Source organism: Callithrix jacchus, chromosome 2 (genome assembly GCF_049354715.1).
Source record: "Callithrix jacchus isolate 240 chromosome 2, calJac240_pri, whole genome shotgun sequence".
In the NCBI taxonomy this organism is placed as follows: domain Eukaryota; kingdom Metazoa; phylum Chordata; class Mammalia; order Primates; family Cebidae; genus Callithrix; species Callithrix jacchus.
In genome coordinates, this window is record NC_133503.1 from 44,699,047 (window position 1) to 44,843,225 (window position 144,179).

At 39.4% G+C, this 144,179-nt stretch overlaps 1 protein-coding gene, 3 non-coding genes and 2 pseudogenes across 5 annotated transcripts; 3 read left to right on the forward strand and 3 right to left on the reverse strand.

Annotated features, from left to right (window-relative positions):
* The first annotated feature begins 7,889 nt into the window (after positions 1–7,889).
* LOC118151750 (U4 spliceosomal RNA) lies at positions 7,890–8,030 on the forward strand. The gene has a single exon (XR_004740166.1). It is a non-coding gene; the product is annotated as a U4 spliceosomal RNA (small nuclear RNA).
* A 2,068-nt stretch (positions 8,031–10,098) lies between these two features.
* On the reverse strand, positions 10,099–11,410 carry LOC100405434 (SIN3-HDAC complex-associated factor pseudogene; annotated as a pseudogene).
* Positions 11,411–15,913: 4,503 nt separating this feature from the next.
* Positions 15,914–95,668, forward strand: RBM27 (RNA binding motif protein 27). 2 transcript variants are annotated; one of them, XM_002744326.7, is made up of 21 exons: positions 15,914–16,169; positions 30,061–30,179; positions 34,220–34,344; positions 41,097–41,188; positions 41,869–42,062; positions 42,813–43,073; positions 46,317–46,616; positions 50,240–50,374; positions 63,225–63,389; positions 66,420–66,569; positions 69,758–69,902; positions 71,423–71,576; positions 73,814–74,110; positions 76,052–76,192; positions 80,294–80,413; positions 81,510–81,584; positions 81,722–81,886; positions 83,192–83,296; positions 83,414–83,605; positions 90,889–90,999; positions 92,484–95,668. In XM_002744326.7, exons 1-21 carry the CDS (start codon positions 16,111–16,113, stop codon positions 92,565–92,567), a joined length of 3,189 nt encoding a protein of 1,062 aa, XP_002744372.1. In that variant the 5' UTR covers positions 15,914–16,110; the 3' UTR covers positions 92,568–95,668. The 2 variants fall into 2 exon arrangements, with proteins under 2 accessions (XP_002744372.1, XP_078218474.1); XM_078362348.1 differs by lacking the exon at positions 63,225–63,389.
* LOC118151945 (small nucleolar RNA SNORA2/SNORA34 family) lies at positions 51,471–51,607 on the reverse strand. Its single transcript, XR_004740337.1, has one exon. It is a non-coding gene; the product is annotated as a small nucleolar RNA SNORA2/SNORA34 family (small nucleolar RNA).
* LOC118151923 (U7 small nuclear RNA) lies at positions 57,000–57,062 on the reverse strand. Its single transcript, XR_004740315.1, has one exon. It is a non-coding gene; the product is annotated as a U7 small nuclear RNA (small nuclear RNA).
* A 14,375-nt stretch (positions 95,669–110,043) lies between the features above and the next one.
* Positions 110,044–111,430, forward strand: LOC100399510 (GDP-L-fucose synthase pseudogene; annotated as a pseudogene).
* The last annotated feature ends 32,749 nt before the right edge of the window (positions 111,431–144,179 follow it).

The following is a 144,179-nucleotide window of genomic DNA, read 5'->3' on the forward strand; positions in this document are numbered from 1 at the left end:
CAAGCACAGCTCATTTTTGTATTTTTAGTAGAGATGGGGTTTCATCATGTTGGCCAGTCTGGTCTCCCACTCTTGACCTTGTGATCTGCCCACCTCGGCCTCCCAAAGTGCTGAGGTGGGAACCACCACACTGGCTCTTCCTTAACCTTTTAAAATCAAGTGTTTACCTTCTCTACTCCATGGAATTGTCCAGATCATCAGTGACCTCCATGCTGCCAAATCCAACGGCCAATTCTCTGTCCTCCATTTACTTAACCTATGAACTACATTTGACATATTTGAAAACTCCTTTCTTGAAACATGTTTCTTCTCTTTCTATTGTTTCCTGATGTACTGCCCATACCTCTTCAATTTACTTAATATTCCTCACCATTTTTTCTAATGGCCCTTCCTTTCTAGACATATTCACATCCTAAGTGATCTTATCCAGGCCGATGGCTTTAAACACAATATATATGCTGATGAGTCCCCAGTTTTAACTACAGGCCCAACCCCTCTCATGAACTTCAGACTTAAGATCCAACTGCGTATTTGACAACTCTACTTGAATTTTTATAGTTATCTATTGCTGCCTGATGAATTACCCCAAAACTTGGTAGCTTAAAACAATAATAACCAGGGCTGGGTGCAGTGGCTCACACCTGTAATCCCAGCACTTTGGGAGGCCAAGACAGATGGATCACCTGAGGTCAAGAGTTCAAGACCAACCTGACCAAGATGGTGAAACCCTGTCTCTACTAAAAATACAAAAAATTAGCTGGGCATGGTGGCACATGCCTGTAGTCCCAGCTACTCAGGAGGCTGAGGCAGGAGAATTGCTTGAACCCAAGAGGTGGAGATTGCAGTGAGCTGAGATCACATCATTGCACTCCAGCATGCATGACAAGAGTGAAACTCTGTCTCAAAAAAAATAATAACAATAACCATTTTTAAAGAGATGGGGGAATTTCATTATGTTGCCCAGGCTAGACTCAAACTTCTGGGCTCAAGAAATCCTCCCATCTCAGCTTCCCAAGTTGGTGGGAGTATAGGCACATGCCACTGTGCCTTGCAGTTTAACCATTTATTATCTCTGAGTTTCTGTAGGTCCGAGGTTTTGGAGCAGTTTGGTTGAGTGGTTCTGATTTAGGAGTTTTTATGATATTGCAGCCAGATGTTAGCCAGAAAAATGTTTGTTTGAAGCTTTGGGTAGGGCTGGAGGGTCTTGTTCCAATACGGCTCCCTCACAAGGCTGGAAAGTTAGTCCTTGCTGCCAGAAAGAGCCCTCAGTTCTCAGTGTGGGCCTCTCCCTAGGGTTTCTTGAGAGTCTTTCAATATGGCGACTGTCTTTCCCAGAACAGGAGAACCAAGTCAGAAGTTACAATTCCTAATCCAGTGTAGGAGGAAAGTACATGTGAATGTGAGTAATAAGAGGTAAAAATCATTGTGGGCCATCTTAGACTGGCTACCACAGTGTCTAAAAGCCATTTTATATTTCTCATGTTCAAAACTGAATTCTGGATTTATCAGCTGTTTTCTGAATCTGTTCCTCCCTCATTTTTCCCAGTCTCAGGCCAGTGCTCGAGCCAACACTTTGGTATCATCCTTGATTTCTCTTTGTCTTTCATATTCACAATCTATCAGCCAAACTTGTGGACTCTATCCTCAAAATACACCCCGAATCCAACTTCTTACTGTGAGTCTAGTCCAAACCATCATCGCTTGTTTGGATTAATGTAGCAGCCTCCTAACTAGTTTTTGTACCCCTTCTTTTGCCCCCTTCAGTTGATATCCATAAAGCAGCCACAGTGAACCCATTAAAAAAACAAACAAAACAAAAACCAAAAAACAGCTGATGAGATTATTTCATTCCTCTATTTAAAAGCTTCGGTGTCTGGCCAGGCACGGTGGCTCACGCCTGTAATCTCAGCACTTTGGAAGGCTGAGGCAGGAGGATCACTTGAGATCGGGAGTTTGAGACCAGCGTGACCAACATAGTGAAACCCCGTCTGTACTAAAAATACAAAAATTAGCTGGGCGTGGTGGTGGTAGCCTGTAATCCCAGCTACTCGAGGGGCTGAGGCAGGAGAATCGTTTGAACCCAGGAGGTGGAAGTTGCAGTGAGCCAAGATGGCGCCATTGCACTCCAGCCTGGGTGACAGGGCGAGACTCTGTCTCAAATAAAAAACAAAAACAAAAACCCTTCAGTGTTTTCCAATCTCAGAAGTAATTTTTTGTTGTTGTTGTTGAGAAAAAATCTTGCTATCACCCAGGCTAGGCATGGCGCAATCACACAGCTCACCGCAGCCTTGACCTCCCAGGCTGAAGTGATCCTTCTGTTTCAGTCTCCTGAGTAGCTGGGACCACAGGCACACACCACCATGCCTGGCTAATTTTTTTCATTTTTTGTAGAGATAGGGGTCTTGCTATGTTGCCCAGGCTGGTCTCAAACTCCTGGACTCAAGTGATTCTTCTGCCTTGGCCTCCTAAAATACTCAGATGACAGATGTGAGCCACTGCACCTGGCCTAGAAGTAAAATCTTAAGTCCTTACCATGACAGAATCCTTCATGCTCTGGCCTCTAACTGCCTCCTTCACTTATCTACCATCAGTTTTCTCCTAGCTCATTCTGCTCCAGCCCCATTGCCTCCTTGCTTTCTTCAAACATACCAAGTCAGCTCTTGCCTCAGGGTCTTTACACTTCCCTGAAACGCCACTATCCCAGATATCGACAAGGCTAACACTCTCACTACTGTCAGGCCACTGCTCAGTCTTTTTACCTTCCCCATCACTCTCTATCTCCTTACTTTGCCTTATTTTCCATTTTAGAATATATCCCACCTGACGTATTATATTGTTATTTATTTGTCATTATTCTCTTGCTATTAAAATAGATCTCCAACAGAATGCCTATTTTCTTCATTACTGCATCCCCAGGGTCTATAATAATGTTCTGCTTACAACAGATTTTCAATCAATGTTGCATAAAGGTAAGGAAAGCTGAATGCAGGAACTGAAAGAGGGTAATCCATGTAAAGTTACATGGCAGAATGCCTGGCACGCAGGAGCATGAGTTATTTTTATCTGATACGTCTAAATTATAAGGGGCTTACTTAGTCCGAAGAGTCTAACATTAGAAGGATAACCAGATGGAGTGGGAGTCTTGTCAGTCCACTACTCCTGTTTTGTATTCTCCACTCTCCACTGCCCAAAAAAAAAACCAACAGTCACTACTGACATGGAGCTTTCCACATTTCTCCTGGATGCTTATCTAATCTGCAAGGACATCAGACCTGGGTCCCCACACAGGTCCAATGCGAACACATAAAGATCTTGGGAAATTGGGGCAAGGACTATTTCCAGTAACCACACACCCAAAGATGCCATTCTCAACCTTTTCTCCATGGTGACACTGCTCTTAATGTGTGAAGCAACATTTTTTATTTTTTTCAAGAGACAAGGTCTCACTCTGTCACTCAGGCTGGAGTGTAGTAGCACAATCTTAGCTCACAGCATCCACAACCTCCTGCCTTGAGTAATGCTTTCACCTCAGCCTCCTGAGTAGCTGGGACTATAGGCATGCACCACCATACCTGGCAAATCTTTTAATTTTTTGTAGAGATGGGGTCTTGCTATCTTGTCCAGGCTGTTCTTGAACTCCTAGGCTCAAGAGATCTTCTTGACTTGGCCTCCCAAAATGCTGGGATTACAGGCCTGAGCCACTGTGGCCATGTGAAGCAACTTTTAATTAATGCATTCATTTATTTAAGGCAGGTTCTTTCTCTGTCACCCAGGCTAGAATACAGTGACACAAACACGGTTCACTGCAGCCTGGACCTCCTGGGCTCAAGCAATTCTCCCGCCTCATTTTTTGTAGAGACAGAGTCTCACCATGTTTCCCAGGCTGGTCTTGAACTCCTGGGCTCAAGTGATCTTCCCACTCAGCCACTCAAATTGCTGTGATTATAGGCATGAGCCACCATGTCTGGCTTGAAGCAACATTTTTTTTTGACAGAGTCTTCCTTTGTTGTCTAGGCTGGAGTGCAGTGGTATGATCTTGGCTCACTGCAACCTCTGCCTCCCAGGTTCAAGCGATTCTCCTGCCTTAGCCTCCCAAAGAGCTGGGACTACAGGCATGTGCCACCATACCTGGCTGACTTTTGTCTCTGACAGGGTTTCACCATGTTGGCTAGGCTGGTCTCAAACTCCTGATCTCAGGTGATCCACCTGCCTCAGCCTTGCAAAGTGCTGGGATTACAGGTGTGAGCCACTGTGCCCAGGCTTGAAGCAACTTTTTTAAAAATCGAGATACTTCTAGAGTCATATGCAGTTGTAAGAAATAATGCAGAGAGAATCCTCACACACTCTTCCCAGTTTCCTCCAATGATAGCATTTATTTTTTTGACACAGGGTCTTGCTTTGTTGCCCAGGCTGCTCTCAAACTCTTGGATTCAAGAGATCCTCTTACCTCAGCTTCCCGAGTAGCTGGGATCACAGGAACCTGCCACCACACCCAGCCAATGGTAACATTTTGCAAAACTGTAGTATAATATCAAGACCGGAATATTGACATTGATATATGTTTTATGTTCATTTGTGTGCATGTGTGTGTCTGCAAATATGCCTTTAGAAGACACACACACACAAAGAGTCTTCAAAAAAGTTTATGGAAAATGTGTATTATGAAAAAACTATGTATGGATTTCAAATTTGTTTCATCAAAATAAATTCATATTGTTATAACATGTCTGAACAGGATCTAGTCTGAGGCACTAAGAGGGATAAAACATCAGTTTGTAAAGAGCCCCTTTCAGAGCAACATGAATTCCACTAAAATTGAAGAAAGAACGAACGTCAAATTTTTTGTGAAGCTTGGGTGGAAGAATGGTAAATTATTCATGCTTTACAAAAAGCTGATAGGGACAATACCCCAAAGAAATCAGCAGTTTACAAATAGATAAATTTTTTTTTTGAGATAAAGTTTTGCTCTTGTTGCCCAGCCTGGAGTGCAGTGGCGTGATCTCACCTCACTGCAACCTCTACCTCCTGGGTTCAAGCAATTCTCCTGCCTCACCCTCCCCAGTAGCTGGGATAACAGGCATGAGCTACCATGCCCAGCTAATTTTGTGTTTTTAGTAGAGACGGGGTTTCTCCATGTTAGTCAGACTGGTCTCAAACTCCTAACCTCAGGGGATCTGCCTGCCTCGGCCACCCAATGTTCTGGGATTACAGGCGTGAGCCACCATGCCTGGCCTGATAACTTATTTTAAGAAGGGTCAAGAGAATGTAATAGATGAAGCCCACAGCTGCAGATCATCCACATCAGTTTGCAAGAAAAAATTAATCTTGTTTGTGCCCTAATGAAAGAAGACCAACAATTAACAGCAGAAACAGTAGCCAACACTGTAGGCATCTCAACTGGTTCCACTTACACAATTCTAACTAAAAACTAAAGTTAAGCAAACTTTCCACTTGATGGGTGCCAAAACTGCTGCACCCAAATCAGCTGCAGACAAGAGGTGTTTTCAGTGGAAATTTTGAAGTGAGATCATGATCCTGAAGCATTTCTTCAAAGAATTGTAACAGGAGATGAAACATGGCTTTACCAGTACAATCCTGAAGACAAAGCACAATCAAAACAATAGCTACCAAGAAATAGAAGTGGGCCAGTCAAACCAAAAGCAGACTGGTCAGGAGTAGAGGTCATGGCAACAGTTTTTTGGGGATGCTCAAGGCATTTTGCTCGAGGGCTAAAGAATGATGACATGTGCTTATTAGGAGAGTGTTTTGAGAAAGTTAGCTGAAGCTTCAGCAGAAAAACATCCGTGAAAGTCTCACCAAAGATTCCTTCTCCACCTTGGCAATGCTCCTGCTCATTAATCTCATCAAACAAGAGAAATTTTGCAAGGGTTTTGATGGGAAATCATTAGGCAAGTACCCTGCAATGCTAATTTGGCTCCTTCTGCCTTCTTTTTGTTTCCTAATGTTTAAAAAATATGTAAAGGACCCCCATTTTTCTTCACTTCATAACGTGAAAAAGACTGCACCAGCATGGCTGAATTCCTGGGACTCTCAGTTCTTTAGGGATGAACTAACTGGCCAGTATCATTTGTGTGTTCTCAATGTTTCTGGAACTTGATAAAGTTTGTGTTGAGAAATAAAGTTCATGTTTTTTTATTTTTCTTTTAATTGCACTTTTCCATGAACTTTTTGAGGTACCTTTTTCTGTGCACATGTATGTAAGTTTAGTTCTATTTTTTTCTTCTTTTATCCAGCCATCAACTTGACTTTATATGTAAGTTTAGTTCTATTCAGTGTTATCACCCTGTAGTTCCTGTATCCACCATCACAGTCAAGATACAAAACAGTTCCAACACCAACCTCATGTTGCACTTTTATAACCACACCCACTCTCCCTTGCTTGGTAAAAGTTGTGTCATTTCCTCTCAATGTGGGCCTTTACATAGGGCTGCTAGAATGTCTTGAAGCATGATGACTAGCTTTCTCCTGAACAAGAGATCCAAGGCAGCAACTACGACTTGTTGTTGTTGTTGTTGTTGTTGTTGTTGTTTGACAGAGTCTTACTCTGTCAGTCTCCCAGGCTGGAGTGCAGTGGCTTGATCTCAGTTCACTGCAACCTCTGCTTCCCAGGTTAAAGCGATTCTCCTGTCTCAGCTCCCGAGTAGCTGAGATTACCCACCACACCTACCTAATTTCTGTTATTTTAGTAGAGACAGGGTTTTGTCATGTGGTCAGGCTGGTCTTGAACTCCTGGCCTCAAGTAATCTGCCCTCCTGGGCCTCCCAAAGTGCTGGGATTACAGACATGAGCCACCACACCCGGCCTACAATGTTTTTTTGAGATGGAGTCCCACTCTGTCGCCTAGGCTGGAATGCAGTGGCTTAATCTCGGCTCACTGTAACCTCCACCTCCTGGGTTCAAGAAATTCTCCTGCCTTAGCCTCTCAAGGAGCTGGGATTACAGTCATGCACCACCACACCTGGCTAATTTTTGTATTTTTAGTAAAAACAGGGTTTTGCCATGTTGGCCAGGCTGGTCTCGAACTTCTGACCTAAGGTGATCTGCCCACCGTGGCTTCCTAAAATGCTGCGATTACAGGTGTGAACCACCGCGCCCAGCCTCAAAATGTTATCTAAATTGGAACACAAAGTATGTAAGCTTTGGGGACTGTTTTTTTTTTTTTTTTGTACTTTTTGGTAAACATGGGTTTTCACCATGTTGGCCAGGCTGGTCTCGAACTCTTGAACTCAAGTAATCCTCTCACCTCAGCCTCCCAAAGGGCTGGGATTACAGGTGTGAGCCACGGCTTCTGGCCTGGGGACTGGCTTTTTAATTTAGAATAATTCATCCAAGTTTTTGTGTGTATCAGTAGTTCGGTCCTTTTTATTGCTTAGGAGTCCATGATATGGATGTATCCATTTTTTAACCATTCACCTGTTAAAGGATGTCTGGATTGATTCTAGTTTTTGGCTATTACAAATAAAGCTGCTCTACATATTTACGTACAGGTTTTTGTGTGTGAACATAAGTTTTCATTTCTCTGGAATAAATGCTGAGGAGTGCAGTTCCTAGGTCATAAGGTAGATGGAGGTTTAGGTTTTTAAGAAACTGCCAGGCTGGGTGCGGTGGCTCACGCCTGTAATCCCAGCACTTTGGGATGCCGAGGCGGGTGGATTGTGAGGTCAAGAGATCAAGACCATCCTGGCCAACATGGTGAAACCCTGTCTCTACTAAAAATACAAAAATTAGCCAGGCGTGTTGGCATGCGCTTGTGGTCCCAGCTACTTGGGAGGTTGAGGTGGAAGAATTGATTGAACAGGAGGCGGAGGTTGCAGTGAGCCGAGATTGCACCACTGCACTCCATCTCAAAAAAAAGAAACTGCCAAACTAGCTTTGTGTAGTGGCAGTATCATAGCCAATGAGGTTTATCCTAGGTGCAATTATTGCTAATTGAAAATTTTTCCTGATGTCCTGCCATGATGACTTGAAATATAGTTGGTGTTGGCAATTTTTGGCAGTCTCTATGGGGACTGAATAAAAAAAAAAAGAAAGAAACTGCCAAACTTTTCTCCAGAGTGGCTATACCATTTTATATTATCACCAACAAAGTAAGAGTGATCCAATTTCTCTACATTCTTACCAATATTGAGTATTGTCGGGTTTTTTAAAATTAGCCATTCTTATATATATATATGTAGTGTGAAGCAAATTATATATTAAAAAACCCCTGATAATCCAGGTTTCCTAGGAAAACAAATCTATGTTTCCAGAATGAAGAAAGACTCTTCAAGTATGCTCATCATTTATCTGCCACCTCGACTTGGCTTTGCATAACTAAGACTCAGGTGACTTTTATTTATTTTTTTTATTTTCTAATAAGACTAGATTTATTCAATACCCTAGTAAAAGTTTTGATTATAAGTATCCAACAGTATAAAAAGTACAAAACAGATCTGTAGATTTCTAATATATTAATACAAAGTGCATGACTACATACAGTATATCCTACAGGCAAAGAGAGGTGGAAGGGGAAAAAGAAGACTGTAGTTGAGGTCTAGTCATAAATGAATACAGAAGTAGAGATGATCCATATTGTATATATCCTACCACCAATACTGCAGCCAAAATGTACAAAAAAAAAAAATTTCAAAATAACTCAGGAGGATGATAATGGCTGGACTTTTGTAATTCGCCTCAAAGACTGTGGGAGAGACGACCCAACTCACTGTATAGTCTGTGCATACGGTGGCTTACAGTATGTAGGATTTTTCTAAAAGAAAAAAATATAATATGTTTAGATTAAGAACTATAAAACTATACAGTGCTTATAAAAGGTGGCTTACTCATTATTATTATACTATCCAATTTTTAAAACAATGTTTAAAAATATCTGATGTTTAAAAATAACCACTGAGTCTTGTTATTACAAGGCAGGCAAATGCTTCTCCCTCATTATGAAAAGACTAAACTGGTGATGCTTTTTCCTGAACATTTAGAAGAGGCAGTAAGAGTACTCTGGTTTGGGTTCCAGTGAGAAGCTTTTCATGAGGATCTCAGGATTGAAGAGCTCTAAGTTCAGGATATCTCAATGTTCAGAAAACCTAACTAAAAGAAGCCAAACCAAAACCAACCCACTTAACATGAACACAAACCTCTTTTCTTTTAGTAAATTTTACTGTTAATACAGAGTGAAAGAAAATAAAAACCTAATAGGCTAAAACAAGTCAAATACCCACTCTACACAGATTAAAAAAAACCTTCACAAAGGTCAACTGAAGTAATCCGGCGCTGAAACTGAATTGTGCAGATTTTCAATGAAGTCATCAGTCATGTAACACAAAAGTTGATTATATTTACACACTCAGCAAGCCCTCTAAGAAATGTGCCCCAAGAAACATTAACCCGTTTTGTGCCATCCTGAAGACCTGGACATTTTATTTTTCAGATAGCTTAACATTTTGAATAGAGTGTGTTCTCTACCATGCGGTAATGCTTTGGTACTATTCATACAGGGCCTCACCTGTCCTAAGGACTTGCCATTTCCCCAAGAGGCGCTTTAATTTTGCTTTAGAAGTTTTACATAAATTAAAATCTTTATCAAATATTAATATGAAGGGAGGTAGCACAGGACGCAACATATATAGTCAAGTTACCTCTCTGTATATTTAGAAATTACTTTCTCCTCCAAGATATTTGCCAACAGTAAGCTCAGTCTGTCCTGCTTAATAATCAGTAGTACAGGTTTGAATCTTCGGAAACTTGGCAAGACCTTAATATTTCAAAATTATTAACAACTACCTCTAGGGTCAAAGTCCATGTTACTGAGTTATGACAAATTTATTATCATGAGGGAAAACAAGTGTAGCCAGCCATCTTTAAAAAAATGCCCCAACCACTGCTTCTCAATACAGAAAGACTAAAAACTACACAGTTTATCATACAACAAATCCCATCTCTGTCCCCTGAAATTCCCCTAGTTTCATTCATTAGAAGGGGATTAAAAAAAAAAAAAGACTTAAAGAGCACTTTACAGCAGCATTCAGCTTTCCTATGAAATACACAGCATCTTAAATATTATGTACAACTCTTTTTTAGTAAAAGCTAGACACTGGCTTCAGAGTTTGTGGAACTGAGGAAAATCAACCCATTCAAAACTACTCTAGAAGTTGTCTTTTGGCAGAATAGCAGGTATCCAAATTAAAAATAAGAAAGTTATTCAAGACCAGCCTGGCCAACATGGTGAAACCCCAACTCTACTAAAAATATGAAAATTAGCTGGGTGTGGTGGTGGGCACCTGTAAACCCAGCTACTTGGGAGGCTGAGGCAGGAGAATCACTTGAACCTGTAAACCCAGCTACTCAGGAGGCAGAGGTTGCAGTGAGCCAAGATCATGCCACTGTACTCCAGCCTGGGCAACAAGAACAAATCTCTGTCTCGGGGGTGGGGGGAAAAAAAAGAGGGTCAGTTTGTTGCTTTGTGTTCTTTTCAAAATTTAGATGGTTTTTCTGTTCCCCTTCTACATAAAAACCTCAGTCACCACTCCTGAGTGGAGATGGGCAGAGGCTCTGGCCCTTGCTCCTCTGGCTTCTCAGCAGCTGCTTTCTTATTGCTGCAGCAAGGCTTGAAGAGATGTGTGTCAATGAGGACTTCCCCAAAACGGCCTTTATAGATGATCCCACAACAAATCTTCTGTCTTTTCCAGTATGTGAGATCTAAAAAGGAAAAAACTGGTGTTCTGTTAGAACCAAAGCCATCTCTGTGTCTGAACCGTCATCTGACTGGTTACTGTAACAAGGAGATGGAGGTGGGGAGGCACTTGAGGTGGTACTGTGAGCATCAGAATTATGACATTTAAATTCCTTCTGCAGTTTACTGATCTGGTTGCTTTTTATCCTGTTCCCAGATAGAGTTTTCACTTTCTTTGGTTTCAATGTAGTCTTTAGCCCTTGCATCTACCACATGATTCCAGTTTTTTTTTTTTTGATCCTGCTGGCAACTTCTTCCATCTTTTCACAAGCAGGACACAGGCATTGCAAATGTCTCCTGAACGAGTCTCATGCAATCCAAAACAGCTCTGGAAGTCCTTTTCATAGCGTTTACTGTCAGTGAATCGAGAACTGAAGGACTTAGCTCTGCAAATACAGCAGCCCTCTATACTTCGGTACATCTTTGGCTTGTGAAAACCAAACATCTTTTCTTCTGGGCAACAGTCTTCCAAAAGCAGCCGTTCCATGCGCAACAACGTCCCTGAGGTGCGGAGTGCACGCCAGGTCAGTCTCCCTCAAGTGTTCCCTCCTCCTCAACTCCAGGTGACTTTTATTGAAGTGAATTTTCTCTGAGCCAGATGGGCTGGTGACCCAGGTGACCCAGACTCAGGAGAAACTGATGTTTTAATTGGTATGTTATTTAATTCAATAATCATCTACAAATGTACAGACAAGAGAGAATCTTCTGTGAGCATGAACTTCTTGGTTTGAAATTCTACCAAAGTTTAGTTTCATTGCGTGTAAGGGAAACATGTTGGAATTGTTACTTTCACTAAGAAAGCTAAAAAATGATTCTCAATCTTTCTTCTTGTACATCTGGGTCAGCTCTTAGCTACAGGGTGGAGAATAGGGCAAAAAAAAATCAATTTGCTCACATGATCCATTCTGGAAGGCCTTTCTACCTCTGTCAACACTTGTGTAAAATCCCAATGTTGACAGTTTTTCCTGGCTGAGGCTGAGAAAGGGAGCTTGGTTTGAATAGGGATGGTTTAGATTTCTATTCTTGTGGTATCCTCCCTTTGCAATGCCCCTTATTAATAATCTTTTTTTTTTCTTAAATAAATTGGCGTCTTTTTTCTCTCTGTCCCTTTATGAGAACTCTTTGTTATTCTTTGTTAAGTATCCACCTTAACTGAGGATGGAAAACTTATTTACAATCAGATTTACTCTCTATTATCCAAGAACAGTGACTAAAAGATGGTAATAGGCTCAACACATATTTGTTGAATAAATTTTGAATGAAGCATATAGTTCTTATTTCAATGTTTGCTAGTGAGAGGGCTTAGCAGATGTTGAAGGTATGGCCTTTGGAGTTAGACTCGGTCAAGGCTGGACCTTTCCACTCATTAGTTTCGCAACCTCTCTGGGATGCAAATTTGACATCTGTACATAGTGCCTATGGTATTTGGGACATAGTAACCAGTACTCAGTATATGTATATAATATAATGTGGGGATGAAAGGCAACAATGCACTGAAATACTTAGCACAGGGCAGGCACAGTGTATGTACTAAAAAGTTTAGCTCTGATTATTATTTCCAATGCCTATTAGGCCACCAGAGCTCCCACAAAGAAGTGAATGAATATACCTTCGAAATTTTTTTTGTCTCTACCTCAGCACAGAATTTGGCACATAGTAACCAGCACCTAATATATGTGTATTGAATTAATACATATATGAATGCATTGCATTCAGAGTAACTCAGTAGCTCTATGGCTGAAATCAGTGTACCATTCATGGGTTGCAGATGAGTTAGTTCTGTGCACTCAGTGGATGCTACTGAATAAAGTACATGGAGAAATTCTGGCCCATGGCTACGGAGCAAATCTGAACCATTCAGCAAATGGAACAAGCCAGGCATGAAGGTGAAATTAACTATATTTGATACCACTTCTACTTCTGGAAAAACAACTCTTCTACAGAGGCTGTTTCTTCAAGACATTGGGGTTCAACATCTATATTTAAAGCAGTAATTCATATATTTAAAACTGTATACACACACATACACACACACACACACACACGGGGAATGTATCAATTCAGAAAAGTAATATAATAACATTGCAGTTTAAAAAATAGAACAAAGGGGCTAGGCACTGTGGCTGATGCCTATAATCCCAGCACATTGGGAGGCTGAGGCAGGTGGATCACTTGAGGTCAGGGGTTCAAGACCAGCCTGGCCAACATGATGAAACCTTATCTCTACTAAAAATACAAAAAAATTAGCTGGGCATGGTGGTGGGCATCTGTAATCCCAGCTACTTGGGAGGCTGAGGTGGAAGAATTGCTTGTACCTGGGAGGTAGAGGTTGCAGTGAGCCAAGATCACACCACTGTACTCCAGCTTGGGCAGCACAGCAAGATTCCATATGAAATAAATAAAATATAAATAAAAATGTAAAGCCATTGTAACCTCACAGGTGCACAAAAGCAGATACCAGCAGGGTTTAGCTTGCTGGCCACAGTTTGCAAACCCTTTATATAGAGTAGCAAAAGCTGAAGTGCACTTAAAAATCATCTGATGAGTCTTATGTATCTGGGTATTAAGATCTCTTATTGTTGCATTGATCCTTTTACCACTGTATCTTTGTTGCTTTGAAATCTATTTCATAAGACCCATAATGAGATTTAGACTCAACGAGACAGAAAATTAATAAGGATATCCAGGACTTCAACTCAGATCTGGAACAAGTAAACTCAATAAATATTTATAGAGTTCTCCATTTTAAATACACAAAATACTGATCGGCCATTATTAATACCCATTTTTAGAATGAAGCAATATTCCTGTTCTCTCTCCCTCTTTTTCTTCCTCTTTCTTCCTCTCCTTCTCTCCTTTTTTACTTTTCAACATCCTAGTTCCAAAAAAAAAAAAAAAAAAAATCATCTGATGAATCTCTCTCACTAACCCCCTCCTTACAACTTTGCAAATGAAGGAAAAGGCCCAGATTGGCAATTGGTTTACCCAGAATTACACCTCTGTGGAATAGAACTAGCATCCAGAGGTTCTGTCAGCAAGTCAAGAGCTTTCTTCCTTGCAACTGCTGCCTCCTTTCCTCTCTCCTCTTCTCCCTCCTTCCTTTAAGCTTCCCACATTTCCCCCTCACTTCATTCCACAAAGGAGACATAGTGTTACCCACTAAATGAAAGAAATGTATCTTGATTAGGCCTAAAGCTATGCAAGAACTTGATAGTGTAATAGAAATAGAACAAGAAATGCCTTTATCACAGTAAATCAATTCTCTACAAGAATTTCAAAGTACTTTTTTTTTTTTGAGACCGAGTTTCACTCTTGTCGCCCAGGCTAGACTGCACTGGTGCCATCTCGGCTCACTGCAATCTCTGCCACCATGCCTGGCTAATTTTTGTATACCTGTAGAGATGTGGTTCACCATGTTGGCCAGGCTGGTCTTGGTAACATGTGCCACTAAGCCTGGCTAATTTTTGTTTGTTTGTTTGTTTTGTTTTGAGACAGAGTTTTGCTCGTGTTGCCTAGTCTGGAGTGCAATGGTGCGATCTGGGCTCACAGCAACCTCCGCTTCTCAGGTTCAAGCAATTCTCCTACTTCAGCCTCCTGTGTAGCTGGGACTACAGGCATACACTACTCCGGCTAATGTTTTTTATTTTTAATAGAGATGGGGTTTCTCCATGTTGGTAAGGTTGGTCTCAAACTCCTGACCCCAGGCGATCCACCCACCTCGGCCTCCCAAAGTGCTGGGATTACAGGCGTGAGCCACCGTGTTTGGACACGCTCAGCTATGCCTGGCTAATTTTTGTATCTTTAGTGGAGACTGGGTTTCACCATGTTGCCGAGGCTGGTCTTGAACTCCTGACCGCAGGTGATCCATCCACCTCGGCCTCCCAAAGTGCTGAGATTGCAAGCCACCGTGCTGGCCAAGTTTAAATTTTTCTATACTTTTAATATATTATTGTAATACAGCCACAATCATTTCATTTACATATCGTCTATGGTTAATTTCATGCCAAGACATGAAATGTTGAGTAGTTGCCATATATAACACAAGGCTTACAAAACAAAAAATATTTAGTATCTAATCCTTTGCAGAAGTTTGCCTATACCTGTTCTATGTATATATAGCATATCTGTTTATTTGAGGTTGGTCCATCTGTTTTATATGAGGTGTGTGCTCATTAGGTATTTTTCAAAATGTTGTTACTGCAATGCATAACCCCATAAACTGTTCATCTTCTTAAGAGGAGAAGCTGTGTTTTGCTTACCATTGGACTCCTAGTGCCTTACTCAGTGCTGGCAATTGCAGGGACTCAGGATATGTTATGGGGTAAAGATTCCAACACCAGTGCCGTATCAGTGATTTCCAAACTCCAGCAGGAATTTTTCACCTACTAGAAAGTAAGTTTACTATTTAGGTAATACCTAATTTTTCTTTAAAATGAGTTTTTATCCTTTTTTGCTAAAAATCTCCCTGTCTGCCCCCCAAGGACTTAATTTTAGATATGCAATAAAAAGATAATTAAAAACAAACTATTGGAGTCGTTTTTCTTCCCTAAATAAAGCAGCGTTTATTAATAATACTAGCAAAATTGAGATGGCCTCAGCCTTTTACATCCGTGCGCCACGTTTTAAAAATGACGATTACTGGATTCCAAGGCATGGTTGCCAGAAACATTCTGTGTAATTAAAGCAGAGCAGCGAAAAATACAAACGTGAATGCCGATCAAAATGAGTGTGTAAAGAAAAAAAGTAAAATTTTGCATTCTGTCGAACGTGAACATATTGCACGTTGTGTTGCAGATTTACTACAGCTGAGTCATTTCGGGACACGAGTGTGTGTTTCCAGGAAAAACGAGAGGAAGGAACCAGGCTGAGGGGCTCGCCGGGTTCCCCTAGGCACTCCCAGCAGCAGACACCGGTATTCCGCGGCGGGCGGTGGCGTGGTCAAAAAAAGGCGCCGCTGCCCCTTTAAGAGGCAAAGCACCTTTCCAAGATACCATCTTGCACCAGGAGTTCACTTAAGCTCTCCACCTACCTTGCCATATCTCTCCTCCCTGACTGGGTACGGCCCGCCGGCGGGGCGAGCGAGCCTTTTCATTGGTCTTACCTCAGAGCCCTCTCTCTCTTATTGGTTATCAGGCCTGCCACTCGACACTGTTTCCCGCCCACCTCGGCCTTCGGGCTAGGTTGAGCGAGGGCTCTTGGGTTAGTTCCTGTTAGGCCCGGGCCGGGGGAGTAGGTTGAAGTATCCTAAGATGCCGGGTGGGCTGAGGCACCGGGAGCTGTGAGGGGAACGTGAGGAGTCGGCGTAGTGGAGACCCACGGCAGGCCTGAAGAAGAGCGGCGGCCGAGCCCGCCTTCCTTGCACCATGCTCATAGAGGATGTGGATGCCCTCAAGTCCTGGCTGGCCAAGTTACTGGAGCCGATGTGAGTGAGTCGGGCTGGGCCGGGGACGGCGAACGTGGGCGTTGGGGACCCGCGGGGGCGTGGGGGAGGGGAGGCGGCGTGAGGGGCGGCGCTGAGGGGCTGCGGCCGTGAGGTCCCGGCGACGTCCCTGTAGTACTATTACCATTGTGGTGGGGGTGGGGTGGGGGTGGGGGTGGGGTGGGGGTGGGAGTGGGAGAGGAGCGCCGGGGACTAAGAGGCCCTGAGGATGTGGAACTGGGGTGGGGGGCAGGCAAGGGCAGCGAGGGCTTTTCAAACACAAATATCGGGGTGCTGGAAGAGGCAGCAGGGGCAGTGAGGGAATTTAAAACATTACTGTTTGAGAACTGAGAGGGGAAGCAGGGCTCCTGAGGGATTCTTAAAATGTGAATATTGGGATGTCGAAGGGAATCGCAGAATATCAAGGGCTTGATAAACAGTATTATTCCGGGACTGAAAGGTCTAGAAGCAGAGTATCGAGGACATTTTCGAAATATGAGGGCAGAAACGGATAGCAGGGACATTGAAGCTTCATAGTGGTTATTGGTGAGTGCCAAAGGATCAAGAATATTGAAACATTTGGAAAATACTATGGAGTAGATGAAAAGGATGTGTGGGTATTGAAGGGTTTTAGGTATTTTTAGGGAGGTGATACGTGTGATAGCAAGGATATTAAGGGATTTTAAAGTATTACTGAAGACTTGATAAGTGCTAGGGGAACTGATGATTTTTAGATACATGGAGGTTGGAAGAAAGGTTTTCGTGAGTTTGGTTGAGGGTTGAAAGGCTATGCAGCATTATTGGTGGAGGAGTATACCTGCAGCATATAGGAATTTTTAGGTACAGGTATTGGTGAATCAAAGGAGCAGTAGAAAGAATAAGAGATTTGTAAATATTCTTGTAAGATTGAGAGGACACCTGAAGGTAATTGGAGTGTAGGATTATTGATGAGGGGCTGAAAAGAATGAGAGACCTACCTCTTTTAAAAATATTTTGGACAGTGTTAGGAGAAATGTTATTGGGAAGCTTGAAAGAGTTAACAGAGGTATTAACATTTTGTTTGTTTTATAACCTTTTTTTTTTTGGAAACAGTGTCTTGATCGCGCAGGCTGGAGTGCAGTGGCTCTATCTCAGCGCTCTGCAACCTCTGCCTCAGGGTTCAAGCGATTCTCCTGGCTCAGTCTCCAGAGTAGCTGGGACTACAGGCGCCGGGTACCACGCCCAGCTAATTTTTTGTGTTTTTAGTAGAGATGGGGTTTCATCATGTTGGCCAGGCTAGTCTCGAACTCCTGACCTCCGGTAATCTGCCCCTGCTTGGCCTCCCACAGTGCTGAGATTACAGGCATGAGCCCCTGGACCTGGCCATGTTTTATAACCATTTTAAGGGGTGGGATTGTGGAGTGTTTATCTGGGGAGTGGGGTATAGCTAGTTTCTGGAATAGATCTCCTAGAGGGAAGAGAGGAAGGAAAGGCTGTAGGGTTATAAAGAGAGGTTTTTAGAAAGAGGGCATGGGAGGGGATTGGAAGAGAAACGATCATGTTCAGACTCCTTCTTACTTCTGGTTCTTAATTATCCTCTTATTGGAGCTTAGGGCTTGAAAGAAAGGGGTAGAAGAAGAGATGGGCAAACTTTGATTACATTAGGTCAGATTTCATTAATGGAAAAATTGAGTGTTTTTCAATGGTGAAAATAGGGAGTAGTTTGGGAGGTGTGGAGGTATGATAAAGGAGCTCATGGGGACAGTGTCAAGCTACTTCCCTGTTGATCTGTTTAAGGGAAAATGACTTCTGAACACACTTGAAGGTTTTGTAGAAGAATACAGGTCTCTTGAATGAGTTTTTTTTCCCCTACAGTAAAAGGTTTTGAGGGCCGGGCACGGTGGCTCACTTCTGTAATCCCAGCACTTAGGGAGGCTGAGGTGGGCAGATCACGAGGTCAGCAGTTCAAGACCAGCCTGGCCGTCTCTATTAAAAATACGAAAAAATTATCCGGCTACGATAGTGTGTGCCTGTGATCCCAGCTACTCAGGAGGCTGAGGCAGGAGAATCACTTGAACCCAGCAGATGGAGGTTGCAGTGAGCGGAGGTTGCACCACTGCACTCCAGTGGGAGACTGGGTGACAGTGCGAGATTCTCAAAAAGAAAAAAATTTGGGGGGGCACAAAGATGGAAATGGTTTGTGGTGAAGGTGGGAAATAAGATGGATGTAACGAAATGGACCATATATGGGAAAAGGTTGAAAAAAGGAAAAGGTCTGTGTGTTTAAAGTGTTCTTATGTTATTTAAGATTAAAAAAGAAAGAAATACAAATTTTTATTTTGTATTCTTGCTGCTCCTGATGCCTTTAAAAAAAAAAAGCAACTACTTTCAAGTTTACTTTTGTTGGTAGATATCCTTCTAAGAAGTGTTAAACATACATTTTATTTCTTGGATAGAAGGTAACAACTTTTAGCTGGGTGCACTGGCTCACCCTGTAATCCCAGCACTGTGGGATGCTGAGACAGGTGGATCATCTGAGGTCAGGAGTTCGAGACCAGCCTGACCAACATGGTGAAACCCTGTCTTAAAAAAAAAAAATAGAAGGTAACAACTTTTAGCCTTATAGTTACTTGCTTTTTTTTCTTTCTTTTTTTAAGCTTCCTAAAATGTTTTACTCAGAGTAGTGCTTTTTGTTGTTGTTGAAAATTAGTCTGGGTAGGAGCTTCATCTTGCTTAGGCTTTTTTCTTTTTAAGTTATTAAGATCATTCGGTAATTTTCATGAGTAAAAATTATCTTTCAAAATGATTACTTGAGTTTAGTTTCTCCTTTTGAGTTATGTGTTCAACTTAAAGCACACATGCTTATTTTTAAAAAAAATTTGTTACTTATTTAGGGTTAAAAAAAAAGGCTAAAATATTTATTTATTTATTTGTTTTGAGATGGAGTTTCACTCTTGTTGCCCAGGCTGGAGAGTAGTGGTGAGATCTTGGCTCACTGTGATCTCCACCTCCTGGGTTCAAGTGGTTTTCCTGCCTCAGCCTCCCAAGTAGCTGGGATTATAGGCACCTGTCATCATGCCTGGCTCAGTTTTTGTATTTTTAGTAGAGACGGGATTTCACTATGTTGGCCAGGCTTGTCTTGAGCTCCTGTCCTCAGGCGATCCACCTGCCTCAGCCTCCCAAAGTGCTGGGATTACAGGTGTGAGCCACTGTGCCCAGCATAAAATACTTATTTTTAACTCGTATAAGTAATGGTTTTGAATGGAGATATTAATAATAAATAATAAATGCAGCTACCACATATATTTTTATTCTTAGTATGTCATCATGGGAGATTATTTTTTGATTGTTTAGATATCTTAAAGTATAATAAATGATATGCTAAAGTGGGTTGTGTTTGTAAATTTACTTTTTTGCATATTCCAGATTCAAGAAAATTTTCATGGCAGATTGGCATGTTGCTACAACACAGCATTTCAGAGCAGTTGTTAGTCTTTGAGATAATGTAGTTGCACTGGCTAGGTTGGAATTAAACTATGACTGTGCACATGATTTTCTCTTGCATTTTCTTATTTAGCTTAATTTACAGTAAATTAAACTTAGGGGAGCATTTAAAATGTTTCATATTGTCCCTAGTGAAACAAATGCATGTAAGAAGAGGTATTTCTTTCTTTTCTTTTTTTTTTTTTTTTGAGACAGAATCTGTCGCCCAGGCTGGAGTGCAGTGGCAGGATCTTGGCTCACTGCAGCCTTCGCCTCCTGGGTTCAAGTGATTCTCCTTCCTCAGCCCCCCAAGTAGCTGGGATTATAGGCGTGCACTACCATGCCTGGCTAATTTTCATATTTTTGGTAGAGACGGGGTTTTGCCATGTTGGCGAGGCTGGTCTTCAACTCCTGACCTCAGGTGATCTGCCTGCTTCATCCTCCCGAAGTGCTACAATTACAGGTGTGAGCCACAGTGCTCACACAGGAGTTATTTCTAAATCAATCTAGGATACAGTTGATTATTCCCTATGGACAAGTTAGAAATGTCATGGGCTGTTAGAGCTTATCTGTTACCTTCCACTCCCTTTGTAGATGGCAAACACATCTATTACTTTTACTAGAAGGACAGTGAGAAATGACTCCTTAACTGGCCGAAAAAAACTAGTACCACCATTTTTGTTGGCAGTGCAGTAAAAGGAGGGAAACCAATATCTCAGTCAAGAAGTTTGTCTCTTTCCCAACAGCTGCATTAATAGACTAGACTCAGTTCTTGTTTGGGCCCTTCATCTTTCCTCACTTTCAAAATATCCTAGATATCCTAGTCTTAGAGACTATGTAGGGATTATGCACAATTTAGAGATGTCATGGTTTCTTTCTATCAGAAATGACTGCTTAATTTAAGTATGTGAACTTCTTTAAGGTTCTAAGTAAATTCAGGAGGTAAGTGCATCACTGAAGAAATTTCTCCCCGTCTCTACTAAAAATACAAAAAATTAGCTGGGCACGGTGGTGCGTGCCTGTAATCCCAGCTACTCGGGAGGCTGAGGCAGGAGAATTGCCTGAACCCAGGAGGCGGAGGTTGCGGTGAGCCGAGATCGCGCCATGGCACTCCAGCCTGGGTAACGAGCGAAACTCCGTCTCAAAAAAAAAAAAAAAAAAGAAGAAAAGAAATTTCTGCAAGTTTAAAAAAAGATCAGGCAAGTATTTTTCAATAACCTGCATTTCTATCAAAACGTTGTATTTAATGGGGAATGTTTTATTTATATTATATAAAATGTATAAACATATTATTCACTGCTGCTTGTTTGACTTAGTGTAAAAATTTCTGTTGTGTGTTTTAAAAAGCATGGTAGGATTTGTAAACTCTGGACAATTTGCCTCTGTCTGTCTTTAGTAGGCATTGTTGTATGAATCAGGGCATTTAATTTCTAGTTTTCTGTCTATCTCCAGTTCACTCTATGACTTTGAAGAAATTGTCTAACCTATTTCTATTAAACAACTCAATAGTATTTGCCCTCGACTTACCTCACAAGTCTGTTATGAGTATTAGTGTTGTAGACTTTAAGTGCTTTGTGTACCTTTGAATCATTCTATAAATGCAAACAAAATTCTATGGTTTCTGGAATATGAAAACGCATGAAACTCTCTGCAAAAGTATTTTGCTTATTAATGTTAAACACCACTGCTACTTAAAAAATAATGATCAGTCTGTTACAAGGCAAATCTAGAGTCTCATTGCAAATCCTATACGTACAAACAGGAATCACTAGTCAAAGTCATAGACTTGATTTGCAATTTCTGTGAGTTCTGGCTGTATCAGTGTATTTTAAAGTGCACTAGGAGATTGATTGTGTTGTCAGCTTGGAGTATGATAGAAAAGGCAGCAATAAGGTTAACAGACTAAATTTATTTTATTGGTTCATATTTATGGGTTCAGTGATCATGGTGGGTATATTTTGGTTGAACTCTAGAGTTTACATGTTGTCATATGTTGGCAATCCTTATCAAATTAAACTCTGGATAGTAATCTCTGCAGTTGCCTGAATGGGAGGAAAAATCATCTTCTAACAATTGTTAGACCTGACCACCTGGTAAATAAACTACCAGAGTTAAATTAAGTATTTTGGAGGTATATTCTTAAGTTTGGGAAGTACTGTTAGTTTTCTAAGTGTACTTAGTGCTTTCAGAGAATTAGTGTTCCTCTAAAGTGCTGTGGGACTTGTTTAAGGATACCATTCACTATTTCATAGAAAAGAACTTTGGCCAGAAGACTTGGCAAGTTTTAGTCTACTAACTTAAGAACATATTTGTTCTTATGTCCTTTGGTCTGCCTTTTAAAGATGTCTGACTTCATTCTTCCTGGCCCAATAGTTATAGGCTAGAAGCCAGAAATTGCTTTTATAGCTCTATGTTTCTCGCCACTGTCTTCTCTTGTCCTCTCACAATGTTGTTACTTACTTTCTTATTAATCTCTTTTTATACAGTTTGTTATTTTGTACTGTGATTATTTGTTTCCATATCCACCTCTTGGCCACAGGAGTGCAGGGCAAAGTCTGTTTTGTTCAAAGTAGTTTTCTTACCAAGCAATATAGGTGGCACTTAGTAAACACTCAGTATATGTTTAAATGAATGAACATCCTCACATGTATGTATAGGTAGTTGACAATTAGAAAAGTAAGATTTAAGTAGTCTAATTTTGTGCATTTATTTAGCTGGTGGCTATTCTGCTAGGAACTATCATCCAAATATCCCAATGGTATTTGCAACTGATGAATGTATGTATATATTTTCCTTCCAAATAATCTAGGGTTATTTCGTCCACATGATATCCATTCTTGAAAGCCCTTAATTACTTAAGGGAAGGATGAAAGTATTATGTTCTGAATGTTGGTGTTCCCCCAAAATTCATGTTGGAACTTCATCTCCAATGTGATAGTATTAAGAGGTCGGGCCTTTAGGAGGTGATACATCTTAAATGGGCAGAACGCTTATGAGTGAATTCATACCTGTATAAAAGAGGCTGAAAGGAGGGGTGGGCGCAGTGGCTCACACCTGAAATCCCAGCACTTTGGGAGGCCGAGGTGGGTGGATCACTTAAGGTCAGGAGTTTGAGATCAGCCTGACCAACATGGAGAAACCCTGTCTCTACTAAAAACACAAAAGTTAGCCAAGCGTGGTGGCACATGTCCGTAATCCCAGCTACTTGGGAGGATGAGGCAGGAGAATTACATGAACCCAGGTGACGGAGGTTGCAGTAAGCCAAGGTTGCACCACTGCACTACAGCCTAGGTGACAGAGCCAGACTCAGTGTCAAAAAAAAAAAAGAAAAAAAAAATACCAAAGGAGCCTACTTGTTACCATGAGAGGACAGACACACAGAAGGCACCATCTATGAGGAATGGGCCCTCAATAGACTCCAAGTTTGCTGACGCTTTAATGTTGAACTTCCCAGCCTGCAGAACTGTGAGCAATAAATTTCTGTTTATAAATCGCCTAGTTGGTTGGATAGTGTGGACTCACACCTGTCATCCCAGCACTCTGGCAGGCCGAGGTGGGTGGATCACTTGAGCCCAGGAGTTTGAAACCAGCTTGGGCAATGGTGCAAAACCCTACCTCTACAAAAAAATTTTAAAAATAGCCTTAGTTGGGTGTGGTGGCTAACGCCTGTCGTTCCACCTACCTGGGAGGCTGAGGTGGGGGGCTCACTTGAGCCTGGGAGGTTGAGGCTGCAGTGAGCCACGATCACACCAGTGTACTTTAGCCTGGACAGCAGAATGAGACCCTGTCTCAAAACAAATAAACAAAAATAAATAAATAAATAAATAATAAATTGCCTAGTCTAAGATATTTTGTTATAGTAATCCAGGCAGACTAAGGTAGAAAGTTTTCATTTGAAAAGAAGTACCAGTATTTGTATATCTTTAATCAGTATTAACAAATGTGAAAGTCAACTCCATTTTTACTTATTTTGTCCGGTGTGATCTTATCAAAGAAATATCTGAACACAGATCTCAGAGTCAGATATTTTTTAAATTTACTTTTATTCTTTTAATAAAAATAAAAGTATTATGGTATTATGACAATATAGAAAATAGAGAAAAAATTATTAGGATTTATTTTCAGTTTCTCTTCTGTTTATGAATTTTTATATAGCTACAATCAGACTCACCGTGAAATTTTCTGTCTTGATATCTTTGACATTATATCAGAAGCATTTTTCACTTTTATATATTGCTTTTATAGCCATCCCGTTGTTTTTTTTGGTTGTTTCCCCCACTTCCCTGAGACAGAGTCTTGCTTTGTTTCCCAGGCTGGAGTGCAGTGGCACGATCTTGGTTCACTGCAACCTCTGCCTCCTGGGTTCAAGTGATTCTCCTGCCTCAGCCTTCTGAGTAGCTGGGATTACAGGCATGTGCCACCATGCCCGACTAATTTGTGTATTCTCAGTAGAGATGGGGTTTCACTATGTTGGCCAGTCTGGTCTTCAACTCTTGACCTAGTAATCTGCCCGCCTTGGCCTTCCAAAGTGTTGGGATGACAGGTGTGAGGCGTCATGCCGGACCCTCGTTTTTTAAGACAGAGTTTTGCTCTGTCACCCATGCAGGAGTGCAGTGGCATGGTCATAGCTCACTGTAGCCTCAACCTTCCAGGATCAGACAGTCCTCCCACCTCAGCCTCCTGAGTAGCTGGGACTATAGGGACATGCCACCACACCAGGCAAATTTTTTTATTTTATTTTTTTTAGAGATGGGGGTCTCACTATGTTGCCCAGACTGGTCTTGAACTCCTGGGCTGAAGTGATCCTCCTGCCTTAGCCTTCTAAAGAGCTGGGATTACAGGCATGAGCCACTGTGCTTGGCCATAAACATAACTTTTTCTAAACATTTGTTTTTTTATATTATATTATATTACATATATATTTTTTGAGATGGAGTCTTGCTTTGTTGCCCAGGCAGGCATGCAGTGGCATGATTTCAGCTCACTGTAACCTCTATTTTCTGGATGGATTCAAGCCATTCTCCTGCCTCAGCCTCCTAGTAGCTGGGATCACAGGTGCCCACCACCACGCCCAGCTAACCATCACTTTGGATGCCTAGTATTTCACAAACATCCAACAATAAGAGAATGGTTACCTTGGGATTATATATATATTTTTTTGTTAAAAAGTAATGCTGTTTTTATATAATAAATACATTTTGTGTGTGTGTAGCTTTAGGTGCCAGTAGAATTTTTTATATTTGCCTTTGTTTCCTTAGTCTAGTTTTCCTAAGTGTAATTACTGGTCAGAGAATATGGACTTTTTTTTTTTTTTGAGACGGAGTTTCGCGTTTGTTCCCCAGGCTGAAGTGCAATGGCGCAATCTCGGCTCACCGCAACCTCCACCTCCTGGGTTCAGGCAATTCTCCTGCCTCAGCCTCCTGAGTAGCTGGGATTACAGGCACGCGCCACCATGCCCAGCTAATTTTTTTTTTTTTTTTTGAGATGGAGTTTTGCTCGTTACCCAGGCTGGAGTGCAATGGCGCTATCTCGGCTCACCGCAACCTCTGCCTCCTGGGTTCAAGCAATTCTCCTGCCTCAGCCTCCCAAGTAGCTGGGACTACAGGCGCGCGCCACCATGCCCAGCTAATTTTTGTATTTTTAGTAGAGACAGGGTTTCACCTTGTTGACCAGGATGCCCTCGATCTCTTGACCTCGTGATCCACCCGCCTCCGCCTCCCAAAGTGCTATTTTTTTGTATTTTTAGTAGAGACGGGTTTCACCATGTTGAAATGGCCTCGATCTCTTGACCTCGTGATCCACCCACCTCGGCCTCCCAAAGTGCTGGGATTACAGGCTTGAGCCACCTCGCCCGTCCTGAATATGGACATTTTTAATGGCTGTTGATACACATTGAGATCAGGAGATACATTTTTTTACTCTGTGATTCAGAAGCAAGTGTATTAGTTGTTTCACCTCTGAAACAAAGAGCACATTAAGATGGAACTTAAAATTAGATCCATATTCAGAAACATGTAAATTTTTCTGAAAGCAGAAAAGGTCTAAGTAGTTTTGGCTTTTTTCCTAAAGCAAATAAATGATAATGGCTTTTCAGTAGTGTTGTTTGGCTCAGGGCCAAAGGTGTAGGACCTTACTCTTTGATCTTGTGATTGTATGTCTGAAATCTTCTATGAAGCTTATGCACTGGCTCAGCAGTTGTGTAATACACGTACAATGGAGATTTGACTTAAAGAGGAAAAAGGCAAATTTGAGATTTTTACAGTTGAGGCATATTTAAGGCAGTGTTTCTGTTAGCTTACTCTGATAAAAATTCATTTTTATTTTTTAAAAACTTAAAAGATAATTGAAGCATGTTTCTAAAACGTTATTGTGCAAAGTGTGAATTTTAAGGAATCCTATTTGTTACATTAAGCTTTAGGGAATTTCTTTTGTTAATTCTTTAACTAAAAGATAACTGTTGGTTGACAGTTAAGATACATTAATTTTTTGTGCAGACATACGTTAGAAAAAGACATGCGTTGTGAAACAGATTTTACTTGCGTGGAATTGCACACATGTAAATTCTAACAAATTTGCAGACATGCGTTGGAAAAAGACATGCGTTGTGAAACAGATTTTACTTGTGTGGAATTGCAGCTGAGTTTTAGTTCCACAGATGTGCTGTCTGCCTGATCTTAAATGGATTGCTTAATTTGTCTTTACAAATTTACAAACTTAGCTGACTCTATAGTAGATTGATAATTTAAGAGGGTATTATTACCTTTTCTAATCGTGTTATAATAGAAGTCCCTTTTTGTCTAGAGACGTGTATTTAGGATTGTCATGGATCCAAAATATTAAAATCTCTTTCATCCCCAAATATATTTGTCATTATAGTCCAGCAGAAATGGATTCCCATAAGCTTTAGTTCCAAATAAAGTAGCTAAAAGATTTTAAGTACCCTTCCTGGTTGTGAGAAGAAAGAAGTGATGATTTTCAGGAGAGGGAGGTGATGCTGCACTTATCTTGTATTCTCAAGAGTCTTAGTTGTACTCAGATTTTTGTAGCATACTTCTGGAGTCTTGTTGAATAGTTAGCATTGATACTATAGCTACAGTATCATGGCTGTTTTTTAGAGATTATATAGTGAGGGGTCAATGGTGGAAAGAATAAGTAAGAATAATTATAAAAGTCTAGAAAATTATGGCACAAATCTCCCCAGTGTATTTAAGTTTCAGTGTTCAATTAGTGTGACTTACTATTTTAGACTGGTAATTTTCTTCATAGCGTACTTTATGGATACACGTTAGGAGCTATTAAATTTAAATGGTCCTACTCCTTTGGCTGTAAACATGCTGTTGTATTTGGTGCAGAATTCTGTCAGTTATTAACAATCATTTGTTCCCTCACATTAAACAAACGTTTAGAATCTGTGATCTTTCTCTCTTCCTGGAGTCTAACTTTTCTGCTCTTTTACTTTCCTGTATATTCATCTTGATTTTTAGCCCCTTTGTATCAAAATTTGTTTCGTAAGAAGCAGGCTAAGTTGGCATACATTTCTTTGAGCCTGAATACTGAATATATGTAAAAGATGATCTGGGTTTCTTTTTTTCTTTTTTTTTTTTTTTTATTATTTTGAGACTGAGTCTCACTCTGTCGCCTAGGCTGGAGTGCAGTGGCACGATCCTAGGCTCACTGCAACCTTCGCCTTCTGGGCTCAAGCGATTCTCCTCCCTTGGCCTCCTAAGTAGCAGGAATTACAGGTGTGTGCCACCACACCTGGCTAATTTCTGTATTTTTAGAGGTTTCACCATGTTGAAACCAGGCTGACCAGGCTGATCTTGAACTCCTGACCTCAGGTGATCTTCCTGCCTCAGCCTCCCAAAGTGCTGGGATTACAGGTGTGAGCCACTGTGCCCAGCCAATATCTGGGTTTCTTAAACCAATTTTAGTTATCCAATATCTGAATGTTTTGCCCATTCCTTACATATAGAAACCTTATTATCCATACCCAGCACTAAATCTATCCAATCATTAGACTCCTTGAAGATGCTTATAACACCAGAGAAAATAACATTGCCATTTTCTGCCTTTCTTACTTATTTTTCTGAATCCTTCTCTTCTGTGTAGACTATCCATATCCAAGAACTAAACTTTCTAAGTAAAGGTGGAAATGTAATTTTTTCCCCCTTCTCTCCTCCATATGAATGTTGATTAGAGCTACACTGATCAGAAATATCTTATTGTTCTCAGGGGTGAAATTAAGTCGGCCTACATATCTGTTTGGTTTTTTTTTTTCTCTTTGCACCTTCTGGCATACATATCTGTTTTTTAAGATGTTTACAGAATAGCCAGTGTAAGCGGGGCATACCTAATTTTTTTTTTTTTTTGAGATGGTGTCTTGCTCTGTTGCCCAGGCCAGTAGAGCACAGTGTGTGATCTTGGCTCACTGCAACCTCCACCTCCTGGGTTCAAGTGATTCTCCTGCCTCAGCCTCCTGAGTAGCTGGGACTACAGGTGTGTGCCACCACGCCTGGCTCAGTTTTTGTATTTTTAGTAGAGATGGGGTTTCACTCTGTTAGATGGTCTCGATCTCCTGACCTCACGGTCCACCCACGTTAGCCTCCCAAACTGCTGGGATTACAGGAGTTAGCGCTGACCATATTAACTATAAAGTTAACTATATATTAACTATAAAGTTAATAGTCATTGAAATTTTCTTTCTTGGAATTTGGTGAATGGATGTTTAAAGAACCAGCCTTTCCCATGATGGTATTAATATTGACAACAAAAAATTATTGAATTATGAACTTTAAAAATAAAAATTAGAAGGAAATAGAGATACGGGTGCTTGGTTTTTATTTTGTTTACTAATCTCATAAAGTTATTGGAAATGCGATTGATGCTCTTGAGTTAAAATCTTTTTTCTTTTTTTTTTTTTTTTGTGTGTGTGATAAGGTCTCACTCTATTGCCTGGGCTGGAGTGCAGTGGCATGATCATGACTCGCTACAGCCCTCAACTCGTGGGCTCAAGCTGTCCTCTTGCCTTTGCCTTCCAAGTGAGCTGAAACCTTTTAACTTTCTGGCTGGCAACAAAGGCCCAAGGATAACAGAACAAGATTAATTAGATTTGAATAGTGTTTTATAGGTTATGTAATCACTTTGCTTACATCATGGTTTTACTTACTGTTATTCTGAATTTTTTGTTTGTTTTTTTGAAACAAGGTCTCACTCTGTCACCCAGGCTGGAGTGCAGTGGTGTGATACTGGCTTATTGCAACCTCTACCTCCCAGGCTCAAGCATCCTCCCACTTCAGCCTCCCACGTAGTTGGGATTACAGGCCATGCACCACCACACCTGGCTAATTTTTATATTCTTTAGCATCAGGGTTTTGCCACGTTGCCTGGGCTGGTCTTAAACTCCTGGGCTCAAATGATCCTCCCGACTCCGACTCGGCCTCCCAGAGTGCTAGGAGTACAGGCATGAGCCATTACACCCAGCCTGAATGTTTTCATTTTACCTTTGTAACCATTCTATGAAGGATATGTGTTATTTAAATATGTATTCATCAGGAAGTCTAGAATATTTTATGTGTGTGTGCCTGTGTGTGTGTGTGTCTGTGTGTTTAAATATGTGTTTACAACAAGAAAACTTTTAGTTTCATGTGATGTACATAAAACCTCAAGTCTGACAGATTACTGTACATCAAGGGTTGACAACCCAAGGATTATGTGATGTCCTGGAATAGGAGATGATTTTGAGTATCAGTGTTGGATTACTTACTAGGAAAAATGTGAGGTAGATAAAGGTTATCTCCGCTGTCCTTTCACCACTTCTCTTTTCCTATCTAACTCCTACATGTTTCTCTCTTACAGCTGCTAAAGCATTTGCCAATAATATTTAAGTGCCATTCTTTTCACATTCTTATTTTTTAAAAAGATCTTTAAGATACTCATTGAGATTAGCAGAGGGGCTGAGAGCCATTTTTAGATACTGGTGCCTAAGCTGTAGAGAGAGGTGTCTTGAGGAGAGGAGAAAGTTGTCCCATCACTTCCCTTCCTTTTGCTCATTGATCACCTGGAACAGATAGTTCCTGAGGGTGTTATTGACAGTGCTTCTATAGCTGGGAGCCAAATAGCAACTTAGGGGTCAATTGCCATTTTTTCCCTATTATCATTGAGAGAACAAATAAATGTAGAGCTCACCCAAGATCCTTGGTATAATTAGAACCTTAAAAATAGAAGACATACTAATCATTTTATAGAAATAAATGCAAAAGGAAAATCTCACAGTATGCATATGTTTATTATAAAAGTTGTCGGTGTTTGCAGTCACTTTTTAGAATAGAGTTTTGATCTCTGGTTTTCCAAAATAAGAGTGACTTCGTTAATGACACTACTGCTTGAAAAAAAGTGTTTTAAAAATTTTTTGTTTTCTCTTTGTCTTAACTAGATGTGATGCTGATCCTTCAGCCTTAGCCAACTATGTTGTAGCACTGGTCAAGAAGGACAAACCTGAGAAAGAATTAAAAGCCTTTTGTGCTGATCAACTTGATGTCTTTTTACAAAAAGGTAATTATTATGGGCCTTCAATCAAGTAATGAATTAAAGATTTAAAATTTAAAACTTCCTGAAAAGTCTTGGAGTTATAAGCTTGATAGGAAAGAAAGTGGTCAGAGTCCTTTGAATACTTGAATATACCCATTCATACTTAATTATTTATCATGTTTTGTTAGAACTGGTTTTATCCCTTTCCTTCTTTGCTGCTTTCCTGTTTTGAAGCAATGGCAGCTCTAATGCTTTTTAGGTGATTAGGTCTTTTGCAGCTTTTGACAGGGCCTACTTGATGATTGACGTATAACAATTTAAGGATAATGAAGCTGCTTATTCTTGCTGTTCATTAAGATGATGAACTCATCAGTTTTTCCCCCCTTGGGTGGGGCTTCTTAATATCCAAGAAGAGACTTGCATGATCCTCTTCTCTTTGCGCCTTTAACTTTTCATCTTCTTACCAAGTCCCTTTCCATGGTCTACAGAGCTTTCTCAGGGTTTCCCCTGTTGCCTCTCCGACCTTATCTCCTATTATTCCCCCTCATTTGTTCCACTCTAGCCACACTGACTACCTGTTTTTTGAATTATGGCAAACATGGTCCCAACTCAGGCCCTCTGAACTTGATTTACCCTTGCCTGAAACATGGATTCTTTTCTCGCTTCTTTCTGGTCTCTTCAAATGTCACCTTCTCAGAGCAGTTTCCCCTGAGTGCCCTATATATGGTATAGTATGCTCCATGCCTCCATCCACTCTCCTCCTTCCAACCCTGCTTTGTTTTATTACTTTTTAATTTATTTTATTGTATTCTTTTTTAGTTTGTTGGTTTTTATGTCTAATGTATTTTTATTTTTGTAGAGATGGGGGTCTCATTTTGTTGCCATGCTGGCCCTTGAACTTGCCTCAAGCAGCTGCCCCACCTTGGCATCCCAAAGTGCTGGGATTACAAGACCTGACTCCTGTTTGTTGTTTTCATGGCCTTGTCACCACCTGTCATAGGTTTATTTGCCTGTTTATCTGTCTCTCTACCCTTTGTTTGCCTTTCGTTTGGTTGAGAGTGGAGACTTGGAATCTGTAGCACTTGGTAGATGGAAGATGTTCAGTAAATATTGTTGAATGGAGGGATAGGAATGTGAATAATACACATTTATCAGTTGATTTAGCTATTGGTGATGAGAAGATATCATTTAAATTAAATATTTACTGAGAATGAGAAAAGTGTGTCTTCTCTATCTAAAACATAGGATTACATATTTTTTCATGCATTTTACAGCTTTTTTGTAGAAACAAAACAATACTGACAGAATTTCTTCCCAGTATAACTACTTAAAGAATTCCTCACCAGTACAGATATTTTCTTTTGTAAATGTGTTAATTTACATTATTTAATTTACGTTAAAGATGAGTCTTGTGAAATGTAGAGCAATGGAAAAAGAGAAAGCAAAACATAGTAAAGATATTTGGGGTAAGAGACAAATGAATGTTTGTATGTCTAAGAACTCTTTGTTATAAAAAGTTAGAAAGGATTTTAGTAATTTAAAAAAATTGCATAAATAATTTATATGAGAAGAAACTATACACTACATTTTTAAAAGGATAAGAAGATAAGCAACCATAAATTTGCCACCAGAGATAAAATCACTTTTATCCGCTTATGTGTGCTTTCTAGACTAGTACTATCCAGTAGAACTTTGTGCATATGGTCTATATGTTTCCTTTTCCATTTTAGTAGCCATTAGCCACATGTGGTTATTGAGCACTTGATATGTGGTTAATAGGCCAGAGAAATTGATTTTTTTTTTTTTTTGAGACAAAGTTTGCTCTTGTTGCCCAGGCTGCAGTACAGTGGTGTAATCTCGGCTCACTATATATAACCTCTACCTCCTGGGTTCAGGTGATTCTCCTGCCTCAGCCTCCTGAGCAGCTAGAATTATAGGCACTTGCCACCATACCTGGATAATTTTTGTATTTTTAGTAGACAGTGTTTCACCATGTTGGCCAGGCTGGTCTTGAACTCCTGGTCTCAAGTGATTCACCTGCATTGACCTCCCAAAGTGTAGGGATTACAGGTGTGAGCCACTGCACCCGGCCAGAAATTAATTTTTTTTTTTTTTTTTTGAGACACAGTCCTGCTCTGTCACCCAGTTGGAGAGCAGTGGCACAATCTCAGCTCACTACAACCTCCACCTCCCAGGTTCAAGCGATTCTTCTGCCTCAGCCTCCCGAGTAGCCTCCTGGGACTACAGGCGTGTGACACCAGGCCCAGCTAATTTTTGTATTTTTAGTAGAGACAGGGTTTTACCATGTTGGCCAGGATGGTCTCTATCTCTTGATCTTGTGATCCGCCCACTTTGGCCTCCCAGAGTACTGGGATTACAGGAGTGAGCCACCGTGCCTGGCCTGAAATTGAGTTTTAAACTTATTTTTATTAATTTAAACTCAAATTTAAGGAGCTACATGTAGCGAGTGGCTACTACATTGGACAGTGCAACTATAGACTTATGTCTGTGTTTATATTGCATCTTAAAATAGTATTAAGTGAACATACTCTTTTATAATGATATATAATATTTTAAAAATTTAGTAGTGTGCCTTGAATATCACTTTTGTTTTTATTTATTTTTTATTTTTTCCAAACTCTCTGGTTTCCCAGAAAATATTGTTTAATAGTAGATGTTTATCTTTGCTTTTTAAAAATTGAGCTATGTGTGTTTCAGATTACAAAAGGTAATAACATGTTATAAATTGTTTTAAAAAATAGTTATAAGTAGAAAGTATTCTGTTTGTAGAGGCTTTTGAAGGTCTGATTATTATCTTAAGTTTATAATAGTTAATGAGAGCTAACAGTTTTATAATATGGAAAAATGCTTACTACACAAATTAGTAGTGTAAAGAAATTTATAAGAAGATGCTTTTCTGTAGAAAAGATAACGATGTTTTAGAAATTGCTTCTGTATAAAAGATAGTAATTGCAATGTAAGCAGAGTTTGTGTCATACTTTTAATATGCTCTTTAGCTGTTCCTTAGGATAGGACCAATGAAAGTTGTTTATATTTGGTTGTAGTGAGACATGGGCTGGACATGGTGGCTCATACCTGTAATCCCAGCATTTTGGGAGGCTGAGGCAGGCAGATCACCTGAGGTCAGAAGTTCGAGACCAGCCTGGCCAACATGGTGAAACCCTTTCTCTGCTAAAAATACAAACATTAGCTGGGCACGGTAGCGCATGCCTGTAATCCCACCTGCTCAGGAGGCTGAGGGAGGAGAGTCACTTGAACCCAGGAGGCACAGAAGTTGTAGTGAGCCGAGATTGCGCCACTGTACTCCAGCCTGGGCAACAGAGCAAGACTGTGTTTCAAAAAAAAAAAAAAAGGCAGTATAAATATTTGATATTAGTACTTTCAGTAAATGCATCTGGTTTTCCCATTCAGTTGTCTGAGAAAGTTTGAAACAGAGCACCCTTTAAGTAAAACACAAAAAATTAGTTTCATATCATTCTCATATCAATAAACATTTCAACTGATAAAAAATACAGTTAAGTTTTTTGAGTAGGCAGTGCCTTTAATCCAACAATATAAAGGTATGTCATGAAAGTTTCTTAACTGTTTTACATCCACTTCCTTCCCACCTACAGTACACAATTTTGTCAGTTTTTATTTCCTTTCAGTTTTTTTATGCAGCTAGATAGAAACATACAAATATATACTCTTATATCTTTGAGATTAGGTATTATCAGTATTCTTTCTTTTTACAGCTCCTGTGTATTCTATTGTATAGATGTCCCATAGTTTATTTAACTGGTCTCTTGTTCATGGAAATTTGAGTTGTTTTCGATCTTTTGCTATTACATACTCCAACAAATAATCTTACATATATATCATTTTGCAAGTAGGTCAGAAGGATTAAAAACCTGGAAGTGTGCTTCTCTTCCATAAGGTAGGACTCATTTTTAGTCCTACCAGCAGTGTACAAGATGTCCTATTTTCCTAAGCTTTGCTAACAATGTGTTATCAAGTTTTTGTTTTTGTTTGCGCAACATGTAAATGTTCTTTCTTCTCCTTAGAAACTTCAGGTTTTGTGGACAAACTATTTGAAAGTCTCTATACTAAGAACTACCTTCCACCTTTGGAACCAGTTAAGTCTGAGCCAAAACCACTAGTTCAAGAAAAAGAAGAAATTAAAGAAGAGGTAATGCAAAATTTTTCTCTTGCTTGTGGGGCCTCTGAGATCCTGTCACCAGTATCCTTAGATGGAAGTTGAACCTTTTAAAAGTAATTGTTGATTAAAGTTTCTGGATTTTAGGCATCATACAGATTCTTTATCAGGATTTCATAGTTCTTTTGGATTGAAGAGTTGGAGAAGTTTCAGATAGCTTATTTAGAGACCCAAGAAATATTTTAGCACCATTGAGGAAGTCAGAGAACTCTTATCTAGTGACTTTTAGAAAAAGAAAACTTGGTTAAAGATAGAGGATTGACTGAAAGTAAACTATTAACAAAACCTCAAGGGAAGTCATTAGGTTACACATTTTCATGTATATAGAGAAACCAGTTACACTTTTGGTTATATAGAATTTTTTTGAGACGGAATTTCGCTCTTGTTGCCCAGGCTGGAGTGCAGTGGCGTGATCTCGGCTCACCGCAACCTCCGCCTCCTGGGTTCAGGCAATTCTCCTGCCTCAGCCTCCCGAGTAGCTGGGACTACAGGCATGCGCCACCATGCCCAGCTAATTTTTTGTATTTTTAGTAGAGACAGGGTTCCACCATGTTGACCAGGATGTTCTCGATCTCTTGACCTCATGATCCACCCGCCTCAGCCTCCCAAAGTGCTGGGATTACAGGTGTGAGCCACTGTGCCCGGCCATAGAATTTTAAAAAATAGTTAATGTAATTGTGAACATCACTGTTAACATTGGAAAGAGAGTTTTTTTTTTTTTTGAGACAGAGTCTCACTGTGTTGCCCAGGCTGGAGTGCAGTGGCCTGATCTCAGCTTGCTGCAACTTCCACCTCCCAGATTCAAGCCATTCTCCTGTCTCAGCCTCCCAAATAGCTGGGATTACAGGTGTCCCCCTCCACGCTTGGCTAATTTTTGTAGTTGTAGTAGAGACTGGGTTTCACTATGTTGGCCAGGCTGGTCTTGAAATCCTGATCTCGTGATCCACCCTCCTTGGCCTCCCAAAGGGCTGGGATTACAGGCTTGAGCCACCGCACCTGGCCTAATAATATTGAAGTTTAAAAGCATGGTTATAAGTGGTAACCTAATTGTTTGAGCCAAGAAGGAAATTTTACAGAGTTCACTTGTATTTCCTTTTACATGCAGACAATATAGTATATAAGAATTTGGATTCTGTAATCAGGTTGCATGAGTTAAAATAGCAGCTCTACAAGTTAACTTCTCTGTCTGTCCGGACGTGGTGGCTCACGCCTGTAATCCCAGCACTTTGGGAGGCCGAGGCGGGTGGATCACGAGGTCAAGAGATGGAGACCATCCTGGTCAACAAGGTGAAACCCCGTCTCTACTAAAAATATAAAAAATTAGCTGGGCATGGTGGTGTGCGCCTGTAATCCCAGCTACTCGGGAGGCCGAGGCAGGAGAATTGCTTGAACTCAGGAGGCGGAAGTTGCGGTGAGCCGAGATTGCGCCATTGCACTCCAGCTTGGGTAACAACAGCGAAACTCCATCTCAAAAAAAAAAAAACTCTGTCTCACTTTGATGTCAGTAAAATGTCTCACTTTGATGTCAGTAAAATGAGGATCACAGTAGTACTCATTGAGGATTAAGTGAGATTATGTACATATATACGTAATTTCTTTTTTTAAATTTTATATATGTATATACATTTTCATATAAATTTTATATATATATGTAATTTCTAGTCCATTGCCTGCTATATAAATTTCAGTTATGCAGAATATTTTCCAATATTTATTTTTATTACATTTATTCTGAAGGTAAAGTGAAATTTTAATGTAGAATTTTAAACTTAAATAAAAATTACAAGAGGCTGGGCGAGGTGGCTCATGCCTATAATCTCAGCACTTTGGGAGGCCAAGGCGAGCAGCTCTCCTGAGGTCAGAAGTTCGAGGTCAGCCAGGCCAACATGGGAAACCCTATCTACTAAAAATACAAAAAGTTAGCCAGGCTTGGTGGCAGGCGCCTGTAATCCCAGATACTTGGGAGACTGAGGCAGGAGAATCACTTGAACCTGAGAGGCGGAGGTTGCCGTGAGCTGACATTGTGCTATTGTACTCCAGCCTGGGCAACAAAAGCAAAACTCTGTCTCTGAAAAAATAAATTTGCAAGAATAGTACACCAAACACCCATATAACATCTATCTAGATAAATTTTTTTTTGGTAGAGATGGAGTCTCTGTCTGTCGCTCAAGTTGGTCTTGAACTCCCACCTCTGCCTCCCAAAGCTCTGTCTGGGGTTATAGATGTTCTAGATATACTGATTGAAAATTTGCCCCATCTGCTCTCTTTAAATATCCACATGATTTTTTTTCTCAGTGATTTGGATAGTAAGTCACATACTTCATGTCTCTTCACCCCTCAGTGCTTCAGTGTGTATTTCCTAAGAATAAAGATATTCTGTTAGGTAACTATGATACTGTGATCAAGTTCAGTGAATTTAACATCCATATAGTACTTTAATGTATTGTCTGTATCCAGTTTTATCAATTGACCAAGCAATGTCCCTTTTAAATTTTTTCTATTTATTTATTTATTTATTTTCTTATACCTTTTCTTATCCAGATTTTACAACCATATTTTTCTTTTTAAAAACTTTTTTTTTTAAAGACACAGGGTCTCACTGAGTTGCCCAGGCTTGTCTGGAACGCCTGAGCTAAAGCGATCTTCCTACCGTGGCCTCCCAAAGTGCTGGGAGTACAGACATGAACCACTATTTCCCAAGTGTTTCTTTTTTATAGAATATTCTTTTCCTCTCCATTTTCAGGGTTGGTTCTAAGGATTAGCTATCGTATAGTTATTCTTTCTGATTCATTACTAAGTGCTAGGCTGATTGACCTGATCTAACATTAAAAGAAAAAAATGCTATATTTAATTAAGGTAAACTGAGACTGCTGTCCCTTTTTTTGTTTTTATATCTTGCCCTGTAATTCTCTCATCAAGTTCTCTAAAAATTGGAGAGGCTTGTTGTGTGTATCTTTAAGTAATAGAAATAGGAGGAAACCTTTTTTTTTTTTTTTTTTTTAAGATGGAGTCTCATTCTGTCTCCCAGGTTGGAGTGCGTGGAGCAGTGTCACTGCAACCTCCACCTTCTAGGTTCAGGCAGTTATCCTGCTTCAGACTCCTGGGTGGCTGGGATTATAGCTTTGTCATCATGCCTGCCTAATTTTTGTATTTTTTTTTTTTTTTTTTAGTAGAGATGGGGTTTCACCATGTTGGCCAGGCTGGTCTTGAACTTCGACCTTAAGTGATATGCTTGCCTTGGCCTCCCAAAGTGGTGGGTTTATAGGCATGAGACACCATGCTAGGGCTGGAAGAAACTTTTCTTTTCTTTTTTTCTTTTACCAGGAGAAGCTAGTTTTTCGGGGTCATGGAAGAAAGTTTTCTTGAGTACTTTCATAGAAATTGTTCTTTGGTACTTTATAATTTTTGGTCTGTGGTATGGATTACATCTTTTGTCAGTTAAAATTTTTCGTGACGTGTCTGGTATAGTCATTGAAGTTCAGTGATTTAGAGGTATCTGTTTGAGAGGCAGCTGATTTGAATATAAGAGAAAGTTTGCGTTAAGTTTATTATTATTATGTTTTTTTGAGATGGAGTTTCATTCTCATTGCCCAGGCTGGAGTGCAGTGGCTCACTGCAACCTCAGCCTTGTGGGTTGAAGCGATTCTCCTGCCTCAGCCTCCCAAGTAGCTGGAATTACAGGTGCTCGCCACCACTCCTGGCTAATTTTTTTGTATTTTTAGTAGAGATGGAGTTTCACCATGTTAATGAGGCTGATCTTGAACCCCTGACCTCAGGTGATCCGCCCCCAATGGCCTCCCAAAGTGCTGGGATTACAGGCGTGAGCCACTGCGCTTACCTCAGGTGATCCGCCTGCCTCGGCCTCCCAAAGTGCTGGTATTATAGACATGAGCCACCAGGCCTGACCTATCTTGAGTTTTGAAAGACCAGTTTTTAAAAAATAAAACTCTTATACTATTTTATTTGTATCTTTTTAGCTGCAGTTTTGAGAATTGTGAAAAATGGATAATACCAGTTTCTGTGTAGAGCTACCCCAACTGACAACTTTCTTGCGTTTCTAATTTTCTAAGTTTTATACATAACTTAACTGTAATTATTGAAATAAATTATAGTTCATTTAATAGTGCATAACATAATAGTTTATAGTATTTCTCTTCGAGAATAGAAGGGAGTCTCAGGTGGCATATCTTTGGCTAATTGTCTTTTTCTGATCTGTGCTTAGTTGATAACAGTTGCTCTGAACAAGGTATAGAGAAGCAAATCTAGGGACTGCCCATTTTAACTTTCTTCCTTGATCTTTATAGCTACATTGGGTTCCATTAGTGGTTTTCTAATTAGAGTATTGATCACAAGGGTAAGAGAATTTGGATCATTGGCCCCAACTCAGTGCTGGGATTACAGGCTTGAGCCACTGTGCCCGGCCACCACTTACATTCTTAACCAATGTGTTAGGAGAGCACCCTGTCATCTTCTGGTAGATGTGTGCAGGGTCACCCTGTCTTCTGTACCTCCTGGGAGAGGGGCTGCTGCTGTCTGGTGCCCTGTTTGGTAGGTAATGCGTTCAGGAGTCCGCGCCAGGCACAGCTGGGGCCTTGAAACGCTTTGTCGTGCTTCTTCAGTACCATGGATTTGAAATGAACTCATCCTGGGTGTGAGCATCCAGGATCCCTTGAAAAGTTTATCTATGACTTTGAAACTGGCAACGTCACCCCAGAATTACAGTCAGCCTTATTCCCCTTCACCTCCCAGTGAACGCTAAGAAGTTTCAGAACAAGCAGAGAGCTCTATTTTTAGAAGAAATGTGTTACATTCAGAAATGATGAAACCAAATCTTATATTAAAAGGCAAAGATGATGGAGAAAAAAAAAAAAAAAAGAAACAACTGAAGAAACAACTTGGTAGATGTGTGCCATGATTTATGAAGCATACTACCTTCATTCCTCTTTTCTTTACCTCATCTTTTTCCTTAAATTTTATTTTATGAAGACATTCAATCATTTGTCCCATAGAGTTTTTTACTGTCTGGATTTTGCTGTTTGCATCCCAGTGGAGTAATATATCCTCCGTATTTCCTGTGAATTAGGAGAGAGAATGATTTTTAAGTATAGTCTAATGACTGTGTAGTGATTTTGCTGCCATATGGTTGCCATATTGTAGCTGCCATTTTATGTTGCCTGAATTTTATTAAATTATCTCCTAGTTCATTCACTCACTTCCTGATTTGTGTATTTGTCAGTGAGCTTTTTCATTGATGAGTATTTTTTTAGCTCTTGCAAATGACTTTATTTCACCTTTCTCTACTCAAGACTATATATTCAGTTTGAGGTAAAGTTGTTCAAAGACAGTAATAAAAATCTCTGGTTCTCAGGAGGCAGAGGCTGTAGTGAGCTGAGTTGGTGCCAATTACTTAGTTTTATAGCATTCATTAATTTAACCATTTTTTTTCTAAAACTTTTTCTGTGAAATAAATGTAAAGTGCTCCTCAAATGAATTATATATGTATATGTATTTCATGAGGAAAACATAATCATTTTACTATATGATACTTAGAGATTTCCTATTTTAATTTGAAAAATGTATTGTTTGTACTTTTCTTACACTACCATTCCCTACTTAAATTAACATTAAAATACCAACATATTAAGGCTGGGCACGGTGGCTCACACCTGTAATCCTAGCACTTTGGGAGGCCAAGGCAGGTGGATCACCTCAAGTCAGGAGTTCAAGACCAGACTGACCAACATTGGTGAAACCCTGTCTCTACTAAAAATACAAAAATTAGTTGGGCGTGGTGGCGGTCACCTGTAATCCCAGCTACTTGGGAGGCTGAGGTTGCAGTGAGCCAAGATTGTGCCACTGCACTCTAGCCTGGGTGACATAGTGAGACTCTGCCTCAAAAAGAAAAAAAAATACTGCTTGTTCAAGTAATGTGAGCATCTTTTTAATTTCTGCTGTTGCCTAACTCTTTTGGATGTGATTTGACTTTAGTTTTTCAGTGCATTTACTTGTGCCTTTTCTTGTGCCAGAAATATTATCAGGTAGATGATGTTTCATAATTTATAGAGATACCTTTTTTTTTTTTTGAGACAGAGTCTTGCTCTGTCATTCCGCTGAAGTGTAGTGGCACCATCTCGGCTCACTGCAACCTCCACAACCCACGTTCAGGTGATTCTCCTGCCTCAGCCTCCCAAGTAGCTGGTACTACAGGCACGTGCCACCATGCCCAGCTAATTTTTGTATTTTTAGTAGAGAGGGGGTTTCACCATGTTGGCCAGGCTGGTGTCGAACTCCTGACCTCAAGTGATCTGCCCACCTTGGCCAACCGAAGTGTTGGTATTATAGGTGTGAGCCACTGTGCCCGGCCAAGAGGGATCATTCTCATTTCTTTTTTTGTTTTTTTTTTGAGAAGGGCCTCACTCCCTCACCCAGCCTATGGTATGATGGTGTGATCATGGCTCTATGCAGCCTTGAACTCCTAGGTTCAAGCAGCCTTCCCTTACTGGCCTCCTGAGTAGCTAGAACTGCAAGTGCATGCCACCATGCCCAGCTATCTTGTATTATTTATTCTTTTTAGTAGAGACGGAGTCTTGATGTGTTTCTCAGGCTGGTCTCAATCTCCTGGCCTCAAGCAGTCTTCCTACCTGGACCTCCTAAAGTGTTGGGATTACAGGCATGAGCCCCCATGTCTGGCCCTGCTTTTATTTCTAATCAATATTTTCGTATAGGTATTTCAGGAGCCAGCAGAGGAAGAACGAGATGGCAGAAAAAAGAAATATCCTAGTCCCCAGAAGACTCGTTCAGAATCTAGTGAACGAAGGTTCGTGTTTATCTTTAGTGAGGAAGACATTGATAACTCACTTTTTAGTTGCCTTGCAAGGGCATTAAAGGGATTTTTTAACATATATACTAACTCCTCTCTGTAAACTCATTAAAAAAAGTGGATGTTACTTTTCTTTCTTTCATTCTTTCTGTTTTTTGTCTTTGTCTTATTTTCTCTTCCTTCTATAAACAGTCATTGTATGTGTTTTCCCCAAGAGCTCAGGGGTGGGAGCAGTCCCCTTAGAGAATATTAATGAAATGTTCCATTTGGTTAGGGGTGCTCAGTATTAAAATCATCCATGTCATTTTTTATGACAGGTAGTACAACTTGTATATTGAATAATCAGTCTAACATAAAAAATTGGTCTTTGTTTAGGAACACTTTGTTTTGAGCCTTTTTTCTTTTTTAGTTCAAAATTTCTGTTTTCCCCTGCCCACCCCTCTCCATACTTTGGATTCACCTCTTTTTTTCATTCTCCCCACCCAGTATAATTGCAAAAGGGATGTTTTTTTCCTCTCTGTATATATTAGAGGAATTATGTGGTAGTTTTGCAGCTTTATAAAAAAGCATAGATATTACACATTTGGATAACACAAGGATAGTATTTTATGCAATAGATTTGTTTGCAGACTTGGTTTCTATAGCCTGTATATGGCTTTTATATCTGTATATTATAGGACACGTGAGAAAAAAAGAGAAGACGGGAAGTGGAGAGACTATGACCGGTACTATGAGCGGAATGAATTGTACCGTGAGAAGTATGACTGGAGAAGAGGTAGGAGTAAGAGTCGGAGTAAGAGCCGAGGCCTGAGTCGTAGTAGAAGCCGAAGTAGGGGGCGCAGCAAAGACCGGGATCCAAATAGGAATGTTGGTGAGTAGATGAATGTCTCCCTAAAAACTCTATAGTTGCTTATCTGTCTCTATCACAAGGGTACAAGAAATTAGCTTAAAGATTGATGTACCTTTAATATGTCTAAGCAGTGTAAAAACTGAAATTGTCTCAAGAAACTCAATATTCATTTTGTTAGAAAACAGGGCTCTATTCTCGGGATGGAGTCAAGGGAGTTTGATTAAAAAGGAGCTATTCATAAGTGTATCATTGTACATGTCTAGACTTAACTCATTTTATATAATTGATACAAATATTCTTTAATCATTAAACCTATCACTTGAGGAAGAAGGTTGTTTTTGCTTTTTGGTTTGGTTTTCTAAAAGTAATTGATTTGCTATAAGGGTGCTTGAAGTTTATAAAATTAAAAAGAAAAAATAAGTGGATTGCTGGGATCTCAACCACTCATTTCCTGGGATACAAGTTTTGAAGTCAGTTCATAGGTAACCTTCTTATTAAATATCGGTGGAGAAACTGACTCTTTTTCATTAAGTGTAACTGATGTTGATACTATAAAAGATGATTTTGCACAAGTTCTTGCCCAAGATATGTTACATTGTTGATGTTCCTGCTTTTAGTATATATTAATAAAGAGCAGTGTGAAATAGGGATAGCTTGACAAGTTTAATTCAACATTCTCATCTTTTCTGTTCTATGTGAGAAAAAATAAACATTAAGAATAAGAAATATCTGTTCTCTTTGTTTTCTGTTTTTAATTTTGTCTCCAAACAGAGCACAGGGAAAGATCGAAGTTTAAGAGTGAAAGGAACGACTTGGAGAGTTCCTACGTGCCTGTGTCTGCACCGCCTCCAAACTCTTCTGAGCAGTATTCCTCTGGGGCACAGTCTATTCCCAGCACTGTTACTGTGATCGCACCTGCTCACCACTCTGAAAACACAACTGAGAGTTGGTCTAATTACTATAACAATCATAGCTCTTCCAATTCTTTTGGTCGAAACCTACCACCAAAGAGGCGATGCAGAGATTATGATGGTAAAAATCTCCACCTTTTCTCATATTGTGCCCAAAAGTACTAGTAAAGCAAATGTTGCATATATTGCATATATTTTAGTTATAGTCCAATTTTTTTTTTTTTTTTTAAAGACAGAGCCTTGCTCTGTCGCCCAGGATGGAGTGCAGTGGTGCGGTCTTGGCTCACTGCAACCTCCACCTCCTGGGTTCAGGTGATTCTCCTGCCTCAGCCTCCCAAGTAGCTGGGATTATGGGTGCGTGCCACCATGCCTGGCTAACTTGTGATTTTGGTAGAGATGGGGTTTTGCCATTTTGGTCAGGCTGGTCTCAAACTCCTGACCTCAGGTGATATGCCCGCCTCGGCCTCCCAAAGTGCTGGGATTACAGGCATGAGTCACTGCGCCCGGCCACACTGTATACTATAGTATATCATAAAATTTCATAGATACTAGTAATTATATAATTTTTTTTTTGGAAACCATCTCACCCTGTCCCCCAGGCTAGTGTGCAGTGGCACTATCTTGGCTCACTGCAGCCTCTGCCTCCAAGTTTCAAGCAATTTTCCTGCCTCAGCCTCCTTAGTAGCTGGAATTACAGGTGTGAGCCACCACGCCCAGCTAAGTTTTGTATTTTTAGTAAGAGACAGGGTTTCGCTATGTTGGTCAGGCTTGTCTTGAACTCCTGACTTCAGGTGATCCACCCACCTCAGCGTCCCAAAGTGCTGGGATTGTAGGTGTGAGCCACCATGCCTGGCCAGGAATTATTATTTAAAACCCTGCCCCGCCCCCTGGAATTGTTATTTTTATTTATTTATTTATTTATTTTGAGATGGAGTCTCGCACCGTTGCCTGGGCTGGTGTGCAGTGGCATGATCTTGGCTTGCTGCAACCTCTGCCTTCCAGGTTGAAGTGAGTCTCCTGCCTCAGCCACCCGAGTAGCTAGGATTACAGGTGCCTGCTACCACACCCAGCTAATTTTTGTATTTTTAGTAGAGATGGGGTGTCATTATGTTAGCCAGGCTGTTCTCGAACTCCTGACCTCGTGATCCACCTGCCTTGGCCTCCTGAAGTGCTGGGATTATCGGCATGTGCCACCACACCTGGCTAGGAATTGTTATTTTTTTAATAGTGTTTAGTGCTGGGAATTTACTTGATTTGCTAACTTTCCATTTGAATGAATGAATCCGTATAGGTGTATTTCTTTTAAAATTTTATTATGGAAGTATTTAAATATTCATAAAAGTTGACAAAATGATATGCTTAACCCCAGTGTATTCGTTACCTCATTAAATAGACACCAACTCATGGGGAATGCTGTTTAAACTCCCACTCACTTCTGTGGCCTGTGTTATTTCAGTATTATTTCAAGCAAGTCGCAGACACCATAATTTTTTTCTATAATTATAGAATGCATATGTTTTTATATTTTACTTATTTTTATTTATTTAGGGATGGAGCCTCGCTCCATCACCCAGGCTGGAGTGCCGTGGTGCGATCTCGGCTTACTGCAACCTCCGCTTCCTGGGTTCAAGCAATTCTCTGCCTCAGGCTCCCGAATAGCTGGGATTACAGGTGCCTCCCTGAAATCTGCAGGTGACAGCCCGCCACGATGCCCAGCTAATTTTTTTTGTATTTTTAGTAAAGACGGGTTTTACCATCTTGGCCAGGCTAGTCTTGAACTCCTGACCTTGTGATCCACCTGCTTCAGTCTCCCAAAGTGCTGGGATTACAGGCATGAGCCACCATGCCCTGTTATGTTTTACTTATTTTAAAGTAGGGAATAGAGTCAAATCATAATTCAAGAATTACCTCATTCTGACCCTGATCTTTTAGCCACAGAATTCTCCTTCCCAAGGCTAATGTAATGTTATGAATGTGTTATGTATCTTTCCAAACATAGTCTGTGCATTTGTACATAAATAAATACATATACACATTTTCCCCACTTTTTTTTTTACATAAAAGTATACTACTCATACTTCTGAATAATTTTTCACTTAGCAGTATTTCCTGTCATTCATCCTATGTTAAAACATAAAGAACTTCCTGAATACTTACTATTCTTTTTTTTTTTTTTTTTTTTGAGACAGAGTCTCACTCTGTTGCCCAGGGTGGAGTGCAGTGGTGCGATCTCAGCTCACTGCAACCTCTGCCTCCTGGTTTCAAGTGATTCTCCTGTCTCAGCCTCCCAAGTGGGTGGGACTACAGGCACATGCCACCACCCCCAGCTAATTTTTGTGTTTTTAGTAGAGACAGGGTTTCACCATGTTGGCTAGGATGGTCTCCATCTCTTGACCTCATGATCTGCCTGCCTTGGCCTCCCAAAGTGCTGGGATTACAGGCGTGAGCCACAGCATCCAGCCCCTCTTCTTAGTGTTCTTTTTTATTTTTTTCTTTTGAGATGGAGTCTCTGTCTGTCGCTCAGTCAGGCTGGAGTAGAGTGGTGTGATCTTGGCTCACTGCAACCTCTGCCTCCTCGGTTCAACTGATTCTTTTGCCTTAGCCGGCTGAGTAGCTGGGACTGCAGGCACCTGCCACCACAGCTGACTAATTTTTATATTTTTAGTAGAGACGGGCTTTCATTCCTATTTGTCAGGCTGGTCTAGAACTCCTGACCTCATGATCTGCCTGCCTCGGCCTCCCAAAGTACCGGGATTATAGGCATGAGCCACTGTGCCTGGCCTTAGTATTCTTTATGTACAAACATGTTTAATTTATTCCTTATTGATGTATGTTTGGGTTGTTTCTATTATTTTTCTACTATGAACAGTGCTGCAAATAATAACATAGTACCTAGTGTCCACGTGAATAATAATGGTTGCTTTAGAACAATGTAATGACAATAGGTCATTGAGATTAAATAATATAGGTCAATGCCTTTATTCTACCCTACCCCAAGCCTTTGCTAAATTGATACTTGCTTAAAATATCTGAAAACTTCATTGCAAATGGTTTAGTCTAATGGTAGTTGGTAACTTATTCTTAACTCTTATTTGCTGTCTCAACAAGTCATAGTCTCATAGTATAAAGAGTAGAGAGTATCTTCCATAGGTGTCATGAGAAGGAAAAAAAAAAGTAGAGTACACATGCCTCTCTACCTTGGGGATATGTGATGCTTAACAGAGTAACACTGACACTTTGGATTCTTTGGAGAAAAACCACTTTGTAAATGAGATTGATGGGTTTTTCAGGGGCATATTTTGTTGTTTTCTGAACTTTAAGTAGTTCATAAGAAGATTTTTTTTTTTTATTCTTTTTTCCACAGAAAGAGGATTTTGTGTACTTGGTGATCTTTGTCAGTTTGATCATGGAAATGATCCCCTAGTTGTTGATGACGTTGCTCTGCCGAGTATGATTCCTTTCCCACCCCCTCCTCCTGGGCTTCCTCCTCCACCACCTCCTGGAATGTTAATGCCTCCAATGCCAGGTCCAGGCCCTGGCCCAGGCCCTGGCCCAGGCCCAGGCCCAGGCCCGGGCCCAGGTCCAGGTCCCAGCCATAGTATGAGACTTCCTGTTCCTCAAGGACATGGTCAGCCTCCACCATCCGTTGTGCTTCCTATACCAAGTAAGTATGTATCTGTTGAATTTTTCTTTAGTGGAGAATCCTATTTAGAAGAAACTCATCCCTTTTAGCTAACTCGATATTCGTTTAAAGTGTTTGAAAAATAGAGTAATAATAGAATTTGGAATATATTCCCATAATTAAGATGCTGTTCTTTTCTTTTTGCCATCCATTATTGCATGGTGTTATATGTATTACCACAGTGTAAATTTCGTGTGTAGCAGCCTAACCTATTTTGACCTGCAGTCAAATCTAGTTATCTTAGGTAAGCCAGTTTGTTTGTATTTATTTATTTATTTAGTTTTTCTTTAGAGATGGGGGTCTCATTATTTTGGCCAGGTTGGTCTTGAACTCCTGGCCTCAAGAAATCCTTTCCCGCCTTGGCCTCCCAAAGTGCTAGGATTACAGGCATGAGCCACCACACCTGGCCAAGAAAGCCAGTTTTTAAGGTGTTACAGAAAAAACATGTCAGGAGTTTTATGAAATTTTCCAGTGTTTTAAGAAAATCTCTTCAAGAATATTGAAATAATGTTAAACAATTTTTTTTTATTAAGGAGGTTTTCAGAGTAGAGTAATATGTGTGTTGCATGTACTGTCATCCAGCCTCAATGATTATCAATATTCAGCTGTTTTGTCTCATTTATTTTCCCCTCTTTCCCATGTACTTTTTTTGGGTTGTTTTTTTTTTTCTTTTTTTTTTTTTGCTGGAGTATATTCTAAATGCCTTGTCACTTAACCAGTATGTACTTCAGTAGGAATCTCTTTTCTTAAGGACTTTTTGTTATTAAAAAAAAAAAAAATCAATGTGCCATTATCACATCCACCAAAATGAAGAGTAAGAATGTTTTAAAATGGTCCTTTAAAAAGTGTTATTAACAGTTGCCAACATAGAAATAGAAGTAAGACTAAAGTTTTAAAAAGTAATTGAAAAAATTACGGAATTTTTTTCCATGTGGAATTATGAATTGTTTTCATGTATGCAAAGATATGTATTGACCGGACATGGGGGCTCACACCTGTAATCCCAGCACTTTGGGAAGCTGAGGCAGGTGGATCATGAGGTCAGCAGACCAGTCTGACCCACATGGTAAAACCCCGTCTCTACTAAAAATACAAAAATTAGCTGGGCATGGTGGCGTGCCCCTGTAATCCCAGCTACTCAGGAGGCTGAAGCAGGAGAATTGCTTGAACCTGTGAGGCGGAGGTTGCAGTGAGCCAAGATTGCTCCACTGCACTCCAGCTTGGGCAACAGAGTGAGACTCCTTTTCCAAAAAAAAAAAAAAAAATAGTATCTACTTGGAGACATTAAAAGATGGCAAATTAGGCTGGGCATGGTGGCTCTTGTTTGTAATCTCAGCACTTTGGGATCTGAGTTGAGTGTATTGCTTGAACTCTGGAGTTTGAGTTCAGCCTGGGCAAGATGGTGAAACCCCATCTCTACAAAACATAGAAAAATTAGCCAGGCATGGTGTGGTATGCCTGTAGTCCCAGCTACTTGAGATGCTGAGATTGGAGGATGGCTTGAGCCTGGGAGGCTAAGGTTGCAGTGAGCTGAGAGTGCACCACTCCACACTAGCCTAGGTGACAGAGCCAGACCCTGTCTCAAAAATAAATAAATAAATAAATAAAAGTTGGCAAATTATTATTTCAAAAAATATTGCTATTCAGTTTAAGCAGTACTTTTTTTTTTTTTTTTAAAGAATCCTGGCGTTCATAATTTTCTTTCATCTAAGCAGTACTTTTAATGAATTTCTTTACTTTTTAACATTTTATCTTGCAATAATTACAGACACAATTATAGAATTATAATTAAGAAATTGCAAAAATGGTATAGCACGATTCTGAGCTTTCCTGCCATAAAGTATTCTATAGAATATACATTTCATGGCCAGGCACAATGGTGCACGCCTGTAATCTCAACATTTTGGGATCCTGATGCTGGTGGATCACTTGAGCTCATTGAGTTTGAGACCAGCCTGGACAACATGGCGAAAAACCCCACCTTTACAAAAAATACAAAAATTAGCCAGGCATGTTGGCGTGTGCCTGTAGTCCCAGCTGCTTGTAAGGCTGGGGTGGGAAGATTGCTTGAGCCCAGGAGGTTGAGGCTGCAGTGAGCTGTGATGGCCTGACTGCACTGCAGCCTGGGTGACAGAGCAAGACCTTGTCTCAAATAGAAATGAAGAATATTTTTATTATTAAAGTTGGTAAATGTTTGGAGGGATTTAATGTGTATGTTTTGCCTATAGAAATACATGCATACATACATACATATATATATATGTATGCATTTTAACTTAGCATTTGTGATTTTTTTCTTTTATTTTCTTTTTGAGACAAGATCTTACTCTGTCCCCTAGGCCAGAGTGCAGTGAGGAGATCTTGGCTTACGACTCACTGCAACCTCTACCTCCCAGGCTTAAAGGGATCCACCCACCTGAGCCTCCTGAGTAGCTGAGACTACTGACATGTGCCACCATGCCTGGCTAAAGGGTTTTGGACTTTTTTTGTAGAGACAGGGTTCACTATGTGGCTCAGGCTAGTCTTGAACTCCTGGGCTCAAGCCGTTCGCCTGCCTCGCCTTCCCAAAGTTCTGGGATTATAGGCATGAGCCACTGTGCCCAGGCCATATGTGAATATTTTTAATATGATCACATAAACAGTATAATTGTGAAGCTGAAGCTGAGATTTTATTTCCCAGATAAAGCAACATCATTTTATATATAGAAACTCTAAAATAAAGAACATTATCTCAGTATGGAACATAATCTATTTAAAAGTTAAATTCAAGAATACTGTTTCTCTCGATGTTTTACTATGAAAAGTTTGAAGCAAACAGAAAAGTTGAAGGAATTGTACTTGTGTACTTACCATATCGGTTCTACACTTAACATTTTACTATATTTACATTAGCACATGTCTTTCCATTTCTCCATTTTTACTTTTGATGATTTTCACAGTATGTTGTAGACATGAGTACACTTAAACATGCTTATCATTAACTTGAATTCTGTAGAACTTAACCATCATCTTAGAAAATTTCTGGAAGCCTCTTCTTAGCCATTCTTCACCTTCACCCATAGAGGCAACCAGTGCTGCCTTTTTTCGCCCCAGATTAGTTTTGCCTGTTCTAGAACTAGGAATATTCTTTTAATGAATTATACAACTCACAGTGCTTAAGCTTGCCTATATCAAATTCCTTAATTCTGTTCAGAGCCAAATTAGGTATTTTAAATATGAGTATCCCAGTTAGTACTAGTATGATTTTTTTTTTCTTTTTTTTAAGATGAAGTCTTGCTCTGTTGCTCAGGTTGGAGTGCAGTGGTATGATCTTGGCTCACTACAGCCTCCACCTACCAGGTTCAAGTGATTCTTCTGCCTCAGTCTCCCAAGTTTCTAGGATTACAGGTGTGTGCCACCACACCCAGCTTATTTTTGTACTTTTAGTAGAGACAGGGTTTCACTATGTTGGTCAAGCTGGTCTCAAACTTTTGACCTCAAGGGGTCTGCCTGCCTTGGCCTCTCAAAGTGCTGGAATTACAGGCATGAGCCACCATGCCCGGCCTAGAATGGCACTTTTATTAGGCAATATTAATGCTGTACTTTTTACTTTTTGTTATCTGTAGGACCACCCATAACACAATCAAGCTTGATAAACAGCCGTGAGCAGCCTGGGACAAGTGCAGTGCCCAATCTTGCATCAGTGGGAACAAGACTACCTCCTCCTTTACCCCAGAACCTCCTTTACACAGTATCAGAACGTAAGTGCATGATGTTTGACTTAAAATTGACAGGGTATAGAAAAGCCAAGTTGTCTCATATCAGTATTACTCTTTAAAAAATTGTAAATAGTTTTTGTTCTTATGGATTCTAAAAGTTGTATTTGTATTCGCAATACAGTTTATTGTGTGTTTATGCTATATAGCCATATTTTAATTTCATGTGATATGGGAGAGAAAGGCAAGGCTTTCTGTTTTGGAGAATTTTACTTTGCCATACAATAGCAACATTTAGTCTCTCCTTTTTATTTTTTTGAGTTGAAGTCTCGCTCTGTCACCCAGGCTGGAGTGCAGTGGTACAATATTGGCTCACTGCAACCTCCATCTTCCAGTTTCAAGTGATTCTCCTGCCTCAGCCTCCTAAGTAACTGGGACTAGAGGTATTTGCCACCACGCCCAACTAATTTCTGTATTTTTGGTTGAGATGGGGTTTCACTCTGTTGGCCAGGCTGGTCTTGAACTCCTGACTCAGGTGATCTGCCTGCCTCGGCCTACCAAAGTGCTGGGATTACAGGTATGAACCACCATGCCCAGCCTAATATCAAGTCTCTTCTAAAGGAAATTTATTTTGAATCTTTTTAAAAAAATGGTTTATCTGATTAATTTTCTAAAACATAGGATTTATATCTTAAGAAGTATACAAAAGATTGGGCTAAATATGCCTAATAATTAACTTGTGTACTGAAATGAAGATAGCATCATTTAAATTGTAATGTTCTGTGTTTAGGCTGTTTGTGACATTCATGTTTGATTGTAATACATTTTTCTTGAACCCTAATTCTCTTTTATTTCTTAGTGTTATTGTTTACTAAAGCTTTAAAAAATTCCTCTCTTCAAAAACATTTTTTAAAAAGCTAGTTGTGTTAAAAATGTTAAATTAGAAGTGTTTTATTTTTACAAGGACAGGTAACTTTATGGGTATGTTCATGTTTTATGTAACTATATTTATCATAAATTTGGTTTTGCATCCTAAATATTTCTTCATCTCTTTTATGTCTTGGAGAGGCAATTCAGCAAACTGGTTAAGCCCAGTTTCAAATCCTGTTTTTTTTTTCTCCACCCCCCCCACTTAAATGACTCATATTTCTTTCTAATGAATTGACCACTACATTTCAGAAGTTATGAAATGGCCAACAGACCATAGAAAGATAATTCTTTAGACTCCTGATTGAAACCAACAGCTTCAGCAAACTGCTGGCCTTGATTCAGGGCCAATTTTTTATTTTTTTTAATTTTCAAATCCTGGTTTTATCATTTACTGTCTTTGTGACCTTGAGCAAGTTACTTAGCCTCTCTGTAGCTCAATTTACTCTTTAAAATGGGAATAATATTACCTCATTAAGGTTGTTTTGAGGAATAAATTAATACATCTAAAGCATCAAAAAAGTACCTAGCCACTAGTAAGCTATAAGGATTCTTTATTATATTATTGTAGCTATTACTGTCTCCTGAGAATTTCAAAGTCTCTGAAATCGAACCTATTAACTTCTTAAATCTATACCTTCCACCATCCCTGTTTTTCTCAATGGAATGACACCCACCTAATTATCTAGAATTGAAACTTTCACAGGACTGACTTACTGCTTTGCTTTTTTACATCTAGTTAATGAAAAATTCTCTCTTTTTCTTTGACGTATCCCTTTCTATTTTCTTATATGGCCTCTGCCTTTGTCCACACTAGATGACCTCACATTTAGATTATTACTGTAGTCTACTTGACACCATTATGTTTTATTTTTAACTTCCCTAAGCATACCACATAATGCTACTAAGCTAGTATTTCTGAGAAAACCAACCATGAAAGTTCCTTATAAGAACTTTCTAGTGGCTACCATTTCTTTCTGAACCATCAACAAACCCCTCTCTAGGACTTCTAACTCTTCTTTTTTTTTTTTTTTTTGAGACAAAGTCTTGCTCTGTCACCCAGGCTGAAGTGCAATGGTACAATCTCAGCCCCCTGCAACCTCTGCCTAATGGGTTCAAGCAATTCTTGTGCCTCCGCCTCCCAAGTAGCTGGGATTACAGGCATGTGTCAATATGCCCAGCTAATCTTTTTGTATTTTTAGTAGAGACAGGGTTTTGTCATGTTGGCTAGGGTCTCAAACTCCTGACCTCAAGTGATCTGGCTTCCTTGGCCTTGCAACGTGCTGGGATTACAGATGTGAGCCACTACACCTAGTCTTTTTTTTTTTTGAGACGGTCTCACTCTGTTGCCCAGGCTGAAGTGCAGTGGTGTCATCTTTGCTCACTGCAGCCTCGACCTTCTGGGCTAAGTCATCCTTCCACCTCAGCCTTCCAAATAGCTGGGACCATAGGCATATGCCACCACACCTGGCTAATTAAAAAAAATTTTTTTTTGTAGAGGCCGAGCGTGGTGGCTCACACCTGTAATCCCAGCACTTTGGGAGGCCGAGGCAGGTGGATCACAAAAGTTAAGAAATGGAGGCCATCCTAGCTAACATGGTGAAACCCCATCTCTGCTAAAAATACATTAGCTGGATGTGGTGGCGCGCAACTGTAGTCTCAGCTTCTGGAGGCTGAGGCAGGAGAATCACCCACCCAGGAGGTGGAGGTTACACTGAGCCAAGATCGTGCCACTGCACTCTAGCTGGGGCAACAGAGTGAGACTCTGTCTCAAAAAAAAATTTTTTTTTTGTAGAGTTGGAGTCTCACTATGTTGCTCAGGCTGGTCTCGAATTTTTGGGCTCAAGTTTCTTCCACCTGAGTGTCCCAAAGGGTTGGTTGGGATTACAGGTGTGAGCCACTGTTCCTGGCCTTTAACAAGATCTACCTCTTCCTTCTTGGCATTCTTTGTCCACTATTCCTCAACACGCACCTTCTCTGATCATGCCAATTATACCCTTTCTGTCCCCTGGTCAGGACTCAACTCCCTCCCCCCATCTTCATTTCTGCCTATTTACTCTCTCTTCACCTCTTCCTAGGCCCAATTCTAAGTATTATACTTGGAAAACATCATTGTTCACTTCTATTTATTTATTTATTTATTGTTTATTTAAGACAGAGTCTTTGTTACTCAGGCTGGAGGGCAGTGGCGAGATCTCAGCGTACTGCATCCTCTGCATCCTGTGTCCAAGTGATTCTCATGCCTCAGCTGGGATTACAGGTGCCTGACACCACACCGGCTAATTTTTGTAGTTTTAATAGCGATGGGGTTTCACCATGTTGGCCAGGCTTGTCTTGAACTCCTGACCTCAGGTGATCTACCAGTCCTCGGCCTCTCGAGAGTGCTGGGATTACAGGCATGAACCCTTGTGCCTGGCCTATTGCTCTGTTTTAAACTCCTACAATACCAAAAAGCATTTATTATATAATGACATATATATAGGCTGTTTGATTTTTTAATTTTTTTTTTCTTTTTGAGACAGAGTCTCTCTCTGTCGCCAAGCTGGAGTGCAGCAGTGCCATCTCTGTTCACTGTAACTTCCGCCTCCCGCGTTCAAGCCATTCTCCTGCCTCAGCCTCCCAAGTAGCTGAGACTACAGGCGCATGCCACCACTCCCAGTTGATTTTTGTATTTTTAGTAGAGACAGGGTCTCACCGTGTTGGCTAGGATGATCTTGATCTCTTGACCTCGTGATCCACCTGCCTCGGCCTCCCAAAGTGCTGGGATTATAGGCATGAGCCACTGTACAGGTCTCTATTTTTTTTTTTTTAATATATGTAAATCTTATCTTCAACTGAGCTACAGAACAGAAATCACATCTGATACTCAAGTAATTGTTTTTCCTGTTTCATATTTAGTATCTTTCATATTTAGTATCTCTTGGTGTTCTGATTGCTATAGTGTCTTTTCATAGAACATGTTTGTTGCTCATTTTTTAATTATGGGAAATCTCAAATATATATATAAATAAAAAGGACAGTTTATTGAAGTCCCATGTACCAAGTATAATGAAGTCCTTTGTACCTGTCCCTTTAACAGTTTCAGTAGTTATCAATTTATAGCAAAGCCTCTTTTATCTATTTCCCCCCAAATAAGCTTTAGATATTGTTTGCCTTTTGGACTTGGAAATATGAAAAAGTGGACTATTTATTCCAGAGTCTGTCACAGATGGCATATTTTTATACTGTTAAATTTGGTATTATGACTCATGATAAAAATTCCATTTTGTTTTTAATTTAAAAAATCTGGCAATTACCATTTATTTTTATTATATTGTTAAATTTAACATTGTGACTCTGTGAATATTCCATTTGGTTTTAATTTCAAAAATCTGGCAGTTACCATTTATTTCAGTGACCTAGCTTAATAAATAAACTAATTTGGCAAATATTTATTGAGTGCCTACTATGTGCTGGGCATCGTGCCAGACACTGGGAAGCCAAGGTGAATAAGCTATTAGACCTCAGGTTTTTTGAAGTCCATTTTTCTGTTTTCTTTAAAAGTAATACTATTTTGTGATATAACAGTAAAACCTTTAGAACTGTGCTTCCAAACTTTTTTTTTTTTTTTTTTGAGACAGAGTCTTGCTCTGTTGCCCAGGCTGGAGTGCAGTGGCACAGCCTCCACCTCCCAGGTTTAAGGTCGTGCCTCAGCCTCCTGAGTGGCTGGGACTACAGTTGTAGGCCCCCACACCCAGCTAATTTTTGTATTTTTGGTACAGATGGGGTTCTGCCATATTGGCCAGGCTAGTCTCGAACTTTTGGCCTCAAGTGGTCTGCCCCCCTTGGCTTTCCAAAGCGCTGTGATTACAAGCGTGAGCCACCGCGCCTGGCCTCTAAATTCATTTTTTAGAGACTGGTAACATTTCTAAGAAAATTCTTGGGACCAATACAGTTAGCAGCTTCTTACTTGCCAGGTTAAGGTCTGTATATGAAAATATCTAATACTTTAATTTTAAAGATACATTTTAAAACTGAATAAAGGATATAATCTCAGAATAAAAGACAATCTTTTTAAAAATTCATTTAAAAGTTTTAAAATTTTTAGTAGACAGGTTCTTGCTGTATTGCCCAGCCAGGCTGATCTCAAGTTTGTGGGTCCAAGTGATACTCCTGCTTCAGCTTCCCAAAGTGCTGGGATTGTGGGTTTGAGCCACCATACCTGGCATCAAGGACAATCTTTTAACTATTAAAAAAAAAAAAATCTTTTGTATGTAGAGGCAGGGTCTTGCCATCTTGCCTAGGATGGTCTTGAACTCCTGTGTTCTCCTGCCTTGGCCTCCCAAAGTGGGTAGGATTATAGGCATGAGCCACTGTGCCCGACTCAATCTTTAATACTTGATTTTAAGAAACAGCACTATATTTCCTCCCTCTCTCCGTTTTTGTCTTAGAACGATAACAGGTAATAGTTTCCCATTAGCATTTGTGAATTACTGCTTTAGGGGATTGTCTTATATGCTGTATCAGTGTTTATAAACAGATTTGATTGGTTGGCAACTGAATCTTTTGAAAGTTATAGAATATTCATATTGAACAATTCAGAAGTCTGCTCTGCAGAGAAATGTGTGGTTTTCTTCCTTTCTCGAGTATCGATTCTAAAAGATGTAGAGAAATTTTGAAAACTAGTAGAAAGTTCCTGATAATCTAAACATTAAAAAAGGGGAAGAGAAGAGTATAGCTTGTCAGTCATAAGTTTTTTTTTTTTTTAGATGGATTTGTTGCTCAGACTGGAGTGCAGTGGCATGATCTGGGATCATTGCAACCTCTGCTTCCCGGTTTCAAGCCATTCTTCTGCCTCAGCCTCCTGAGTAGCTGGGATTATAGGCGTGCACTGCCACACCTGGCTAGTTTTTGTGTGTGTTTTCACCCACCTCATCTTCCCAAAGTGCTGGGATTACAGGCATGAGCCACTGCTCTTGGCCTCAGTTTTTAATATCTATTAAGTTTATATTTCTAAGAAGTTTTCAATGTCGTTCCATTCAGTTGGTTTTGAAATAGGTTTTGGGCTGGGAAATTAACTATTTCCTCTGAAGTACTTAAACATTTTACCCACGCCCCTTCTTTATTTCTTTTTGAGACAGTCTTGTGCTGCCCAGGCTGGAGTGTGGTGCCATCATGGCTCACTGCAGCCTCCACCTTGGCTCTGGAAATCCTCTTACCTCAGCCTCCTGAGTAGCTGGGACCACAGGCACATGCCACCATGCCTAGCTAATTTTTAAAAATTATTTGTAAAGGTCAGGTGTTTCTGTGTTGCTCAGGCTGGTCTTGAACTTCTGGGCTTAAGCTATCCTCCCACCTTAGCCTTCCAAAGTACTTGGATTATAGGCATGAGCCACCATGCCCAACTTACCCCAATTTAAAAAACATTTATTTATTTACTCTCTTTTTGTAGAAACAGAGTCTTGCTCTGTTGTCCAGAGCAAAGGTGGAGTGTAGTGGTGTGATCCTAGCTCACTGCAGCCTTGAACTCCTGGGCTTAAGTGATCACCCCACTGCAGCCTCCCAAACAGCTAGACTACAGGCACATGCCACCATGGCCAGCTAATGTTGAATTTGTTGAATTTTTTTTGTAGAGAGTCTTGCTGTGTTGCCTAGGATGGTCTCAAACTCCTGGCCTGGAGCAGTCCTCTCACCTGGGCCTCCTAGAATGATGGGATTACAGGTCTGAGGCATTGCATCTGGACCCCTATTTTTTTTTTTGCATGGGGGTTTCTTGGTGGGAGACCAGAGAACTTGCTAGACAAAATCTAAAAGAGCTCTACCCCTGCAGCCTCCAAGTTTGAACTCATCAAGGCAGTATATACTTTGGCTTTTACAAGACCGTTACTAAGTATATTCTCTTTTCTACCTCGCTTTTGGTCTGTTCTGCTTCTTGAAGAAGCATAGTAAAAATATTTTGTAACTGCTAAGTTCATTCGTTGTACTGAATGTGTGAAAAAGTAAGAGTAGTAGGTAACATCCTGGATTCTGGAGACTTATTCTCAGGTTGAAGATAACTGTCCAATCTTTTTATTTTTTTTGAGATGGAGTTTTGCTCTGTTGCCAGGCCAGAATGCAGTAGCATGACCTTGGCTCACTGCAACCTCTGCCCCCCAGGTTCAAGTGATTCTCCTGCCTCAGCTTCCCAAGTAGTTGAGACTACAAGTGTGCACTACCACGCCCAGCTCATTTTTGTATTTTTAGTAGAGACAGGGTTTCATCATGTCAGCCAGGATGGTCTTGATCTCTTGACCTCGTGATATTTCTGCCTTGAACTCCCAAAGTGCTGGGATTACAGGCGTGAGCCACTGCACCCGGCTACTGTCCAGTCTTAATATAAATTCACATAAATCTTTATCTTTCAGAAAATACTTTTCCTAGTAACTGTATAAAATTATTAAAACACTATAATTCTAATTTTGAGATTTGTTCATTTAATTCTATGGAATACACAACATTTCTATTTAGAATAATGGACTTGATAGCTAGAAAAGTAAGTCAGTGTCTAATAGAGTCCTTGTATATTGTCTAGAGCAGGGGTCCCCAATACCTGGGTCACGGTGGCATTAAACTCTCATAGGATAACCAACCCTATTGTAAGTTACACATGCAAAGTATCTAAGTTACGCACTCCTTATGGGAATCTGATAATCTGAGGTGGAACAGTTTCATCCTGAAATCACCACCTCCACCCACCCCCGCTATTGGTGGAAAAATTGTCTTCCTTGGAACCAGTCCCTAGTGTCACAAAACTTGGGGACTGCTGGTCTAGAGGCTTTCTCTCTCTTGTGTTTGATTTGATTCATGTTGTATTAGTTGTGATATTGTCCATTTCAACACACAGATATTCATCCAAAGAAGTAATTGTCATGTGGGTACTTTAAGCTGTCATTTTTTTCTTTTAAGTGACTGATTTATACTATGCATCAGGCACTGTTTAGGCCTTGGAACTTCCCAAGTGTGCCAGGGACCTTGTATTCTAATAGAGAAGACACATAAATATGGCCAGTATTGGGTTTTTGTTTTTTTCTGGATTTGAGTTTTTAACTGAAAACTTACATTTTTTTTTCCTGTGAATACTCTTAAAGACAAAATCAGGAAAATTACACAGAGTGGCTAAAATTTTAGGTTGAATAAACACTGTCTTTAACTGATTAAAGTTAATATTAAGAAGGTGAAAATATTGATATTAGGTATGTTACCTAGATGAACAATTTAAGATGGGAACATGAACTTGGGACGTTTGCAGTTTGGAGTTATCAATCACTCTCTACCCTGATTTGATTATTTTAGTACCGCGTTGTTTTTCTTTTAGACCATATCTTGCTCTGTCGCCCAGCCTCAAGTACAGTAGCACAATCTTGGCTCACTGAAGTCTTGCCCTTCTGGGCTCAAACAATCCTCCTGCCTCAGCCTCATGAGTAGCTGGGAGCACAGGTGCATGTCACCACTCTTGGCTAATTTTAAAATTTTTTGTAGAGATGACGTTTCCCCATGCTGCGCAGGTTGTTCTCAAATTCCTGGGCTCAAGCAGTCCTCCTGCTTCAGCCTCCGGAAGTGCTAGGATTGTTATATTGTCCATTTCAACATACAGATATTCATCCAAAGAAATACTTAATTGTCATTTGGGTACTTTAAGCTTTCATTTTTTTCTTTAAGTCACTGTTTGATTTCTACTAACCATGAGTGGCTGATTTTTAAAATATTTAGTAGAGACAGTCTCAGTATCTTACTCAGGCTGGTCTTGAACTCCTGGGCTCAAGCAGTCCTCCCACCTTGGCCTCCCAAAGTGTTGGGATTATCACATCTGAGCCATCATACCTGGCCTTAGTTTTTATTATTGTTTTCTCTTCTATGGCTCCTCAAAATTCAGCTTAATGACATGATTGTTTTAGAATAAGTCCCAAACATAACAGCATTTCACCTGTAAAAACTTATGTATCCTTAAAGATAATTAAACATACATGCACACAAAATCATACATACACACAGGTACTATTATCACAGCCCCCCCAGAATTGGTAACAGTTTGCTTGTGAAATATCCAGTTAGTTTTCATATTTCCCAATTGTATCATAAATGTTCTTTCGTACCTTTTTTTAGTTGAAGCTATATTCAAACAGGGTTATACAAATACATTACATTGAGTTGGTATCTTTCTTAAGTCTTTATAGCCACATCCTTTCCTTTTTTTTTTCCCTTGGCATTTATTTGTTGTAGAAACAGATCATATGTCCTAAAGAATTTTCTCACATTCTAGACTTGGCAGGTTCATCTTCTGGTGTCATCTAACACATTTCTCTGTCCCCTGTATTTCCTGTAAATTGGAAGTTAGAGCTAGGTATTTGATAAGATTCATTTTTTGGCAAGAACATTTTATAGATGGTGTTATGTACTTCCTACACAGTACATTGTAGTGTTTATAATGTCTGGTTGTCTCCTTTCTGTATTATAAATAGTTTAGTTTGTAGAGGTGTTTTCATTGTGATCCATTCATTTTGAAACTTAGTAAGTTTCAACAGCCATTTTTGATCATTGCCTGGATTTGCTGTTTTATGTGATACTCTAAATCTATAGCTTCTTCTACATTTATTGCTAGCATTCCATATAGTTGACTGTAACAACCATTTGGTTAACCTGAAATGCAGTTTTTACAGATCAGACATGATGTATGTGTATTTTCTTTCATTTATCAATTTTAAGAATCTGTTGATTCCCTAGTTTTTTCCAGAGGGAACTCCTGTATTTTTTTAAGATCATTATGAGCTCATGAATTTTTAACATTTAACATTTGATATGTTTCACCCCCTTATAGTTTTCTTTGATGTTCAGATTGTCTCATTTTTAATCGGTGAGAGCCTCTTCATGTTGGCTTCTGATAGTTTTTTTTTAAATTTTTTTATCTTTGACATGCCGGATTTTGATAACTATCTTGCCTCTGAAGACGAGGTATACCAAGATGTGCCAGGCTCATCTTAAAAATTTTCTGCCCTGACCTAGAATTGGCCCTTTGTCTAAAGAACTCTGTTTCTTTTAGAAGTACTATTTAGAGACCTCAGTAGGAATTGTTTAAGAAAGTCAGACTACATTTGAATTAATTGCCATCTTTTTGAGGTATTTGTTTGTTTTTTATTTTGAGGCAGAGTCTCCCTCTGTCACCCAGGCTGGAGAGCAGTGGTGCGATCTTGGCTCACTGCAACCTCTGCCTCCTGGGTTCAAGTGATTCTTGTGCCTCAGCCTCCCGAGTAGCTGGGATTACAGGTGTGCACCATCACGCCTGGCTAATTTTTATAGTTTTAGTAGAGATAGGGTTTCACCATGTTGCCCAGCCTGATCTCAAATTCCTGAGCTCAAGGGATCCACTCGCCTTGGCCTCCTAAAGTGCTGGAATTACAGATGTGAGCCACTGTGCTTGGCCTTTCTAAAGCATTTGAATTGTATGTTCTTTGTCAGTTGTTTTAAAAGTGGACATTGTGCAAAGTAGCCTTTTGGTTTCCAGTTTACTGTGAGAAAGCTGTTATTAATTAGATATGCTTAGTACATTGATATACATTTAAAGTAGTCATATGGACTAAGACTGTACTTTTTCTATATATATATATTTTTTAATTAAGAAATTTTACTTTTAAAGACAGCGTCTCACCCTGTCACCTAAGCTAGAGTACAGTGGGCATGATTGTGGCTGACTATAGCCTCAACTTTCTGGCTCAAGTGATCCTCCTGCCTTAACCTCCCAAATAGCTAGGACTACAAGTGTGTGCCACCACGCATGGCTGATTTTTAAAATATTTAGTAGAAACAGTCTCAGTATGTAACTCAGGCTGGTCTTGAACTCCTGGACTCAAGCAGTCCTCCCACCTTGGCCTCCCAAAGTGTTGGGAATATGGACATGAGCCCACTGCACTTGGCCCCATTTTTCTCTTTAACAACTACTTCATTCTGCTGACGGATCACTCTTCACAGTTAATTCTCTGCAATTGATTGTGTGCTTACAACTATTTGTTCCCCTCATTGAGAATATGTTAAATTGGGCTGGGTGCGGTCAATCACGCCTGTAATTGCAGCACTTTGGGAGGCCAAAGTGGGTAGATAACTTGAGGTCAGGAGTTTGAGACCAGTCTGGCTAACATGGTGAAACTCTGTCTCTACTAAAAATACAAAAAATTAGCCAGGTGTGGCAGCGGGCACCTATAATCCCAGCTACTCAGGAGGCTGAGGCAGGAGAATTCCTTGAACCCAGGAGTTAGAGGTTGTCATGAGCTCAGATCATGCCACTGCACTTTAGCCTAGGCGACAGAGCCAGACCCTGTCTCGATAACAAAAAAAGGAAAAAGAAAAAATATATATTAAATTGTTTTTGCCGTGTAATGATTAAGTGATCATTTTTAAATGTCCTTTTTTTTTTTCCGTCAACTTTTAAGTTCTAGGGTACATATGTAGGATGTAGAAGTTTGTTACATAGGTAAATGTGTGCCATGGTGGTTTGCTGCACAGATCAACCTCACCTAAGTATTAAGCCCAACATCCATTAGAAATATAAAATGTAAGGATAATGCTAAGTACACAGTTATACAGTATGATTTGTTACTTCCTCTTTTCCTTTTTTTCCTGCCCTCAGTCTGAGCATGTTTAATTATCCTTACTGGGAGAGTTGAAAACTACTTGACAGATTCCATAATCAGTAAGTCAGAGATTCAGGTCATTAAAAAGGAGGGATTGTCACCTACCCCAAGGCCATAGATAGATAGGATTCTGGGTCCCAGAGTAAGTCTGGGAGGTGGAACCCTGTGAAAGGCAGCTTTGATGGGTGGTGTCTGTTGGACACCTCTTTTACTTCTTATACAGAAAGAAAATGGTACTGAGGTTTAGCCTCTCTATATTCCCTTTAGGATTTACTGTGAAATCAAGTGGTTGCTTTGTAGCCTGTCCTATTAAGGTATATTTAAAATCTTTAGGAATTTTACAGCTTTTAAGGACATTTCACCTGGTATAAAAAAATTCAAAATCTGCTTTATTTTGTCTTGTGTCACATAGTAAATGTCTGACATTGGACAGATATAGAACTAAATTTTACAAATAGGTCTCAGTTGGGGTTGCCAGTGAAAAAGATATTAAATGGACACCCAAAGGGATTTTGCTCCTTGATTCCTCGTCCTTTTCTAATCCTGTTCTTCAGATTTTGGCTTCATCGTGTGTGCATTCTTGCATCAGTCTGTATATAAATCCTAAATGTGCTTTCTTTCAAAAAGTGCTTCTTAATATCCAGGATGATTTCATGTGCCCAGTGCTGTGCTGGTGTGCTTATCTGTTTTTTTTGTTTGTTTGTTTTTTTGTCCTTTTTCCTTTCTCTATATTTGTAATCCTTGTGCTCACAGAGATAATGAATTTTCACTATCTTAATTTTTTCTATGGAACATTTCTTATTCTTTGCGAAGTTATGCATGCAGTGGTTTATTTGTTCTTAATGTCTTTATCTTTTTTTCTGCCCTTAGACTGGGAGCATACTTTGTGTAAACCTGAAATTATGTGGGTTGGTTGGAGGGGGTTGTTTTCTTAATGGATATGACAGTTTTCATACCTGCATATCTCATTGGAAGGAAAAATTCTGTATAATTAATAGCTCAGGACTCCTTTGTCTAGTAACCTTATATAGTTCACTGTTCAGCTTTGGATAAAATTAGCACATAGTTTTCTTCACTTAAGACCATAAAAGATGGAGGTTATATATACTACCTAGTTCTTACTCTTTTCTTTACACCTTGATGGATCCTAACCAGTTGCATGTCTGTTCTTTCTTGAGTTAGAAAAATCCCAGAAACATCTTACTATACTTCTATTCCTGTTGGTTTAATTTCTCTGTTTTTGACTCAAAGTCTCAGGAAGCACATCATCACCTAAGAGAAGCTTGTGACTCTCATTCCCAGCTGCCCTCCTATTCTTTCCTCTATAGGACAGCCCATGTACTCTCGTGAACATGGTGCTGCTGCATCTGAGCGACTTCAGTTGGGGACTCCACCTCCTCTGTTGGCAGCTCGTTTGGTGCCACCTCGAAACCTCATGGGATCCTCCATTGGGTACCATACCTCAGTCTCCAGCCCTACCCCTCTGGTTCCAGGTAAGCTTTGCTACAGATGGCCATCCACCTTGCTGAACTTTTTTACCTTAAGCTGGCCAGCATAAGCGGTGACTGGCATCCTGATCTGCTGTTGTAAAGTCCCATTAAAGCTCATAGGTAGTTTTATTTTCTGTTCCTTTGCTTCTTTGGTTTGTCTCTAGTGGCTGCTAGATGATTAGGCCTCATGTGTGTCTATCATCTGTAATTTCCTCTATATTTACTCTCAGTGCTTTGGTAACAAAGTGAAGCTGGTTCATTTAGCTAATTTCTAATCAGGTAGATGGGAAGATACTATCTACTTGAATGTTTTCTAATTAGTTATACATTGTAATAAAGTAGGTTATTTTTTCTTTAAAACAAAAATAAACATCTGGTTTCTGATGATCATGTCCTTTTTTCCTTTTTTGCCCCTTGTATTATGGCCATTTTGCCCCTTGTATGTGTATATAAAATTTCTTGAAAACTCTTTTCTCCTTTTGACATATGTATTTTGAAGGATCTGTGGAGTGCTTTGTGGGTGTCTCATGAAGGGTTTTTAACCCTTTCTCACTTTGCCTTTAGATCTTAGTTCATCATCGTGAACTAAAGGACTTTTAAGTTAATTGGTGTTCTGTGTATTCCCAGGATTTATAGCACAAGGTCATTTGGTTATGTAGTTTGTTTAAAACTTTCTGCAGTCTTAATTGTAGGAGATTTTTTTGTCAATAGTACCAAATGGTAACTGAAAACTTTTAAATCATAATTTGCTAATCTTTTTTTTTTTTTAAATCAGCATTTATTTTATATGTTATATTGCATGTAATTTTTAGAGTTGGCATAACCAGGGAAGCTGTTATTTTACATTATCAGTTTCAAACTGTATCATCCTTAAACATTGAAATTTAATAAGCAACTATGTTACATTTATTTTAAGCTAGACATATCATTACAGTGTGTTTCCATCAGGAGGGAATGCTCATGATTAAATACTGTCTTTAGTTGTCTTCAAGAAACAAAAAAATTATAAATTATTATATTAGAACAAAAGCTAAAATAATTAAATATGAAGCCCCAAAAATACTCTTTGGCAGATAACTAAAAGCATAGCCCTGTAACTACTGAGGCAAAATTGTTGGGTTTTATTAATCATCATCAGGAAACTTTGAGACTGAATGCAAGCCTTAGTAATGAAATACAAAATCTCTAATAGGAATGTCTTTGTGATAATAATTTATTAAATTTTCTGTGCCATCCTTCTCTGAGGAGGCCAGTACAAATGGCCTGAATGATTAATTTTCAACATCATTTAACATTTTATTAGAGGGAGAAGGTTCTTAATCTAGTGATGCCTTTTTTGTGCAATTCCGTGACCTGTTTTCAAAACCCAAAGAAAGGAGGAAAATGGAGAAGGAATGTCTAGTTCTTTATTTATTTTTTGAGATGGAGTCTTTCTCTGTCACCAGGCTGGAATGCAGTGGTGCAATCTTGGCTCACTGTAACCTCTGCCTCCCAGGTTCAAGCAATTCCCCCTGCTTCAGCCTCCTGAATAGCTGGGACTGTAGGCGTGCACCGCTACGCCTGGCTAATTTTTTGTATTTTATAGATATGGGGTTTCACCATGTTGGCCAGGATGATCTTGATCTCCTGACTCCATGATTTGTCTGCCTCGGCCTCCCAAAGTGTTGGGATTACAGGCATGAACCACCGCATCCAACCTCTAGTTCTTATATTACATAACTCAGAATCACCTGTGCTTTAATAGAATTTTATTATTTTAGCCTCATTGCAGTTTGTGGATGTTTTGTGCAAGAAGAAAGTTAGCTTGTGAATCTGAAGTTAAGAGAAGCACAATATTTATGGGAGAGGTTTAATCTAAGAGGATTAGGGATGAGAAATTTTCTGGATTGAGGACTTCTGAATCCTAGTTGTGCTATTTAGTGGCTGTTGACTCAAATGCCTGTAGTGGCCAGGAAGATCCCCTAAATGAGGATAATTTGCTCATCTTATATTCTGAATCACTTCTATACTCTAAATCATAGAAGTGACTGTGTGTGCATGCGCATGTGTGTGTGCGCTGTTTTATTTGAAATATGGTTTATGTGTGAAACCAGCTGTTGTCTCCCTAATTTGAAAAAGTGCAGATAACCAAATGAGTAGTTTGGTTTTTCTTTTCTCTTTAATTAAAAGGGTACCTGGAAATTGGAGATATGATAGATAACAAAGGGAACCCAATCCTTCACTTACAGTGTTTGTGTACATGAAAATTTGTATTAACAAATATGCATTGGTCTGGGCACAATGATTCACACCTGTAATGCCAGCAATTTGGGAGGCTGAGGTGGGCAGATGGTTTAAGCTCAGGAGTTGAAGACCAGCCTGGGCAAGATAGCGAGACCCATCTCCGTTTTATTAAATTAAAAAAAAAAGTGTGCATTCACATTAGGTTTAGGTGATGAATATGTAGGGTAGAAATGAGTAGGTGAATGGATCTGAAAATACCATTATTTAATAATGGATGTATGTATCTATGTCCTGTAATAGGAGTATTTTTTTTTTCACTTTCAAAAGGCATGTCTAGATACTGTAACACGAAGAGAAATAGAGTCATCCCTTCACCTCAGGTTCCACATCTGTGGATTCAACCAACTGCAGATAAAAAATATTCAGGAAGAAAACCAATAAAAAATAACAATATAGTAATTAATAATGCAAGTTTTAAGAACAATATCCATGACAACTATTTACATAGCATTTATATTAGGTATTACAATTAACATAGAGATGATTTAGAGTATACAAGAAGATGTACCTAGGTTGTATGCAAATATCACCTTATTTTATATAAGAGACTTGAACATTTGTAGATTTTGATATCTGTGGAAGGGTCCTGGAACCAGTCCCTTGCAGATACTGGGAGGTGACTGTAGGTTGATGTATTTATATTTTTTGGTGAATGTATGTTTTTTAAGCAGTTGTTTATTTTTTAACAATGAGAGATGGTTTAACCGCTCTCTGATTTGTTAAGTGTTTTGTTGCTTTGTTTTCCCTCAGATACGTATGAACCAGATGGTTACAACCCAGAAGCTCCTAGTATTACTAGTTCTGGTAGATCTCAGTACAGACAGTTCTTTTCAAGAACACAGACACAGCGCCCCAATCTGATTGGCCTAACATCTGGAGATATGGATGCAAATCCAAGAGGTGAGAATACCTTGAACTTTTTCTGATGCTGTGTTATGCAATAGTTGAATATAGTTATTACATTTGCATTTCTGACCTTCATTGAGGAAATTAAGGTTCAAATTACTTGCATATCATCTCTTTGAAGGGTGCTATATATTAATCTCAGATGTTTTTAAATAACTTTATCTAAATTTTGTTTTAAAGCTATAGTGAGAATATATTTGTTTTTATTAGTACAGATCATACTAATATTAATTGTCTTTTTTGGGTATGACTTTAGGCTGTTTTAGTTTTGTTGCTAGGCATTGTGTTAGATATTATGTATAGAAATATGAAATTGCTGATCCTCTCCCTCAAAGAATTGATCATTAAAGGGCCTACTTTTTATCTTGAGAGCTATTCATCACAATAATAGTGAGAATCTAAAACATTACAATACAATTATCATTTGATAATTTTTACACTAATGATTACATCTTTAAGTTAGGACCTTTACAGAGCTTAGGAATACACCTTAAAAAAATGAAATAAAACTAAGATTAAATGCAAGCATTTACCTCTCATATGGCTGATAACCTCCTACCTACTCCCTCACTAAAAAGGTTGGTTAATGATGGTTAGTTTGATGGGATTCCATTTTTTTTTTTTTAACTGTTACAGATTTCCAGTATGTAATTTCAATATGAGTGACTGGCCATGGACTGCACTGACAATAGTTTTTGATTAATTTAATCATATGGCAAACATTCTCCTTTCTTTCTTTTTCTTCCCCCTTCCCTCTTACCTCTTCCTTCCTTCTTTCTTCCCCCTTCCCCCTTTCTGCTTCCTCCCCTTCTTCCTCCTTCTTCCCCCTTCTTCCCTCTTCTTCCCTCTTCTTTCACCTTCTTCCCTCTTCTTTCACCTTCTTTCCTCTTCTTCTCCCTTCCTTCCCCTTTCTCCTTTCCTTTCCTTGTCCCTTTCCTTTCTCCTTTCCTTTCCTTTCCTGAAACAGAGTCTGGCTCTGTTGCCTAGGTTGGAGTGCAGTGGCTCCATCTTGCTTCATTGCAACCTCTGCCTCCTGGATTCAAGTGATTCTCCTGCCTCTGCCTCCCAAGTAGCCGAGATTACAAGTGTGTGTCACCACACCCAGCTAATTTTTGTACTTTTAGTAGAGATGGGGTTCCACCATGTTGGCCAGGCAGGTCTTGAACTCCTGACCTCAGGTGATCCACCCATCTTGGCCTCTGAAAGTGCTGGAATTACAGGCGTGAGCCACTGCACCCAGCCTACCATTTTGCTGTTCTTTCTCTCTTAGTTTATTAATTCTTCTTTACTGCCATTAATAACACTATAAGAATGTGTGTGTGTGTGTGTATATGTGTGTGTGTGTATATATATATATAGATTGTGTGTGTGTGTGTGTGTGTATGTGTGTGTGTGTGTGTATATATATATATATATATATATTTTTTTTTTTTTTTTTTTTTTTTTTGGTGAGACAGAGTCTCCTTCTGTTGCCCAGGCTGGAGTGCAGTGGTGCAATCTAGGCTCACTGCAATCTCCACCTCCTGGGTTCAAGCAATTGACCTGGCTCAGCTGCCTGAGTAGCTGGGATTACAAGTGTGTGCCACTTGTAATACAAATTTTTGTATTTTTAGTAGAGACAGGATTTCACCATATTGGTCAGGCTGGTCTTGAACTCCTGACCTCAGGTAAATATGCTCACCTCAGCCTCTGGAAGTGTTGGGATTACTGGCACAAGTCACTATGCCTGGCCTCATGTATGTTATTGTTTCCCATATTTCTATTTTTATTCTCCTTTTACAAGGAAAAATACTGAGGCTTAGAGAGGTTTAAAGAACTTGCCCAAGGTCACACAGCTTTTAATTGGCAGAACTAGAATTCAAAGTAGAAGTAATGTTTTGTATAAAATAGGATTTCTTTGTTTTCTTGGGCAAGTCACTTAGCTTTAGCTATATCTCTTTCCTTTAATATGACACACTTAATTAAATTAAAAAATAAAGCATTAGGCAATGTTAGCTGGTAACAATAAAACTATTTAAGGAGAACATAATGGCATGTCAAATTCTAGAATGCTTTATGCCATCACAGTTGCTATCTTCTTCATTAGCCTTCTGAAAACACAAGTCTTGCAAGAGCAAGGATCTTGTTGGTTTTATTCACCAATGTATACCTAAGGTCTGCTATAGTTGCTGAGCTGTAAAATAGCTAAATGTTAAGTAAATGAATCCTTACATCATAATTTCCCTGACATAAAGATGAAATCAGATGTACCAACTCCCAACCATATCCCTACCCCAGCATTCAGCCTAGGTTATTCTTTGCTTAGTGGAGTTGCCAAAGTTAGGGGAAATACTTAGTATATAATAGGCATAGTTTTGTATTAATTTCCTTTTTGTTCAGTATACCTCTTCCTACCCAAAGGTTATTTATTGTATGGGCAGTTTCTTAGAGTATTTCTGCCAATTTATAGTATTGGCTTTGGATTTTCTTCCCAACTTTAAACCTATGGAAAATCAAAAGAAACACAGCAGACATCTGAATGCCTTCACGTAGATTTACCGGTAATACTTTGTTACCGTTGGGCATGAATGCTTTCTTGTGGGCTCTCTCTTCTCTTTATTCTCTACACTCACATTTTTTTGTTGAATCTCTTGAAAGTAAGTGGTAGATATAGAGAAACTTTAACCCCTTTACCTTATATGTAAGAATAAGACAGTCCTATATAAGCACAGTATTATTGCCATAAAATCATAATTCCATAATATGTTATCCTTATGATGTAGTCAAATTCTTGTTGAATCCTACCAGGAGGCAAATAATGTCCATTAATGGTGCTAAGTTTGATTGCTTGTATAAAGTGATAATTGTTAGAGCTCTCCATTGTAAATATAATTTTTGGAGTGATATTTTGTCACTGTATAAGTATTTTATTTTCCAATAGCCTTTCACCAATATATTTTTTATCTATTGCTCATCCATGCCTGAGTCAATGATTACATCAAGGTTAACTTTGAGTTTTGAAACATGGATTTCTATTTTTTATAGAAAAACACATTTGTGACTTTTTCTTGCTGTTAGGCATTTCTAAAAGAGAAATGATAGTAGTTGAAATATTCATAGTACTATTTAGCTTTTATACTAAATATTATTTAATCATTGAGATTGCTGAACAACTTAGTAATTTGAATTTTTGTTTCCAACAGCTGCTAACATTGTGATCCAGACTGAACCACCAGTTCCTGTTTCGATTAATAGCAACATAACCAGAGTAGTTCTAGAACCAGATAGCCGAAAAAGAGCCGTGAGTGGTTTGGAAGGCCCACTCACAAAGAAACCTTGGCTGGGAAAGTAAGATAATTTGCTAATTAGTAACATCTAATTGTTATTATTGTTGTTTGCATTACTAAATTCATAAACTTTGTCATTAATGATTTTCAAACTAAGTGTCTCAAAGTTAGGGTTCCAGGAGACATGTTTAGAATGTCGTGAAAATTAAAAAGTTAACAATATTCATAATAGTTTTTTTTTTTTTGAGACAGTCTTGCTCTTGTCGCCCAAGCTGGAGTGCAATGGCTCGATCTTGGCTCACCACAACCTCCGCCTCCAGGGTTCAAGCAATTTTCCTGCCCCAGCCTCCTGAGTAGCTGGGATCACAGGTGCCCACCACCGTATCTGGCTAATTTTTTGTAATTTTAGTAGAGACAGTTTCACCATGTTGGTCAGGCTGGTCTGGAACTCCTGACCTCAGGTGATCCACCAGCCTCAGCCTCCCAAAGTGCTAAGATTATAGGAGTGAGCTACCGCACCTGGCCCATAATAGGTATTTCTAATTTGTAACTACCTATTTCTATGCCTAACCAAATATTAAAAATTACTAAGGCACTGGCAGTGGATAGAAAAGAAGAAAAAAAAATGAAATAAATGGTAAAAAAAAAAAAAAGTTTAATACGTTTGCAGAAGTTGAAAAATATGCCATTAAAGATGATATTCTAGCCAGGCATGATGGCTCACGTCTGTAATCCCAGCACTTTGGGAGGCTGAGATGGGCAGATCACCTGAGGTCAGGAGTTTGAGACCAGCCTGACCAACATGGAGAAATTCCATCTCTACTAAAAATACAAAATTAGCCAGGCATGGTGGTGAATGCCTGTAATCCCAGCTACTTGGGAGGCTGAGGCAGAATAATTGCTTGAACCTGGGAGACAGAGGTTGTAGTGAGCTGAGATCGTGCCACTGCACTTCAGCCTGGGCAACAAGAGCAAAACTCCATCTCAAAAAAAAAAAAAAGAAAAAAAAGATGATATTCTAGCCTTACTTAGACTCCTTGATAATTGTGGTATTCTTTTTGGCATATGATTTTAAGCTTCAGTTGGACCTTTTCTTTTGATGATCTTTTGCGTTCACCTTTATCTTCAACTTTTTTTATTCTTGGGATAAGAACGATGTGAAAATTGCTTAGTAATTTCTGAAGAATGTTAAGGGCTAACAAGAGGCACTTTAAAAAATTAATTAATTAATTATATAGAGACAGGGTCTTACTATGTTGCCCAGACTGATCTGGAACCCCTGGGCTCAAGCATTTCTCCAGCCTTAGCCTCTCAGAGTGCTGGCATTATAGGCATGAGCCACTGCACCCAGTCTCTAACCTGTTTCTTGATGTTAATATATTTTCTGTGGTTTGAATTTTGAATATAATGTTTCATAGGATTTTGAAAAAATTTTCTGGGATTACAGGTGTGAGCCACCATGCCCAGCAACAAAAGGCACTTAAAAAATTATACATATAAAACTTAAATTCTTGGTGGTTATATCTCTTGGCTAGGCATGAAGTAAGAGAATTAACCAAGATATATTAATCTTCCTTTTAGGCAAGGAAATAACAATCAAAATAAACCGGGGTTCTTACGAAAGAATCAGTATACAAACACCAAATTAGAAGTCAAGAAAATCCCTCAGGAATTGAACAACATTACCAAGCTCAATGAACACTTCAGCAAATTTGGAACTATTGTTAATATCCAGGTAAACGTGGCTATGTCAGTGACAGAATCCAGGCATTTTATGAGTCTTGGAAATATTTCTGTCAGCTCACCTTGCTTAAATGAGTCAGTGGTTATTCTGATCATTTGTATACCCACTTTTATGATGGACTTGTTAATTCTTGTGAATTAACAAGTTTGTTCTTGTGAATTCATTTGGTTCTTTAGTGCAGTCTCTTCTTGAATGAGAATGGGTAGTTACTGTATTTTTATTCATAGTTCTATCTCAGAAAAAATGACTTTTTTAATATCTGAGTTAATATAACTAGGTAGCTGATATTTTTGGTAATGTTCAAGATTATAATTTTGTCAACTGACCTTTTATATTGTGGTAAAATAGTAGTTGGTTGAGGATGGTTCTAATGTTTAGAATTTTAGGCAGTGTAATGTGTAATCCAAGATCAAATAAATCATAGCTTTGTATTTCACTGTCTACTTGTTAGTTATTTTAATTTGTGAATTTATGGTTGGGTGTTATGTTGTCATTGAGAGTACTGGAAGGCTAGATTAAGTTTGAATTTTAGTCTGTTATCCCTGATACTTAAGTGTTGTCATCAAACCAAAATAAGCTGAGTTAAAGAAGATGGTGTTGTGGAAGTTGGTATTTCAAAGAATTGAACCAAAGTGGTCTTTTTTTGTTGTTGTTGTTGTTTTTTGAGATAGAGTCTCACTCAGGCTAAAGTGCAGTGGTGGGATCTCAGTTCACCCAGGTTCAAGTGATTCTTCTGCCTCAACCTCCTGAATAGCTGGGACTACAGGCATGCGCTACCACACCCAGCTAATTTTTTTGTATTTTTAATAGTGGTGGGGTTTCACCATGTTGGCCAGGCTGGTGTCAATCTCCTGACCTCAGGTGATCCACCCAGCTCATCCTCCCAAAGTGCTGGGATTACAGACATGAGCCATCACACCTGGCCTTTTTTTATATTTTGAGACAGGGTCTCGCTCTGTTGCCCAGGCTGTAGTGCAGTCATGCAGTTTTGGCTCACTGCAGCTTCTGACTCCTGGGCTCAAGCAGTCCTCCCACTGTAGCCTCCTGAGTAGCTGGGACCCCAGGCACACACCACCATGCCTGGCTATGCCTGGCTATGCCTGGCTAATTTTGCATGCATGCGTGCGTGCGTGTGTGCATGTGTATTGTGCTGGTTTTAAACTCCTGGACTCAAGTGATTCATCCACTTTAGCCTCCCAAAGTGCTGGGATTATAGGCATGATCTACTATGCCTGGCCTTATCTTTTGATTTAAAGCTATACTGTTTTTATTTATTTATATGGAACAACATGTATATACACACCCACATTCTCTTTTTAAAAATGCTTCATACAGGGCCAGATGCAGTGGCTCACACCTGTAATAGTAGCACTTTGGGAAGCCAAGCTGGGTGGATCACTAGAGGCCAGGAGTTTGAGTCCAGCCTGCCAACATGGTGAAACCCTGTCTCTATTTAAAGTACAAAAAGTAGCCACCTTTATTCCCAGCTACTTGGGAGGCTGAGGCAGGAGAAATCACTTGAACCTGGGAGGTGGAGATTGCAGTAAGTTGAGATCCTGCCACTGCAGTGTAGCCTGAGTGACAGAGCAAGAGACTGTCTCAAAAAATAAATAAATAAATAAACACCCAGAAAAAGGAAAAAAAAAAAAAAAAACAACAAAGAAAAAGAAGTGCTTCGTATACTTAAAACATGTAAAAGATATGATCATTCCAATGGTTTCTATCTTTTTCTAAGTTTTTTCTAAGTTAGTACTCTTTATGACATTTAGAAAAACCGAGATGGCTTAACATAGGTAGATATATTAATCTGCTTGAGCTACTATAACAAATACCATAGACTGATAGACCATGTGACTTAACTCACAGTTTGGAGGCTGGGAAGTCCAAGATGAAGGTGCTGGATGATTCAGTTCCTAAGGAGGGCTCTCTTTCTGGCTTGCAGATGGTTGGTTTCTTACTGCATACTCAAATGGCAGACCAAGAGAAAGAGGGGATGGGGCTGAACTCTTTCTCTTAAGGCCACCAATACTATTCATTAGGGTCCACCCTTGTGACCTAATTTAACGTTAATTACCTCCTAAAAGCTCTGTCTCCAAATACAGTCATGATGGAGTTTAGGCCTTCAACATGTGTGTTTTGGGGAAAACGTTCATTCCATAGCAATGGGTCATAATTTATTTAATTATTTTCTGTTGGGAATTTATGTTGTTTTTTTTATTTTCTTCAAGGTTGCTTTTAAGGGTGATCCAGAAGCAGCCCTAATCCAATATCTTAGCAACGAAGAGGCCAGGAAAGCCATTTCTAGCACAGAAGCAGTTCTAAACAACCGATTCATTCGAGTCTTGTGGCATAGGGAAAATAATGAGCAACCAACATTACAGCCCTCAGCGCAGCTGCTCCTGCAACAACAGCAAACACTTAGTCATCTCTCACAGCAGCACCATCACCTGCCACAGCATCTTCATCAGCAGCAGGTGCTGGTGGCCCAGTCTGCTCCTTCGACAGTGCATGGAGGTATCCAGAAGGTAATCTGGTTCCCTGGGAATTAAATTTCCTTTGTTTCAACCCTCTAGATCAGTATTTTTCAATTCCTCGTCCTTGAGTCTTCTATGCAAGAGCTACTGATGATTTGAACTGCCGACCAGCAGCATCTGATCCCCTGGGAACTTACTAGGAATGCAGATTCTTGAGCCATACTCCATCCTACTGAATCAGAATCCCTATGGGTAGGGGCCCAAGGGTTTGTGTTTTAACAAGCTCTCCAAGTGATTCTTACGTACCCTAAAGTTTGAGAAGTGGTATTTTACATCAAAATCACTTACCTGGGTGCAAATTCCTGGGCTTCACTTTCTCAAACTTCTGTAGAGTCAGTTTCTAGATATGGGCCCTATAATGTACATGTTTAAGAAGTCCTCTTAAGTTATTGTTATGCACACTAAAGTATAATAAACGTCTACCACTGAGCAATTCTGAATGTAGAGCTATTTCTTTATTTTGTATTAGAATCAGTCTTTTTTCTATCTACCCATATGTCCTCCTTTTTCCCATCTAAAAAATTAAACGTTTCTTCTAAAAATGGGAATAGAAGCTCCAAAAGAATTAGAATTTTGCCTGTTGTGTCCGTTCTATCCCTAGTGTGTAAAACAGCGTTCAGTACATATTGCTGAAAATACATTTGATTGAATAGATGAAGGAAGGAAAGAAGAAAAGAACAAATTACCACACATCAGAGCCATTCAGATTTGACCTAGATAATCTTAGATTAGATGCATTCATATTTTTTTTAAAGTATTCATTACAGTACATGGTTTCAACTCATTTATCGTCCTGCTCATATGCATCTAAATTTTCTTTTAGTTATGTTTGTATCCCACTTAATGTAAGGGCCCAGAAGTGAATGCTTCCCCTAGATGTTGGATGAATAGTGTAGAAAAGAGTTGATACCATCACCTTCATGGTGATCATTAGACATAATATGTTAATGCAGCTCAAGATTGCATTGTTTTTGAGGTGATTGTTTCAGTTATTCATGTTGTCGCTGTCAGTTAAGACCTTCTAATTCTTTTATTCTTTTTTTTTTTTGAGTCAGTCTTGCGTTGTCATTGTTCAGGCTGGAGTGCAGTGGTGTGATCTTGGCTCACTGCTGTAACCTTTGCCTCCTGGGTTCAAGCGATTTTCCTGCCTAAACCTCCCAAGTAGCTGCAACTACAGGCACATGCCACCATGCCTGCCCAATATTTGCATTTTTAATCGAGATGGGGCTTCTCCATGTTGGCCAGGCTGGTCTTGAACTCCTGGTATCAGGTGATCCGCCTGCCTTGGAATTATGCGCATGAACTACTGTGCCCAACCAAGACTCTCTAATTTTTTTTTTTTTTTTTGAGATGGAGTCTTGCTCTGTCACCAGGCTGGAGTGTTGTGGCATGATTTTGGCTCACTGCAACCTCTGACTCCCTGGTTCAAGCGATACTCCTGCTTCAGCCTCCCAAGTAGCTGGGATTACAGGCAGTTGCCACCACGTCCAGCTAATTTTTGTGCTTTTAGTAGAAACAGGTTTCACCATGTTGGCCAGGATGGTCTCGACCTTCTGACCTCATGATTCGCCCATCTCGGCCTATCAAAGTGCTGGGATTACAGATGTGAGCCACTGTGCCCGGCCAAGACCCTCTAATTCTTCCAGAGCATTACATACTGGAGGAAACATTAAAAAATAATTAATCGTTTTTTTGTGTGTAGGTGCATGCATTTCGTTGTGGAATGTTTTAGACATCCAAAAAAGTATGAAAAATCTATCAATCATTTGTATATTCACCATTGCACTTAAAAATAAAATTTTATGGATAATTGAAGCACCTTCCCATTCTCATTTTCTTATCTTCTTCCCTAGGGTGATTATCTTAAATTTATATTATTCCTAGGCATGTTCTCAAACTTTGGCTACTTAAGTGTTTGTTTTGTATTTGCAGATGATGAGCAAACCACAGACATCAGGTGCATACGTTCTCAACAAAGTTTCTGTTAAACATCGTCTTGGACATGCAGGTGGTAACCAGAGTGATGCATCACATTTGTTGAATCAGTCTGGTGGTGCTGGAGAAGATTGCCAGGTATGCATTTTTGTGAGCTTCAAATATATTTAGAATCATTCAGTGAATTAACAAATAAAATAAATTTGTTATCATCCAAACAATCAAGAAAATTGTGACAGCTAATCTAAGTGTGGCAGGTATGCCTGTCTAACTCCCTTGTTTCACAGAAATTTGCTAGTGAAACTTTTTTCCTATTCAAAGTTAAGTAGGAGGCTGGGCACAGTGGCTTATGCCTGCAATCCTAGCACTCTGGGAGGCCAAGGTGGGCAGATCACTTGAGGTCAGGAGTTTGAGACCAGCCTGATCAAAATGGCAAAACTCTATCTCTACTAAAAATACAAAAAAGTTAGCTGGATGTGGTGGTGGGCACCTGTAATCCCAGCTATTTGAGGCTAGGCATGAGAATCACTTGAACCTGGGAGGCAGAGGTTGCAGTGAGCCAAGATTGCACCATAGTACTCCAGCCTGGGTGACAGGGAAAGACTCTGTCAAGAAAAAAAACCAAAAACTAAGTAGGAATTTGAGAATTTTAGATATTTATTTAGAGAATAAAGATAAGTATCTTTATTAGTTAATTTCTTTAATTTCATCAAAAAAAGAAAAGAAAGAAAAGAAAACTATAAAAGAAAAGCAGCAATGCCGGCAATCCCCCAAAATACTAAATAGCCTCTATAACTGAAAAAACCTAATACTGACTCATGAATAGACCAACCAGTGGAACAGAGTAGAAAATCTAGAAATAGACTCAATTGCAAATAGGAGCTTATTATATAATAACGAAGTGTCCCAGATCAGTGGGGAAGTTATAGACATGTTGATAACTTCCAGATTGGGATAACTGGATAGCCAATAGGGAAAAGATAAAATAAGATCCAATTTGTTTTTTTTTAAATTATATCAGAAACCAGTATAAATTCCAAATGGATCTGAGATTTAGATGCTGATGGAAACACTAAATGATACAACCCTCATGAAAGGAAATTTGGCAGTACAGTATCCGACAAAAATATGTATATGCATTACTAATCTAGTAATCTTCCTTCTAATAATCTATGTCAAAGGTACACTAGCCAAAGTATGGATAGACATATGTGCAAGGCTATTAATTGTATGTTCTTTATAATAACAAAATACTAGAAACAACCCAAATTCCCATTTATAGGGGAGTGGTTACTGAAAATGTATTATAACTACACAGTAAATATAAAAGTATATAAAGAATGAATAATATTTTTGTATGTACTATGGAGTGATTATCAAAATATATTAAGTAAAAAAGCAAAATGGAAGAAAAAATATATAGTTAGCTACTGCTGGTGTGAAAAAATAGAGGCACTGAACACAGAGAAGTACTTGTTTATAACAGAAAAAAACAAAAAGATAATTCGTGTTATTTAAATCCTGTAGGTATTGCAAGTATAGAAGAAGCTAGATGACTTTTGATTATGTCTTGTTTTATAGATTTGACTTGGAACCATGTAAATAAGTTCTGAATATAATTATAAAATTAAATGAAATAGAAAAAATAAAAATAAAAAAGTAAAAAGTGAAGCACATGAACTAGCATATCTGCATTGAGTGCTTTAAAACAGTGATTTGGACCTTGTATTCCTAATTTGATACACCCTGAGGACAAAAAACAATTTTAAAAAAGCTCTTTCTAATCATATTGTTGGCAATGTTGATATTCTGAAACCCATCTGTGAACATTGTACGATAAATCAAATGAGGAATTAAGCTGATTGTCATTGACAACTGAGATTTTCAGTGTGGTTGAAGAGAGATGGAAGATAGATAAGATTAAGTAAATACCCTGTAGTCCCACATTTGAATAGAAAGGATCACCATAAACTCAGGTTGTATTTTATCTTAAAGAAAAAAAAAAGGCAACAAAATAATCCCAAAACATATCCCAATTCTAGTCACTGAAAAGGTGTAGGAACAATGACCAGCCCAGTCATTGAGCATCCCTAGCACTCAAAGGGACCCAGGGGTCCTTGAAGAAATGGCTGTCTCCAGACCTGAGACTGGCAGTCTTGCAGATTAGCCTAGAATATGGTGTCAAACCAGAAAGTGAGAAGGTTGTCAAAGATTACTAGAGTCCTGTCAAAGAGAAAAACAAATCTGATTAGGGTTCTAGATCTACCCACTAATTTAAAAGAAATCTGGGGAACAGAGGAACGTCTTCAAGGGTATCACAGAATCCTGTGGGGAGTAGTACTGGATGAGTGACCTGGTTTCTTCAGCAATTTGCAACAAAAAGCAAGAGTTGGAGAGGGAAACTATGAAATAAAGATACTGCCTTTAAAGAAATATAACAAGTTGCACTTACATGGACCTTAGTAGATCCCATATCAAATGGTGGAAAATTGTTTAGAAAATTATAAGCTGGAACTGGAGAAGTGAATATTTAATATTAAAGAAGTATTATTACTGCCTTTTAAGTATATATTGTAATAGTATTGTGGTTATGTTGAAAAATGAGTCCTTGTTTTTTAGAGATATAACTAAAATATTACAGATGATAGGATATTTGGGATAAGAATATAGTTGGGGATATAAATGAAAGAAGGTTTATGCTGCTGCTTGGTACCTTTTTTTTTTGTCTGTTTCAAAAATGCCATCTTTTTTTTTTAAAGTGATTAAAGATTTTCAAGTCAGGTAGCTCTGACTGACTTGACCTGCCTCTTACAAGCTGTTGCTAATTTTTATGTTAATTTTATGTTAATAAGAAAGCACAAAAGAGAAATGTATAGCACATAAATAGTGCTCAAGAAATTGTAGTTGTTGCCATTTAAAAAATTTTTTTAAATTCAGCTCTCAATTCCATGTTAGTGCCATTTTAATAAAAGAAATGATAACATGAACATAAGCTGTACAATGTTCTTATGGTACATGCAGGACTTTCCTATGTAAACCAGTTTAAGTTTGATGATAATTAAGTGTTGTAGAGATTGAGAGAAGTCTTACATTTGGATATATTATTTATATGATTGAATTCTCCATGGATTTCTTAATATTATTTCCTACATCTTTTATATTATTTAAGGTTAATTAAAAAGTTTTTTAAAGACAGGTGCTCCATATCCAGAGTAACTATTCCAGTAAGAAAATTAAAAAAAAAAAAAAAAAAGACAGGTGCAATGGCTCACACCTCTAATCCCAGCACTTTGGGAGGCTGAGGTGGAAGGATTGCTTGACTCTAAGAGTTTGAGACCAGCCAGGGTAACATAGAGAGATCCTGTCTCTACAAAAAAGAAAAAAAAACCAGCCAGGCTTGGTGGCTCACACCTATAGTCCCAGCTACTCAGGAAGCTGAGGTGGGACTGAGCCCAAGAGACGCTGCTGCAGCAAGGCGTGATTGCACCACCACACACTAGCCTGGGCAACAGAGTAAGACCCTGTCAGAAAAAAATAAAGGAAGAAAGGAAAACATTTAAAAAAAAGAATGTAGCTTAATTCTCAGAAGGATTTTTCAGTTATTGGGAACAGAGTTTTTTATTGGTACTTCACTTAGGAAAAACAACTTATGACATACACTCCAGCCAGATACTACCCACCTGTAGCCAAACAAATTCAATATGTTGTTCAGTGAGGGGTATACACAATGAAACTGTGGTTGCTAGATATACTTATTTTAGGATTTGGGCTAAGTTAGATTTAGGATTTAAGGAAATAGGCATAGGCCTTAAATCTTCCCTGGAATGAGGCTAAAACAGTAAGTGGTAAAGAAGCAGCAGTCATTCCCAGGATAAACAGATGTTTCATCATTTTATGGTTTGGATAGCATTCATGTTTTTGTCTCTGTTCAGTCAGGATTAGGGTGTGGTCTTGATAATTAAGTGTTTGTCTTGATCTGTTATGGTCACAAGAGCAGCTTTGTCTGATGTTGGTATTTTGTGAAATTGTGTTGAACATGAGGGCACTAAGGGTGTTTTTATCTTTTGGATGACAAATTTATGCATAAAGAACTAGATTTGATAATGAAGTTTTTAAACGTAAAAAGAAAATTTAACTCCTAAGAAGAGTAGACATACACGATCCTTTCTAAAAAATTAAGCATTTCTAAGATACAATTTAATTATATTTATGTGTGCTTTTTTTTTTTTAAATTTTTAGATATTTTCAGCTCCAGGCCATCCAAAAATGATTTACAGCTCCTCAAACTTAAAGACACCTTCAAAGCTCTGTTCAGGGTCTAAATCTCATGATGTTCAAGAAGTTCTTAAAAAAAAACAGGTAACAGTCTTGATTCTTCTTGCCTTACAGAAAAAAAGATGCATTGAATTGGTAAGTGGTTACGATACCACCTTTAAATTGGTTCATGTTGTTACAGCACGACATCATAATGCGTATTTAGCTTCTTCTGTATTTAATGTCCACTTGGAAAAAAAAAGATGAACATACAGAAAAAATGTTTTACAATTGCTGTTCAGAATTTTTTTAACTACTCACACTATTATTCCCTCCAATTCTAGTGTTTATTTTCTTTTTTAATCCCAAAGTAGATAATGATTCATATAAAATAGAACATTTTTGTAGTTATTATGATTTAGTTCTGAGTTTCACTGTCATCCTATTAAGTTCACACAGTGTTTCCCAAATAGATATTTATATGTACTATAAAGCTCAGAATAATTAGAGATTTAATTAACAGGAGGGTGGGAGGCAAAATTTTCCTGGTGAAATCCATAGATTTTACTCTGTCATTTCTAACCTATAGCTGTATCTCATTTTTTCTTTCTCTTTTCTTTTTTTTTTTTTTTTTTGAGACAATGTCTCAATCTGTTACTCAGGTTGAGTATGGTGGCATGATCATGGCTCATGAGTAGCTGGTACTACAGGCATGTGCCATCATACCCCGGCTAGTTTTGTTTATTTTTTGTAGAGACAGAGTCTCATTTTGTTGCCCAGGCTGGCTAGTCTTTAACTCCTGGACTCAAACAGTCCTACCACCTCAGCTTCCCAAAGTGCTAGGATTACAGGTTGAGCCACTGTGCCCAGCCTCTCAGTTTTAAACTTCAAACTTTAAAAATAAGGATTTAGCTTATTGCATTGGCAAGTGAAAACAGCTTTCGTTTTTCTTTATAAGAACATTCGGATCATTGAAGTCAATAAATCTTATAGCTAATTAGGGCCAATATTTTAAATATTTTTTAAGTACAGTTATAAATTCTTATATTCAAAGTGTTAGGGAAAACATATTCAAAAGTTTCATTTGTGGTTTCAGCTATTTTTTCATTAGGAGGACAGTCTGTCTCAGGGATGACCTAGAAAAAATGAATTCAGAGTGGTGGCAAATTATGTTATCCATATTAATTTCTTTTTTACACAGGAGGCAATAAAGCTACAACAAGATATGAGGAAAAAAAAGCAAGAAATGTTAGAAAAACAAATAGAATGCCAAAAGGTAAGACAAGAGCTCATTATTTGTATGCTAGAATTGATGTATAGAATTGACTGTAAAAGTTTTATCCATAATTTTAAGACTTCTTTATATTAAAGTTTATTAAGCATGACTTTACTTTTTTCTATTTTATTTTGTAGATGTTAATATCCAAGTTAGAAAAAAACAAAAACATGAAACCAGAAGAAAGAGCAAATATAATGAAGACCTTGAAAGAGCTTGGAGAGAAGATCTCACAATTAAAAGACGAATTAAAAACATCTTCTGCAGTCTCCACACCATCTAAAGTGAAGACAAAAACGGAGGTATCTATTTGTATTTTTTATTTAACATAGGGTTATTGAACATATGCTGCTTGGCACCTTGAAAGAACAATGGAACCCTTAGGTAGCTAATATCCTAATAGGAATATAGGCAAACAATTATAGTACTTTTAAACAAAAACATCCTAATTATAGTACTTTTTTTTTTTTAAGAGACAAGGTCTTACTGTATTGCCCAGGCAGGGTTCACATACAATCTTGCCACCTTGGCCTCCCAGAGTGCTGGGATTACAGGTGTGAGCCACTGTACCCAGTTGCCATGATTTTTTTTTTTTTAGTATTTCTGTAGATGCTCGGTGCTCTGGGAGGAGGTTGATAATACCCTATTTGAACAAACACGTGTTTTTTAACTGAATATTTTGGTTTCCTGCTGACAATTACACTAATAGAGTGATGGTGGCAAAAGGTATTTCCCATTTCAGCAGTGTTTTTCTAATGCTATAATAGTACTGTAATAAAACCATCCTTTTTAGTAGCCTGGCTATTCATATGGGTAAAATGTGGCATGTTATTAAAAAGAATAATTAGAAGTTCTAGATCTATTTAAGTCTAATTTTATTAATTTCCATCTGTTTCCTTGGCTGTACTTGGTTTAGACAGTGGTACCATTGTACCACAGTTCTGTAGTGTGATTATAGATAGTTCCAGTACTCCGAGAACTGGTAATAAACTATGTAGAATGTACATTGTTATATGCAGTATTACGTTAAATTTGAAATTATGGTTCTTTATCAGTATAGAAACATAAAGTGTTTAAGATATCTTAAAAATATAAAAATTTTTTATTGAAATTTTTCCTAATCATAGAAAGAATATATGCACATTTTAAAAATTAAAGAGGTGAAAAAAATGACTGGCAGTCATGCCTCTTAAAGACTGATAGATAATTTATCTCTAACAAAAAAGAGAATGGCAACAGTTATGGATTCCAATCCAGTAGTAGTTATGTAGCTGTTACTTTTGTACTATAAATACACTTTTACTATATAATTTATGTTGCTCCATTGTGTTTTATTTGTGATACTTTATTATGTGACAGTTATTCTCAGCTCCCTCATCTTAGGTATCTATTTCTAGGATCTGATTTTTAGGCCATCTAATGCTTATTCTTTTTCATTGAGATGCATACACTTTCTACATGTTGGCACTATTGGATCTGTAAAGTTACTTTCTTTAAAACACCCATGTTTATTGTATCCTCTCATTCTCATTGTGTAACTATAATGTTCTGGAGAAGATCTTGTAAGTTATCTAAAAAATACCTTTTGATTTTCAATTATTACAAAGGCCCAGAAGGAGTTATTAGATACTGAACTGGACCTCCACAAGAGGCTGTCCTCAGGAGAAGACACAACGGAATTACGGAAGAAACTCAGTCAGTTACAGGTTGAGGTGAGATTTAAAAGCAGTTACTGCCTCACCACATTTAACATCTCAAAAAAGTTTTCCTTTGTTGTCTAAGGTTTAGTCTAACAACGTATGCTGCGTTCTACTTTTTGTTGTATTCAGGCTGCTCGGTTAGGTATTTTACCTGTGGGTCGAGGAAAGACCATGTCCTCTCAAGGTCGAGGAAGAGGCCGAGGGCGTGGAGGAAGAGGAAGGGGCTCACTAAATCACATGGTGGTGGACCATCGCCCCAAAGCACTAACAGTTGGAGGATTCATTGAGGAAGAAAAAGAAGATTTGCTTCAGCATTTCTCAGTAAGTTGTTAAAATACCAAATGCTAACTATGAATGAACACTGTTTTCCTTGGTGCAGTGTGTATAAGTGTCAAATGTTTTATAGATTAGACAATCTATAGTTGTAAAAAACACGAGTCCTAACAAATGCCTATTAATATATTTAAAAGTCAAGAAGCAGCTCTTGCTTTTGATTCCATAGTACTCCACTTAAGTGCATTTGTCGTGACAAGTTATCCCAAAGCTACATTTAATTTTTGTTTTAGGATTATTTCATGGCTTACCAGGTGCTTATAGTTAATAGTGAAATAGTTTGGGATAGAGACAAAATTCAGATAATTTAGTTATATTCTGTGTGTAGTGGCTACTGCTTACTTTTAGACACATGCAAATAAAAATTTGCTACAGGCAAATGTCTGTACTGTTTTGGACATATGCAGTATATACTCTTTCCAGCTATTTTATTGAGCATTTTTTGTGCTGGAACATTTCATATGTGATCTCATTTAATTGTAAATGACTGTATAAATGGGAAATACATGCAAAACTATATACGTGTGAAATCCTGTATGTACAGATGTGAACACAATTTAAAATGTCAACCACGATCATATAGTTAATAAGTAATGAAACTAAGACAATTAGGTTCCCTATTCCTCAAACAACTCTTTTGAGAGGAAATATTTTCAGCCCTATTAAGTGTTAAAGATGGCCGGGCACAGTGGCTGACACCTATAAACCCAGCACTCTGGGAGGCTGAGGCAGGTGGATCACCTGTGGTGAGTCAGGAGTTCGAGAACAGCCTTGCCAACATGGTGAAACCCCATCTCTACTAGAAATACAAAAATTAGCTGGGTGTGGTGGTGTGTGCCTGTAATTCCAACTACTTGGAAGGCTGAGGCAGGAGAATCACTTGAACCTGGGAGGCAGAGGTTGCAGTGAGCCAAGATAGCACCATTGCACTCCAGCCTGGGGGACAAGAATGAAACTCCGTCTCAAAAAAAAAAAAGAACAACTTGAAGAAAGCAGGTGATGGATGTATGATGACTGGCATAGATTGGGTGTCAATTTTTAATCTGGGAAAATGGCTAGACTAGATGAATTTCTCTTTGAGAAGCTTCTACCAAGAACCCTAATATGCATATAATTTTTAATTTATGGTATATATAGTTGATCGCATATTCACATACACATATTTTTTATTCCTTGGCCAACTACATAAACAGAATGAAGAGTAACAGTGTATACAATGAAAAATAAGATTTCCTTCTACCTCTACTCAATTTCACTCCCCATAGACAATTACTGGTACGAGGTTCTCATATATCTGCTCAAAGATTCTGTCTCTTCTCTCTCTCTCTCTCTGCCCCCCTCCCCCCCTTTCTCTCTCTCTCTCTCTCTCTCTCTCTCTCTCTCTCTCTCCATATATATATGTGTGTGTGTGTGTGTGTGTGTGTATAATAAATATAATTTATATATTTTTCTCATCTATATATCTGCTCATAGATTCTTTTGTCTACATATACATGTATGTATGTATGTATATATATATATATATATATACCAGAGAGAAATATATATAAATTTCTATAGGTGAGAGAGAGAACTATATATAATTCTCTTCATTCTTAGAGAACTATATTTCTCTTTTAATTATATACATATATATGTAATTCTTTTATAGAAATGGTAGCATGTTACACAACACCCTTTGCCATATATACTTTTCACTTCATATATATTCAACTGTTAGATTGTTCTACACTAGTGCATGTTGTATTGCTTCTTTTTAATGACTGCATGGTATTTCATTGCATAGATATATCATACTACATTTGAACCATCCTGTATTGATGGATATTAATTTTTTCCCAATATTTTATCATCTTAAACCATATTTAGATGTGTATGTGAGGGAATATATATGTATGAGTAGAACAGATACTTTAATAAATAAGAGATATATTAAGAGATTAGTCCTAGATTTTTTTAAAAAGTACTTTTTAAAATAAAAAAGTAATATCAGCACTTTGGGAGGCTGAGGCAGGTGGATCACCGGAGCTCAAGAGCTCAAGACCAGCTTGGCCAACGTGGCAAAACCCTGTCTATACAAAAAAATACAAAGATTAGTTGGGTGTGGTGGCATCTGCCTTTAGTCCCAGCTACTCAGGAGGCTGAGACACAAGAATTGCTTGAGCCCAGGAGGTGGAGGTTGCAGTGAACCCAGATTGTACCACTGCACTCCAGCCTAGGCAATGGAGTGAGACTCTGTCTCAAAAAAATAAAAAAGTATGACTGATAAAACTCTCTCTTTTATTGATCTTTGCCCATTCTTAAAAGATGGTAACTATTCTTAGATACCGTTATAGAAAAATATTATGTATGTAAGAATACATGTATAAAGCTTTTCACTTTAAAAACATTTACCAGGCTGGGCGTGGTGGCTCATACCTATAACCCCAGCACTTTGGGAGGGTGAGGCCCGTGGATCACCTTAGGTCAAGAGTTCAAGGCCAGCCTGGGCAACATGGTGAAACCCCTTCTCTGCTAAAAATATAAAAAGTAGCGGGGCCCAGTGGCATGTGCCTGTAATCCCAGCTACTTGGGGGACTGAGGCAGGAGAATCGCTTGAGCCCAGGAGGTGGAGGTTGCAGTGAGCCAAGGTTGCGCCACTGCACTCCAGCCTGGGCAACAGAGTGAGACTCCATCTCAAACCATAGCAACAACATTTACCAAAATGTGATCATATTATAAATACAGGGCTACGTTCCAAACCTTGCCTTTTTCACATAAAAATTTTAGCTATTTGGTATTTCCTTAAATTTTTTTTTTTTTGAGAGAGAGTCTGTCACCTCTCACACAGGCTGGAGTGCAGTGGTGGGATCTCAGCCCACTGCAACCTCCACCTCCCAGGTTCAAGGGATTCTCCTGACTTAGCCTCCCAAGTAGCTGGGATTATAAGCATGTGCCACCACACCCGACTAATTTTTGTGTTTTTACATAGTAGAGATAGGGTTTCACCATGTTGACCAGGCTGGTCTGAAACTCCTGATCACAGGTGTGAGCCATCACACCCAGCCTATTTCCTTAAAAATTTTAAAGGTTATACCTATAATCAATTTAAAATGTTGATAAAAACCAACTATACTAATCATAAACATATAGTTCAGTGATTTATCAGAAGGCAGACACCTATACACCTATCCCTTAGGTCAAGAAATAGAACATTTCCAGTACCCCAACCCCACTTGTTCCTTTTCCCAGCCTCTTCTCAGAGCAGTAACCATTAGCCTCGGTTTATGACGATTACCTTGCTTTCTTTATACAGTCAGTCCTTATTATTTTCAAATTCCATATTTGCCAATTCATCTACTCACTAAAATTTATTTGTAACCCCAGAATCAATACTTGTGGTACTTTTGTGGTCATTCTCAGACATATACATAGTTGCCAGTCCCCTCACGTGCCCGTTTTCAGCTGAGATAGAAATAAGGTGGTGCTCTGCTGTCTTGTTTCAGCTTTTGTAATGTAAATTGATTGATTGATTGATTGAGACAGAGTCTTGCTTTGTCACCCAGGCTGGAGTGTAGTCACTAGGGTCACTGCAAGCTGTGTCTCCTGGGTTCAAGTGATTCTCCTGCCTCAGCCTCCCTAGTAGCTGGGATTACAGGTGCCCACAACCATGCCCAACTAATTTTTGTATTTTTAGTAGAGGTGAGGTTTTACCATGTTGTCCAGGCTGGTCTCAAACTCCTGACCTCAAGTGATCTGCCTACCTCGGCCTCCCAAAGTGCTAGGATGACAGGCATGAGACACTGCACCCAGCCTTTGCAGTCTTTTTAATGCCATATTTTTCTCAACTTTTTGTTTTCTTGGTGATTAAACTGTTTAAAATAGCCCCCGAATGTAGTTCTAAAGTGCTGTCTAGGGTTCCTAAGTGTGAGGCTGTGAATAAGCCTTACAAAGATACATGTGTTAGTTCAACTTTGTTCAGGCATAAGTCAGTGCTTTTAGCTATGAGTTCAATGTTAATGAGTCAGTAATATATATTAAATAAGATGTTTTTCAGCAGAAACACATAAAACCAAAGTATGTGTTGATTAACTGACAAAAATATTGTGACCCTGTAGAGCAGGGTTGTCTAATCTTTTGGCTTCCCTGGGCCACATTGGAAGAAGAAGTATTGTCTTGGGCCACACATAAAATATACTAACACTAATGATTGCTGATGAGCAGGAAAAAAAAAATCTCATGGTGTTTTAAGGAAGTTTACGAATTTGTGTTGAACTGCATTCAAAGCCATTCTGGGCCATATGCCGCTGGTGGGCCACAGGTTGGTCAGACTTGCTCTAGAGGCTCGTAAGAGTCTAATTCTGTTTCCCCTATGATTGGTGACTCAGCATTTTCCAATTAAATGTTTGCATCAACTTTTTAGAACATAACTACTACAAATAATGAGAATTGACTGTAGTTTCATCACCTAAATTTGCATTCCTAAATATTACAGTAGTATTCTGCCTGTTTTTAAAATGTTATGTAAATGGAATCACACAGTGTGTTTTCTTTTGTGCCTGTCTTCTTCAGTGTAATATGTTTGTGAGATTCATTAATATTTTTGCATGTAACATTAATTTGCCATTTTTATTACTATATAGTAGTTGTATTAATATACTACTGTTTATTTTTCATCTTATTGATGGATATTTGGGTTATTTCCACTTTGTGGCTTTTGTAAGCAGTCTTGCTATCTTATACATGTTTTTAACTACCCATTTACACACATTTCTCTTGGATACACAGTTGGCCCTTCGTATTTGTGGGTTTCACCTCCATGGATTCAACCAGTCATGGATCAGAAATATTAGGAAAAAAATGAATGGTTGCAGCTGTACTGAGCATGTACATTTTTTGTCATTATTCCCTAAACAATACAGTATAACAACTATTTACATAGCATTTACATTGTATTAAGTATTATAAGTAATCTAGAGAGGATTAAAAGTATATGGAGAATGTGTGTGGGTTAATATGCAAATACTGCACTATTTTATATAAATGACTTGAGCATTCATGGATTTTTGTATTCAAAGAGAGTCCTGTAACTAATCCCCCAGAAACACCAAAGGATGACTATATGTGGAATTGCTGAGTGGACCCCATCCGTTTTAGATTCTTACCAGTTTAGAATCAGTTTGAGATTCTAACCATTTATGTTTTAGAGTTCCTAACTTGGTAGCGTCATAGTATATCTTTGTTTCAATTGCTGATATATTTGACTTGTTGGAAGTTAGACAGTAGAAATTATTTATTCTTAGTTTCAGACTACATATACATTTCTGATTCTTCCTTTAATAATGTATATGTAATACATTTAATATTCCTTTTGGAGGACAGAACTCCTATCCTCTTTGGAGAGCAACACAGTTATTACAGATTTAAAAATCTTTATTACTTTTTCTGATTATAAAAGTAACATATTTTTATTTAGAAATTCAGCCGGGCGCGGTGGCTCAAGCCTGTAATCCCAGCACTTTGGGAGGCCGAGGCGGGTGGATCACGAGGTCAAGAGATCAAGACCATCCTGGTCAACATGGTGAAACCCCGTCTCTACTAAAAATACAAAAAAATTAGCTGGGTATGGTGGAGCGTGCCTATAATCCCAGCTACTCAGGAGGCTGAGGCAGGAGAATTGCCTGAACCCAGGAGGCGCAGGTTGCGGTGAGCCGAGATCGCACCATTGCACTCCAGCCTGGGTAACAAGAGCAAAACTCCGTCTCAAAAAAAAAAAAAAGAAACTCAAATACTATGGAAATGAACAAAACAAGCAGTGAAAGCCTCTCTATAATTGGGCTGTGTGTTAAAAGATAGAGTAAGAGTAAAGGATGTATATTACATACATTATCTGATTTTTAAAAGGTGGTAAATACAGACCAGGTGCTGTGGCTCATGCCTGTAATCCCAACACTTTTCGAGGCTGAGGTTGGAGAATTGCTCGAGCCCAAGAGTTTGAGACCAACCTAGGCAACACAGGGAGAAATGAATGTCTATGAAAATAAAAAAATTAGCCAGGCATGGTGGTACTGCCTGTGGTCCCAGCTGCTTGGGAGGCTGAAGTGGGAGGATCACTTGGGCCCAGGGAATTGAGGCTGCTGTGAGTGTGATCTTACTACTGCACTCCAGTCTGGAAATCAGAGCAAGACCCTGTTTCAAAAAAGAAAAAAAAAGGTAAATATTTGTATTTGGTAGGTCTATTTTGATACATCAATTTGGTATGTCCCATGTGTCATAATGTTTTGTTAGGTTATAAGCATTTAGACCCTGCAAGTAATGGTGGGAATTTTCCCTTTACAACATAGGATGATGTCTATGCAGGCAGTAATGGATTTATGAGTCTGGTCTAATGTACATTCTCCATGCTTTGTTCCAAGTGTTTTATAGAAACATTTGGCAAATGCTTCAAGAAGTTTAGCAATGATTTTGCTAGATAGACTAGAATGAAAGCCCAAATAAAAAAGAATCTCTTCTTTTATGTTTTTCAGAACCCCCAGAATGGGAGTGTTCTATAAATGAGGACCTTTGATAGGAAAGCTATAGAGATGGCTAAGCTTTTACTTTTTTGAAACTTTGGATCCCTGTTCCCTTCTCTGTGTTGCTTTGTCTTTAAAATTTGCTTTCCCTTATTGGAATTTGCCGGGTAGAAAAAAATGTTTAAAAATTCGTACCAAGTAAAACATTTAAAATGGAGCAGTTTTATGAGTTAGGATAGTAGTGTTTAATTAATGTTTATTGAATGCATAGATGAGCTGGGAGGTGCTTATCATTTTTTAACACTTCAGAAGAGGAAATAGGAAGAACTTTATCAAACGTGGGGGAGCTGTAAGAGATTCAGTGAGATAAATATGCAGATGATTCACCTTTAAAAAACTTATGTATTTCTAAGGTTTGAGTCTATATGTAGATATCAAAGTCAAATGTCAATAAATGTATTAAGAATAATTCTTGTCCTCATCATGACTTTTGTAAGTAGAGCAGCTGTACTTAGAAAAAAATTCATTTCTCCACCCAAGACAGATGCTAACATTTATCTGACACAGATATAAACCATGGTTATCCTAGGCAAACCAGAACATATAGTTGCTCTAATTAAAAGGAACTTAATTTTTTTAAATTTCTCATTGGCGCTTGTAGATCCACCTTACAAGGATTTTTCCCTGCCCTATATTATACTTTTTAAATAACACAGAATTTGTAGAAATCATTAGTTATTTGAGTGCAAACTTATATATTCTTCTAATATATTTTAGGCTGCAAACCAAGGGCCAAAATTTAAAGACCGCCGGCTACAGATATCATGGCACAAGCCCAAGGTACCATCTATATCCACTGAGACTGAAGAAGAAGAAGTCAAGGAAGAGGTAAATTTAATGATTGGAAATAAGAGTTGAATTAGATCAGTTCTCAATTATTTGTTTTTCATGATATGAAATAGTATACATTTGAAAAATAGATAACTGGGTTTTTCTTTCATGCATGCAAGTTAAGACTAGTTTAGATGTTTCTTAGAGAGTTAAAACAGGTCTAGAGGTAGAAAAAGCTGTCTTGGGGGTTATTTTCTTCTGGTATAGGAAAGGCTGTTCTTTTTTGTTTACATTTATATTGGATTTGTTTGAGCTTTAGAAATTTTTATTCTGATGAATAAAGTCAGAGATTACCTAAAATAAACTTTAATTGATTGATTTCACTTTTTGTTTACTCAAGTTCTATAGTAACAGATTTGAGTTTCTTATTTTCCTTCTGTGTACAATTGGTTAAAATGAGTGTGCAGAAGTTGAATATAAAGGCTGATATTTTCAGCCTCTTAAAATATATGAAAATTTATTTTGCTTTTTTACTCCTATTATTTATCATTAGTTTATTTAGTGAACACATTGGCTACATTGTGAGGTTTTCCTGATTTATCACAATCTTGGTTTTAAAAGATACCTAGCATTTATAGTTTGATAAAATATCGTCTCACTATATGAGTAATTTTATACAGCAAAAGCAGAGATGTTCCCCAGATTAAAAGAAAATAAAAAGTCATGGTATTTGGGTAGTGTTTACAGATACATCTACTTTATCTAAGATTTTAAATTTTTATATAAGATTTGGAATATCAGTGTCATGGGGAGGCTAGTATATTCACCTCTCACAAACAGTTGAATGGCTGTAAAACAGAGATTTAGGTGTTTGGTCATTTATTTTCCTAATTTTTAATAGGATAAATTAATTTTAATTAACTTATCAGAAATATATCTCACAGTTTTAAAAATTTTTCTCTACTAAATGTTCACATTATTTATTTTCCTGATGCTATTAGAGTAGAAATCCTCTACTAGCAAAATTAGACAGGGCGGGGTGGCTCACACCTATAATCCCAGCCCTTTGGGAGGCCAAGGCCGGTGGATCACCTGAAGGTTGGGAGTTCAAGACCAGCCTGACCAACATGGAGAGACCCTGTCTCTACTAAAAATACAAAATTAGCTGGGCATAGTGGCGCTTGCCTGTAATCGCAGGTACTCAGAAGGCTGAGCAGGAGAATTGCTTGAAACTGGGAGGTGGAGGTTGTGGTGAGCTGAGATTGTGCCATTGCACTCCAACCTGGACAACAAGAGCAAAACTTCATTTTAAAACAAAAACAAAAATAAAACCTAGCAAAATTAGTAGAGGAGAAGAATTTATATTCATTAAGAAAAATATTTTGGGCTTTTGTTTTGCCCTGAAAGATATTCTTGCATGCATCCCTTATAAAGCCCATCCAGCCTGGGCTTTGTATACTAGACTGTTTGTCCTTTGGCCTAAAAAGCATTTTACTTACCACTGTTGTGTACTAAGCAGATATTAACCTCTCTTTCTTCAGGAAACAGAAACTTCAGATTTGTTTTTGCCTGATGATGATGATGAAGATGAAGATGAATATGAGTCTCGTTCATGGCGAAGATGAAATCTGACGCTAGCTGTATAATTTTTAGGAGTATTGTTTAGAAGAACAACTTTTAGAAATTATTTTAAAAAAGTCAATGAGCCAAAAAATAATTTTTTATTTTTATTTTCAACACAGTAGGTTCAAGAACAGCAAGTTTGCTATGTAAACACATCTCATAACTGTACATGATATTAAAGCACCAAAGGCCTAGTGACTTTTACACAGTTGTGAAGATCCACAGCAATGACATGGATAATCTCTAGAGCCTTATTTTCCACAACACCTTTTTTTTGTTGCTGTTGGTGTTGGATTATGATGTAAATGACAGGGTGTTCAGAAATTTTTTTTGGATTATAATCTACTGATAAAATTTAATTAAATGTCAAAATTGCCTGTAATCTTTTAACTCTCAGCTATTATGGATGGGTCGTCAGACAGTAGGAAATATTTGTAATTAAAATACCCTTTGCTTTCAAGAGTTGTCTTGGAAGAAAAGTATGTTTAATTTTTTTTTTTATTTTAACTTTGGAGGAGCCCAATTTGTATTCAGTCTAAATTTGTTTTTCATGGTGTTTATGTGTGATAGTACTATTTCAGTGAAAATCACAACAAACTGTGTTCTTAAATGCTACAGCAATGGTAGCTAGCGCTAGTATTTCCATTCTCTTGTCATACGAACTCCTGGACTTTTCCTGCTACTGACTCTTACTTTGCTTTGATACTTAGTGAGTACTAGTTTGGCTGGTCTTTTTAAAAATTTTTATAACTCAGAATGTAAAAGGCTTTCACCTATTGCCCCTTTCTTGTCCCCCTTTTCTTCCTCTTGCCTTTCTATTAATAGGCCTGACTTAGTCATCATTGACGTAAGTGGTTCATTTGGGCAACCACAGGCAGTCTCCAGTAAAAGGTTCAAACCAGCACCTGGATATATAAGTGATGTTTTGGTGAGAATGATGGAAGGATTTTGGGGAGAAGAGAATCACCAGCTTTTTTTTCCCCTCTTTTGAAGCTTCAGTTCAGTTATAGTTACACAGAAGGGTTTAAAACTGTCTGAAATTCTTTTCCTAAATTTAAACCATGATGGTAAGGTGACTAGGGGTGAGGGGTGGGTGGGAGGGGGTCGAGGGCTGATAATGCTAGTAATGAATGGGAGTCATGTATGACTTTGATCAGATGACCTTATTTTTTCATAATTTTGTAGCTTGTTGCTATCCATGAACATATGCATCCTTCAGTGGACAGTTTCCTTTACTGTGTGCATTTTTACTGTACACTGTATAGAGTAGAGTATCTGTTAAGTAAAATATATATATAAATTTATGTCCTTGTGTTCTGAATGTTAGATGGAAAAGCAGAGGAGCAACACTACACTGTACTGACCCCTGGGGAAATAAAATGATTAATGTACATAGGCTGTCACTTTTTCAAGGATATACACATCTGTTTTTATATATGTGTGGTGTGAAAATTTGAAACCTCCTGTTGGCTCCAAAAGGTTCTTGGTGACCACTATATCAAGGATTTTACTTGCTAAGGTAAAGACTATTTCTCAAAATAGAAACTATTCACTAAGAACTTAAAACCATCAGGCTTCTAGATTTACTTAGCTAAAAGAAGTTAAATCCCATGTTCTGATAATCTTTATTATTCTACATGTTTTCCTGGAATGATGTGTCAAACCAGGGTCATTTTTAAGTTCATATAATTTTCTTTCATAATAAGGACTTTCTCTTTATAGGTTATTGTTATATTTCTAGTAACACTGAAGGTAAAATAAGCTTATAAAAGAAGGAAAACGTTAGAATAGGGTATCTAGAATACACGATCTTGCTCCTTACTCCTCCATCATCTCTAATGAAATTTTTCTTGATGTCTGTGGCTCAGTCGGTATATATTTTGAAAGATTCATTGTGGTGAATATTTTGAGTCCTGACAGTTTAAACGTGATAGAGGGAACAAAGGATTTATATATTTTTTGTACAAAGTTTTTTCTTAAACTGTATAATTTTGTAAATAATTTGTTTGGGTTTTTTTTTTTTTGTGTACTAAAACTACCAGCGTATAGATTTCAATAAGAATTGTTGTATTTTTGTATTTGGAAACTGAAAATTACAGTAAATTAATGGAACTGTAAGAAAAATTTCAGTAGACTGACAGTTCAACAGAATGAAATTCCTTTTCATATGATTTTTTAACCTCAAAATGGATGTCTTATTACACTCTCAGTAAAAAGTTGAAGATTTGTTTGACTTTTTCGTATTGGGGGCAGAGGATAAAAGTGTGTTAAAGTGAAAAACAGTTTTTTTAAGTAAGATTTGAGACCCTTTCTATAAAAGTTTTCAGTACACCTTAAACAGGACTGAAAACACTTTATGCTTTCAAAGAATTTCAAAACATGTTTGACTAGAAGATGAATTTAAAGTGAGTTATAATATTGGAAAACTTAAGGTTAGCATAAAATAGTTTATATATATCCCCTGCCTCCTTTGGGATATTTTACTTCCACCATCAAATCTTCAACTGTTAGAATTTCACTTAAAAGTGAATAACTGCCATACATGCTTTCTTGGCATCTTCATTTACAGAAATAACATACAGTATCTAAGGCAAATTCTGTTCCTCTTAATGTGTATGCCATCTTTGTAAGTAGCTGATCAGTAATAATAGCTACCAGTTGACTAGGTCAGCCTGATATACTAGTGGATTAATGTTCAAGTGTTGCAAAATTTCCCTCAATATCTTTATGTAACATTGAGAAAATATTGTTACCAGCTAAGATGATAAATTGGAAAACAGTCTTGGTAAGGTGAAAGGGTCCATGGTGATGGATTATTATTTCAAAAAAGAAAAAAAAAATCATGTGAAAAGGAATAGTGGTTCCTCTTGATGTATAGTATGCCTGTATAATAGTTTTTACAAACTTGTGAACTTGTGTAATAGTATAATAGGAGATATTGTTGAATTTCTAACTGTTTATACATTTAAATTCATATATGTAATGTTTGTTTTATCAATTACAATCGGAATTTCTAAGAAGCATGTTGACTTTTGCAATAAAGATGCAATATGGAATGGTTCACAATTGGAAAAAAAAAGAAAAAAGATGAAAGTACTACAAATTTAAAAGAATTTGGAAAATTTATGAACCATTCCAAAAATTACAACAATCACCAAAAGAGCTGTAATTCTGGCTTGTTCTGGAAAGAAAGAAAATGTGTGTGTGTGCTTGTTTGTGAGAGTAAGTGAGGAGTGGATATGTGTGTATGTTGTGTTCATAAACATGAGAGAATGTCAGTCAATATGAAGTTGGGTTCGAAGTCACTGGCTATTAAATATTAAGTAGGATAGCTTTCTCAACAGAGTAGTCTGGAGAATGAAAGAGAAGGTATTAAAACGCTACTTGTAAGTAACCTTTGGTAGCCACATTATTTTGTTCATGGATATTTCTTGGTATACCTGATATAAAGCACACAGCAGTTTCATGAAAGCAATTATTTTAATGTTGTCTTGAGGATATTCATTATGCCTGCCGACAGCAGGAGGGACATTTTACTTAAGTAGAATAGGGAGAAGGGGAAAAAAACACCTAGAAGAGATGACTTGGACATACATCAGTTCTGAATGTGATGAAGATTTGTAAGGACTGGGTGGTGATGAGAAAGAGAAGGGAAGTGTTATCACTTGGTTTTCCCATTTTAAAAATTGCTATTATAAAATTCCCCTTCCAATGATTATGCATTAAGAAGGAGCATTCTTTAAATTTCAGCTTATACAAGATGATACTCAAAGAATGAGAGTAAACTTTATTTTCATTCTTTTCAAATAAAATTTATTTTATCTTATGTAAATAGCAAATAAGCTGTCACCATTTGCTTTCAATAGATCATAATTAATCCTAAATATATTTACAGTAAACCTTAGTTCTGGGACTTTTTTGGAGGGGGCAGGCATAATTCTGTACATAGTTACATCTATTGAACAAATGTTTTACTAAAATGGAGCTCTCATTAACAAATTAATGTTTTTATGTGATATATTTACTGATTTTGAAATAAATTGTGCTAAAGCCAAGGATAAATTTTGAGTCCTAAGTCCCTGGCATACAGTCAAATCTGGATCTAGATATGTTACCGTAAACACAGATAAAATTGTCCTTATCAATGTGGGGATATTGGATGATAGAGTCAGGGTTGCTTTAGATTAAATGGACCAACATTACCTTGCTCTGCAGAAGTGCTCATTTTATGTTCATTTTTAGTCTCAAAGACCTAACTTGAGTGGCCCGCCAAAACTGATTCAAAAAAGAAAAAGGCAATCTACTGCTACTGCTTGTGTTAGGAATTACCTTCATTTAGGCTAAATTTATTTTATTGTCAAGATATCTCCTTTCAACAGGATCATCTACCATTTGGCCTCTTCCCTGTTCTGCAGTTGACCTTAGGTTAACTAAACTATGCCAACATTCTGAGATAGGCAATTTGATACAGGGTAAAATCAAGGTCACAGTAGCATTTGATGATTGTGCAATATTTGTAGTTTGCATCTACTCTTAAGCTTCTGCAAGCATTTCTTTGGTGGTGGTGGTAGTAAGGGTATTGGTGTTCATTAATATAAGCATGATTAACATCGCTGTTACTTTTTCTTTGTATATTATATTAAATTATCTTTTGCAAAAGAGCATCAAGGAAAGAAGGCTCTTTAGCTTGTTTTAGATAAAGATAAGCCTGAATTTCTGGCCTCACTTCCACTTCAGTTTTCTAACCACTTAATAGAGTTGTTTGTTTGTTTGTTTGAGATGGAGTCTTGCTATGTTGTCCAGGTTGGAGTGCAATGGCACATTCTTGGCTAATTTTTGTATTTTTAGTAGAGACGGGGTTTCACTGTATTGGCCAGGCTGGTCTTAAACTCCTACCTCAAGTGATCCTCTAACCTCAACCTCCCAAAGTGTTGGGATTACAGGTGTGAGCCACCACCCCCAGTCAATGTCATAAGAGTTTTACTACTTTGATACAGTGACCTACTAGTTCTTAAAATAACATGTCTAGTTGGAGTTCAGGTTTAGCACTTGATTGTTCAAAATTGTTCTTTACTCAATTCTTTGAAGGCAAGTAGAGGGGTGAAAAAAAACCTTTTCAGCACTTAGTCATGTTTCTATTGATTAAATTCTGAACACCCCTTTGTAAAAAAACTTTATAAAGATGAATGTATTGTTAATAATACATTCATTTTCTAAAGTCCTTGTGATTTCATCTCTTCTTAGTTTGCCTCCAGACTTCTATTATTGTGATATACTGATATAGTTCTTCTAATTTTAAATTTAGTAAGGGCTAATTCAGACCTTGCAAATTAATTTTTTCTTCAGGATAATTTGGCTTCAAGATTGAGAACTACTCACATGTTCAGTTTGAGTTCTTAGACCAGACCCTGCCTATTTATCTGTGTAAACCTATTCCTGTATAAATTATTGAATGCTAGTTTCTGAACCAACCTCCAAACTATAGGGTTATTTACTTTAGGATTTAAGTTCTTAACATTGAGAGACTGTAGGGGGCTCCAAAAGGCAACATTTAGCCTGGGAGTAGGGACTCAATCTTTTTTCACAGCAACTCAAAATGAGACACATTTTGCATTACAACCGAGCATACACACATGGAACAAAAGTTTACAAAACAATACCTACCCAATATGCAACTGATATTTTCATCCTATTAGATGAAAATTCTTGTTAGGACCCACTATTTATTGAGTTGCATGATGGAATGCATTTTGAAATCACTGTCTTCCTTACTGTGACATTGTGGAAACAATTTTGAGTATAAAATGTTATTAATTTATTTTGTTTTTATTTTGCATGGAAAAGTGATCTGAAGTCTGAAATTGGCCTTTAAAAGTGAAAATAACATACATCAACTTCTTTAATTGATGTTTTTCTTGAAGGACATTTTGTAGTTTTTAATTTTAAAAGCAGATAACTTCTGAGTGACTTTTTAAACTTGCCTACAGTTTTATATTTTTTTCATTACTTGTCTTTGGAAGAAAGTGGAATATTGATATATTGGTGCTACTTTTTATGCAATTCAAATCACTTTGCGGTAATTATTCATATATTTTATAAAAAGCTGTGAAGTCCATACAACTACAACTCTTTAGGGTCTATAAATCAATAAAATATTTGGCTTTGATTTAATTTAGCACTTAATTTAGAGTTTACCTTAGCCATCAACCATTTAAAGCAAACCAATTTTGAAATCTAAAAAAACCCTATATATTCTAACATGTCATTGAATTTCACCTTTTTCAAACACATATCTCTATATAAGTTTATAAGAAATGTAAGCAATAGATAAGCCCTATAGAAAGCATAATTAACTGCCTTTGCCACTTTTCTTACTCTTGGGCAAGTGTGTCACTTGTCTGTACATGTCTAACCCTTCCCAGTTTCTAAAGTGCAAAGAGAAAGATTGGGGACATGTCCATAAGAATATTGCCATATCTTCAGAAATGCAAAGGAGAAAACCATGAAGTCTGCTAGGTAGTGAAATCGGAACTCTATATGGAGTTATAAGTTACTTACACATTTCAGTATTTCTACTCTCTTGTGCATGTACCACCTTGTTCAGCTTTGAAAACAGTTTTAGAGAGAGAGAGTTGCATTCCTGAGGTCACACAACCTGTAGTGGTGGACTCAGCATTTGAACGCAGGTCTGACTCCAGAGCTCAGGTTCTTAACTTCTGTGCTCCACTGCTTCTAATAAAATGGAATATTGCAAGTCTGTAGAATGCCACTGATCTTTTTTATTAGTGTCTGTCAGAAGCTGCCATCCTGGCTCCATCTATCTCATCTGCCTTGGATTGGAACCAGACTCCCTTGGGGAGCCACATTGTGTTTCTAGGTAGCATATTGGAAACCACAGAGAACAGTTTATTTATGTTAATTTGTGGGAGAATATTTTAAAGTAGTAATTTTCTGTGACCTCCACAGGGTACAGCCAGCCAATCTGATACATTTCACAATAATTTGGCTACATCATAACCTATGTTATTTTATTTTCAATTTTATCTTAAATATTTTCCCTGTGGCAAATTAAATTATGATAATCTTGCGGTATTTCTACCTTGCTTCTTTGTGTTTTTCAATATTTCTGGTGCTTTTTTCCTTTTAACCTTGGCATTAAAAAGATCATGCTGGACATAAATAAGTTTACATGCTTTAATTTAATGATGTTTTCATATAGTACACTGAATTTTCTAGACAAAAAGTGCTGAGAATAGCAGTGTTCATATATAGTTATGTTTCTGCCATAGATTTTTTAAAAGAATATATTCTCAGTGAATAAAACTGATGTTCATGTCATTGTTCTGTTTTGGGAGTTATTTGATCTTTTTTTTACATGTTCAGATTTCTTAGGTCATTCCAAATCTTTGTGGATTTCTGATTTTTGCTATTTGGGGAACTTCGAAGTGTTTATTGACTTATAGTTGTTATGGTAATAGTCATTTGAAAAAAGAAAAAGATGTAAGTGGCCTTGAAGAAGAGGGGACTTTTTAATTGTCAGCCCATGAGAAAGCTAGGCATGTTCTAAGAGGTTCAATGAACAAGTTTTTTATTCTTGACAAATTTTGTAGCATTAGGGAATATTTCCAATATGATAATTGTATCAGGGAAATTGCTGAAACAAAAGAGAATGATTATAACATTCTGCTGGCCACATAGCACATGTTTTAAGAAAGGTGTTTCACCCTAAAAATAAAATTGGATTATGTCATGTGTGTTTTTTTTCCTCTGTGAAGATCCCAGAAGTATGTCATGTGTGTTTTTAAAAAGCTTACTGTGATCAAATGCTTAAAAGAAATGCATGTTGTTAGAGTTTTTTTTTTTTTAGCATATTTTGCTTTGAAATGTTAAATATAGGGAAGGATTTTATATGTAGAAACTTAGTTTCTTAGAATTATAACTTTATTTTTTGAAAATTTTCTACCAATAACTTTAAAGCACTTTTCTCCTTGATTTATTTAAATCCTAATAAATTATGCATTTCTGCACTTTAGCCATTCATGTGAAAATTATTTGGAGTCATCTCAATAGAACGGTGCTGTGTGGTCTCCCGAGGCTTCCAAGAATGTCAAAAAAGTTTCATCTACTCTTTGTTTTGAATTTTCAAGTGAATATTACTGATAAATTAGATAAAGCCAAAGAAATATCTAAAGATTGAAGTAAATTATTAAACTCTACTTAAGAGTGAGGACTTACATGAGAACTCTTTTTATGGAAAGCTGTGCTGAGATCCTAGTATTTTTGGAAAGCTATTTGTTAGTTACAGACACCTGTCAATTGCTCAGAAATGGTTTTATCTATGAAAAAAAAAGTACAACCTAATTAGTACATTCGGACGTGTTCAGAAAATTTTCAATATTTTAAAATCAACACACAGCGTATTTTGCCTCTTCTGTTTTACAGCAATGGGGGGATTGCCTTTTTATTCATTTTGAGGTTTTGATTATCACTGGAAGTTTTATGCTTCATAGACTTAGGGTAGCAGAAGTGGTTACAGTAGATGGTTTTAATTGTCTTTCTTTTGGCATGGCCTACATGAATCAGAATCCAAAGAAAACCAGCACACTTAAAATAGAAAAATTGCACTTCAGGAGGCTGAGGTGGGAGGATCACTTGAGCCCAGGAGTTTGAGACCAGCCTGGGCAACATGGTGAAACCCTGTCTCTACTAAAAATAAAAATTAGCTGGGTGTGGTGGCAGGTGCCTTTATCCCAGCTACTCTGGAGTCTGAGGCAGGAGAATCACTTGAACCTGGGAAGTGAAGTTTGCAGTGAGACAAGATCAGGCCACTGCACTCCAGCCTTAGGGACAAAGCAAGACTCTGTTTCAAAAAAACAAAGAAAAAAAGAAGAAAAGAAAAGTACAATGAATTTTGATTGTGTCCAACATTTTAGTCAGGTCATCCATCCTTTACAATTCTTGCCCAGAAACATGGATTTTGTGTGTGTGTGTGCCATAAATAAGAAATTAAGAAAACAGATGAGACTGTAAAATACTCCCCCCACAGAAGCACTTCAATAATTGTGGAGTAAATGACTTATTAATGAAGAACCAGGAGAGATAAGGAAGAACAACCTATCTCAGCATTTTATTTGGTTAATTTTCATTTCATTTCACCACAGTCAATTTTAATGGTGCTAAGAAGAAATTATTGTAAATTTAGAAAAGAAATTGTGAAAGTTATTATATCACAATATACTTGCTTTTTTTTTTTTTTTTTTTTTTTTTTTTTTTGAGACGGAGTTTCGCTCTTGTTACCCAGGCTGGAGTGCAATGGCGCGATCTCGGCTCACCGCAACCTCCGCCCCCTGGGTTCAGGCAATTCTCCTGCCTCAGCCTCCCGAGCAGCTGGGATTACAGGCACGCGCCACCATGCCCAGCTAATTTTTTGTATCTTTAGTAGAGACGGGGTTTCACCATGTTGACCAGGATGGTCTCGATCTGTTGACCTCGTGATCCACCCGAGCCTTATACTTGCTTTTTAAAAAAAAAAAAAAAAAAAAAGTTAAGCTGGCCGGGCGCGGTGGCTCACGCCTGTAATCCTAGCACTTTGGGAGGCCGAGGTGGTGGATCACGAGGTCAAGATATGGAGACCATCCTGGTCAACATGGTGAAACCCCGTCTCTACTAAAGATACAAAAAATTAGCTGGGCATGGTGGCGCGTGCCTGTAATCCCAGCTGCTCGGGAGGCTGAGGCAGGAGAATTGCCTGAACCCAGGAGGCGGAGGTTGCGGTGAGCCGAGATCGCGCCATTGCACTCCAGCCTGGGTAACAAGAGCGAAACTCCGTCTCAAAAAAAAAAAAAAGTTAAGCCTTGGTTTCTTTAAGCATGGTTTCACTTTCATTTAGTACTTTTCTTTTTTTCATGCAATACTTTTATGTCAGCACTCTTTTTCCTTTGGTTTTTGAGACAGAGTCTCACTGTTTCCCAGGCTGGAGTGCAGTGGTGTGATCTTGGCTCACTGCAACCTCTGCCTCCTGGGTTCAAGCAATTCTCGTGCCTCAGCCACCCAGCAGTGGGATTATAGGCGTGTGTTACCACACCCAGCTAATTTTTTAAAAATTATTTTTTGTAGGGACAGGGTTTTGCCATGTTGGCCAGGCTGGTCTTGAACTGCTGACCTCAAGTGATCCTCCCACTTTGGCCTCCCAAAGTACTGGGATTACAGGTGCGAGCCACCACACCCAGCCTGTGTCAATATTCTTGACCTGAGAGAGGGATGGCAAGCAGAACTCAGGCCCTACAGAGCTGACGAAGGTAGCTCATCACCCACACCTTGGGCATTTCTCAGCCATAAAATGGTCAGGAGAGTCCAGCCTTATGATCAAAATAAGATTATTTACCGTGTCATTGCTCATTGTGTGACTCACTGTGCTGTTTCTTAAACATTATTATTTAACTCTGAGGTATACTATTATTTTTCCCTTTTTGTACAAGAGGAAACGGGCACAGAGCTGTTGTGTCACCCATAGTCTCAAAGCCAACAGTTAAAGCCACGTTATGTCTGACATCAAAGTGGGGCTTTTAACCATTGCTTGATAACTGTTCACATCTCAATTCTTGCTACCTGTGTGAGCTGTGAGCTGTGAGCTGGAATTACTTAGTCTTTTTGTTTTGTTTTGTTTTTGAGACAAGGTCTCTCAACAGAGAGAGAGCAGTCGTGCTATCATGGCTCATTGTAGCCTCAACTTGCTGGGCTCAAGTGATCCTCCTCCCTCAGCCTCCAAAACACTGGGATTACAGGTGTGAGTCACTGCACCTGATCTACTTAGTCTTTAGAAGTCTCAGTTTACTCATATAAAAGGAACATTGTAGTATTAGTACCCATTTAGTGTTCACATGATTGCAATGAAAATTAAATGGGGGAGTTCACTGAAAGTATTTTGTGGAATGTACATCACTATTAGCAGATCTAAGCTTTATCAAATTGTCTCGAGTTATTTTTAACTGCAATTGAATTTTCTATGTGTGTTATTAAATCTTGTGAAATCACCTAAATAAATATGTAAGCAATGTTGGAGAAAAGAGAAAGGCATACTGCACACCTGAGTTGGCACCTCTATATTTCTGTAGTACTGTACATCATGATAATCAACTTGATAAAGACAACTATAGGTAACAACATTTTCTAATTCTTAGCAGTTGTAAGTACACATTACATGTAGTCATGCAGTGCGTCAAATACAGCATGTTTTGACAATCTTACAAATCACTTCCCAAGATGGTAGAAGGAGCTCACTTTCTTGATAAGAGTTCCTTCTTATCAGTTTTCCTTATACCACATAAAAGCATAAACATCTATTCTTGAGTTCTTTGTTCTAGATATTTAAGAGAGCCACTTCAGACTCACCCTTGCTGGCTGTTCTGTTGTCCATCATATGATCTGCTCCAGCCCAGTAAATCCTTTAGTGTGAATCCCTTAGTTATAGAAAATGAGATCTTTCCTTTCCAGCAATTCTAAGGCTGGGTGCGGTGGCTCACACCTGTAATTCCAACCCTTTGGGAGGCCAGGCAGACAGATCGCTTGAAGTCAGGAGTTTGAGACCAGACTGGCCAACATGGTGAAACGCTGTCTCTACTAAAAATACAAAAATTAGCTGGGCATGGTTGCGCACGTCTGTAATCCCAGAAACTCAGGAGTTTAAGTCAGGAGAATTGCTTGAACCTGGGAGGCAGAGGTTGCATATAGTGAGCTGAGATTGCACCACTGCACGCTATCCTGGGCAACAGAGTGAGACTCTGTCTCAAAAAAAAAAAAAAGCAAAGAAAAAGTTTTGTAATAATGTATACTTGTGTATAAAAAGCTAGCCAATGAATTTTGCTTTAGGGTGTGGCAAAAGGAAAACAAATAGAAAAATTGATGAAACTATTTTGTATATAGAATAGGTTTATTTGGGGAATAATGTATACTTGTGTATAAAAAGCTAGCCAATGAATTTTGCTTTAGGGTGTGGCCAAAGGAAAACAAATAGAAAAATTGATGAAATTATTTTGTATATAGAATAGGTTTATTTGGGGAACACTAGAATAGTTATTGAATAGATATATCTTTAGTACAAAGTATGTGAAATAACTTCACAAGTCATTCATGAATTTTATGTTTTTGGATAAAAGGCAGAAAAAATTTAAAAGCAAGCTGTCATTTTCTTCATCTCGTAACTTTTATAAAATTATCATTTAAATGATGCACACTGAAAATAATCATTATTAAAACTACTAGCCATTTCTTTTTTTAGTGAATTATATTATAACCATTTAAGCAAATGTATTGATTTATTGAACACCCTGGAAGATAACAGTGTTTTAAACACATGAATGGAAAATAGACACACTTTTTGTCTGGAAACGATGTTTGTTTCCCCTCCTCCCTTCTAACATGCCACACTATTCAAGTGACCAGAGGGAGACTTTGCTTACTTTTTGTTATTAGATTGATATTTTTTTCCCTTTTTAAAATTTCAATAGTTTTTTTGGGTACACTTGGTTTTTTGTTACATGGATGAATTATATAGTAGTGAATTCTGAAGTTTTAGTGCACCAGTCACCTGAGTAGTGTACATTGTACCTAATGTGTAGTTTTTTATCCCTACCCCCCACCATCTTCCACCTTCTGAGCCTCTAAAGCTCATTATATCACTCTGTATCCCTTTGTGCACTCATAGTTTAGCTCCCACTTATAAGTGAGCACATAAGGTTTTCAGTTTTCCATTCCTGTGTCACTTCACTTAGAATAATGGCCTCCAGCTCCATCCAAGTTGCTGCAAAAGACATTATTTCATTCCTCTTAATGGCTGAATAGTATTCTGTGGTGTATATATAGCACATTTTCTTTATCGGCTCTTTAGTCAATGGGCGCTTAGATTGGTTCCACATCTTTGCAATTGCAAATTGTCCTGGTATAAACATACATGTGCAAGTGTCTTTTTCATATGAATGACTTTTTTCCTTTCGATACCCAGCAGCGGGATTGCTGCATCAACTGGTAGATCCACTTTTTAGCTCTTTAAAGATGTACTTTTAGTTCTTTAAATAATCTCCTTACTGTTTTTCCATCAAGGTTGTAGTAATTTACATTCCTACCAGCAGTATATAAGCATTCCCTTTTCCCACATCCACGCCAACATCTATTGTTCAACTTTTTAAATCATGGCGATTCTTGCAGGAGTAAGGTGGTATCTCACTGTGGTTTTAATCTGCATTTCCCTAATGATTAGTGATACTGAACATTTTTTCATATGTGTCTTGGGCATTCGTATGTCTTCTTTTGAGAAACGTCTATTCATATCCTTTGCTCACTTTTTAAAAAATTGTAATTATTTTTGTAAATTTATTTTAAATTATTAAATAGAGATAGGGTTTCACCATGTTGGCCAGGCTGTTCCCAAACTACGGGGCCGAAAGTCATCTGCCTGTCTCAGCTTCCCAAAGTGCTGAAATTATAGGCATTCCCCACACCTGGTCACCTTTGCCCCCACAGACTTCGTTTTTATTTTTGAGACGAAGTCTTGCTCTGTCTCCCAGGCTGGAGTGCAGTGGTGTGATCTTGTGATCTCAGATCACTGCAACCTCTATCTCCCATGTTTAAGGTACTCTCCTGCCTCGGCCTCCAGAGTAGCTGGGATTACAGGTGCCGTGCCACCACACCCAGCTAATATTTTATATTTTTGATAAAGACAGGTTTCACCATGTTGGCCAGGGTGATCTCAAAGTCCTGATCTCAAGTGATCTGCCCACCTTGGTCTCCCAAAGTGCTGGGATTACAGTCATAAGCCATGGTGCCTGGCCCCTTTGCCCACTTTTTAGTGGGATTATTTGTGATTCCTTTTGGTAATTGTTTTGGGTTCCTTGTAGATTCTGGATACTGGTCCTTTGTTGGCTACATAGTTTGCAAATACTTTCTCAGAGAAAGACTTTTTTCCTCTTCTTTTTTTCATTATTTATTTATAGAAACAGTCTCACTACATTGCTCAGGCTGGTCTCAAACTCCTGGGCTCAAGTGATCCTCCCTGCCTCACCTTCCCAAAATGCTGGGATTACAGTCATAAACAACTGCGTCCAGCCAGTTTCCTCTTCTGTAACACAACCCAGATGCTTGCATCACCTGGCCCTCTTCAAGTCTTCCTGTGAGAGAAAGACTTTTCTAAGAAGCCGTTTTTATATCTCAATTTTACACTTCCTTAGGACAACATCTCTCTCTTCATAAAATTGTAAGCCCTTTTTTTTTTTCAAATCCCATTCCTGGAGAACGATCCAAGATGGCCGATTGCTAACATCCCGGGATTGCAGCTCTCAGGGAAGGCCCGGAGAACTAGAGGACGCCACACTTTCAGACAAATTCTGGTTGCTCATGGAGCAGAAGATCCCCCCAGTGGAGGAATCACATGGGTCGTCAGCGTGACTCTCGTGGCCGGCGCAGCGGTTCCTCCGCACCTCAGTGCGGCAGCTCTCGGAGCAGAGTAAACAGGTTCGGAGGACCTGCACGGGCCACCAGCACGACACCAGAGCCCCGCGCAGTGGCTGTGACGGCACCTCGGCACGGCAGCGCTCAGCGCAGAGTAAACGGGACCGGTTCCCCTTCTGACCGAGGTTTGGAGCCCGGGGAAGGCAGAGTCGCCTACTACGGACACAAAAAGGAAGCCAGACAGGAGAATCCTGGGCAGAAAAGCACCATCAGTTTTAACGCCCCTGCTCTGGCCCTGGGAACTAGCAACCTGGACGCCCACTCAAGAGACCTAATCTGAAAGTTGGTAAATTCAAAGATGACAGGAGGATAAATTTACAATGACAGGAAGAAACCAGCGTAAAAAAGCTGAGAATACTCAAAGTCAGAACGCCTCTCCCTCTGAAGATGATCACAGTTCCACATCAACAATGGAACAAGGCTTGATAGAGAATGAGTGCATCCTGATGACAGAATCACTCTTCAAGGAATGGATAATAACAAACTTCGGCGAGTTAAAAGAACATGTTGTAGCCCAATGTAAAGAAACTAGGAACTTTGAAAAAAGGTTTGATGAAATCCTATTGCGAATAGACAACTTAGAGAGGAGTATGAGTGAATTAATGGAACTGAAGAATACAATACAGGAACTCTGAGAAGTATGCACAGGTTTAAACACTCGAATTGTTCAAGCAGAAGAAGGGATATCAGCGGTCAAAGTCCAACTTAATGAAATAAAACGTGAAGAAAAGATTAGAGAAAAAAGGATAAAAAGGAATGAGCAAAGTCTCCAAGAAATGTGGGACTCTGTGAAAAGACCAAATTTACGTTTGATAGGTGTACCTGAATGCGATGGAGAGAATGAATCCAAGCTGGAAAATACCCTTCAGGATTTTATTCAGGAAAATTTTCCTAAACTAGCAAAGCAGGTCAACATTCAACCCCAGGTAATACAGAGAACACCACAAAGATATTCCTCAAGAAGAGCAACCCCAAGGCACATAATCGTTAGATTCACCAGGGTTGAAATGAAGGAGAAAATACTAAGGGCAGCCAGAAAGAAAGGTCAGGTTACCCACAAAGGCAAGCCTATCAGACTTACAGCAGATCTCTCAGCAGAAACTCTACAAGCCAGAAGAGAGTGGGGGCCAATATTCAACATCCTCAAAGAACAGAACCTTCAGCCCAGAATTTCATATCCAGCCAGACTAAGCTTCACAACTGAAGGAAAAATAAAATCTTTTATGAACAAGCAAGAACTCAGAGATTTTATTACCACCAGGCCTGCTTTACAAGAGCTTCTGAAAGAAGCATTACACACAGAAACAACCAGTATTAGCCTTTCTAAAAATATACCAAAAAGTAAAGAGCACCAACATAAAGAAGAATTTACACCAACGAATGGATAAAACAGCCAGTCAACATCAAATGGCAGTAACCCTAAATTTAAATCGACTAAATCCCCCAATCAAAAAACACAGCCAAAACCCAATGGCATGTTACATCCAGACCTGTTTCACATGCAAGGATACACAAAGACTCAAAACAAAGGGATGGAGAAAGATTTACCAACCAAATGGAGAGCAAAAATAAATAATAAATAAATAAAAAGCAGGAGTTGCAATTCTCGTATCGGATAAAATAGATTTTAAAGCAACAAAGATTATAGTGGTAAAAGGATTAATGCAACAACAAGAGCTAACAATCCTAACACCCAGATACATAAAGACTTAGACTCAATGAGACAGAAAATTAATAAGGATATCAAGGACTCGAACTCAGATCCGGAACAAGTAAACTTAATAAATATTTATAGAGCTCTCCACTTCAAATACACAAAATATACATTCTTGTCAATACCACATCACACTTACCCATAAGTTGAAATGAAACATTGATTGGCCATTATTAATACCCAATTTTTTTCAGAATAAAGCAATATTTCCATTTACTCTCCCTCTTTCTCTTCCTCTTTCTTCCTCTCCTTTACTTATTTATTTTTTGTCTTTCCTTCTCTCAAAAAAAAGAAATCAACTTGTAAACCTCTAGATCCAGGTCGGCAATGTCTCTCTCATTGCTTGATTTCCTTCCTTCCTTTCCCTCCCTTCCTTCCTTCATCCCTTCCTTCCTCCTTACCATCCTCCTTCCCTCCCTTCCTGCCTTCCTCCCAAAAAAAAAAAAAAAAAAAAAAAAAAATCCCATTCCCTATAGCAAAGGATTCCCCTTTAGCAAGGGATTCCCCTTTAAGAAGAAGGGAGGGCGTGGCAACATATATTTCCTCTTGGATAGCCAGGGGCACTATGCTGAATTCACGTGGGGTCCCTCTTCTTTGTTTTCTGCTTTATTCTTCTTTCTTGTTGCTGGAGTGATTAACTTAATGTGACTACCCAGAAGCCGGAGGCAAAGTTGTTCTTCAAATTTCAAATCAAAACAGAATAGCAGGTGTGAAATTTTTAATAATGGCTTTAGCTGGACTAGATCTGGCACATTAGGGGAAGGGATTTTTTTGTTTTTTGTTTTGAGATGGAGTTTCACTCTTGTTACCCAGGCTGGAGTGCAATGGAGCCATCTCGGCTCACCGCAACCTCCGCCTCCTGGGTTCAGGCAATTCTCCTGCCTCAGCTTCCTGAGTAGCTGGGATTACAGGCATGCGCCACTATGCCCAACTAATTTTTTGTATTTTTGGTAGAGACGGGGTTTCACCATGTTGACCAGGATGGTCTCGATCTCTTGACCTCGTGATCCACCCGCCTCGGCCTCCCAGAGTGCTGGGATTACAGGCTTGAGCCACTGCGCCCGGCCCGGGAAGGGACTTTTAAATATCACCTGTGGATTTTGCTCTAACACTACACTGTCACCCCAAAGGGTGACTGGAGGAAAAAGTAAACCTGTTTTATAGCCAACAGGACTCTTTTCTTCGGGCAACAAATCGAAGGATTATGTAATCATTCAAATTTTACATTGTTTTAGTACTTCCTTCTGTAAGATTACAAAGTAATGAGAGACTGGGGCTTTCATGTGGGAAAAGATAATTTGCTGTTGCTACTTCATGAATCGGTAGTAATACTAAAAAGCAACTTACACAATTTCTGAAGAAGTTAACCACCTACCACATTATGTCAGGAACAAATGAGTGTCATCTGCACATTTGTTTCAGGAGGATAATAAATTATATGATAAACACAGAGGACACATCCTTGCTATTACTCCCCATACATGTTGATTTTGTATAATCTTAGTAGCTCAGATTTTTATGAATATTGGCTCCTTTTTCCCAACAGAGGCTGGTGACCCTGGGAAGAAGAGAAATTCTAGAATAGCTGTTTAACTTTCTTCCCTCTCCTACTACCTGGCTTATTTGTTGTTTAAATACTGTATAGAGGGTAATGAGGTGGGACGCAGGTGTAGCTGACATGGAGGAACCCCAGGGGTCCATGCGGATTCTAGTGCTGGGGGCTCTGGGCTGGTGGGCAAAGCCATCCAGAAGGTGGTAGCAGATGGAGCTGGCCTTCCTGGAGAGGACTGGGTGTTTGTCTCCTCCAAGGACGCGGATCTCAGGGATGCAGCACAGACCCGCCCCCTGTTTGAGAAGGTCGGACCCGCGCACATCATCCATGTTGCTGCAACGGTGGGGGGCCTGTTCTGGAATATCAAATACAATTTGGACTTTTGGAGGAAAAATGTGCACATCAATGACAACGTCCTGCACTCCGCCTTCAAAGTGGGCACCCGCAAGGTGGTGTCCTGCCTGTTCACTTGTATTTTCCCTGACAAGACTACCTACCTGATAGATGAGACCACATAGATGAGCCACAGTGGGCCGCCCCACAGCAGCAATTTTGGGTACTCATATGCCAAGAGGATGATCGACGTGCAGAACAGGGCCTACTTCCAGCAGCACAGCTGCATGTTCACCGCTGTCATCCCCACCAACGTCTTCAGGCCCCATGACAACTTCAACATTGAGGATGGCCAAGTGCTGCCTGGCCTCATCCACAAGGTGCACCTGGCCGAGAGCAGCGACTCGGCCCTTACGGTGTCGGGTACGGGGAAGCCGCAGAGGCAGTTCATATACTCTCTGGACCTGGCCCAGCTCTTTATCTGGGTCCTGTGGGAGTATAGCGAGGTGGAGCCCATCATCTTCTCAGTGGGCGAGGAAGATGAGGTCTTCATCAGGGAGGCAGCTGAGGTGGTGGTGGAGGCTATGAACTTCCATGGGGAGGCCACCTTTGATACAACCAAGTCAGACAGGCAGTTTAAGAAGACAGCCAGTAACAGCAAGCTGAGGACCTACCTGCCCAACCTCCGGTTCACACCCTTCAAGCAGGCGGTGAAGGCGACCTGTGCTTGGTTCACCGACAGCTAGGAGCAGCCCTGGAAGTGAAGCTGCAAGGCAGGAGCAGGTGCCTGCAAACCGTCAGCTGGCTGAGCCCCGTGGCCACCACCCGCCAACCCTGCTAGGAGCTGAGGGCATCACCCAGCCACCTGGGTCCATGTTCCATCTGCTCTGCAGTCCCAGGCATCTGTCCAGTGGGGCCCCAGTTCATGACAGTCCTCAGGGAAACCAGGGCCTGGGCAGGCCCAGCGCTTTGCTCCCCACACAGGCCCCCAGCCCTACGTGTGCCCACTCTGATCCTGCATCCCACTCCCTGGGAGCCAATAAAGTGCATTTTCACACACACATACAAAATACTGTATAGATATTTTAGTAATAAGTGCAATTCTGGATGTTGCTTTTTAAAGGTGATAGTAGCTGTCCCAGAGTAAAAGTACCCCAGGGGAAGTTTGTGATAAATTAAGTGAGAAAGTGGTCTGGAAATTATACTTTTGAATATGTGCACAGGCAGCTTAGAAAGTTTTGCTATCATGTGGCACAAAACACGTAAGTATCACCAGTTTTGGTAGTCATCAAAATATACATCAGTCCCCCACGTATTTTTTCATTTTTGCAGTTTATAAAGTATTTGTGTTTCTATTTCAGATTAATTGCATTCTGCTCTGCAAGGGCTTATGCATTTTTACAGGCAATACAGCAAATAAGCATGTGCCACAGATTAGGAATATGTGGAGAGGGAAATAGAAATGTGGCCAGTGTGGGCAGAAAGATCTAAATGTTGCCATACAGCCGAGCAGCTCTTAGAATTCAGTTGGTCTGTGTACAAAAAACAGTGCTTGTTGCATTCCTGGCAGGTTTTCTTTAATGAAACACAGAAGTGACACAGAAAGCTTTGGCTGCATGTTGGGCTTCGTTTTGTTAGTACAACTAATGGCATGTGGGCTTTGCCCAGCCCTGTGTATTTTCCCCACATTTGGATGAATGAGCTAATGTGCTGCTTCCAGGGAGCTTGGTTTTTGGTCATAGGCTCTCTTTTCTTTGTGGCACTTCTATTTTAATTTCATAACCTGCCAACTGCTTCTGGGATCATCGATGCTAAAGGGGTAGTTCATGGGGGTGGGTGGAAAACAGAGGGAGGATGATATCAAAGGACTCTACTATTATTGTGTTGTTTCATGTCTTTATTTCCACACACACACACACACACACATACAATTTTTTTTTGAAACAGGATTTTGCTCTGTCGCCCAGGCTGGAGTGGAGTGGTCCAATCTCCACTCACTGCAACTTCCTGGGTTCAAGTGATCCTCGTGCTTCAGCTCCCTGAGTAGCTTGGATTACAAATAATAAAAAAAAATTTGTATTTTTAGTAGAGACAGGGTTTCACCATGTTGGCTAGGCTGGTCTCAAACTCCTGACCTCAAGTGATCTGCCCACCTGGGCCTCCCAAAGTGCTAGGATTACAGGCGTGAGCCACCGCCCCTGGACGATAAATATATTATTAAATATATATATTAAACTTTCCCAAGTGATTCTGCCATGCAGAATGGGAAGTACTTTCTAGAATCACTGATGTCATATACTAATGACAGCAGGCAGGACATAGGTGACCTTTCCAAAGAAAGGTAAAAACACACCCCTGTGACAATTTAGATAAAAGATCTGAGTGATAAAATTGCCATTGAAAGGATCTAATCCCCAGTCTCCAGCATGGGTTGGAGGCAGAACGCTGGAAAAAGGATGTTTTCAAGCCATGTCTCCTGTGGCCCCTGTTCTGATCACCACTTTGATGCCAACCATCCTGCAGCTCTCCCTTAGACTATGCAGGGAATTGTATTTTAGTCAAAGGACTGTGAGAAACAACATCATGACCGGGAGTATGAGTTAGGAGGTAAGGCGGAGCCTGTTCTATCATTCCATTGTGAAAGCTGCAGTTATACAAAATGTGAATTCCATGTAAATGCCTAGTATTGTCATTCTCATATACTGACCATAATACGGCTATCTTGATAATAATAATAACTCATAAAAACTGAGCACTTATTTTGGACTCTCTTAAGAACTCGTTTTAAACCTTTTGAGGTGGGTACTCTTATTATTCCATTTTGCCAGTGATGAAGTTAAGCAAGGTACTGAGAGGTTAACTTGCCCGAGTTACAAAGCTAGTAAATGGTAGATCAAAATTACGTTCTGGTGATCTGGTTTCAGAAATGGCTCCACTTTACTACTACATACTGCAGATTACAGAACCATGAGGGCGGCTGTGTTAACACCATCTTTGCAACTCCATAAAGGAACCAACAGATTTTATTCTGACCAAATTTGTAAGGAGGCAAAAATAAGAGTTTGAATAATTTTGGATTTGTAAATGAGGTAAAATTTACAACCTTTCCATTCATTCAATATCCATGAAAGATGCTGCTTTTAGAATGTTCATGGAAATTAGATAGCTTTCTAACCGCTGTTTTAAAAAGTAGGAGTCTAATTCTTTTCATTTTCTAGCACTGGTTTTAGCCCCTATAAATTCAACTCCCATTATTATTGCTTAATATAATATTTAAATACTAGAAATCATGAACAGAACTCGCTCTGACAATTGTACTAGGCTTTGCACTTTAAACAAATATTGTCTTAGGAGCAGTGATACATTCACTATTATTTCCTGTCATTGCCATACGTATTACATATTTTTTGTATTTGCGTCTCCTTTATACTCATTCATTCTTCAAGATTGTCTTTATGAAGATACATGTGTTTAGCTTTGGTGATTAGCAGAAACATTAGCAGACCTACTGTTTCAAAGCATAAATAATTAGTGGATGTTCCTCATTAATTTCTTCTGAGACTGACTCTTGTTAGACTACAGTTAGATATATTTCTTGAATTAAGAACAGATATAAGGAGCACAGACCCTCTGCCTATTTTGAAAATAGGCCATTTACTTTTGAGGGAAAATTAGGACATCTGAGTCCGTCAGTGACAATAAAAGAAAACCTGTTTTAACGAGATGCAACACATGTCTTTTGTTTGTGAAGGGCCTTACATCTCAAGGTGTCTGTTCTATGATTTGTTTCTCTAGTTCTCTACGCAAACTTGCCTTTTAATCAAACATATTCAAAACACCAGGCCCCTGAGTATTCCTGCACCTGACCTCATTCCTCCCTTTGCTTTGTAAAACAGCGCCATTTCATTGCCTGCTGGGGGTCCCCTCTGAGTTGAGACACGTACAGTGGAACCTTTGCCCTGGTTTAGTTTTTAGTTTCCATGCTTACTATTTATTAATGTACATCCCTTTTAAATAATCTGCTCACAATTAATGGACAGACAATAAAAATACAGGTTCTGAGGCAAATAGCCCAGTGAAATAGTTCCCTGAAGGCTTTCGTGTAATTAATAGTTCAGTTTTCTTCTAAGAATAAAATCAAATGCACATCGGTGTTTGTCTGGCTCTGACACATAGAGTAGGTAAAGCTTACCTGTCAAATATCAACAGAACGTCTTCTTGGTCTTCCCAGGGATCTCAAGAAAATTGTTCAGCTTAGCTCTAAACTGGGCTACACTTCACCCAAACAAAGGCAAACTGTGGTTGGTTTAAAAACAAAACAACAAACTAAACTAGTGGAATAAGTTTATTATACAGAAGTGGGTGTCTCAAAGGTAGTGCCGAAGTATCATATCTCCCAAATGGCTGTGCTAAAACTCTAAGTAATGGCACCATGGCAGGAAAGAGAAGCTGTATTTCCTAGAAGTTTTCTTAAGCATGCTGACTCCTGAAGATTTATCCCAAGGAAATAATGCCAGGTGTTAATGAGAAATGTTGCTGTCACCCTGAAGGACCAGCAATATCAAATTGATTAAATAAATTATAAGATAGCAATATGATTGAATAGACCTCACCCAGTATGAAGAATATTGACATAATAGAAACAGTAACTGTTTTGAGGGCAGGCCAGGCATAATGCTAAGTGTTAAATGGTGATTTTAAAGAATTTTTTTTAGAAGCCTCATTTAGTTTTATAGTGATCCCTAAGATACATATTATTAGGCCCATTTTACAGATAAGAAAAACTAAAGTACAGAGCGGTTAAGTGATTTGTCCAAGATCACATAGTGAAGAAATGGCAGAAGTGGGCTATGAATCCAGGTAACATAAAAATTTTTAAATTGTCCGAATAGATTGTTAAAGGAGAAAAGGACATTATAAAACTGATTATCCAGCAAACTCTCATTTTAAATTTGAAAAAGATAGTTTTTCTTTTACTAGTGATTATGTGTCATCTTTGCATTTTAAAAATTTTAAAAATTACTTTTATATTTGAGATAAAATTGGGCTGTATTTGATATAACACATTTTGGCTATTTATAGATCTACACTACGAAGTCTACTTGGTGTCTACTTAATGACATCAGGATGGCATTGCTTCCCTTGAGATTGCTGTCTAAATTCAGTAAAGAGCAGACAATTTGTAAAAAAGAAAACTCTAGAAAAAATATATATAAAGCCCTAATTTGCTGTTAAGTTTGTTTCTAATGTAATTTAAAACTAATGCATAAAGAAAAATCTAGGCAATAACTCATAGATGTCTAACCAACTGCATTGTACCCTGCAGATTGTGGCAGAGAGCCTGCCCGGCAAGAGTGAGATGAAGGTACACAATGGGAAAAGTGCACACTAGTGCACCCACAACTCAATCTCAATATTGGTTTCTTTAATAAATGGAGCCATAAAGTTGTGTTGAAGTGAATATACATTATTAGTATCGCTTACCATGTTTATGATCCACTCCACATCAAAATGACATAAAAAGCAGAGTTAGTACCAATTAATATCCAATTGCTCATCAAACTTTAATTTGTATTTGCTTTCCCCTGATTGATACATCTTTTATAACTGAAAAGCTCCATCTCTTTATAACATATGCTATCATTCAAGGCCACTTGTTTTAATCACTCTGCAAACCAGCATGAAATTGTCTAATAATTCACCAAAGTTTTGTCACAAGTGCCTGAAGTTACAGCAGTCTTTTAAAAGGAGCAGTGATCTTGCTCAGAATGTTTGAAATTATTAAAACAGCAGATCAAATCCTTGGCTAGAAAGCATTCTTTTTGAGATGGAGTCTCACTCTGTAGCCCAGGATGAAGTACAGTGGCATGATCTTGGCTCACTGCAATCTCTGCCTCCCAGGTTCAAGTGATTATTCTGCGTCAGCCTCCTGAGTAGCTGGGGCAACTTGCGCATGCCACCACATCAGCTGATTTTTGTAATTTTTTTTAGTAGAGACAGGGTTTCACCATGTTGGCCAGGCTGGTCTTGAACTCCTGACCGGAGGTGATCTGCCTGCCTTGGCATCCCAAAGTGCTGGGATTACAGATGTGAGCCACCGTGTCTGGCCAAAAGCAATCTTGTCTGATTGATTAATTGAATGATTACTTTTCAGAGGCATGAGGTTTATTTTTACATCCACTGGTTTGGAGCACAGTTGCAGAGTAGAATTAATAGTAGGTTTTGGAGGAAGGTTGCAATTGAGAAGTGTTACCTGTCAGCTTGGCCCAGTGATAGCATATTTCAATGGTTACTCATCCACAGCCAGTGCTAATTTGGATTGGACATATGGTGAATCCAGCAAACACAAGCACTGATATCTTTCATGTTACCCTTCAATAGGCCTTCCACAAATAGTGAATTCAGAATCATCCAAGAGTCTTTATTTTGTCTGGCTGTTGCAAAGGCTTGAGAGTTATCCAAGGCATCAGATGGAATTCTTAGCACACAGGAGGGACCTACAAGACCCTGGACCTTCCCTCTGCACCAGAGTCATGCAAATGGCCTGGATGACTTCTCAGCCAAATACTAAGATGGAACTATGAAACTGGCATATCTTAAATCCTCACCTTAAATAATGTAAATGCTATTTGCATTTTTAAAAAAAACAGAAGGAAAGAAGGAAGACAAGTGAAGAGGGAAAAGAATAAGAATTATGACTTTAAGTATAACCTCATTTAGAGAAAAATCTCAACGATCTAAAGATCTGGGCCCAAAGAACCTGTCAGCCAACCTTTGTGGCAGGTCCCAAGCCCTAGTGAGCCTTATCTGGAAGGACAGAGGCTGGGCAAATGCCTACATTCAGTGGAGTGAAAGTGGGTTTAGGGTAGTGTCTGGTCCTTTGAATTATTTTAACGAGTAGGTTAAACCATCTGAAAATGTGGTTTCTTCACTGAAACGGTAATGCAGAAGGTTTTGGGTGAAGGTTACAATCCCAGCACTCCTTTTACCTTTCCATCCTACTGTTGGTGTCAGGGTGAGAGCATCTTGTGGAAGCAAATAGGCAAACCAAAAGCATCCAAGCTGAGCTGAAGGCATCCCTCACTCTCCCAGCTAGGAAGCAATGGTACAGTGGTGAGAACATAAATCCTAGAGGCCTGCTTCTAAATCCTGGCTCTGCACCCTCCTAGCTGTGAGAAGTTGGCCATGTTACCAAACTTCTGAGCCTCTGTTTTTTTAGCTATAAACAGAGGATAATGATGACACCCTCCTCCCCGTAGGATTGTTACGAGGATTAAACAAGATCACCCTCTGAAAGCACTGGGCATAGTGCCTGGCATAGCATAAATGTTCAATAAGTATCACTAGTTATTATTACAAAATGATTACTGGCTGAGCTCAAGCTTACAGAGCCAGGAATGTGAATGTGTGGGAAGCTGCACTTTCTTGTCTATTCAAATAGCCATTATCAGCCAGAAGCATTATGTTATCCAGGAAAACCCAAAAGATAACACTCACTTTATTTTTTAAATCCTGAAATATTCCAGACTCCTATAAAGTTTAGAAGAGAATATAACAAACTCCAAAGGTACCCACCCGTCACTCAAGAAATGAAACGTTTTATGAGCCATAAAACGCTATGCAGTTATTAAAATGAATGAACCAGAGCCATGTGGATAAATCTCAAAAACATAATGTTGATCAAAAAGAGCAAGTGGCAAAGGAATGCATATAATGTGAGGCCATTTATATCAAGTTTATAAACTTGCACAGTGATGTTATGTATAAATTGTTCGGTGATGCATACACAGGTAGTAAAAGCACCAAGACGTGCAGGGGAATGATAAGCAATGCCAGTCTTGGGAAAGCTTTGAAGGATGGGAGCCCTTCAATTCTCAGGTGTCCTGGCTTTGTTCTCAGCAGGGCCTAGGTCAGGGGCTCCCCTCCCTGCTGTCTTTACACAGATGTTAGCCCCTGTGGAGGCAGAACTCCAGGCAAGCGGTGTTAAATACACTGAAAGCAAAATTCTCCCTTTGAATGTATTCGCTCCCATTAAAGTCCAGGGGCGCTCTCTCTGCAGGCCTCAGTCTCTTCTTGACACCGCGATGCCTCCTGCACATCATGACATGACATATCCAACCTGAATTCTGAAGGTTGGATGTAACATAAAAGCAGCCAACCAACAGCATAAATGTATGTGAAATGAAATCAATAGAAAGTGTGTTTTTTCCCTCTATTGAAGCTAGTCCTGGGAGGGTACATCACAGGAGCTAGGACAGTGCTAGAGAGATACTAACAGCAGGCAGGAGGCAGGAAGGGTGTGAGCAGAGGTAGAGGGAGCTGTGGGGGAGAGAGTCAGGGTTCACATTCACTGTGTGCACCGGGGCTTAGGGAGAAATGACCTTGCTTTTCCTTCATCACTTAAAAAACCATCAATTATCACTGCTTATGTAATAAAATAGAGATTTCTGCTTTGTTCATTTCATTTTAGCTTGAGAGGTCCTGGAAAAAAAGAATGAGTTCTGAGATTGCATTGATTCCTGTCGCAAAGGGTTGATAGCAGATCATGAGTTCGCGATAAGATTAAAAACTGAAATCAGGCAAAGGAGAAACAGTTTTGTTCATGCATTTTTTTCCCTGCTAACTTCACAGTGGGATTTTTGTATCTCATAATAATAAAATTCCAGGCATTGCAACGGGTCCTTTGCATCGGTGACTTCATCTATCTCTCATGATAGACATACTAGGTGGTATTAGAGTGCTTACGTGAAACCCGCGGTACACTGTAAGCCAGGATTGAACTCAGGGAGCCTGACTCCAAAGTCTATGCTCTGTCTATCACCGTACAATATGCCTGCCCTGACTCAAATTCATGCTGTGAATAAATGTTCTTTGTTTACTAACAAAATAATCGTCAAACTGTGCAGAAACTTTGCCACAATGCTCTATTGCTGGCAGGACTTTGAGAATGATCTAACATGGCCCTTTCTATCTTATAGCTTGTATTATAGGCGATAGTGTGGTCAGGTAGAGAACAGGGGACCTCTTCTCTAATCCCCTTTCTTGTTCTAAAATTGCTACAGAGGTCAAATTGGTACCTCTTTTCTTGGCACCAACTCTCATAACTATCCTCTCTTCTCACAGGGCTGACCTCTCCACCTCCTTATATTACCTGTCCATCTCGGGCCTCAGGTGATTGGACTGGAGGTGAACACCTAACCTTGGGGAAGGCAATCATTCGTGGGTAGCGTCAGCCAGACTGTCTTCCAGCAATCTGGACAAAGAAAGAGAGAATTGAGAAATAATGCTGTCTTCTTTCTTAATCAGAGTGATGCTGTTTAGAAGTTCCTGAAGTCATCAGCTTTACAATTAACATCCTACAGACCTGCTCTGTTGATTCTCAGCCTAGAACAGTTTGTATATGTTGCCCATCTTTGCTTCTTTTATCCCCTTCTCTCTTTTCAGAACTCTTTACTTGGGGGTCACTAAAACTTTTGCTACTATATCATCATTGCTTTGGGGGATGTTTTGCAGGATTCCAGCTTATTTCACATTAGTTACACTTCAGAATGTTTTTTTTCTTACAGCAGATGATTGTAGTGGAAACTCATCTTAATCTCAAAAGTATGCTATTTTTGGAGTTGAGTATTATAATATACACGTTGATTTGCATTCAATACATTTTCAGTGAATAATAGATATTTTCTGACCTCTTGCCATCAGCCTCCAGGCACACATTTCTAAAATGCACATGTAGTTATCTGGTGTCCTCTTGTGACTTTGCAGTGAATCAAAGGGCTGCATGGGAAAGTTGTCCATAAATGGGGCTTAGTATCTCTTTGGGTTCCTTGGTTGTGACAATAGAAACTAAGTCTAACTTAAACAAAAAAAATCTTACTACAAATATAGAGTAGCTTACAGAATTTAAGAAAGGCTGAAAATCTCAAAGAACAACAGAAAACAGACAGTTCTGAGGGAGCAGGAATAAAGGAAGTGTACTTTCTTTCCTTCTTTTTTTTGACATCAAGTCTCACTCTGTCGCCTAGGCTGGGGTACAGCGGCATGATATTGGCTCACTGCAGCCTCTGCCTCCCGAGTTCAAGTGATTCTCCTGCCTCAGCCTCCCGAGTAGCTGGGACTACAGGTGCACACTGCCACTCCTGGCTAATTGTGTATTTTTCGTAAAGATAGGATTTCGCCATGTTGCCCAGGCTGGTCTCAAACCCCTGGCCTCAAGTGATCCACCCACCTCAGCCTCCCAAAATGCTGGGATTATAGGTGTGAGCTGCTGCGCTTGACCAGGACTGTACTTTCAGGTTAAACTCCTGCGGCCCTTGTCAGTGCACTCAAGATCCTGTTTCTATGAAGAGAATATGAACCTGGCCCATGTCAAACCATCAGCCAGAAGAGGGTAGGACTCTTGATTGACAGGCTCACCAAAATTGCCTCTACTCAGAAAGGGCTGGTTCCCCAAAGCAGAAGTGGAGTGCATACCAGTAGAAGGGATCAGATTAAAAGCAGCTATTTATGCTATTCTTTTAGTTTTTTATTTGATCTCTCCCCAAGAGTGGAATGAGCAAGCAGTCTATGAGAGCCACCATATCTATAGGCTTGTTATTGTCACGGTCATGGATGGAGACCCCATGTGACTTCACGTTACTTAATGCAATAGGCTTGTACTTGATATACACTGGCCTGCTGTTCTGACGTGAGAACGTGAGACTTCATGGTGCTAGGTGTTGGGTTGCCTACTGCTACTAGCATATGAAAAGGAAATGAGTATTTAGATGCTCTGTCTCACCTTCAACCAGGTCTGTGGTTGGAACTAAAATCTGCAGCATCTGCAGAGAAGGAGAACTTGATCTGTAGTAGCAGCTAGAGACAGAGTTTTCTAAGATGTTATACAAAATCAGTAATGGTTCCTAACCAGGTCTCTGAACATGTCTACTTCAAGTCAGGAAATGCTTGCTCCTCTTGATTTACTTACTTCTTTCCAGTGAAAACAACTATTTCATATTACTCAGTTTTGGACCATGTCCATATATATAATATAAAAGCTTCCCGGTTTATTTTCTATTTGGGTTCACAAAGATCATTGTCCTCTAAAATATTCATCACTTACTTTAAAATAACTTTTAGCACTCAAGTAATTCATTTAGCACTCAAGTGTTCATTGTAGAAAAATTGGAAAATAGAGATAGGCCGAAGGAAGAAACTGTAAATCCACAGACAACCACCTGAAATGTTTTGTCTGTATCTCTCTAGATTTTTTTATTATGTTAATGTATTACATATATATGTGTTCACAGTTTTCAAAAATGATTGTATTGCTTTATCTTTTCATTCAACAATAAGTTATAATCATTCCTTAATTATAAACACGTATTTCTTTTACCTTGTTTTTATACTTCCAATGAGCTTCATATTTTAATATGAAAATATTAATATGTAATTAATTAATATAAAGCGTTATGATTACTTGGTCATTGTGGAGACAGAAGAGACAATTTGCTCTTTTTTTTTTTTTTGAGATGGAGTTTTGCTCTCATTACCCAGGCTGGAGTGCAATGGTGCAATCTCAGCTCCCAGCAGCCTCCGCCTCCTGGGTTCAAGCAATTCTCCTGCCTCAGCCTCCCGAGTAGCTGGGACTACAGGCACGTGCCACCATGCCCAGCTAATTTCTGTATTTTTATTAGAGACGGGGTTTCACCTTGTTTACCAGGATGGTCTCGCTCTCTTGACCTCGTGATCCACCCACCTCGACCTCCCAAAGTGCTGGGATTATAGGCTTAGTCTCGCTCTATTGCTCAGGCTGGAGTGCAGTGGCACCATCTCAGCTCACTGCAGTCTCTGCCTCCTGGGTTCAAGTGATTCTCCTGCCTCAGCCTCCCAAGTAATTGGGATTACAGACTCTTGCCACCACGCCTGGCTAATTTTTGTATTTTTAGAAGGGACGGGGGCTTCACCATGTTGGCCAGGCTGGTCTCAAACTTTTGACCTCAAGTCTCCCAAAGTGCTTGGATTACAGGCATGAGCAACTGCACCTGGCTTGCCCATTTCTTATATATAACCATTAAACTTAGATTTCTCTGAAGCAAATGATACAACAAAACCTCTGATACAATTTTTAAAAAAAATGAATTCCCCTGGGCAATAAAGTTTCCCTTACACATGCCCATTTGTGTTAAAAATCTTCTTGGTTGTATTCTTTATGTGAAAGAATCTAACATTCTTGTCTCCATTTTACTGCTGAGAAAAAGGAGACAGACAGCGTTGAGGCCATCGGAGAAGTCATTGCCAGAGCCCAAAGATAACTTGAAGTTGTAATGGCCCAGTCCTCTAATCAAACCACAAAGCCACACTGCTTCCCTTTTCCGCTGCTTCAGGGCTGAGCTTGAAATGGAAAGTGCTGCCTCTCACTGAGGGCTGAATGGTGATTTGCCATTCACGGTCCAGGTTGCTCTATAGAGAGGCACAGACTCCCCAGCTCTCAATTGCGGGTGAAAGCTTGTTATCATGTGCAAGACCCATTGATCTGTTTCGACAATGACTCCTGAATTATATGGCACCTAAATGTTTGCTGCCAGAGAGATCTATACTGTGGATAGATGATGGGTACTTACTGGAAACTATTGCCTGACAGATGAGTTTTGCTGTTTTTGTCTCAATGAAATATCCCTGAGCAGTTGGAGATCTCTTCCTCCCAACTCTTTCTCTCGGGTCTGGTATAATGTATTGTGCTAGCAAATAGTGAAACAAAGTGACTTTCCATTGTCTTAACATTAAAGAAAAGTCATATTGGTTGTGAGTACAAAGAGGCAGAAGCTTTTCTGAGAATGATTTGTCAATTCATAAAAAGAAAGAAGAAAGAAGGAATGAAAGAAAAAGAGAAAGGAATTTGAAAATGTGCACACCCATTTACCCAGCAATTGTGCTTTGAGTAATTTATCCACAGCAAATAATAGTGGAAGAGTGCAAATACTGAATTACAAAAGGTCTTCTCTTTAGTGTTATTTATTGTTGTAAAAAAATGGAAATTATTTCAAATTTGAAGATAGATTGGTTAAATGAATTATGATTTGACTATATAATGGTCTTATATGCTGTCATTAAAAAGAATGTAGACCCTGCGCTGTGGCTCATGCCTATAATCCCAGCACTTTGAGAGGCCTAAGTGGGTGGATCACCTGAAGTTAAGAGTTCGAGACTAGCCTGGCCAACATGGTGAAACTCCATTTCTACTAAAAATACAAAAATTAGGTGGGCCCACCTGTAATCCCAGCTACTCAGGAGACTAAGGCAGGAGAATCGCTTGAACCTGGGAGATGGAGGTTGCAGTGAGCCAAGATTGTGTCACTGCAAGCAAGAGAGAGACTCCATCTCAAAAAAAAAAAAAAAAAGAGAGAAAAGAATAGAAAAAGAATATGTATTAGAGTTTATAACCACAAGGAAAGTTGTTTATGATATAATGTTAAGTTAAAAAAGAAAGCAAGTTGTGAAACAATTTGGGTCCGATATATGCTTGTAAAAATAATATATACATGCACACTCTCACCCTCACACAAATGCACAAGAACGCAAACTCCTGGTCCTGCCTGCCTCTCTTACTGTGTCTCCAATCACTGGCCCCCTTGATTCTTCTTTCAATGACTCCCCCCATCACAGGTCCATTGCCCAAGAAATTCCCTCTACCTGAAACACCTTCCTTCCCCCTTTAGTGACACATCCTTCAGATGTCAGCTCAAACATCATTTTCTCAGGAAAGCCTTCTGACCCCACAAATAGAATTCAGATCTTTGTTATTTGTTCTCAGAGTCACGAGGGATGAGATAGACATATTTATCACTGATCACAGTTGTAGTTTTACATCTGCTAGTGTGATTCTGAGTCAATGTCTCTCTCATCTATGGGGTCTTTCTTTTGTTCTTTCTCTCTCTCTTTCTTTCTTTCTCTCCTCCTCCCTCCCTCCCTCCCTCCCTCCCTCCCTCCCTCCCTCCCTCCCTCCCTCCCTCCCTCCTTCCTTCCTTCCTTCCTTCCTTCCTTCCTTCCTTCCTTCCTTCCTTCCTTCTTTCCTTCTTCCCTCCCTCCCTCCCTCCTTCTTTCCTTCCTCTTTTCATTCTTTCATTCTATCAACAGGGTGTTGCTTTGTCACCAGGCTGGAGTATAGTAGGGTGATCATAGCTCACTGCATCCTTGAGCTCCTAGGATCAAGTGATCCTCCTGCCTCAGCAACCCTGAATAGCTGGGGGTACAGTCGTGCACCATTATCCTTGGCTAAGTTTTTAATCTTTATTTTATTTAAATTAATTAATTAATTTGAGATGAAGTCCCTCTCTGTCACCCAGGCTGGAGTGCAGTGGTGCAATCTCGGCTCACTGCAACCTCCACCTCCCAGGTTCAAGTGATTCTCCTGCCTCAGCCTCCCGAGTAGCTGGGATTACAGGTGCCTGCCACCACATCCAGCTACTTTTGTATGTTTAGTAGATATGGGATTTCATTATGTTGGTCAGGCAAGCTTGTCTCAAACTCAGGTGATCCACCTGCCTTGGCCTCCCAAAGTGCTGGGATTACAGGCAGTAGCCACCGCGCCTGGCCTTGGCTAAGTTTTTCTTAAAAAATGTTTGTAGAGACAGGGTCTTGCTATATTGCCCAGGGTGGTCTTGAACTCCTGGCCTCAAGCTATCCTCCTGCCTTGGCCTCCCAAAATGCTGGGGTTGCAGATGTGAGCTAACGAGCCTGTCCTTATGGTGTATATTTCTTATGAGACAGACTGCACTAGAACCTGGAACCACAGCAGTGAATGAAGTCAACAAAGCCCCTGCTCTCACAGACTGTGGTCCTTGGCGTGGAGACAGAGGATAAACCTAAACACAGAGACCTGCTTCAAAACAAGTCATGTGCACACCTTGGCAGCAGAGAGTTTCACACAGAGAGGTATGTGAGCTCAGACGGGGTCCTGCAATTCCAGTGCCTGGAGCACAGGAAGAGCGTATGGACTGGGAAGTGGAGAGGAAGATAGTATCGTAGGGGCGGGGGTTGGGGAGTAGATCCTGTAGGACTTTGTAGGCCCCAGGAAAGTCTTGGGACTCTATTCCCAGTGTGCTGGGAAGCTACTGGAAGGTTTTGATCAGGGGTATGATGAGATGAAACTCTTTTTAAAAGGATCGTTCTGGCTGTTGTTTTGAGAATTGACTAGGGAGACAGGGGGGTAAGGGCAGAAGTTGGGAGTTCAGTTAGATGGCAAGAGATGTTGGTGGGCTGGACATGAGTGATGTCCTTGGATGTGGTAAGATTTGTGAAAGGGAAGAAACAAACATCATTTGTTGTTGTTGTTGTTGTTGTTGAGACAGAGTTTTGCTCTGTTGCCCAGGTTGGAGTGCAATGGTGTGATCTCGGCTCACTGCAACCTCCACCTCCTGGGTTCAAGTGATTCTCCTGCCTCAGCCTGCTCAGTAGCTGGGATTACAGTCACTTGCTACCAAGCCTGGCTAATTTTGTATTTTTAGTAAAGATGGGGTTTCTCCATGTTGATCAGGCTGGTCTCGAATTCCTGACCTCAGATGATCCTCTGGCCTCGGCCTCCTGAAGTTCTGGGATTACAGGTGTGAACCACCACACCCAGCCCAACCATCACTTCTCAATACTGTCCTGAGCAACCAGACAAAGGTGGTACCATTTTGGGGACAGGAAACATTGAGGGAGGACAGAGCTTAGGAAGAAGGTAGTAGAAATTAACATTTGTATGAATAATTGTGGATGTCCAGAAAAAATATATTGGAATAGCATATACTAAAATGTGAGAGTAATTTTAGATTGTGAATTGCTTTTCCTGCTTTCTTTGTGCTTCTCCATATTTTCATTTTTAAATTGTTCTTTTTAAAAAAAGACAAGCTCTTGCTCTGTCACCCAGGTAGAAGTGCAGTGGCACAATCATAGCCCACTGTGGACTCGACCTCCTGGGCTAAAGAGGTTCTCTCACCACAGCCTCCCAAGTAGCTGAAACTGCAGGTGTGTACCACCATGTCCGACTTACTCTTCTAGATGTTCTAACGTCTCCGTAATAAACATGCAATAAGAAAATTAACTTTATAGAGAAAATATATTGTTTTTTTCCAGTTATAACTTGTGGATTGTGGGAGTCCAGCAAGCTTCTCTGGTGGCCCTCACAAATTCCTTAGTCTTTTAAAATTCATGCTTTTTCTTGCACTGTCATTGCTGTTGTTTTATCGTGTGTGATTTGGGGGACATGACTAGTGGTGCCTCCGCATATCTGAGCTTGGCTTACTTGTCTGCCACCAGTCGTAATAAGCACTCACACCTCTCCCTGTAAAGCAGGTACTCATAGTATTCCTGTTTTGCAAATGAGGAAACTGAAGCTCAGATTTATTAATTAATTAGCCCCGGTCACACAGCCAGGAAGAGGCTAAGCGTGGATTCCAGCTTGTGTCTCTCTGACTCTAGAACTGGTACTTCTTTTGTTTGGTTGTGTTTTTTTTTTGAAATGGAATCTTGCTCTGTTGCCAGGCTGGAGTGCAATGGTGTGATCTCTGCTCACTGCAACCTCCACCTCCTGGGTTCAAGTGATTCTCCTGCCTCAGACTTGTGAGTAGCTGGGACTACAGGCATGAGCCACCATACCTGGCTAATGTTTGTATTTTTAGTAGAGATGGGGTTTCACTGTGTTGGCCAGGCTGGTCTCAAAGTCCTGAGCTCAAGTGATTCTCCCACCCCAGCCTCCCAAAGTGCTGGGATTACAAGCTGTGAGCCACTGCATCCAGACTGAACTGGTGCTCGTAAGCTATTATCTCAGACTGTCTCCCAGTGGAGCTGATGTGTGTAACCCCCTCTGAATACTACGTGTTTTGTGTATACCTACTGGGCCCCTGTGTGGGAAATGTCTGTTCTTTGCTTCTGGTCTGCCATTTCTGTATTGTTGCAAACACATCCTCATGTGGCATTTCCCAAACTGCAAGATTGTTGGCCAGAGTTTGACAGAAGGCCCTCAGCTTTATCTACACCTGCAGTTTTTAGCAACAACCACTTCTGTGGGCTAATTCCATGAACGGGTCCATGGGGAACAACTCTAACTGCCTGAGAGCATTTCATCCAAACATTCTGTTTTCCAAATCCATGAACTGAAAGACTTTTTGGAGGTTATTATCGTACCTGAAGTTATTTTCAGGAGTTGGATATATCGATTCTCTCTCATCCCACTCTGCTTTAAGGAACAGACTCAGGTACCAACTTTGTTACTACCACACACACCTTCACGAAGCAGCTGGAATTAAGTTACACTCATAGTTTCACAGACACAAGTCTGAGATGCCAAGGACAAAGTGTATAGCGATTATGTTTTAATTAACAAAAGAGTGGAACGGATCCTGCAGGTAAGGACTGTGATACATACATTGTGACGTTTTGGAGCACAATCTTTCCATGTTCTCATGGCCTCTGTGACGGAACGAAATGGCCCTTTGCAAAGTATTGCTTAAGTTGCTGGATAAACTTTCTCCCTCCCACATTGAGGCCTTTCAAAAGCCTTGAGATAATTGTGTGATTAAACAAGGGAGGCCGCGTGCGGTGGCTCATGCCTGTAATCCCAGCACTTTGGGAGGCCAGCACCCTGGCCAACATGGTGAAACCTTGTCTCTACTAAAAAAATACAAAAATTAGTGGGATGTGGTGGTGGGTGCCTGAAATCCCAGCTAATCAGGGGGCTGAGGCAGGAGAATGGCTTGAACCCGGTAGGTGGAGGTTGCAGTGAGCCGAGATGGCGCCATTGTACTCCAGACAGAGGGAGACTCTTAAAACAAAACAAGGCAAATGTCACATCAAAAGTAATAGGAACACTCAATAAAATGTGTAGCAAAGCTGTAACTTAGTCACATGTTTGTAAGAGAAACACGGTTTTCAGAAAAACCTTCAAACTTCCAAGGAAAAATAAAAACTTTTACTTCATTTTAGAGCTGGCTATGTGCTATATTCCATTTGCCTTTAAAAAAAAAAAAACTCCAGGCCAGGTGCATTGGCTCACACCTGTAATCCCAGCACTTTGGGAGGCTGAGGTGGGCGGATCACTTGAGGTCAGGAGTTTGAGACCAGTCTGACCAACATGGCGAAACTGCATCTCTAATAAAATACAAAAATTAGCTGGGCATAGTGGCATGCACCTGTAATCCTAGCTACTTGGGAGGATGAGGCCGGAGAATCACTTGAACCTGGGGGGCAGAGGTTGCAGCGAGCCGAGATCATGCCATTGTACTCCAGCCTGGGCAAAAAGAGTGAAACTCTGTCTCAGAATAAACAAACAAACAAACAAACAAACAAAACAAAAACTCCTGTATATTGGGAGAAGAGATCCATTACGATAGCTTTCAAATTATCTGATTTTAAAAAGTTCATTTGATATTTTAGATGTTTTTCAAAATAAAATAGATAAGAAACTATCTTTCAGTGTCCCCATAATTCCCCAAATAGTTATGCCTATTTGCATGTCTCTGCGGGTTCTTAAATAGCCCATTTGCTCATCCAGGTATCAAATAGGAGACATCGTTGAGGACCCCATGTTTGTGTAAGGGTTCAGGCTAAAGTTCTCACTCAGGCACTTAATGACATGAGTTAACCAGCATAACATTAATCTCTTTGTTTATTCTTTGCGACGTTTAGCAGTCTGATTACTGCTGAACGTCGCAAAGAATAAACAAAAAGATTTAATGTTCTCAGTTTAGAAGGGTGTCACCATGTGCTCAGTCTAAGATGCTTAGTAATAAAGTAGGAAATTTGTTGTTAAAGATCAGCTAGGTGAGACTTTTTTCAGTAATCCTAAAAATAGCACATATGTTTTTAAAAATGTGCACGTTTAATGAGTACTTTCTTTTCTTTTTCTTTTTTTTTGTTTGAGATAGAGTCTCACTCTGTCACCCAGGCTAGAGTACAGTGGCGTGATCTCTGCTCACTGCAACCTCTGCCTCCTGGTTTCAAGAAATTCTCCTGTCTCAGCCTCCCATGTAGCTGGTGTTACAGGTGACCACTACCATGCCTGGCTAATTTTTGTATATTTAGTAGAGTTGAGGTTTCACCATGTTGCCCAGGTTGGTCTTGAACTCCTGACTTCAGTGGATCTGCCCACCTCTGCCTCCCAAAGTGCTGGGATTACAGATGTGAGCTGCTGTGCCCGGCTGTGAGTACTTTACTTTCAATATCCGATTATCTTTCAAAATTTTATTTTAAAATATATTTAGGGAGTGCAAGTACAGATTTCTTACATGCATATATTGTGTCATGGTGACGTCTGGGCTGTTAGAGTACTCATGACCTGAATAATGAACATTGTATTCAATAGATAATTTTTAACCTGATTATTAACTTTTCAATAGCAAGAACAAGTGGCTACAAGGAGCAGTTAAAAAATTTATTACTTATGTGATATATAATACTCTAAAAAATTCAGAAAATATAGATGAATAAATAAATCATAAAACATCTCTACAATGGAATATGATGCAGTCATTAAAGGCTAAGGAAAAGACGGGCGAGGGAAAGGTACCCATGTTACGGAAAAATGGCCGTGATAGCCACTGTCACCACCACAACAATGGTGACAACTACCATTTATTAAGAGCCTAAATGTTTCAGACACTGAGCCCTTTGCAGACATACATTTATTTTCCCTCCCAAAAATAGCCTTATGCTTAGATACTAAATATTATTCTTTGAATGTAGACACATTACTCTCTGTATCTTTCCTAAGCAAGGGTTGAACTTTCTGGCTCCTAGGCTTGAGCTGATTTGAACAGCTGAGCTCCATTTGCCCATGCTGTCCATCGACAGGTCTCTATAATTACTTTGTGGGCAAAAAAGACACAATTTAAGATGTAAAGTTTCAACAAGGTATTTTGAAACCCATGGATATAAGGGGGCTGTCAATTCAACAAACTTTCCCCAATGTTCTATGTCAGAATAGTTCCTTTTGGTGGTCTAGACAGGCCCAAGCATTTGCACTATATATAGACTTTAGCCAGTTCTTAAGAAGCATATGATGGGAACTTCTTAAAATTAATGTTATTTACCTGCTAGGATGTAAATGCTAAAAGGATGTGGTCTACATTATGGACAAGGGCTCTGTAAAATGTGATATTAGAAAATGGAAATTTTATGAGTTCTGGGAACAGAGACAGGTGATGAGAGTGAAATGGGGGAAAATTCTAGTTTTTGCTGCATTGTTAGAACTTAATAATCTAAAATACTTTTAAAAATTATTAATAATATAAGCACGACATTCTAGGGTTGATTATGCTCATTTTGGTTCCATCAAGTTGCCTGTTCCTGAAAAATAACCCTTCAGCTTAAAGCAATGACCCTTTATACCAGTGTTCTGTGTTCATGGGGCTAAATGTACAGAATTCCTACTATAGCTGCATACAGAATTGTTAAATCCAACTCCCAGCCTGGGGCATAGATTTTTCTTTGCCTGGAGACTTCTAGGATGGGTGTCATTAGAGTGTAAAGGATGAGACCTCAACAGGCTTTTCTTTTAGACTATCCTCACTGATGAAGGCGGCTACACTGTGGACTTGGGTGTTGTTTAGCCTCTTAGTTTTTGGTTATGAATAATAGTAGAATCTACCTCCTAGGAGTATTGGAAGGATTAAATAAAGAAATCTTGGCTGGGCGTGTTGGCTCACACCTGTAATCCCAGAACTTTGGGAGGCTGAGGTGAGTGGATGTCAGGAGTTCGAGACTAGCCTGGCTAACATGGTGAAACCCCGTTTCTACTAAAAATACAAAAATTAGCTGGGCGTGGTGGCAGGCTCCTGTAATCCCAGCGACTTGGAAGGCTGAGGCAGGAAATCACTTGAACCCTGAAAGTGAAGGTTGCAGTCAGCCAAGATTGTGCCATTGCACTCCAGCTTGGGCAACAGAAGAGAAACTCTGCCTCAAAAACAGGAAAGAAAGAAAGAAAGAAGGAAAGAAAAAGGAAGAAAGGAAGGAAAGAAGGAAGAAAGGAGGGAAAAAAACGAAAGAAGTAAATCTCAGTAAAGCCTCTGACACAGTGCCTGGCACAGTATTCATAACTACCTTCATCTTCATCATCATTGTCAACATCACAGAGAGGAGTATCCACTGCCATGATGTTGGGGATCAGAGACCCCTGTGGCTGAGGGTGCGGCAAGGCCCCAGGGCTACCTTTGATCATAAACCACAAAACGCATCTTGAACTCAAAAAGTACTGAGGGAAATTAAAAGTGCTACTCCAGTAGATACATGAATGATAAGACAGTGAAACAGCCTTATTGCTGATATGGAGAAAACTTGAGTGGTCTGGATAGAAGATCAAAGCAGCCACAATAGTCCCTTAAATCAAAGCTTAACCCAGAGCAAGGCCCAAATTCTCGTCAATTCTATAAAGGCTGAGAGGGGTGAGGAAGATGCAAAAGAAAGGTCAGAAGATAGCAGAGGCTGGTTTATCACCATGACATAACAGTGCAAGGTAAAGCAGCAAGTGCTGATGCAGAAACTGCCACAAGTTATTCAGAAAATCTAAGATCAATGATGAAAATGGCTACACTAAGTAACAAATTTTCAGTGTAGACCAAATAGCCTTCTATTGGAAGAGGATGCCACCCAGGACTTTCATAGCTAGAGAGGAGAAATAATGGCTGGCTTCAAAGCTTCAAAGGATGGGTTCTCTTATTAGAGGCCAATGCAGATGGTGACACCACACTGAAGTCAATGCTCATTGACCATTTAAAAAATCCTAGGGCCCTTAAGGATGATGCTAAATCTACTCTGCCCATGCTCTATAAATGGAACAACAAACCCTGGATGAGCCAGCTGCAGTGGCACAAGCCTGTAATCCCAGCTACTCAGGAGCCTAAATGAGAAGGGTCTCTTGAGTCCAGGAGTTTGAGACTAGCCTGGGCAGCATAGCAAGACCTGTATTAAAAAATCCTGGACAACAGCACATCTTTTTACAGTAGGGTTTCTTGAATATTTAAAACCCACTGTTGAGATCTACTGCAAAAAAAAAAATCCTTTCAAAATATTATCGCTTATTGACAATGCATCCAGTCATCCAAGATGCTGGTGGAAATGTACAAAAAGTTTAATGTTTTCGTGCCTACCAACACAACATCTATTCTTCAGCCCATGGATCAAGAAATCATTTAAACTTTCAAGTCTTCTTGTTTAAGAAATACATTTCATGTGGCTATAGCTACCCAAAGATGATGATTCCTTTGATGGATAGCGGCAAAGTTAATTAGAAGCCTTCTGGAAAGCATTTGCCATTCTAGATAGCACTAAGAACTTTTGTGATTCCTGGGAGGAGGTGAACATGTCAACATTAAGAAGAATTTGGAAGAAGTTTATTCCAGCCCTTATGGGTGACTTTGAGGTGTTCAAGACTTCTGCAGAGGAAGTCACTGCAGGTTTAGTGAAAACAGCAAGAAACCTGGCATTAGAAGTGGAGTCTGAAGATGTGCCTGAATTGCTGCTATCTCGAGAGAACATTTTAACAGATGAGTAACTGCTTCTCATGGAGGAGCAAAGAAAGTGGATTCTTTTTTTTTTTTTGAGACCGAGTTTCGCTCTTGTTACCCAGGCTGGAGTGCAATGGCGCAGTCTTGGCTCACTGCAACCTCCGCCTCCTGGGTTCAGGCAATTCTCCTGCCTCAGCCTCCTGAGTAGCTGGGATTACAGACATGCGCCACCATGCCCAGCTAATTTTTTGAATTTTTAGTAGAGACGGGGGTTTCACCATGTTGGCCAGGATGGTCTTGATCTCTTGACCTCCTGATCCACCCGACTCGGCCTCCCAAAGTACTGGGATTACAGGCGTGAGCCACCGCTCCCGGCCGAAATTGGATTCTTAAGATAGAATCTACTCCTGGTGAACATGCTGTGAACATTGTTGAAATGACACAAGGAATTTATTATAGACTATCACATCAACTTAGTTGATAAAGCAGAGGCAGGTTTTGAGAGGATCGACTCTTATTTTGAAAGAAGCTCTGGGTAAAATGCTATCAAACAGCATTGCATGCTATGGAAAAACTTTTCATGAAAGAAAGGGTCAATGCATGTGGCAAACTTCATTGTTGTCTTATTTTAAGAAATTGCCACAGCCACCCCAAACTTCAGCAGCCACCACCCTGATCAGTAAGCAGCCATCAACATGGAGGCAAGGCCACACACCAGCAAAAAGATTATTATGAGTTGCTGAAGGCTCAGATGGTTGTTAACACTTTTTAGCAATAAAGCATTTTTAACTCATGTGTATTTTTTAGGCATAAAACTATTGCGTACTTAATAGAATATAGTATTATGTAAATGTCACTTTTATATGCACCGGGAAACCAAAAGTTTATGTGAATTGTTTTATCACAATCTTCAGTTTATTGTGGTGGTCTGGAATCGAACCCACAATATCTCCCAGGTATGCCTGCATAAGCTTCTAGCCTGTTGTCTTTTTACTACAGCAAAGAGAGCAGATATGTGTAGCCACTCTCTCATTCTTCACCGGTAACAGATATCACTAATTGACCACAGCATTCTTTCTTACCACCTGAACGCATGCTCAGAATCAGTCTTATCACAATTCTTCAGACAGCCACAGCCAGTTGAATACAGGTAGCACAGGAGATATAACAAACCTATTGGTCATTCCTGGACAAGACTATCTTACCTTCATCAATTATTTCATCATCTAGTTAACCTGGCATATTAAAGCTGGAGGGGGATTTTTTCCTCTAGAAACCCTATGCCAGGTTCTATTTCCAGTGGTGTATGTGGTTGACATTGATTGTGTATTCCTCCAAGGCAGAATCTTGGTCATTTTCATATACCATAACCAAAAATGGAAACTAACACAGATAGACACTAAACTGTGTTTTGATGGATGAATGGATGGATGGATTTAGTGATTGAATAGGCCCTTAGAAACAGGTCCAGGGTGGAAAAGAGCCTCCACTGCTGATAGTTTTATAGACTTTCACTTCAGATGATGGCTTGACGCCTTTGTGTCTCCTAGGATTGGGTTGCCAATCTAGAAAGCACTGTCCATCTTCCAAACATCATTTATCTCCATCAATCAGAGGATATTATTAGACATGGTGCTGCTGAGGTAGCAAATTAGTTAGGGCTTTTAGTTCTGGGCCTGTGATAAGGATTTGGGAAATGTGTTCTGCCAGGGGAGGGCGGGTACATGGTCTCTTTATTACTCTGGCCTAATGACACCTGATAGCACTCTGTTGAATGATCAATAACTGGCTGCCAGTCCACCTACTCCTCACTGGCTATTTTAAGGCCTGCCACAGAGACCTACCATGGACTCATGAGAAAATATTCAAAAACAGTGAAGCCCATTGTTCCTCCTGTCTACCAGGGTCTGGCTTTGACCTTACTTATAGATCCTGGAGATGCATGCAAACCGGGAGTCCCTTCAGAGGGCACAGTTGGAAGGCATTTATGACAGGGCAAAGGATCAGTCATTGCCATGCACTTAACCATTGATTGGGTGCTGTTCCGCTGGCGCCTGGGCTTCGGCATTGTTGGGGAGAATTTGAGGTTCCAGCTATTTTTTGCTTTCACTGGATTCCTTTTCATTTTAGTTGCCTGTTTCCAAAATAAAGATAAAGGGAATTTTCGAGGGGTCCAGCCAGTCACCAAAGGATCCTAGTTTAGAAGAAGAGTTGTTTTTATAAAGACAGAGTAAAAGAAATAAAAGGAGCATTCCTTCCTTTACTTACTTGTTTTATGTACAGAAGCCCTGATAAAAATGTAAAGGATCGAGGAAAGTTTTTACCCAATAAAAATTTGTATTGGTTTGGAGTTTATTTACCCTGTAATACATGAGAGACTTGGTACCACATAGGTATTCCCTTTCTTCATACTCTTGGAGAACAGATGACACAATCTCATTAATGGTAATGATGGCCAATCAAAAATACTTAGTACAGGCTGGGCACAGCGGCTCACGCCTATAATCCAAGCACTTTGGGAGGATGAGACTGGTGGATCACCTGAGGTTAGGAGTTTGAAACCATGTGTCTACTAAAAATACAAAAATTAGCTGGGCGTGGTGGCAGACACCTGTAATCTCATTTACTTGGGAGGCTGAGGCATGAGAATCACTTGAACCCGGGAGGCAGAGGTTGCAGTGAGCTGAGATCCTGCCACTGCACTCCAGCCTGGGTGACAGAGTGAAACTCTGTCTCAAAACAAATAAAAAAACAAATAAAAAAACAAAAACAAAAAAGCCCCTCAGTATAGACTAGTTAACTTTTTCTTAGAAATACTTCAAATTATAAAAATGTGTACAGAATAAGCTCGTGTTTCTAACCCCAGCTTAAAAATAAAACATTATAAAAACAGTTGAACCTCTCCAGTGATATTCTTTTCTCTAACCTCGTCCTCGAAGGAGCCGCCATATTTACTGGTGTTCATCAGTTTTACCCTTGTCTTTGTGTATGTATTCATAGACAATAATGGCATTTTACGCATTTGAAAATTGTATATAAATGGCATCAGACCAAATATATCCTTCTGGGAATGGACTAATTGAGCTCATCAGTATATGTGAGATATTTTTCCCCCTTTAGTACATGTAGGGAATATTTAAGCTAACTTTTGGCATCAAGCGATAGATTTTTCCAGGAGATTTCAAAGTCAAAAGGAGTGGGTGCCAAGGGTGGGAGAGTACGCTCCGTAATCCCAGACCAGGTTAGACCTCCCTGCTACAGACTCTCATCACACCCTGTTCTTCTCTTTAATGTGTAAACACAGTGCTTTTGATCATTTTCGTTTAATGATAAAATAATAAGTAATTATGTCATGTCTGTCTTTCCTGCTAGAAGGTAAGCTCCCTGAGGGCAGGGACCATGTTATATCTCACTCACTGCTATATCCCTTATACTTAGCCCATGCTTGGCATACAGCAGACAGATAAATGGAAAATATTTTATTGCCCACAGTATACAATTCAAATTTCTCAGAGTTGCATGCAAGGTCTTTTGTGATCTGGTTACCATTTCCATCTCAGGACGTAGTTTCTGCTCCTCCTTTCACCTGACCCTTGCCTCTTTGCCTCCTAAAACACCTGTGGTTCCTGGGCTTTCTTGGGCCTCTTGCTTTTGCACATGCTGTCCCCTCAATCTGGATTCATCAACCTTTGTTTGCTCACCAACCTGCCTCTCATCCCTCAAGGCTCATCTGAGATGGCAGCTCCAGTGAATGGCACCTCCTGCGGTAACGACTACAGGCAGAGCACTATGCTTATCCTCTGTGTTCCCACGTTACTATCAAATTCCTCTAGGGCTTTTAATTTATTTATTTATTTAGAGACAGAGTCTAGCTCTGTCATTCAGGCTGGAGTGCAGTGGCGTGATCTTGGCTCACTGAAGCCTCCACCTCCCAGGTTCAAACAATTCTCTTGCCTCAGCCTCCTGAGTAGATGGGATTACAGGCATGTGCCACCATGTCCAGCTAACTTTTGTATTTTTAGTAAAGACAGGGTATCACCATGTTGGTCAGGCTGGTCTCGAACTCCTGACCTCATGATCTGCCCACTGTGCCCTCTCAAAGTGCTGGGATTACAGGTGTGAGCCACCATGCCTGGCTGGACTTTATTAATTTGTCGAAAAATATTTACTTTCCTCTTATGCAAGTCAGGTTTTTGTCCTAGAGATACAGAGATGAACAAGACGTGATCCCAGTTGTTTACAAATAAGTCAACAGGATCTAGGAAGGAAATACATGGCAAGATGTGACAGGGTCATTGAGTAGTCTTCTTGAGGGAGGGTAGTTGAGGAAGACCTGTCTGAGGGGCTGACATTTGAACTGACATCTTTAAAAGGATGTGAAGCTGGGCGTGGTGGCTCACACCTGTAATACCAGCACTTTGGAGGCTGAGGCAGGCAGATCAGCTGAGGTCAGGAGCTTGAGACCAGCCTGGCCAACATGGTGAAACCCTGTGTATACTAAAAATATAAAAATTAGCCGGGCGTGATGGCAGGCACCTGTAATCCCAGCTACTTGGGAGGCAGAGGCAGAAGAATCACTTGAACTCAAGAGGCGGAGGTTGCAGTGAGCTGAGATCGCACCACAGCACTCCAGTTTAGACGACAAGAGGGAAACTTTGTCTCAAAAAAAAAAGGATGTGAGCAAGTTAGTCATGTGAAGGGCTGGTGGCAGTATTTTCTAGAACGCACATCCCCATGGCCATTCCTCCTCCCTGAGGATAGAAATTGCATATAATTTATCTGCTTCCTCCTCAATGCCTGGTGTAGCACTCAGAATACAGCAGGTGCTCAGTATGACCATCAAAGTATTTAATGAATAAATGAACCAAATTATGTTGACTTGAAATGGACCTTAGTTATCAAACTTCCAACAGGCTTATCTCACATAAAATATTTATATCAACCAAAATCAGATCATTCTCAGGTGCTAATAGCTGTGGGAAGAAAGGAATTCCACTGAATACTGAGAATAGGTGATACCCAAGTGAGAAGAGAAAGGGATTTGCCTTGTTTTTTGTGTGTGCTTCTATTAAAGTTACCTTATGCAGATGCTTAGCACCAGGCTTGGTGAAACCTGGCCTCATAGTCACTGACTTGTCATTAACATTTCCACAGCATTAAGGATAATTATCCCTGATGAAGTGGTTAGCGTGTACTAGGCATGGTCTCGTTTAATCCTCACAAACCCCTATTATTATTTCCATTTTATGAATGAGAACATGGAGACTTATCAAGGCCTTACAGTAAGGAGAAAATGGGCTTGCACCCTGATGTGTCTCATTTGGAAGCCTGTGCACTTAACCCTACAGCCCAGGGCCAGCCTCAGGTGTGAGAACTGGGTTTGTACAAGGTCCTGTGCTTAGAAGAGGCCTGTACCTGATTAAATGCTCTACTGTTGCCATCTGGAAATTCTTAATAATTTCTGAACAAGGGAACAATCTTTCATTATGAACTGGGCCTTGCAAATGATACCCACCCTGTGTCTGGTATCAACACATCAGGTGTGGTGGGCATCCTGGTTTTTTGATGACCCTATGTCAAATGCTGTATGCACTGAAGTCCAAAACACAAACTCCTTTCCTCAAGATCTGTATGCTCAAGTCTAAAAATACATAAGCCTTTTTTGCTGATAAAAGTAATGCAAGCACTGGAGGTAACAGTTGAGGGGACGGCAGTTTTATATATAGTGGAGCAAGTTTTTACGAGGAGAAAGTTAATTATGTTGAGTATGTAAAGCCCTGTGTCTTATATATAAATTTTTATATCCTGCTTATAATTTCCCTGTCCTTAGAATGATTTTAGACTCACTCTGAGATGGATACCTGATGAGAAAAATCCAAGAATCTGTATCACCCAGGGGAATCTCAGTTATACTTGTAGTTTACTTTTATTCATTAAGTGCTAGATAAGTATCTTTGACTTTTTACTTAAATAGTAATTAATTTGTGTTGTATTCATATTCCTCCTGGCAAACACCTACCTCATTTGGAGAAGATGAGTTAGCTCATATCTTGTACATTCCTTCTGCCTTCTCCAAATCCAGCCTGTCCACCCTCAGCCTCCTTCCCTTTGCTAAAGCTGAAACTAGCCCCAGTGGGGTTTATAACTTGATCCCTCCTGCTGGTGATCCCTGGGCCCTCTCTTGCCATCAAAGGACTCATATTGTGGAGGCTGCAGTGTTGTGACTGGTCAGGTAACTTCTGTTACTTAGCAACTTTCTCCAGCTTTGTTAAGTTGGGCTGTTCAATCTCCTTAATGAATAAGAGCATCAAGCCAGGTAATTGATGCCTGGACATTTAGCTTATGAATAATTGACTGTCTGGGTAATCCTAGATACATTTCCTCGATCAGATTGTACAATGGAACAGTCATGTCATAGCCAGTGTCGACTCCTTTTTTTTTGGTCCTAATCAGTTTTATGATGTCAGAAATCTGCTTTCTTGACCCATAGGCTCGGGTGAACAATGGAAGCAGTGATCCTCCCAAAGCCAGGACACACTTCCTCTTTCCTCCACAAGAGCTCAGCATTTCCCCTTTAGTTTGGGCTTAGAACAGTTTCAGCTCTTCTTGCTTATCTTTTCAGGTATCTTTTCCCACATACATCGGAAAGGCAATGTGGTCTAACGGGGAGGAGGGGACTGGGAATTGTGTTTCCTGGGCAATGCCAATCACTTACTCTGCAGCTCCAGGACAACCTTTGCTTGTCTGACTCACTTGTTCATTCATTCATTCATTCATTCATTCAATACACATACTGAACATATGTCCTATATGCCATGCACTAGAGATTTCATGAGAAACAAGGTTAGCCTTGTCTGCTTTCATGGAGCTTATATTCCAGCAAGAGCTCACAGATGATTTAAAAAAAAGTAAACAAGTAAAGAAACAAGTTATTTTCAGGTAGTAGTAAGTGCTAGGTTGGAAAGTAAGAATGAAGTAATGGGATAGAAAGTGAGTGATATGGGGATGGGGTAGAGGGAAGTGATTTTGATCAGTGGTCAGGGAAGGTCAGGGAGGTCCTCTCTGATAAGGTGACATTTGCTAAGAACTGAATGACTAGAAGAAGCCAGCCAGGTAAAAACATGGAAGAAAGAAGATTCTAGATGGTGGACCATGAAGTCAAAGCTTCTGAGATGGGAATGTTTGAGGAACAGAAAGAAGGCCACGGGGCTAGCCCAGAATGATGGGCTTGTGCTATGTGGCAAGGTTGATGTCCACATTGGCCACTCACCTTTGATACCTTCCAAGACCACAAAAAATCTGTGCGACCTCCCCTGTCAGTCATGGGGGCCTGAAAAAGGGATATGGATGGAGCTAAAATTTTCAAAATCTATGCCTCACCAATGATTCAGACAGTGACTCTCTTCATATATGCAAATCTGATATTGTCAAAACTCAACTCAGGTTAATTGATTTATTCAGCATACATTTATTGAGCTCTAGACAGTTTTTTTGTGGGAGTAAGCATACAAAGTGTCTAAAGTCAAGTCCCTGCTCTCATCAAACTTATATTCTGTTAGGAAAATAGATAATAAACTAGACTACTAAATAAAATATAGCTATAAGGTATATAAAATGATGAGTGTTTTAGAAAAAAATAAAACAGGAGAGGAAATGCGGTGGTGGGGTCAACATGGTTGAAAAAAGATTTTTTTTTTTGAGACAGATTTTCACTCCTGTTTCCCAGGCTGGAGTGCAGTGACAGAATCATGGCTCACTGCAACCTCTGCCTCCTGGGTTCAAGCGATTCTCCGGTCTCAGCCTCCCAAGTAGCTGGGATTACAGATGCCTACCACTGCACCCAGCTAATTTTGTATTTTTTTTTTTTTAGTAGTGATGGGGTTTCGCCATGTTGGTCAGGCTGGTTTTGAACTACTGACCTCAGGTCATCCACCCACTTTAGCCTCCCAAAGTGCTGGGATTACAGGCGTGAGCTACTGCACCTGGTTGGTTGAAATTTTAAATAGGGTTATTAGGGAAGGTTTCCCTGAGAGGATGACAATTGAGTTGACACCTGAAGGAAGTGTGACAGTGAGCCATGTGTCTATCGGGGGAAACCACTCCAAACCTCCCTGCCACCTGCCTGCCTCTAATCTGAATTCTGCCTCTTTTATGAGACTTCTCTTTCTTTCTCTCTCTCTCTCTTTTTTTTTTTGAGACAGAGTCTTGCACTGTTGCCCAGACTTTAGTGCGGTGGCATGACCTTGGCTGACTGCAATCTCTATCTTCTGGGTTCAAGAGATTCTTGTGCCTCAGCCTCCTGAATAGCTGGGATTACAGGTGTGCACTATCACTCCTGGCTAACTTTTGTTTTTTTAGTAGAGATGGGGTTTCCCTATGTTAGCCAGGCTGTTCTCAAGATCCATCTGCCTGCCTCAGTCTCCCAAAGTGCGCCTGGCTATTTTTAATGAGACTATTAATCAAAATACTTATCACTGTCCTGCTTAAAACCTTGCATTGCACTTAGAACAAAACATAAATTGCTTACCATGGCTTTTAAAGTCTAATTTAATCTCTTCAATTCCCCAAACTCATCTCCCTTTCCTCTCCCCTTTGTTCTGTTGGCTCCAGCACAGTGGCCCTCTTTCTGATTCTTGAACATGCAAACCCATTTCCATTGTGGGGCACAGCCCTAACCATTCTATCTGCCTAGAAGATTCTTTCCAGAGATTGTCATATGGCTGGTTCCTTCTTCCCATTCATGTCTTCTCAACTCAGAGGTTTACCTGACTCACCCAAGCCCTTTGTCCACTCTCCACCACATAGCCACCCCCACTCATAGCAGTTATCAAAGTCTGTCTGATCAGGAAGAGTTACCACTTATTCACAAACGAGGCAGTCATTTCCTTCTGCAATGAAACTGGCCGGTTATGTATAATGCGCTCTTTGGAGAAAAACGAGGTTATAAATGTGAAATGAAATGTAACAGAGTACCTATCTACCATATTGTGAAGTTTACAACCCCTTAGAATATGACATCCGTTTCCAGAGCCCTCTATTTACCACCAGACTTGGTTCTGAATTTTAAAAGACTTGGTTGCAAGTGCATGCAAAAGTTTCTACACTTTTCAGGAAGATACAAGAGCAGAAAAAATGGATGAATTACTGTTCTTACAGAAGGAAAATGAAGTCTGAAAAAATTGTAGAGAAGAGCTTTTAGGTTTTTCATGTTTGTAATTTACTAGAACTTGGATACTGAGCCCATGATTGGGTCAGACTTTCATTGCCTTGTTACATTTCAAAAAGTTGATAAATATAATAAATTCTAAATAAATATACATGGGAAAAATGGAATGGGGTGGTTATTTGCTGTAAGTATTTTGTTTTGTTTGTAAAGTGATGAATAGTAAGGGGACAGCAAGTCTGCAAAACCCTTCTGGGCTAATGTGTTAAAGTACTGTCAAGGTCAAATCATGTCAAAAGCTGACATAATCTTTCACTCCAGTTCACCCCAAATGACTTAACCCAGACAGAAGACATGAACCTTGGAAGGTGACGTGTCCACCACCATCACTGCCACCAGCAACAATCCACCCTCTTTAACGCCCAAACAGGAATTCACTAGGTCAAAATATCTTGATTCCCCAGGCTGGCACCTTTCCGTAGGGCTGTGTTTTAGGCTACAGGACAAGCAAAAAACAAAACCAAAAACCAAAACCAAAAGCAAACAAAACCCCACAGATGATAGTGAAATAAGCAGGTAACTGTGTAAGTCTCTTTTAAATCTACTTTTTGGTGATACATTACCAGAGGATGGGAAATGAAAGATCTTTAATAAAAAGCGAGAGCTGTTGAGTTTCTCCTTAGTAAGGAATGCCTACCATCTCTGGTCCCCCAAGGAAGAGAAAGGAGTGTGTTTATGCAAAGCCTTTATCTGCCCTATATCCAACTGAGAAGGCTGCTCAATTTGGCCTGCTGGAAGGAACTCAATGAAGGAAGAGGGCCAAGATGGCTGCTCTTTGTCCCCAGGCCTCTCCATCCCCAGCACACCAGGTGAACACATTCTCCCTCAATTTCCAAAGGTTCAATCATGAATGAGTCATCACTGTTATTTCAATTTGGTGCACTTTTTTCCTTTTTGAATTCAAGCAACCCATCAATTATTTAGGGATCCATGATGATCTCAGGGACTGACACCTCCCTCGGTCTGTATGGCTTTTCTGAAGGGAAACCATCTGGCCTTCCTTAACTTGTTCATCCCTGGGCTTCTTTCACTGCTCATGAAGGTGTGGCAGCCACAGAGAGAGCCAAAACCATCAATATTTCACAGCCGTAATTAAAGTAAGCTGAGAGCTGCTGGCCTCTTGCAACTGACTCCCTTTTCCAAAACAAGCATGTGGCATCTTGAGCAGGGGGCGCAGAGGGAGAAATGGGCATTTGCCTAAAGTTGGAGTGGAGGAGTGAAAGAGCCAAGTGTTTCCTGTAACAGGACCTCCTGGAGTTATAAACCTGCCAGACTGGAGCAGCAAATTCCTTGGTCCTGCAGGGCTGGCAGAGAAGTGGGGCTGGCCTCTGGGGCTCTCTTTTGACAACTCTTGAAAGGGACAAGAAGTTGGGCAGTGAGAAACCACAGCAGTTGATCTGCATCCACCAGTCTAGTGGGAATTAACCCCAGGACCTCAGCAAAGGCTTCCCAAACCAAGGGGCAGGGTGTGGGTGGGTGAATTATGAGGTGCGCATCTCTTCACGACTGTACGCCCCAGCTCACGTGGTCCCCAAGAACCGAGACCCGCGTCACCATCCAGCTGGGTGGGTAGGGGAGCCGGGAGGCCTGTGATTTATACATCTATTAATTACCTCCAGCATGGAAGAACTGCCTATAAATACAGTGGCGCTTTAGATAAAACTTTCATGCAGCTATTTAGATCCTTTAAAATATAAATGATTTCCTCTAAATTTTTTATCATAAATCAGGGCATGGAGCTAGGCGACAAGACGCCGATTTCCCCCCTGATGGAAGCAAAGCCTTCACTTGTTTTCCCTCTTTCTTTTTATTCTCTACCTTTCTTTTTCT

What these genes read in the sequence shown, in the direction of transcription:
- RBM27 (XM_002744326.7), top strand. Translation starts at nt 16,111, where the DNA reads ATGCTCATAGAGGATGTGGATGCCCTCAAGTCCTGGCTGGCCAAGTTA. An exon ending in AAGAAGAAATTAAAGAAGAG is followed by an intron (nt 34,345 to 41,096) that starts GTAATGCAAAAT and finishes ATTTTCGTATAG; the next exon opens with GTATTTCAGGAGCCAGCAGA. An exon ending in CCCTACCCCTCTGGTTCCAG is followed by an intron (nt 63,390 to 66,419) that starts GTAAGCTTTGCT and finishes GTTTTCCCTCAG; the next exon opens with ATACGTATGAACCAGATGGT.